This window comes from Colossoma macropomum, unplaced genomic scaffold (genome assembly GCF_904425465.1).
Source record: "Colossoma macropomum unplaced genomic scaffold, Colossoma_macropomum, whole genome shotgun sequence".
In the NCBI taxonomy this organism is placed as follows: Eukaryota; Metazoa; Chordata; class Actinopteri; order Characiformes; family Serrasalmidae; genus Colossoma; species Colossoma macropomum.
The window spans coordinates 31,879,119-32,011,349 of NW_023494786.1; the positions used below are offsets into that span (position 1 = coordinate 31,879,119).

The 132,231-nt window shown below is 40.0% G+C and overlaps 2 protein-coding genes across 2 annotated transcripts; both read left to right on the forward strand.

The window, feature by feature from the left end:
• Positions 1–8,156: 8,156 nt before the first annotated feature.
• Positions 8,157–42,603, forward strand: sap130b (Sin3A-associated protein b). Its single transcript, XM_036565359.1, is given in 22 exon segments — positions 8,157–8,227; positions 11,955–12,082; positions 13,620–13,885; positions 15,672–15,839; positions 17,113–17,239; positions 18,396–18,517; positions 19,448–19,572; positions 19,869–20,010; positions 21,418–21,508; positions 22,431–22,535; positions 23,922–24,063; positions 24,537–24,655; positions 25,172–25,444; positions 28,107–28,281; positions 29,934–30,032; positions 31,722–32,068; positions 33,014–33,204; positions 33,206–33,236; positions 35,850–35,975; positions 37,685–37,788; positions 39,043–39,156; positions 40,133–42,603. Coding segments are annotated over 21 exon segments (3,135 nt in total). The 5' UTR covers positions 8,157–8,227; positions 11,955–11,973; the 3' UTR covers positions 40,292–42,603.
• Positions 42,604–48,480: 5,877 nt separating this feature from the next.
• On the forward strand, positions 48,481–109,899 carry myo7bb (myosin VIIBb). The gene is made up of 47 exons (XM_036565360.1): positions 48,481–48,806; positions 50,908–51,009; positions 52,916–53,068; positions 55,095–55,279; positions 59,007–59,128; positions 59,729–59,871; positions 59,970–60,083; positions 62,031–62,184; positions 63,110–63,186; positions 64,663–64,782; positions 64,906–65,045; positions 65,821–66,031; positions 68,032–68,167; positions 69,649–69,821; positions 71,312–71,452; positions 71,539–71,697; positions 72,870–72,962; positions 74,091–74,185; positions 74,739–74,823; positions 75,995–76,213; positions 77,778–77,987; positions 79,552–79,785; positions 80,464–80,616; positions 80,740–80,820; positions 80,955–81,085; positions 81,184–81,310; positions 81,431–81,550; positions 82,485–82,658; positions 84,224–84,451; positions 86,844–87,011; positions 87,166–87,283; positions 88,288–88,414; positions 89,434–89,597; positions 90,845–91,023; positions 91,137–91,255; positions 92,715–92,860; positions 94,849–95,002; positions 95,101–95,256; positions 96,553–96,658; positions 96,746–96,859; positions 96,962–97,049; positions 97,183–97,289; positions 101,094–101,279; positions 102,584–102,700; positions 102,782–102,865; positions 104,508–104,627; positions 109,629–109,899. The coding sequence occupies exons 1-47, from the start codon at positions 48,789–48,791 to the stop codon at positions 109,767–109,769; spliced, it is 6,492 nt and encodes a 2,163-aa protein (XP_036421253.1). The 5' UTR covers positions 48,481–48,788; the 3' UTR covers positions 109,770–109,899.
• Positions 109,900–132,231: the final 22,332 nt, after the last annotated feature.

Below are 132,231 nucleotides of genomic sequence, written 5' to 3' on the forward strand. Positions count from 1 at the left end.
GAAGTTAAAGCCAGTAAACGATGGAAAAGCAGAACATCTGACCCTTTTTCACCATTGTCCTGCTCCAATAATGAGCAGCCGAGATCTGTTCAGAGCTTGTTATATTCGCAGCCAAAGCTCGTTCTGCTCGTTAGTTTGTGCTGATGATGAACGTGATTCATTCACGTGACGTTACTGAGTAGGATGAGCTCATGAGGGTCATTTCAGGACGCCGGTTCACATTAATCACAGATTTGAATCACTTACCTAAACGAGTGAGAGCCATCGTGTCAGAGAGATCGGATTTGAGCAAAAAATCGGATTTGAGCAGTGAGGCTTGCAGCCTTAGGGATGGGTGTGGTCATTTAAACATGCAGTTATGTGAACTCATCTTAGTATTCATTTACCTAAAATAAGATTTCCACAGATTTCCCAAAATTTCAGGATAATTCAGTCATAAAAATGTAAACTGATGTTTTGATGTGAAATTGTTCAGAGATTCATTGTAGAGACTCAGATGTCTTTACAGTGGTGGTGATAGGAACCAGATGTTGCCATGACTACAACACAAATACAGACATTTTATTTACTATCCAAAACCACCAGTGAACCTACACGAGTCTTCTGAGCTTTTCATGGGATGTTGATAATAGTAAAATAAGAAAAAGTTTTATTTTAAGTAAAACTTAAGTAATAAAAAAAAAATTTAAGTAATATTAAGTATTTATTTTACCTTTAAAGAGCTTACATGTTCCTCGGCACCATTAGTGTGTTTTAAAACATATGTTTTAGACCAAAACCGTCTCAAAACCATCATAAAACAACGTCTCAGACATCATTCATGTAATAGCTTTCTGTAAGGGAGCTTTTAGAAGCATTAAACTCCTTAAGACGTCTGGTTCCTATCACCGCCACTGTGAACGTTTCACATCAGATCACTCTGAATGGCTTTCTTTACATCTTAACCATTTAATTATGCAGAAATTCCTTTAACTGGGTATTCAGATAAGGTACTGATCACCTCTTATACTAGCTGCATGCACAAATGTATATCAAACCCTCCATATTTCGTTTTTTTTTTTCATATTTTATCATTGGGTTATTTGAATCCTATTCGTATAAAGGGCCCATGTCAATTAAAACCACATTTTACACACTTTTTTGATGTAAAAGAGTTCAATGTAGTATGTAAACATTGTTAAAAGTCTCAAAACCGTTCACTTCTCAGTCCATACGTGTAAACTAAGCTGTGAAAAAGCCTAATTTGAATGAATTGTTTTTGTGATGTCACAAAAACTGAACATATTTACATACATCTGCCTATTCGGCCTACAGCAGTTGAGCTCTGCCCACACACACTGAAGTTATAAGGAGTGTTTCAGCCCAGACTGCTTTTTGAATGAGGCACAGCCAATCAGAACACAGCTTAAAGGCACATTATACAAGTTAGTTCCAGCCATGCAAGCTGATTGGTTGAGAGGCGTTCTAACTGTGCTGTTATTTCACCATAACAGCCCGTTTTTTCACGAACACTGTATCACTCCGCTGAGACGCCGCTGCTAAGCAACGACTCTGACAGCTGTAGGAGACGCTCAAGACATTTGAACGGTTTTACCTCTTACTTTGCCACAAACAGAAAATGGAAACTTTTAAGATCACATTTGACCGACAGCCGATTTGGTCAGACTCTGAAGATGAGACGACACTAAATTCCCAAACTGTCATCACCACTGAGCAGCTTTTCAGTCGGCAGCTGAGACAGAAGAACAGCTGAACAACCTGGAATCAGCCAGAAATGAACCCAACACCATTCGCCAGACGTGTAGTCTGATCTTCAGAGTCTGACCAAATCAGACTGAGCCATAAAACTACCGCAATATCAAGTTCAGCTCAGTTTTGTCAGTTTTTGCCAGATCAGTATTAATGTTGTTTTGTCCAGCCAGTCTGTAAAGCATCTTACAGCCCGTTTAGTTTGGCGAATGGTGTTGGGTTCATTTCTGGCTGATTCCAGGTTGTTTAGCTGCTCTTCTGTCGCAGCTGCCGACTGAAAAGCTGCTCAGTGGTGATGACAGTTTGGGAATTTAGTGTGAGGAGCTGTAGAACGAACTGCCGGCTGTGCAGCGAGTGGGCGGAGCTCGTTACTCTGACGTAGCAACAAGCTGCTCGTTAAGGAACTATAATTTGGTGAAGGAACTGCGAAGATTAAAACATATTAAACGCCGCGTTCACGGCCCAGTTTATTAATTTATTACTGTATTTATTTAACTGTTGTATAAAAGCAATAGAACACTCGAGGAGTGTGTTATCGCCAATAACATCACGGCTGTGATGATCTACGGTGACCAAATCACAGCCGTGATGTTATTTCGCGATAACACACTCCCTCTCATGTTCTACTGCTTAAGTAACAAAAACAGCCTGATTAAAGAGAGATTGGAAATGACTTTTTTGATTGTTTGTGGTACATAAACCCACACAAATTCCTTTAAAACATGGGCCCTTTGTGGATATTCGAGTAGCAAAAATGGCTAAAACGCCCATCCCTCCTAGCTTTTATTAATTTCTATATGCATTAGCATTTTTAGGTGAGGTTTTGCTTTAAGAGAGAAACGTTTCGCCGCAAAGCTTTTTAGCTTTGTAGAAAATAAGAGTTCACGTCCTCAAGCTTTGGTAACGGATTCCGTCTAATGTAGGGAAAGCTATCCGCCTTTGTAGTGCCTTCTCAAAATATCATGTTTTTACTAAATACTGTCTGTGAATCTCTCACTTAGCATTATTCCAGTGTTAGCTGTCCGTGCTGAAGCGGCTGAAGTTGAAGTACTAAACCGAATCCCCTTTTTTCCTGTGAACTGGGCTCGACCGAGCCGCCGTGTGCAGGATATGCTGAGAGATTGATCCCTTATGAGTGTCTATTCTACAGCGTCATTCATCATCTTATGTTTCTGATGGATGTTCAGCAACAAGTTTTTGTTTCATTTTGTTTTTTTTTCCTGTTTATTTATATAACTTTGCACTTTGGTCACTTCAGTGCTTTGTACTTTGTCAAATAACTATATTTATGATTTTTTTTTAACATATTGACTTGCAAAAATGTATAGATTTTTGTCAATGTTTTTAAAAGCCTATTTTTAAGTCACGTTGTTAATTATTCAATCACTAGAATATGCAGGTAGAGTTTTTGTTTGTTTGTTTGTTTGTTTTGGGGGGATTGTGGGGGGTGGGGGTCCTTTCTTTTTTTGCTCTCCAATGGTGTAATTGGACAAAAGTCTGCTGTCACCCTGAAGTATTATTACCAGTGCTGATGTGTTTGTGTCGGGTACGTGTTGTCTGAGGAAGCTGCTTTCTAGGAAGCAGATTTGCTTGACATGTTTTCCTCTGTGTTGTCCGTCAGTCCTTTGGTTCTAAACGTACTGTATAGAGACGAAAAAGTAAACGCTGCTTCCAAAGGTGTTTTGTGAGGACGATGCTGATGTACCTGGAAGCTCAATACAGGTAGCTGCATTGAACAATATGGAGACTGTATGCATGATAAACCTGTAAAAACAAGGACTCGTCTGATGATTCGTCCAGTCAGGAACCCGCTGTGCTGAATTTATGCTGAACCACCCCAGAAAAGAACAATCAGTACATCCTCACATTCAGTTTACATTGATTATGTCAGTAATCAATTAATCCGACTATTATTTTGACGATTTTTCAGGCTGAAACAAACCAGGCTTGAGATTCTCCACAAGGGGGCGCTATTAGCACATCCGATAGCTTTAAAGCAGTGTTTCACATCATTTGCTGGGTTTCCATCCGCATATTTTAACGCATATGCAAAAGTTTGTGCACCCCTAGTCGAACGACATTGATTTTCTGTGTGTGAATAAGTTTACACGCCCCTTACAGGGAACACGCTTCTGCACGTTTTACTACACAACTACTGTTTATTTGCTGAATTCAACGTATCTGGAAGAGATTAGAACATTGAACGTACCCTGTGCAAAAGTTTGTGCGCCCCTAGTCGAACGACATTGGTTTTCTGTGTGTGAATAAGTTTACACACCCTTTACAGAGAACACGCTTCTGCACATTTTACTACACAACCACTGTTTATTTGCTGAATTTAACATATCTGGAAGAAATTAGAACATAAAACGTACCCTGTGCAAAAGTTACGGCACATTTTGTATTTTATGTTTAATTTTTTTCTGATATGTTCTATTCAAATAATTGGAAAATGTGCAGTAAGATATGAAAATGTCATGATTACGTTTGAAAAGGATGTGCTAGTTTATGTTCACTTGAAAGCAGCTAAAGATGTCATTTAACTAGGGGTGTTCAAACTTTTGCATGTGCGTATTTTGGCATGTCAAGTAAAAATGACTTGATTTGCATAGAAGCTTTTACACTCACTTTAGGTAGATAATTAAACTTGCCACTAAACAAGAAATGTGATAAATTATAACATATATGTAAATATCAATAACATAAATGTTATAAATGTTAAATGTAATATTACGGATCAGACAATTCTACAGCCAGCTGGAGCAAGAAAAACAAGGAAGAAGACCAGTACCAGAGGACCAGTGATGAAATTAATTTGCGCTCTTATGATGTAAAATACAGCCATAAAATTGAACAAATCAGCAACAACAGCTCACCGAACATTAAAGGTTTCCCTGTAAAATGGCTCCATGTTTATTGTCAGTGTGACATAGAGTTGTATTAAAATACTGAAATACTTTACCAAAGGAAAAAAAACTACAAAGCCTTTAAAAAGACTAAAAATAAGTGCAAACACTATGTGACAAGTGTTTATGTCCATCAGGATCTGTATCTGACTGCAGGAGAGAGAGCAATAAGAGGCTAAAATACACATCATCATACACACTGAATATTTTTTTAAATTGTGAGCTCACATTTAACCATGACAGCCCTAATTCAGAATCACAGTGAAGACACACCTCAAATTAGAGTCTAAAGCTTAAATTCCACTGATATTTAAATGTTGCTGCATAATTAAATGGTTAAGATGTAAACAGAGTCATTCAGAGTGGTTTGGTGTGAAACGCTCTGTTCTAGAGAAACTACAGAGTCAGAACTGTTCACAGTGGTGGTGATAGGAACCAGACGTCCACCTCTAAAAGCTCCCTCACAGAAAGTTATTACATGATATGGTTATGAATTCACTGCCTGATGTCTGAGACACTGTTTTATGATAGGTTTGAGAAGATTCTGGCCTAAAACTTATTTTTTAATTCATTCCTGGCAGAGGGTTAAATTCAAAATAGTGCCCAAAAAACATATTTTGTGAGAATTAACTAATAAAATGTGTTATTCAGAGCAGTTTGGTGTGAAATGGTTGATTGCAGAGACTCAGATGTCTCTACAGTGGTGGTGATAGGAACCAGGGGTCGCCATGACTAACAAATATAGACATTTTATTTACTATCCAGAACCACCAGTGAACCTACACGAGTCTTCTGAGTTTATATGGAATGATGATGGTAACATAGTGGAAAAATAAGTTTTCTTTGAGGACTATTTTGCCTCACAACACCCTGCATGTATCCCTCCACCATGAATGGATTTAAAAATATGTTTTAGGCCAAAATAAAATAATGTCTCAGTCATCAGGCAGTGAATTCATAAGCGTATATAATAACTTCATTCATATAATAACTTTCCGTGAGGGAGCTTTTAGAGGTGGACGTCTGGTTCCTATCACCACCACTGTGAACAGTTCTGACTGTAAGTTTCTCTAGAACAGAGCGTTTCACACCAAACCACCCTGAATGACTCTGTTTACATCTTAACCATTTAATTATGCAGAAATAAAAAATGGACTATGGGTTTCTCCCTTTAATGTCTGAATGCTTAAAGAATGCTTCTTTAGTTTTGTACTGGAGGCTAACCTGTAATCATTACTTGTTAGCAATATTAGCCTCACAGCTCCAGGACAAAACCAAAGAAGCAAACCTCCATGTTTCCAGCATGTTGAATGTGCAGTCAGGCTGAATATATAGTGTGTTGAGTCATTGGGCCACTGAGATCAGATTAGGGCTGTCTCCATAGATTAGCAATCAAGTAGTCTAATCCATTTAGTAATAAGTAGCAAATTGAGTAATCAGGACCACCAAATCTGAAAACCACAACTTTAGGTTGCAATAAAAACCGATACATTACCTCAGATAAGCACTAAAGCACTATTAACTAATGGGCAAGTCCATTTAGAGCAGTTAGACTACAGGGCCGGAGGTGGAAAACACTGCAGTGCATCCTTTAACTAAGGATATTTCCTGAGTTAAAGCCCCTGTAATGGACCATTTTAATTTAATTTTAGGAATTCCCTGGGAATTATGTTGTGTGTTGTTTTTAAATGGGTAAAAAAAAAAATAAAATTTACAGTATGGAGCCATATTGAGAATCACTGCTATAAAACCATATCACTGCAGTGATGGCGATGAAATACCAACATAAAAGTGAAAGTTCAGCCATAAAAAACTAATTTACACACATTACCTGAAATTATCTATTATTTAGTGACATTAGTCTTGTAGTTCCAATACAAAACCAAAGAAGCAAACATCAGACACCAAACTTGTCTTGACTGTTTCGCTATATTTGCAGTGAGAGAGAAAACTGTGAAGGGGAAATTACATCACTTTTTCTAATTTTTCGGCATAATTGAGTGTGTGAGATGCAAACAGAGTGATTCAGAGTGGTTTGGTGTGAAATGGTTCAGATGTCTTTACAGTGGTGGTGATAGGAACCAGGGAGCGCCATGACTACAACACAGATATAGACATTTTATTTACTATCCAGAACCACCAGTGAACCTACACGAGTCTTCTGAGTTTATAATGAATGTTGATGATGGGAAAACAGTGATAAATCTGGAAAAATGTGTTTTTTTGGGGGGCTATTTTGCCTCACAACGCCCTGCATGTATCCCTCCACCATCAATGGATTAAAATAAATGGATTAACAAAATGTTTTAGGCTAAAACTTTATCACTGAACTCTGATAAACAGCGTCTCAGTCATCAGGCAGTGAATTCATAACCATTTCATGTAGTAACTTTCTGTGAGGGAGCTTTTAGAGGTGGACGTCTGGTTCCTATCACCACCACTGTGAACAGTTCTGACTCTGTAGTTGGAGCATTTCGCACCAAACCACTCTGAACGACTCTGTTTACATCTTAACCATTTAATTATGTGAAACTTTTTTTTGTCAATGAATATTTATTTGTTTTTGATAACACACAGACACACTTTAAATGCAACACTGAAAACTGACAGATATTGGTGGGGGGTGGGGGTGGTGTTATAATAGTATGCGCATCATGCTTATAGACCAGCAATCAAGCAATGAAATTTAAAAGAAATATTACATTAAATTAAACCTCTCAAAAATGAGAATATCTAAGAAATAGCAAAGCCAAGATGAAGATAAATGTAAACCAACCCTTTAAATAGTCTCTTTGGAAGCTGTTGAGGCTGCCATTGAAATTTTTATTTATTTATTTTTTTGTGAATTACGAGTTACATACAGAGCCCCGCTGGTGACATCCTGTATAAATTAAAATAACGCGTGGCCACGACTTAGTAAGGCGTGGGAAAGAGATGATTAAGGCGTGGCCACGACTTAGTAAAGCCTGGCAACAAGATCCTACTGTGGCCACCACGTAGTAAGGCGTGGGAACGAGATCCTAATGCATGGTCATGACTTAGTAAGGCGTGATCTCGCTCCCTCGCCTTACTAAGTCATGGCCATGACTTAATCGTCTCGTTCCCACACCTTACTAAGTCGTGGCCATGCATTAGGATCTCGTTCCCACGCGTTCATAAGGCGTGGCCACGCGTTATTTTTATTTACACGGGATGTCACCAACGGGGCTCCGTAGTTACATAAGAATCATCACCTAGTACAAAATTATATACTATATAGTGTATACACTATACCAATAAGAGTCCTTGGGCTAGCACTACCTTCGCCTACCTGTGTAAAATGATCAAATTGTAAGTCGCTCTGGATAAGAGCGTCTGCCAAATGCCATACAAATCATGTGGAACGTTTGAAAATTTTGAAAATCGATGGACTTCCCCTTTAAGTCTTCAGCGTCCACTCCCACTCCGACACTTTTATTTTGAAATGTGAAGCTGCTGACTGACGCCTCGTTCACATCGCCCCTCCCCCCAACTGGAGTTGGTCACTTTGCCGGGACACAAAACGGATGGAGAGTTTGGGCAGCGCGTCCGAGGTGGGTTAAATCGCCACTTTCCGGCTTAAATAACTGAACTAAATCCATCCGGACGGGTCGGCAGAGCCGTTAAATACACCCAGCTACCGAGTGCCTCCACATTCGCGGGGACAGTTTTCCGTTAACCGCGGGCGAGGCTGAAGTCGGCTTCCTATTCGCCAGCGTCTCGTTCGAATTCACCCGTTCCACCTTAAATGGTGCAGCAGCCACGTTCTGGCGCATGAGGCGTAACGCTGTAACTGCGCTATTTAAGGTGGAACGGGAAAATTCGTTATCCGCAGCTGAATTGCAGCGATTGCGGGTGTAGCTGGGCTAGGCTGCTAGCTGTTAGCTCACAGGTTTTTCCAGATGTGTTAAAACCGAATTTGTTTGTTTTTATAGTTACATTAGATCACAGAGCCAAACCGCTGGCTTTTATTTTATGTAGCTAGATTAGCTGAGTGAGTTTGTGTTTGGCCAAAAACAGAATAGCCCCTTTTGGTTTTGGGGTAATTAGCAAACTTGGCTAACTGGCTAACAGACGACTGCTTTGCTTTTTCTCACTAAGGCAGAAATAAACTTACGTTTAACTGTAAACCTTCGATTAAAAACAGCCCGGCGTTTCTTATTTACCTGATATTTTGTCCTCGGTCATTTTGCCTGCTTTTGTTGCTAACGCTGGCTAAAGCTTCTAGCAACGGTTCCCACAGAAGAGACTGCAGTCTTAAAGGGGAGCCCCGTCGATTTTTCAAAATTTCTGCATAATTAAATGGTTAAGATGTAAACAGAGTCATTCAGAGTGGTTTGGTGTGAAACGCTCTGTTCTAGATAAACGTACAGAGTCAGAACTGTTCACAGTGGTGGTGATAGGAACCAGACGTCCACCTCTAAAAGTTCCCTCACAGAGAGTTACTACATGAAATGGTTATGAATTCACTGCCTGATGACTGAGACACTGTTTTATAGGCTAAAAATGTATTTTAATCCTTTTTTTAATCCCTGCGTGGCGGTGGGGTACATGCAGGGTGTTTTGAGGCAACATGGATGGACCCCAAAGCACTTCAGATTTATTACTATTTTACAATAAAAATCAGCATCACATATAAAGCTCAGAAGGCTCGTGTAGGTTCATTGGTGGTTCTGGATAGTAAATAAAATGTCTATATTTGTGTTGTAGTCATGGTCCCCCCTGGTTCCTATCACCACCACTGTAATGAGATCTGAACCATTTACATTTACAGCATTTAGCAGATGCTCTTATCCAGAGCGACTTACAAAAAGTGCTTTGTCTATCCAGAGAAAGTATCTTTGCTGGTTACCAACAGGTTAGAGAGAAAGCCAGTCCTGAGCTCAGATACTGCTAGAAACAGGAAGTCATTATTAACACCTAGAGAAAAAGGAACAGAGTTAGACACAGAGCAGTGCAATACAATACAATACATAAGTGCAGTACAGTACATTACAATCAATACTTAATTCAGTGCTCATTTAAGTGCTGTATAAAGAGATGTGTCTTCAGTGTGTTTCACACCAAACCACTCTGAATGACTGTTTACATCTCACACACTCAATTATTCAGAAATTCAGAAACATTGGTGGAGTTCCCCTTTAATCAATTTGTTCTAGGTCCCCGTACAAATTCTCTCCTGCCCTTTTTCCCTCATGTATTCTCCTGCCGAAATGTTTTTTTCCTGCTGTCTGACACTGTTTCTGATTTTAACTAGCTTCGTACTTGACTGTTCAGGTCCACCTTAAATGGTGCAGCAGTTTAATTGCTGCTTAACTGCTCTATCATATTGTAACTGCTGCACCATTTAAGGCGGATCATACATTTGAATAGGAAGCCACCTTTAGGCTCGTTTAACCAGTTTTGTTGTGTTTTGAACAGCCACAATTAGAGAAAACACTTTAGTTTAAGCTTTAATGAATGTCTAGTTGTGCATTGCAGTGATGGTGACCATACAGCAACAGGCTGGTTTCTGTGTTGCTTGTAATCATTTCTGACCGTGTCCGGTGGCTCTGCTGCCCAGATCCCTTTGTTGAGAGTCTATCTGTGCTGTTCAGATTTGAATGCTGGTTTGTCTCTTACTTTGCGCTCTGTGTGACCAAAGGTATTCAGACTCTCGTGTAATTAGCCAATTGAAATACTTTAAAGTGCGCCTATTGCTGACACTGGAGTTCAGTTGCACACATACAGCTTGTCTTCACTAATGCTCTCGTAGCTGAATGCAATCAAATCCTCACAGCACCGTTCCAACATCTAGTATAAAGCCTTCCCAGAAGAGTCGAGGCTGTTACTGCATCAAAGGAGGACAAACTCCCTATAAATACCCTTCGTTTCAGAAGAAACGCTGGAGGAGTGTATTGACTTTTGGACGTGTAGTGCAGCTCTTGCTCTTGTTTATCGGGTTATTTTGTTTTCCCGACTTTGTAAAGTGAACTTTAATGAATTTAATGCACTGCTCCCCCTACTGACCAGAGCTTAAATAGCTTTATAGTGTTAAAATTAGAACGACTGAAAACAATAAAATGTGAAATGCACCAGGGCTGGGCAGTGTAATGATATGTTATCGTTATTGTGATAAATTGTTATTATAAACTATCTGCTTTTTCTGAGAATGTTGTGGGTATCAGTACTTAAACACTGAGCAGCTGCATATTTCGTTACAAAAACAACATAATTAATCCTGATTGATCGGATTCAGGGCAGAGCAGTATATGAATGTATATTGTTATATGTTAAAAGTCGTTGTGTGAGTCTGAGTGACACTACTAGCGCATTTTGTGTGACAGAATATCATAATTTGTATTGCTTGTTGTGAAAATGCCTCAAAGAATTGTGATATGCTGTTTTTTTCATGAAATAGTTATGAATTCACTGCCTGATGACTGAGACACTGTTTTTTATGGGCTAAAAATGTATTTCAATCCTTTTTTTTTTAATCCCTGCGTGGCGGTGGGGTACATGCAGGGTGTTTTGAGGCAACATGGATGCATTACATATAAACACTCAGAAGACTCGTGTGGGTTCACTGGTGGTTCTGGATAGTAAATAAAATGTCTATATTTGTGTTGTAGTCATGGTGACCCCTGGTTCCTATCACCACCACTGTAAAGACATCTGAACCGTTTACATTTACAGCATTTAGCAGATGCTCTTATCCAGAGCGACTTACAAAAAGTGCTTTGTCTATCCAGAGAAAGTATATTTGCTAGTTACCAACAGGTTAGAGAGAAAGCCAGTCCTGAGCTCAGATACTGCTAGAAACAGGAAGTCATTATTGACACCTAGAGAAAAAGGAACAGAGTTAGACACAGAGCAGTGCAATACAATACAATACAATACATAAGTGCAGTACAGTACATTACAATCAATACTTAATTCAGTGCTCATTTTAACCTCCGTAGAAGTGCACTGACCAATAAAATGGGACACTACAGTATTGCACATGACCGCACCTGTCCTCACTAATGCTCTCGTGGCTGAATGCAATCAAATCCTCACAGCAACGTTCCAACATCTAGTGTAAAGCCTTCCCAGAAGAGTCGAGGCTGTTACTGCAGCAAAGGAGGACAAACTCCCTATAAATACCCTTCGTTTCAGAAGAAACGCTGGAGGAGTGTATTGACTTTTGGACGTGTAGTGCAGCTCTTGCTCTTGTTTATCGTGTTATTTTGTTTTCCCGACTTTGTAAAGTGAACTTTAATGAATTGAATTTATCTGATGTTGCTGACGTTGTGTGTTCAGGACCTGATAGTGGTAGAAGATGAGTTCTCAGCAGCAGTATCCTCGAGCAGGACTGCCCGCTGGACTGGCCCAAGCACAGACGCCCGGCGGAAACGCGACAGCGGTCCAAGGAAAGCAGACTAATACGGGTGAGTGGCACTTGTCAGTAGCCGAATCACTTTATTGGCTAGGTATGCATGGAATACAAATAAGTACAAAATGTTAGACACAGGTGTGGCTTATTATGCAGTTATATCATATTATAACAATCAAATGTGTAATTGATATTATGTCAAAGCTTATATCATGTAGTAAATACAGTTTTTCTCTTAAGTCCTTTTAAGTTTTTATCCTGATTTGGACATTTATTTAGTGCAACATTTACCGTTCACTTTGAGACTAACTCACTGTTAGTTGTTTTTGTGTGAAAGTGATTAACGTGAATTGCGTGTTCGTAATTAGCACTAGAACGAGCACCTTATTTACAAATCATTTACAGCAGACACGCCCCACTGTGCCCTTATACGCCCTAATTAGTGGATGTTTTAGTAGTGAGGCAATTAAAGAAAAGTATTCAGCAGCTCATGAACCAGTGGTTGTCCTCATTGGTGGAGTTCGGGGGGGAGCAGGAGGTGCACTGCTCCCCCTACTGACCAGAGCTTAAATAGCTTTATAGTGTTAAAATTAGAACGACTGAAAACAATAAAATGTGAAATGCACCAGGGCTGGGCAGTGTAATGATATGTTATCGTTATTGTGATAAATTGTTATTATAAACTATCTGCTTTTTCTGAGAATGTTGTGTGTATCAGTACTTAAACACTGAGCAGCTGCATATTTCGTCACAAAAACAACATAATTAATCCTGATTGATCGGATTCAGGGCAGAGCAGTATATGAATGTATATTGTTATATGTTAAAAGTTGTTGTGTGAGTCTGAGTGACACTACTAGCGCATTTTGTGTGTCAGAATATCATAATTTGTATTGCGTGTTGTGAAAATGCCTCAAAGAATTGTGATATGCTGTTTTTTTTCCCATTTCGCCCCCGAACGTAAACAAAATGTAGCTTTTGTCAGACAGGAAGGTGAGGTAGTTGTGTAGTGTGATCCTTTTCATAAAACATGGGCCGATTGATTGATAATATTTCAGTATACGATCTCCTCCTGTAGTAGGTAAGCTATCATTTGTATTTTAGGCAGGAAGTTTTTTACTTTATTAGTACCATAAAGCTAATGTCTTTACACAGAACATATAACCGAAGAATTTATTTTGTCAGTGTGCGCGTAAAAAGGACGTACATCCAATTTTGTACAAGGTGTACAACTTTGCTCAGTGCAAAATGAAGAGTATTATCATTGTTATTGTTTGTTCGAACTGTTACTGCTGACATTATTGATGTTATTGACAATAAGTTTGCTTATTTAACAGCATATCCGGTGTTTAGGCTGTTAAAATATCACACTCACTTTTCCAGACGTGAGTTCGTTCAGCTTCAGCAATGATGAAACTGAAAAAACTGTGAAATTTGCTCATTTGTGTGGTCAGATTTGACCAGCTTTAATGAATAAGGACCACTGTGTCTAATCAGACATCAGACTTCTCAGAATCCTAATCTTGGATATTTTTATTTATATGAGCCTAAATTGATGCTCCAGTCACTGAGCAAATGCTGCTTTTCCACAGGAGGCCATGACGAAAGCAGCCGTGATGTTGACCACGCTCCAAGCTCCAGTGCAGCAGCCGCCCTCAGAGATGATAAGCAGGAGACGGTGGTGGTCCGGCCGTACCCTCAGCCCCAGGTTCACGGATCAGCGTCTACCGCGGCGCCCCAGCTGGCCCAGCACCTCGCTCTGCAGCCTGGAGCTACTGCCTCCGCTCCAACCACCTCCAACACCTCCGCCCACCTGCCCCAGGGCGTTCCACTCGCTTTCACTGAGGGGCCAGGAAAGGTACAGCCATCAGTGTGAGGTGCAAAGAGTATGATTTTCATGTTTGTAGAGTTTCTGCTGAGGAATCGGACTCATTTATGCAGTCAAATGTAGTCGATCAACAAAGACCTGTTTGGTGCCTGAAGTTCTTTTTTATGCGCTTGAAGTACAACAGTAACGTAGCTCACAGGTAATGGAAGCTTCTGTAAATATGTTGCACTACTGAAATACTACTAACAGCTATAGGTTGCCTGGATTCTGTCTGTACTTTTTGTAGTGCTGTGATTTTTAATGACTGGGAGTGAAGAGCTTAGTCTTAAATTGGCAGCTGATGATTTGGACCCAATCCTATTTCTTATTTTTACCCCTACCCCTTGTTTTCGAGTGCCACCTTGCCCTCTGGGACTGAGTTACAAGGGGTAGTGGTTGAAATCTTCCCCTACGAAGTGGGACGACCCTCAAATAGAGCATTACTTCATTAACAGGCTTGCTGCAACCTCACTTCAGTTAAATTGGGAATCATATGTCTTTAAAGGGGGGGGGGCACTGTTATTTATTATTGCCCACACCTAATTCTTCAGTGATATAAGCTGAAGTCACCAGCTTCTTGTTTGAATTTGCCCGTTCCACCTTAAATGAGGCAGCAGTTACAGTCTGGCGCCTCGAGCATCAGAACTCCTGCACCATTTAAGGTGGAATGGGAAAATTAGGTAGCCGGCTACCGAGACTTCAGCTACTATTTATCATTTTTTTATGCTTATAATGAATAAAACGACCATGATGCATTAAAACGACATTAAACAAAGAGAATTCAATGTTTTATCGTAATTTTTTAACAGAGAAAATTCTCACATTTGTGGGTTTCTTTGTTGTTTTTTCAGCCGTCTTGCCATTCTTTCTTTTTTTCTCATAACTCTCTGTTTGGAGTCTCTGGAAAAACCTCTGTTTGGAGGGTCATGTAGCCCCAACACTTCACCCTACCCCTCTATCTGAACAAGAATCGGGACACCCTACCCTTAGACTTGAACTCGCAAAACAGAGGGGTAGGGCTAAGTGGTAGGGGCGAGGGGTGAAATGGGATTGGGCCTTACTCTGTTTAGTCAGTTTGTTTAATGACATGGAAACAAGGCTTATTATTCAGCAATTACTATGAAATATTTGGAAACTTCTGTTAATTTTTCTGTATTTGCTATGAATTCTTTGGTAACTGCTATGAATTACTCAGTAACAGCACTACCGGTCAAAAATTTTAGAACAACACAATTTACTCTGGATCCAGCAAAAGAGCCCCAGACCATCATGTCATCTCCATGTTTGACAGTTGGTGAGGAACCATCCTTTCGCCCACTCATCGCCAAACAAAAACCTTGTATGATGAACCAAAATTTCAAATTTTGGCCTGAGCACATGTGTGTGTTGTAATTGGCTGTATAGCCTAATGGTTAAGTTACTCATTGCCCACTTGAGAGAGCAGCGTTCAGTTCCAGCATAGAGAAGCACTCATTAGGCTTCCCAGGACAGCCTCTTTCTGTTACCTTATCTTCTATACACACAGAGGATTAACGAACAAAAGTTGGGACTCCTGTAGAAATTGATTGCATCAACTTTCAAAGCTTAATTTACTTCAATTGCTGCAGAACACCTATGAATTATTCAGTAACTAAGCATGTGTGTGTTTCTGAAAGTGAGTGATGGACGTCTTGACCGGTCGATGAAACTTGCCCCAGTGTATACCCCTCTTTTGTATTTAAAAATGTGTAAAATCAGTGTAAACACTGGGCGTAAATGGTCTTTCTCTGTTTTGCAGTCTACTCTGAAGACTCCTATGCCTAGCCGTGTAATTGCCCCCGCCCCAGTTTCAGCTCAGGGGCATCTCGCTGTGTCACACAAAGTGCCCAGCCACATCACGGTTACCATGGACAGTGCCATGCCACAGGCTTCTGGGATACCCGTGGCAACCATCAGCGGCCAGCAGGTGAGGAAAGCTGCATCTTAGTTTTTTTTATTTTTTTTATTTTATTTATTATTTTTTTTTCAAACTTTACCAGGGAAACATTAAAGCTACGTTCTGCAAAGTTTTGCGAGGTTCTGTAGTTGGGCTGTATGATAGACATAAAATGCTGATGTTCAATCATGACGATGTGAGTAGTGACAAATTAAAATAGTGTGCCAATTTCTGGACGTGATGCAGATTTTTATTTTTTTGTGTGTAAACATAAATCTAACTAACTTCTCATTTAAGCAAATAGCAAAATGAAATACTAACAGCTGCTTACATCAGAACAGCGAGCTTTTTTGGGGGGGCACTGAAAGGCAGCTTTTTCTATAAAGACACAAAAACAAATAAATAATGTTTATTTTTTCTATGGGCACACAGATATTTTGTTTTTATATATTTAATTTTGTTTAATTATTAAATATGTTTGTTTTGACAGTAGCCTTCACTGCCTCGCACACAGTCCTGGATGTGAGAACAATCCTAATGTTTGATGTGTTTTAACAGGCGTGTAGTTCAGGATGGAGGCAAAATTTTGGGTGCCTTTGGGTCAAATTACGTTTTATTATTTATTATGAAAATAAATTACACGTCCTCTACAGAGAACACACTTCTGCACATTTTGATACACAATTACTGTTTATTTGTTGAATTTAATGTATTGGGGAAAAACTAAAACACAAAATATGGCTTATGAGGCATTTTATATTTTGTGTTTTATTTTTTCCTACATATTAAAAATTAATTTTGTTTAATTATTAAATATGTTTGTTTTGACAGTAGCTTTCACTGCCTCGCACACTTAACACAGTCCTTCATGTGAGAACAATCCTAGTGTTTGATGTGTTTTCATAGACGTGTAGTTTCAGGATGGAGGAGTGTTTGAGCTGTGCACATGTGTGTTTTGTAATTGGCTGTATAGCCTAATGGTTAAGTTACTCGTTGCCCACTTGAGAGATCAGCATTCAGTTCCAGCATAGAGAAGCACTGATTAGGCTTCTAACAGTTTGTGCTGGCTTCTCTGTGGAGCTGTGTGTGTGGTAATATGATCTGTTCTGTTGTCGCAGCTGTTATTAATGTGCTTGTCATGGAAATTCGTATCGCGTTAACGATAAAAATGCGATTCATCATGCAGCTTTACTGTCTAGCTAATCAGAATGATTTTGGTGCACTTTGCAAGCTGCAGTAGCTCATTAGAATTGTTTTTACACTGTTTTGCAAGGCTCTGTAATTTGCTTTGTTTTGCTACAAGGGTCACCCTGGAAACCTGCACCGCATCATGGCCACCAACGTTCAGATCATCCGCAGCGGAACTCCTGCCTTGCAGATCGGATCCTCTGCGGCTCCTCAGCACCAGTTTCCCTCCCATTTACCCAGAGGTCAGTCGGCTGCTCATGGTGACGTACCTCAGAATTAAATCTAGGGTGGTCATGACTCACTGGCCACAATATACTTTGTTAGCCCCCTTTTACCCTGTTCTTCAGTGGTCAGGACCCCCATGGACCCTCACAGAGCAGGTACTATTTGGGTGGTGGATCATTCTCAGCACTGCAGTAACACTGACGTGGTGTGTTAGTGTGTGTTGCGCTGGTCTGAGTGGATCAGACACAGCAGTGCTGCTGGAGTTTTTAAACACCTCAGTGTCACTGCTGGACTGAGAATAGTCCACCAACCAAAAACATCCAGCCCAGCCACGTGTCCTGTGGGCAGCGTCCTGTGACCACTGATGAAGGACTAGAGGATGACCAACACAAACTGTGCAGCAGCAGATGAGCTATCGTCCTGACTTTACATCTACAAGGTGGACTGACAAGGTAGGAGTGTCTAATAGAGTGGACAGTGAGTGGACACAGTGTTTAAAAACTCCAGCAGCACTGCTGTGTCTGATCCACTCAGACCAGCACAACACACACTAACACACCACCACCACCATGTCAGTGTTACTGCAGTGCTGAGAATGATCCACCACCCAAATAGTACCTGCTCTGTGAGGGTCCATGGGGGTCCTGACCACTGAAGAACAGGGTAAAAGGGGAGCTAACAAAGTATCAGAGAAACAGATGGACTACAGTCTGTAACTGTAGAACTACAAAGTGCACCTATATAGTAAGTGGAGCTGATAAAATGGACAATGAGTGTAGAAACAAGGAGGTGGTCATAATGTGATGCCTGATCGGTGTACAGCTGTTTGGATTGGATTCTGCTTTGCCCTTGAGTATTTAATCTAAAGGTACTCCAGAAAGACAGTCCCTGTATTGGCGTGAAGCAGATAACTTAAAAAATTACTATAAATAAATAATTGCGATGGATTTAATAATCTTTTGTTATTCCCAAAAACCTATGTTGTTTAAGCTCGTATTGAGTAATATGACAATTATGACTGAGACCTTTAAACAGTAGTGTAAATGTAAATGTTTAGGAGTAGATGACACGACCAATTGCTTACAATGTGACACAAACTATAAATAACACAACAGTGCAGTGTGTTAGTTTTAGTGTAGTTGCTGAACTGCTGTATGGTCCTATTACCTCTAGGAGCTGCAGCTGCTGCTGTAATGTCCAGTACCAAAGGAGCAACTGTGCTGAGACCGGCGTCCAGCCCAAATAACGCCACAGGGCAGCCCACGGTCCAGCACATCATCCATCAGCCCATTCAGGTTCCTGCCTTTCTGCTTTATTCATGCTAGTAACTGTTAAAAACATAATTGCGAAATGCTGAAAATGTCACAGCTGTTACAGAAACAGCTGAATTGGTTTTAGTTTATTATTATGCTTCTGACATCCAAGCTCAATTTAAAGCTGTTGTAAAATACTCAGTATATGCAGTTGTATGCAAAAGTTTGGGTGCCTTTGGGTGAAACACCATTTTATTATTTGATTATGGAAATATGTTAGCACATTCTCTACAGAGAACACGATTCTGCACGTTTTAATACACAGTTACTGTTTATTTGCTGAGTTTAATATATTGGAGGACAGAATAATACGCAAAATGACACATTTTATGTTTTATGTTTTATTTATTTCCTACATATTAAACTCTGCAAAAAAAATAATAGAAATTGTGCACTAAAGTTTACAGAAAATTTTTATATATAAGCGTGTTTCCTGTGGAGGATGTGTGAACTTATTTTCACCTAGTAAACTATTTTGACCAGGGATGTTCAAACTTTAAATATGGCTGTACACATATAACCACAAACGTCAGTTGAATTCTGTATTAATGCAGCATGTTATTAAAAATCTGACGCTTTTTCACTGTTTTGTGGCTTGGCATTCAAAGCCTACTCCTACCTGCCTTTCTTGGTGGAAGAATTGTTCATAGTAATTATTGATATAAATAATTAATTGTGACATTATGTTTATGTACGTCAAACTGCTTTGCTGTAACGTACAGCCTTGAGAGGCTGGTTGCTTCAGTTTATGCTCCTAGAGGGTTTTAAATCTTTCCACTGTACGTTTTAGTGGGTGAGTTGAATTTGAGAGCCAGTTACAGCAATTCCTAATAAGGTTTTGTTATATCAGCTTTCCAAAAAGAACCTCCTGAATGTTATGCTGTATTTAATGGCTTTGTTTCTGTGTTCCAGTCACGACCCATAGTGACCACCTCCACGCCTGTGTTGCCTACAGTGGTGGCTCCAGTCACAGCCACCAGGCCCCAGTCTCCTGTCATTAGCACAGTGACGGCTCACTCAGGAGACATTGTGCATGGGTAAGAGGAGAAACCCCCAACGGGTCTGGAGCAGCAATCGCAGTGCTGTTAGAAACTTTACATTAGATACTGCACAAATATTCACCCAACCAGTTTTCAATGTCACGGCTATACTAGGCACATGTACATCGATTATAGGTTTGTTGATAAATTTGGGAGAAAACATATTAGGAATAATTGTGTGTTAGAGTTCTCTCATGTACTGTAAATTTGCAGAGATGTTTTTTGATTATCCAATTTTTTTTCTTTACATTCTTATCATTTTTGTCATCTGAATTTTTCTGTTTCAAATCTAGGCGTTCAGCTCTGACCATCCACGCTCCCGCAGCCCTGAGCATACAGCGGCCTCCCCCAGCTCGGGACACGCCCACCCGCATCACGCTTCCTTCACACCCAGCCATTGGTGCTCAAAAGCCCCTCCCTCACTCAATGGCACAGGTTAGAGATCTTTTTCAGTACACAGTATAGACCAGAGTTGCTCAACCCGTGGGCCACGGACCACCAGTGGGCTGTGAAGCACCCTCTAGTGGCTCTCAGGGGGAGGAAATAGTTCATAGTGGGCTGGTAACGTCACTGTAAGTCATAAAAACATAAGTGGGGGAAAAAAGATGAACTTAGGCCTAATAATTAAAAATCGAAGAATCAAACGTTTCCAAATTATAACCAACATGTTAATTTTTTTTGTCAGAGAGAAGTTCAGCCTGAACCTGTAGTTCCTAATATGTGCATGACACTGATTACAGAATGACAGCATGACTTCAGAGGTCTGTTGATGGAGCAGCAGCTGCGCTGAACCGTCCTACTTCCCAGGACATAAATTGAACACAACTGAAACGCATAAATGTTTTACATTTTTTGGTAAAGATTCAATGTCTGTTTTTTCCCCTCTTTCCTCTTTTTTTCCCCCTCTTTAATCACATCTGGTAGATAGACGTGATTATGGGGAAAACAGTGTGGTATGATTATTTTCCTGCACTGACTTTTTGGGTTATATTAAAGCAATAAGCCACCTGAGGCCATGCGTTACTGCGATTTTATCACGGGAAGGGTGTTCTTAGGCACGACGTGAAGTGGAGTAAAACTCCCTTCCCTGTGACAAAATCGCAGTAACACAGCCTCGAGTGGCTTATTGCTTTTATAAAACGGCGGCCAACATAAAATATGATAAAATACACAATTTTTTAGAAAATCGTTTGTTGTTATTAATAATAATCAACATAAACAAGTATTCCTCCAAGAAATGTAGTTCCTTTAGAGTATGGTATCGTTGCCAAGCAACCATGGACCTCTGAATGAGGAGAACGTTCAGTCGCCCATCGTTGTACATCGTCATTTCATGAACATTTTAACTTCTTGTTGTATGACAATGAATATATGAAAACACAGAACTGTTTAATACACAAATTTTCGCTTTATCAGCACTTTTTGATCACTAAATTACCACCACAAGTATTATTTAGCACGAATCCAGCGGTACCCTCTTCTCACGCTGGGGCTGAATCTCAAACGGCTCCCTGCTCCCTAAATAGTGCACTACATAGGAGTTTAAATACTGGCTCCTGCACCACAACAGTGCAAATATAGCTAAGAAACAGTCATTTGGGACTCAGACACATCCACACTCGATACATGATGCACTATTTGGCTGTAGAGGCTAGAATTTCTAAACTTTCATAGCTAGAACACTATTTAGGGACCGTTTGGGCTTCAGCCTGGGTTTGGCCAGACTGAGATTGTGAACCATTACATTAATTCTATGTTAAAGTCACATTATAGCTCTCAGAGTTTCTCTGTTTTGTGATCCCAGCACACTTTCTTCATCTTTGTCCTTCGTTTTGTCTGCAGAAACCAATCTTTAGCACTGTGACGCCTGTTGCGGCAGCAACAGTGGCCCCCATTCTGGCCACTAACGCTGCCCCATCACCCACAACAGCAGGTAGGGCACTGAACCCTGACGGCACGGACATCTAAACAGATACGTTTAAAAATATACTAGGCTCAGTGTTTGTGAAATGATAGGACGGAGTTTATTTCAGTACTCAGGCATTTGTTTTGCTAGATTGATTCTCTCATTATTAGATGTGTTATTAAAACACATGAGCATAGTAATTTAACAGTGATCTAATGTATAATATTTTTCAGCTCACCAGATTCCCTAATAGATCCCTACGTAAAGTTAACCCTCTCGGCTCGACAGTGTCGTGTGAGACATCATAAAACGGAGAGTCTTATCATCAGGCTTTCACAGAATTTATGTTTTTGTCGTGAAGGCACGCACACTAGATGTTGAAGCAGACAGAGAGTAGAAGACAAACGTTTCGGCTCAGTGCTAAACTGGGCCGGACCTGTTTGTGCTTAAAGGTTAGCAAAAGCACAAACTGGGGATGAATGTGTGGCTGAGAAACACAGATATCACAGTGAGAGCTGGAGGAATATTCCACTACAAACTGGCAGATGATTTGAAATTGTAAAAAGAGTCACTTGACATCTGAATCCAAACATTATAAACATGATGAAGGCTCTAATGAGCCTGTGTGTTAGTAGCAGTTCCTTCATTTCTGTGGGCTGCACAGGCAGCGTGCAGTCACGTCTCTTCTCGAGGCTGAAGAGAGCCTAGTTTCTGCTCTCACGCCACAGTCATACATGCTGTCGTTCGCCTCTGACTGAGCTTCCGGCTTCGGACTGTGATAATTTGCCAGAATAGGCAAATTTGGGAGGGTAAAAATCAGGTTAAAATTGTGCAGTGTAGGCCCAGATTAAGGTGTCCATGTACCAGAAGATAATTTAATTGAACTTGTACTTTGGACTAGACTGGTGAATGACTATCACGTTTCTGAAACACTTGCTCTACTTTACAGGCTCTGTTCCTCAAACTCAGATATCTAGCAGTAATATTGTTGCTGTGACGATGGCCTCCCATTCCACCCACGCCACTGCCGTAACAACCTCCACCATCCCTGTGGGTAAGTGACATTCAACTCACCACACAGCAGCATTTCACACCACAGGATTTAAACCAGCATTGTCCATCTGGAATGTACCTCCACCTGTTGGACAGTTTGGCTCAAAATCTCTGGCTAACTCATGAAGTTGCCTCTTGTTGTTAGATAGAATAGATATATCTATCTAAATCATGTTTTTTCATACGTAACAAACCAGTTTATAGGTCAGTTAATCATTCATTCGTATCTTTCTAGTGTGGAAATCAGTTGCATTTTCTGTTTGAGACTTAAAAGGATTTTTTGTGTCAGAAATTCAAATTTAGTTTTCCATTTGCCAGATGTTGTTCATCAGCCAAGACGTTTGGTGTCCAAATTTTGCTTCTTTAGTTTAGCACTGGAGCTATGATGCTAACATTGACACTTCTTTATTGATCACGAAGGGAGGTTGCAGTGCTACAGTAGCAAGACATATAATTGCACATAAACTTACATATATTAGGCAGAAATAAAAACAGACATAAATTAGGCAGAAATTAAAAAAAAATGAGTTAAAGTATGAGAGAGTTGGAATAAAAGTATATCTATTTGCATATTTGCATAGCATATAAGACACATTAGTTGTATTTATATGAGAACAGGAAAGTAAATGGTTCGGTAAAGAAAATGGTTCTGTGTAGAGCCATAAACACTCAAAGAATGCTTTGCATGATTAATGGGTACTTTGCATGGTGAAATGGTTCTTCAGATTCATGGAGAATGTGCTGTTTATGGTTCTATGTAGAACCTTTTTGAAAAGAATTCTATATAAGCACCCAAAAACGTTCTTCTATTATTACGTTTGACATCGTTACATTAGAAGAACCCTTTCCAGAAAGGTTTTCTGTAGAACCATCTACAGCACATTCTCCGTCAATCTGAAGAACCGTTTCACCATGCAGAGTACCCTTTAATCATGCCAAGGGTTCTTTGTGTGTTCATGGTTCTATACAGAACCATTTTCTTTGCTAAAGAACCCTTGAAGAACCATCTTTTTTAAGAGTGTAGCTGTAGTGAAGTCGGTAGTCGCCCAAATCCTTTTTGTAAACACTTTCACAAACTACTCAAACCTCGTCCAGGTCTTCGTTAAGGTTAAGCACACTTGTCCATGTGGATTAGAACACAGCCTGACTAACTGTGCCTTATAAAAGTGAACACAACCTCACTGTGTAGCTGAGCGCTGTGAGCAGAAGCTGTAGACAAGTGTTGAATTAGTTAATGCAGCATGCTGTGAATGTAAACCACAGCTTCTTATCATTCTGCATGTAGGGTGTTTTCTTGATGCCTATTGACATGATTATTTTGATACTCAACCTTAATACTGTGTCCCATTGACAGGTTCCCTCACTAGTCTTTTGTTTTCTACTTTAGCCAAAGTGGTCCCCCAGCCGATCACGCACACCTCCCCCAGGATCCAGTCTGAGTTTCCTGGAGAGAGAGGTAACCTCATCCCCATCTCCGCCCACCGCTCCTCCCCCAACCCCATCACCATGGAGAACCGCAGCGACAACAGGTACACGCTGGTTAAAGGGGAGGTACTAATGATGTTGCTAATGAAGAGTAAATGCCAGTGGGGTGCAGTTAACGCTTGTGCTGTTCCTAACCCTACGTCTGGTCCTAAATTTAAAGCTTGTCCCAATACTAACCACAAATCTTTTCTCAACCATGGTTTTGGACCTACATTTAACCATTTTCTCAATCCTAACCTTAGCTCTGGCCTTCTGTTTAACCCGTGTCCTATTCCTAATCCTACCTCTGGTCCTAAATTCAAAACTTGTCCCAATACTAACCACAAATCTCTCCTTAAAATCATACCAAAACCTAATCCCAGCCCATTTTCCTAACCCTGGCCTTCTGTTTAGCTTACATTCTGTCAGCTTTAAATTCATTGCTAGGACTGTTTTATAGTTGATGGCTTTGCATTTTAAAGCTGCACTGTATCTGCAGATCCACTGTGGTAACTCATGATATCTTTATTCTCCGTAGGCAATCTGTTCCTGTGCAGTTTCAGTACTTTCTGCCAACCTACCCATCAGCCCCTTACCCACTGACTCACACCTACACACCCATCACCAGCTCCGTGTCCACCATTCGGCCCTATCCAGGTAAAACGCTTTTTAATCGGACATCACAGCCTGATAAGTTACGTTCACTGTTCTACACTATACAAATTTGATGGGAGTATGTAGGACAGTCAGTGTACTAGGATTTTTCCCGTCACTGTTGGGGCTGTAATGATGCACATTTTCATGTTCTATACGATTTTCAAGCACTCTGGTTCTATACTACACGGCTCAGATAAACGTTCTCCAGCAGAGCTTTTTCATCACCTGCTCTGCCCCAAAAAATTGCAATCTACTAGCCTTAAAGTACACAGTTGTAAAACACTCTGAATAGAGAGTCAGAGAAAGAGGAGGAAGACGATCCTTGTTGCATATGGACAACAGCAAATCGCTTTGGCCTGACTGGAAGTGGCTGCTGCTTATAATTTGGCTAAAGTGGATTTTAGCTTTTTGTTACACATTTATTAAAAAAAATCAGGTATGAGTACGCTGTCAGCATCAGCTCGGTGCTCCAGTGTGACACGTTCTCCTGTGTGGTTGTGTCTGTTCTGGTCACAGTGACGGCCCAAGCCCCTACAGCCGCCATGCCTGCCCAGACCAGTGTGGGCGTGGCCTCTGCAGTGCACCTCAACTCCATGCAGCTGATGACCGTGGACCGCATCGCTCAGATCAACACCCAGAACATCCAGCCGGCCACAGTGGCAGCACAGGGGGTCCAGCCCACAGCCATCACCGCCCAGGGGCTCCACACCTCCACCACCATTAACCCCCAGAGCATCCAGCCTGCGCCTGTCAACCCCCAGCAACCCCCCACTGAGGCCAAGACTTCAGGTGAGGAAATGCCAAAAACAGGCCTGCCGTGTTTTAGTATTAGTTGGTCCTCTGCAGTTGTAATAGTGTTCTCAAAGTTAACATCTTAACCAAAAAATTAAACTAAATACTGAAAGAAACTGATGATCTGCCAATATGATGAGAGAAAATTGCTTGGTAAGATTTCTTAAAATAAGAAAAACGCGTTGTTGTAAATCATCTAATAATCTTAATCATTAAATATTTAATTGGTTGAAGGCATTGTGGCTAGATTTTAAGTAACACTAATTAGATCTAGTGTCATAATAACCTAAAATAAGCAAAAACTAGCATATGAATTTTGTTTTAAGCATTTTTCAAAACCTCATTTAGTACAAAAGCTTGAAGGTCAGTACTAGAAAAATCTCTGTAACGGTCTTAAATCGTCACTGTAACACTGAATATAAGATACATTCCCGAAAATACTTCAAAATTAGGCAAGACATGTTTTAAAAGGCCACATATGTTAATAAACTGGTTCATTAACTTCAAACAGATGCTTAAAAAAGGAATATGAGATTAAACAATTATGAAAAAAAATTGATTAGCTCGCTTAATAATAATGTAATACATACAAATCTAAATTAATCTGTTTATCTTTAAATAAAAATGAAATCTCTTGTTCATTTGTAAGATTTTCTGCGGTGCATAAACCATAAATAAATAATTTGGAAACTGCATGTACTTTATTTTCATGTCCACACTGCGGTAATGTGATTTTATGTTCAGGTTCATTTTTGATGTTGAATTGTTGAAGATAGTAAATACATTCTGAAGAAGTTTAGCACTCATATAGTTATGATGAAATTATCTGCTTTTTAAATGGAGGGAAAAATGTTTCTTCAGGGTCAAACTGTGATTTATCACAATTAACTACACAAAAGTATTATTTTTATTGGAATTTTTGTCAGACCTGATTTCTAAGTATTGCTCACCAACTGGCACAGCAAACCATTGACTATTTAAACTATTATGGCTTCTTTGGTTTCCTCTTTTGCGATGTCACACGCTTGTCAGAGCTTTACAGACTGTAGTGTAGCGTTGGGTAAAGATTTGATAATGAATGAACCAACAGATGTGCTCCAAAATTGCTCGGAATAAAATCTCTGCACACTAACTTTCATTAAAAGTAAATGAACGTTTTGCCTTCTCCTGTAAAGCTGCCATTTTAGAGAGATCTGTTGTTTTTTGGACAGAGATTCGTTTTTTGTTTTTTTTTTAATAGTGTGTATCGCCCCCTACGCTTCCTGCACTACTGTATTGCAGTCTCTCACAATAACAGCTAGTTTTATCTGAGCATCATAGTAGAAGTCTGCACTCCCGCGGGACCCGACACAATTGCTTGCGGCTATTTTCAGTGCTGCTTGCGTGAGCGGAAATCCATTCAGGCGGGAGCGGCGGAAACATGCATATAGAAAAATCCCTCAAATTAATGAATAGCACATTAATGAAAAGTTGAACGATCACTAAAGCGAATATGTAAACAGTATAAAATGATAACAGTAAAACAGTTAAAATGAAATGAAGTCATTCTCGAGGAATCGATCACGCGAACAACGCGCAGATTCTCATAGATCTGATTCACACACACTGCGGCTGTGAGCGACGCGGAAAGTCTTGCTTTTCATTTCGCTGCGCGTGCGAAGCGGCAGAGTCCCAGACGCCACACTGAAGTGCAGCTGTGTTTAGAGAAAAGACCCAGGGCAGATTTTTCCCGCGCACGGCGCGCAGCTAAATACACTAAAATAAGCCATGAAAATCACTGAAAATTTAACAGGAGACCGTATAAAAACTTTAAAAGGTGATTTTTATGCAATTTATGATGAAATAAATATTCCGTGCTGCAGACAGATTCCCGGTTGGTCTGCCCAGGCTAGAAACTTTTCCCTAATCAGAAGTCAGAATGCTGTCCAGGATAAACACACATCCTATGTGCATTTATAAATTATATTTTTGTTAAGCAGAGTGACTGAAGTGACCATCATGAAAGGCCAGCGTGTCCGAGCTGTAGCGCTCGCGCTGACGCTTCACTCTCACCACGCAGAGGCAGCATGTGTCAATCAGGTGTTAGAGAGAGGGCGGAGCCTTCAGTCCGACGGCCACAGCTGCCCAGAACACCAAAAATAACCACTCTGTGGTTCGATTCCTGCTTTTTATTTACTGGTACTGAATGGTGTTTGGTGAAGTTACTCACAGTGAGCCTGGTGACCATGACTGCCGTGTTATTTCAGCAGAGGATAATGTGTTTGTGATTAGACTGTCAGATAGTGGATGTGCGCTGGACTGCGCGGGCAGGAGCGGGACAAATCGTTTTGGTTGCAGGCGTGTCGATAAATGAATACGATTTTCTGCGAGAGCGGGATGAAGTCTCACAGGAGCGGGCAGGAGTGGGACCGAAAAAACAGTCCCGCGCGGACCCGAACATCATAGAGCACTTTTTATTTTAAGTAAATGTGCTTTTTCTATAATCAGAGTTATGGTGTTCTAGTTTCCGTGCGTATTTCCTCTCTGTTAGATTATGTCCTGTAATATTTAATGTAGACGGAAGACCAAAATTCTTTACCCTGTGAATTAATTAGTTACCAGGTCACCATGTAAATTAACTGGTTACACTTAACCTTCTGACTGTTCTCCCTCTTTTCAGTCATGCTGCCCGATGGTTCCACGCTGGTGGCTAACTCAATCAACAGCACCTTCAACACCAGTCAGCCTGCTGTCACGGTAACGCAGCCTCACCCACAGGGCAGCGGCTCTGGGGGTCCGGCGCTCGTGTCGTCTCCTCGGCCCAGCATCCTCCGCAAGAAGCCTGCCAGTGAGGGGTGAGTCTGCTCTGCAAGCCTCCAGGCTCTGTCAGTTCTGCAGAGATACTGCTCTGCACAGTTTAGTGATTCAGGCATTCAAGACATCCAGAAATAACCAGAACCCCAGGCTTGGAGTATGTAAACAAAGCAGGGTGTTTCACTAAACTGGATAACTTGAGCCAAAAATAAAGATTGCCCAAAAGTGATGTCGCTTCCCTCCTTTCCTGTTAGACAGTCTAGACTTTCAACTTGAGTTATTCAGCTCAGCAGAAAACAGGGATGAACCAGTCATGATTTTCAGTGGCCGATTCTGATTTTGTTTTTCAGCCAAACTGGCTTATGGCTGATTTTTATTAGTGCAGGGGTAATCCAAATGTTAAGAAGAGCCATTTTGTCCTTTTAACAAAAATCAAATCACCTTGGAAGCGACAACATATCGTCCATTTTATTGATTTAACGTTTTACCATCTTGGCTGGAAATATGTCTTAATATGTGCTAGCTAATGTCCTAGTACAGGCCAAACAAAATAAATAAAGACTTACTTTGCTCTGCTTTAAGCTTTAGCTCGGCTATAGTCACTTTTCTCACATCTCTGGCAGGAAACAGAATGCAGCTGCTTCACCATTTAAGGTGGTTAATGGGAAAATTCAAACCAGAAACTGACTTCAGCTTCTTGGCTTTTTAGTGTTTCAGTTTCTGGTTGCAGATTAAACGTATCAGGAAACCAGCTGGAGTGATTATAAAGGCAAATAAGTCCATCCGTCTCCAAATTATCGATGTTCGTCTTAAATCTCTCTCTGTGCCTTTCCGTTAGATACTAGCTAGGCGAGACTGTTGTCTGTGTGACCAGGAGTCTTCGCCAATCTTCAGTGTTAAAGGGTGAATTAGCAGTTCTACATTAACTCCAGAGTTTAAGACCATTTATTGTTAAACTGTGTTGAACGATCAGCAGAGCTTAATTTTACTGTAAAGGAGGATTATTTTATTTTTACCTACAAATCTGATTCTGCTGTGGAGCCGTAACAGGGCAGTAAAAGAGCCACATGTTCCTGATTCCTGTATTAGTCTTTCTTTAAACCCAAAATTAACACTGTGTGGTCTAAATGCACATTTGTAACATGTTTGCACTTTTCCAGTACTTTCTATTACTGGAAGTCATAACATGAATGATTACATTGAAAGTAAGAGAGAACTGACTACTCACTGACTCCCTCACCTTATTTACTGCAGCTGCTACACAGATCGTCCAAAATCAAACAATAAATTGGCAGATTGCAGATCATGTGTTTGGACTGAAATTCAGCCCATTCCGATATTTGCCTATTCTGATCCTCACTGAAAATACCCCTCTAAACAGGCCAGGATCGAGATCGGTAAATCTTTGCTCAAAACACAAAATCAGCCAATTAATCATTTGTATTTTGGCATTTTAAATGTCTGGATTCGGCATTTTAAATGCTGGAAATGAACTAGTGTGTTTCATATGTTTGTTTTCCCCCTTAGTGTGATCTTCAGATTAAAAAAGGCTGATAAAAATCAGCCAAAACAGTTTGGCTGTAAAGAAATCAGAATGAGCCATAAAAAAGTATGATCGGTGCTTCCCTGCTGAACAGAATGTGGTATGAAACTTGTGTCTGATTTTCTGTTTTGATCTATCGTATGTTTGAAGTGCTGCCGTGAGGAAAAACCTGATCCCTACTCAGCTTGGCGACTCTGGCAGGATGGATGGGGGACTGAGGAGCACCTCAGGGTCACCTCGACCTGCAGGGTAGGACTCGGCTCTCCTGCCATTTAAAATGCAACGCTTTCACTTTTTTTGTAATTTTTGTGATTTCATTATTTTCCCCTGCATAAGAACACAACTTCTGGTCAAAAGCAGTTTATGTGTAGTTCCATGTGAAATCTACAGTCTACGTGTATCTATAAGTGTCAGTTTCACAGAATTTGACAACCAATATGAAACAATGTACATTATACAAGTTAGTTCCGGCCACACAAGCTGATTGGTTGAGAAGCATTCTAACCGTGCTGTTATTTCACCATAACATCACGTTTTTTTCATGTTGTATCACTCCGCTGAGACGCCATTGTTAAGCAACGACTTTGACCGCTGTAGGAGACGCTCAAGCCATTTGAATGTTTTTACTTCTTACTTTGCCACAAACAGAAAATGGACACTTTTAAGATCACATTTGACCGACAGCCGATTTGGTCAGACTCTGAAGATGAGACGACACTAAATTCCCAAACTGTCATCACCACTGAGCAGCTTTTCAGTCGGCAGCTGTGACAGAAGAACAGCTAAACAACCTGGAATCAGCCAGAAATGAACCCAACACCATTCGCCAAACTAAATGGGCTGTAAGATGCTTTACAGACTGACTGGAACAAAACAACATTAATACTGATCTGGCAAAAACTGACACAACTGAGCTGAACTTGATATTGTGGAAGTTTTATGGCTCAGTCTGTACTTCAAAAGGCGGGGCTTACAGCAGACTGTGCAGCAAGTCGGCGGAGCTCGTTACTCTGACATAGCAACAAGCTGCTCGTTAAGGAACTATAATTTGGTGAAGGAACTGCGAACATTAAAACATATTAAACGCCGCGTTCACGGCCCAGTTTATTAATTTATTACTTTATTTATTTCACTGTTGTATAAAAGCAGTAGAACACTCGAGGAGTGTGTTATCGTGACCAAATCACAGCCGTGATGTTATTTCGTGGTAACACACTCCCTCTCGTGTTCTTTTGCTTAAACAAAGTGCGTAGCTTAGCTTCATCCTCTTTAACACGACTGACTGACTGACATACACTGACTGCGTGTGTCATTATTCCAGTGTAAAATAGCCATAAACTACCATAAAGCAGTCACTATAATCTTTTCTAAAATCTTTTCTAACGAAGGCTGACTTTGAGTTGTGGCAACGTTAGCTGTTTTCTCAACAACCAGATCAGGATGATGATGATAAAGAAGATGGCTGTGCATGTTCGTTGCGTTGCCTGTGTACTTTATTTTAACGAGACAGTTCTTGCAAATCGCAGAGTCTTTATTTCCTTTGTCTCTTCAATGCTGTGAAAGCCGAAGTGGCCCAGACCTTCGACTTGACAGAGGACGGTGCCTGTCTGATGGGTTTCTCGCCGTTTCTCCCATGAGTTTCTTTTTCTTCACCGCAGGTTTACCCTATTCATTTGATTAGTGCCTTAGCGCCACCATGTGGAGTCATGAAGTAGTGAATGGAGGGGGAGTCTGTTTAGAGCGTGTACAGCACGTGCATGTTTCAATAAATAAATCGATATTTGGCGCCAGCGTCAAAAGAAAGCGATACAGTTTATCGCTGTGTCGATATTTTTCCCACCTCTACTTTAAAACAGTGGAAGCTAAACTAGGTGTATCAGGATGTTTTTCCACAGTCTTGTTTTTAAACTGTCACTGCTCTTTCGTGATTTCTTACAGAGTGAAACCCAAACCGGACATCCTGGTGGGTTTGGCCCCTCCGGTGACGGCTGCAGTGGAGGCCGTTTCAGTTTCAGGCCAAAACGCCGAACAGCAGCAGAACTCTGCTCTTCCTCCATCTCAAATCCCCGCCCAGCCTGTCTCCTCCCTACTGACCTCAGCCACGCCCCCCTCTCAGCCTGTCCCTGCTGCCATGGCAGTAACCCCGCCCATCCCATCAATGGCCAATGTTGTAGCCCCGTCTTCTCACCCAGCAGCCACTAGCACTGCGGCCTGTCCCGTTAGCTCCACCCTCCCAGAGATTAACGTAAAGCAGGAGGCGGAGCCAATGGACTCATCAAAACCAGGTACGCTAACAAGCCATTGGATGGTGTTTCTCGGAACCCCTGAAGGCCTGTTTTTAAATTATGACTTTATTTGTAGAGCCACTGTAGTAATATGTAGCATATACTGATATATATCCGTCTTGTTTCTACTCTCATTGTCCATTTTATCAGCTCCACTGACCGTATAGTTTCACTTTGTAGTTCTACAGTTACAGACTGTAGTCCATCTGTTTCTCTGCATACTGGTGGTGGTGTGTTAGTGTGTGCTGGTACGAGTGGATCAGACACAGCAGTGCTGCTGGAGTTTTAAACACTGTGTCCACTCACTGTCCACTCTATTAGACACTCCTACCTTGTCGGTCCACCTGTAGATGTAAAGTCAGAGACAACAGCTCATCTGTCTGATCCATTTGCACCGGCACAACACACTAATACATCACCCCCACACCAGTGCTGAGAATGACCCACCACCCAAATAGTACCTGTCTGTTTTTGTCCTTTGGGGCGTCAGAACCAAAATGGACAATGAGTGTAGAAAAAAGCCTCCAGCCACTGGTCTGTATCCATTCTATACATATATATATATATATATATATATATATACATATATATATATATATATATATATATATATATATATATATATATATATATATATACACACACACACACACACACACACACACACACACACACACACACACACACACATACACACACTGACAAATCATGCATAGCCTCAAAGTGCATTTAGCTCCCCCTTGTGGAGAAACTTCATGACTTTTTCCTGCAGATACAGCAGAAGCTGGTTAATCAAAATCAATTATTTGAATCAATGATTTTTTTAATTGAATAATCTTGACCACCCTAGTTGGAACAGTGACCCTCACTACGATGCCTGCAGTTGTGTCTGATAATTTCTTTTTGGTTAACGCAAGTTAACGCAAGGTGTGTTCTGTGTCTCAGTGGGTCCAGCGCCTCCTAGTGGCACACCTGCTCTGGCAGTGCCAGCTGCGGAACTCGCCCCCGGCGCCTCGCCCAGGAAGAAACCTCGCAAGCAGCAGCACGTGATCTCCACTGAGGAGAGCGAGATGATGGAGGCCAACAGCACTGACGAGGAAAGGGTCCTCACCAAACCGCCCAGCCATCGGCCTGAGAAAGCGCAAATCCCCACCCAAGGAGTACATCGGTCAGTTTATTTCGTCCTCACTTTCTGTGGTTTATTGATTTTCTTCATCTGTGTCGTGGAAAAAATGTTAGCAGTTGTCATGTTTTCTATGTAGATGCACTTTGTTAGAGCACTAATAGATCACACCTTGCATTAACTTGTTTAATTTCAGTATTGTATCTTAATTTACTTTGACTGGATTGTGTTATCAGATGAGATCAGATTTTATTTTCCTATATAAAAGCACATCAGTAGTAACCCTCTGGGGTCTGAGGGTGTTGTCTTGATTTTGGCATATACACCGATCAGGCATAACATTCTGACCACCTGCTTGTTTCTACGCTCATTGTCCATTTTATCAGCTCCACTTACTATATAGGTGCACTTTGTAGTTCTACAGTTACAGACTGTAGTCCATCTGTTTCTCTGATACTTTGTTAGCCCCCTTTTACCCTGTTCTTCAGTGGTCAGGACCCCCATGGACCCCCTTAAAGCAGGCACTATTTGGGTGGTGGATCATTCTCAGCACTGCAGTAACACTGACGTGGTGGTGGTGTGTTAGTGTGTGTTGTGCTGGTCTGAGTGGATCAGACACAGCAGTGCTGCTGGAGTTTTTAAACACTGTGTCCACTCACAGTCCACTCTATTAGAAGCCCCTGCGTTGTCAGTCCACCTTGTAGATGTAAAGTCAGAGACGATAGCTCATCTGCTGCTGCGCAGTTTGTGTTGGTCATCCTCTAGTCCCTCATCAGTGGTCACAGGACGCTGCCCACAGGACGCTGCCCACAGGATGCTGCCCACAGGACACTGTTGGTTGGATATTTTTGGTTGGTGGACTATTCTCAGTCCAACAGCGACACTGAGGTGTTTAAAAACTCCAGCAGCACTGCTGTGTCTGATCCACTCAGACCAGCACAACACACACTAACACACCACCACCACGTCAGTGTTACTGCAGTGCTGAGAATGATCCACCACCCAAATAGTGCCTGCTTTAAGGGGGTCCATGGGGGTCCTGACCACTGAAGAACAGGGTAAAAGGGGGCTAACAAAGTATCAGAGAAACAGATGGACTACAGTCTGTAACTGTAGAACTACAAAGTGCACCTATATAGTAAGTGGAGCTGATAAAATGGACAATGAGCGTAGAAACAAGGTCATAATGTGATGCCTGATCGGTTTATTCTTAAATCTGCCTTTAAAGGCTCCTGCATACGACATGATACCAACATATATATATCAATGTTCAGAACAATTTCAGCTGTCTGTAATGAGGCCCTTTTGACCTGGAGCACTGTGTGCAGAGATAGTTTGACTCTAAAGGTTTTAGAAAGTCTTTGTCTCATGAAAACAGCTTTACTCATGTGGATGAATTGTTTTGGTGCTTGAAATGGATTCACCAAAGTCTTAGGATCACAAAAGTAGTGGAATGTATGAATAAAGCAGTGGATTAATGTTCTCCTCATCGCTACTTTCCTCTTCTTCAGCAGCTGCAAACTTTTTACACACCATTTCATGCCTACGTCTGAGGCGACTGGAGCATAAATTTAAAGTTTCCAGTGTGATGGTCAGTTCTCAGTGATTTCCTGAGTGTCCATTGGTCAGTTTCAATCAGAATGTAGACGGACACACAAATCCACCAGTTCCGCACGGTGAGAGAGAGATGACGTGTATCTCAGCCCCTCTTCATAGCCTCATAACTCCGGATGTGAGTCTCGTATGATCTCGTGATAAGATGGAATGGAAAGGGCGACTCTACAGATTCAGGAAGTGTCTGAACTGGATTTCTGAACTGGATCATCACAAAGATAATGATAAAAACATTAAGAAACTGTACTTTGACACGGTGGCGCATTTGTCCACCCCAGATTGTTAACGATATAACAAGTGCCTTTTTATTTTTATGTTTGAAAATAGCCCAGGCCTTTTGTTTTGGCTAAGAATAGTGCACAGTTGATGCATCAGTATATTTTTACACCCCCCAGCACTAAGACTACGTTCACATTACCAGGCTGAAGTGGCACAAATCAGATTTCTTGCTGTCATGTGACTCAGATCTGATGTTTTCAGGGCTGTGTGGACACGACAAATCTGGTCATTTCAAATCCGACCTGAGCCACTTTCATATGTGGTCCTAGATCGGATACGTATCCAATTCGTGGCCATGCGACCTTAATGTGACGCTCAGATCAGAATTCATGTGCTTTTTTCCACTGCGCCATCATTCAGCGTTACCATGGCAGCAGCGCCGAACAGAAGTTAAAGCCTGTAAACGGTGGAAAAGCAGCTCATCTCACCTTTTTCTCCTTCGTCTCGCTCTAATAATGAAGCTGAGAGCTGATCAGAGTTAATGATCTTCTCAGCGAAGCTCGTTCTGCTCGTTAGTTTGAGCTGATGATGAACGTGATTCATTCACATGACGTTACTGAGTAGGATGAGCTCATCAGGGTCATTTCAGGACGCCGGTTCGTCACATTAATGACAGATTCGAATTACGTACACAAACGAGTGTGAACCATTGTGTCAGAGAGATCAGATTTGAGCAAAAAATCGGATTTGAGCAATGAAGCCTGTAATGTGAAAGTAGCATCCATATTGATTCCTCTGTACTGTTTCTATGTTGTTGTGCTGTAGATGAGGAGGGAGTGCGGTACGTTCCAGTGCGGATCCGCCCACCGATCACTCTGCTGAGACATTACCGAAACCCCTGGAAGGCCGCGTACCACCACTTTCAGAGATACAGCGACGTCCGCGTCAAAGGTCTGACCAGTTAATGCTCTTTACTCTTTTCGTTAGTGTCTTTCTCTCTTTTAATGACACTGAGAGTCATTCATGATAAAATGATTACAGGTTCGTGTAAAAGGCAATGTGGTATCTTTTTCTTTGAGCGCCAAGTCGTCGTATTTGAATATTCGATTTTTCATCCACAGCTGTGATTAGAGTAGATTTAAAAACTCAGATCATTTGTCAGAACCAGTACTTTAGTATGAAAGTGTAGAACTGAAAAAGGAGTCTGTCATTCTAACGCTGGGCTGCACCAAAAAGAATTAAGCTAGATCAGATTAAGGTTTGGCCAATCGAACAAAACATTACCCCGCCTCTGGATTCCACTTAAGCCATCATTTTAATCCTTTTTAACTGTACAGTACCATTCCGAGTTTGTCGGAATATAATCACTTATAATAATTGTGTGTTATTTGATATATTATAATAACTAAAACAATGTGCATGTAAATTTTATAAAATTCAACTGGACACCAAAATGTATTTTTAGATGTTCAAAATTTCAAGGGTTTGAATTATTATACACTGTAAGCACAACTAACTTAAATCTGAATGTTAATTTTAGTAAAACATCATTCTTGATGTTCTACAGCTTTCTTGGTAATTTTAGAATCATCTACAGCTTTGTTCATCATTCAGCTTTCAAGTGTCCTGCTAACTCCAGCAGCACTGCGTTGTCTGATCCACTCAGACCAGCACAACACACACTAACACACCACCAACCACGTCAGTGTTACTGCAGTGCTGAGAATGATCCACCACCCAAATAGTACCTGCTCTGTGAGGGTCCATGGGGGTCCTGACCACTGAAGAACAGGGTAAAAGGGGGCTAACAAAGTATCAGAGAAACAGATGGACTACAGTCTGTAACTGTAGAACTACAAAGTGCACCTATATAGTAAGTGGAGCTGATAAAATGGACAATGAGTGTAGAAACAAGGAGGTGGTCATGATGTTATGCCTGATCGGTGTGGATTTGTTGGACTGAGGGGAAAAAAACAGAACAGGTCCTTAAAGAAACGGGGACACACGCAGTATCACAGATGTTTCTTTGTTTTTTTATCTGTTATAGTTGAAATCTTGTATTTTTGACACGTGCCGAGTGCGGCATGGTAGCAGGCTCTAGGCAAAAACAGTAAAGAAATGCAGTGATTATTCCAGAACGTACGTTCTAGGCTATAATACAAACCAGCAAATGTAGTCTTAACTGTGTGGGAAGGAGATAGAAAGCCTTTGAGTAGCTGAATGCACCTCTCCTTCTTCACATAGGTTTAAATCACACAGTGAGAAAGCTAAACTAAAGAGCTAAACTCATCTACTCACTCTAACTATGTGTTCATGTTTTTTCTGATTTTGCCTTTTTTTTTATTTAAATAAATTTAATAAACGTTTTTCTTTCCCCTTGAGCGAAAGTACTTTCCTTTTCTGTTTTTTTTTACGTTTCCTGCATACACTCTCTTTTTCTGGTTGCTGTTTGTTTTGTTTGTATTTACTGTACCTTCTCATGCAAATAAATAAAAAAGCCAGCATCAGTTGATCTCTTTACCTACATAACGTTTATTTAAGCAATAAATGGACAATGCAAACGTTTTTCACGTAATACAGTGCAATGAAATTCAGACTCTCATTAAATCTTCGACCACTGAACTGATGTGTGTGTCCGTGTTGTGGTGGTGTTGTTCCAGAGGAGAAGAAAGGCACGTTGCAGGATGTGGCCAGTCAGAAGGGAGCGGTGTGTCGCGCTCAGGGCTGGAAGATCCATCTGTGTGCTGCTCAGCTGCTGCAGCTGGTGAGGCTTCTGTCCTTCCTGCTGCTGCGCTGCCACCAAGTGGTGCACAGCTGGATTCACACACACTTTCAGCAGGATTAATTAGACAAGGGGGCAAAAGAAATGACTTTGGGGGACACAGCTACACTGTGTATGTCCAGAAGTGCTCAGACAGCCCCTCAGAGTAGATTCAACTACTTAGTCCCCCCATTGCAGACAGAGGAATTCAACTGTGCACACAGCTTTTTCATTTCTTTATAGAAAAGCGCTGACGAATAGATTGAGGTGCTGTGCAGCAGCTGTGTTTGAGCCCACAGGGCTCTGTAGTACGCTTTTTGCCAGTACCAGTGGTGCTCCTTTTTTTTTGTTTTGCTTTTGTTCTCTCTTTATTTTTTCATTCTTCCTTTTAGAGATGTTTAATTCAACAATCCTTTTTTCTCATGTTGTCCAAGCCTCAGCATTTGAATACATTATTTTCAGTCATTCTGTGTTTGTCCTTGCAGTTTCTTTCATTTAAACCATGTTCCTGTATTTTTTTTTAATCTAATTAACACAAAGTAAGTCTTCTAAGTTTGCTGGACAACTATTTCTTACTTTAACATCTTAATAGTTCCTCTTTTAGTAAAATAGTGTTTTAAAATATGTTTTTTGTTAATAAGAATCTGCACTAAGACAAAAAAATGTAAACAAAACATAATATCGCTAACTTTTAAATTAAATTATCAATATTTTTAATTAAAAAATACAAACTACTGAATGAAGATGCAGTCAAATTAAAGGCTACATTTGGGAGATTTTTAAACTGCTAAGATTTACATTTACTGCTGTGAGACAGTAGCAAAGCCAAGAGACATGAGTCATACAGTAGTTCTTAACTAAGGTTTTTACTTACTAGGGTTAATTAGTTGTCTCATGACTTGCGCATTGAACCAGTAGGCTATTTGAATGGCCACCATACCCAATGCCAAGCATGGGCTAGAAGGGTTTAAAGCCCCTCAGCATTGGAGCAGTGGAACTACGTTCTCTGGAGTGATGTAGCTCATACCAGTACCTTTGGGGTGAGTTGGAATGACCCAGAACCAAACAGGACAGCGGCTGCAGTCGACTTAATGCGACCCTGCGCAGCGCCGACTTAACGTGATGCATGTTGGGATCATCCAACACACATCATTTTGTTTGTTAGTTTGTTTGTTTGTGGGTTTTTTTTCTTGGAAATGGAGGTTGCTTATATCCTGTTGCGTATCCTAACTACCTTGTTTTGCTGCTGTACTGCAGACGAGTCTGGAGCATGACGTCTACAGCCGTCTGACCACTCTCCAGGAAGGACTCATACCGAAAAAGAAATCTGGATCTGATGATGACCTGCACCGCATCAGTGAGCTTATACAGGCAAGTTTATTCACTCAGCGTCATGCACCACCTGTTTAACATAACAGATTTCAGTAGGAAATCACCACGATTATCACTGTCAGACTGTAAAACTACACACACTGCAGATTCATACTGGATTAAAATCGCTCCACAATTATTACTGTCAGACTGTAAAACTACACACACTGCAGATTCATACTGGATTAAAATAGCTCCACAATTATTACCGTCAGACTGTAAAACTACAGACACTGCAGATTCACACTGGATTAAAATCGCTCCACAATTATTACCGTCAGACTGTAAAACTACACACTGCAGATTCACACTGGATTAAAATCGCTCCACAATTATTACTGTCAGACTGTAAAACTACACACACTGCAGATTCATACTGGATTAAAATCACTCCACAATTATTACTGTCAGATTATAAAAACTACACACACTGCAGATTCATACTGGATTAAAATCGCTCCACAATTATTACTGTCAGACTGTAAAACTACACACACTGCAGATTCATACTGGATTAAAATCACTCCACAATTATTACTGTCAGACTGTAAAACTACACACACTGCAGATTCATACTGGATTAAAATCACTCCACAATTATTACCGTCAGACTGTAAAACTACAGACACTGCAGATTCACACTGGATTAAAATCACTCCACAATTATTACAGTCAGACTGTAAAACTACACACACTGCAGATTCACACTGGATTAAAATCACTCCACAATTATTACAGTCAGACTGTAAAACTACACACACTGCAGATTCATACTGGATTAAAATCGCTCCACAATTATTACAGTCAGACTGTAAAAACTACACACACTGCAGATTCATACTGGATTAAAACCACAGATTTCATTGATAATGAATCACATTCAGGTGCTTCAACAGGTGAAACTCCACGCATTCTTAAGACGAGCTGATGTGGGTAAAGACGACTGGTGTAATTAGTTGTACCTTTTTCTGTGCAGGGGAACATGCAGCGCTGTAAGCTGGTGATGGATCAGATCACGGAGGCGCGGGAGGCCATGTTGAAGGTGCTGGACCACCGCGAGCGAGTCATGAAGCTTCTCAACAAGAACAGTAGCACCAAGAAGCTGCACAAGCTGAAGCGTAAAGACAGGGCTTGAGCGGAAGAAAGAAGCCTGACTCAGCAGCTTTCTGCTCCAGCCTGAGACTAAAGCAGGCCTCTCGACCCCTCACACCCAGCACAAACGCACCCAGCCTGGGATCTCACTTTAACACCTTGTGGAGCCTCGGGCTGCTGATGTGATGGACGAAAGTAAACGAAACTGATTCAAGAGGAACTAAAATGAAGTGCTTTACATGGGTAGCACTTTCTCTCTCCCATAATACTTACAGAGAAATGACCAGATGGGTCATCAGACGGACCTTGAGGGGGAACCCATCAGCATTAAGGCCGTGCTACCATCCTCGGTGCAAAAGCCTTACCTTCACACTGAAAAAAAGCATTGAATTTATTATTTGATTTAAACGTGTACAACGTATTACATCAACACAATTTTGCCTTCGAGTTTACTCGCTTCTGGCAGTGATTGTGTTGATCAGTGATGTTTTTTAATCATGTCTAAATGATCCGCACATTTAGACGTACAAATGACGTTTCACTGCACTACAGCCGACACTCGAGGATGGTTAGAATATACGCCAGTATGTTCTGAAAGGCTGATGCACTAAAATCCATGCAGCATTCAAACTGGAGATGGCGTTCTGTAGTTCTTCACATGTCAAAAACAGCGACGTGTGACCTGCACAAACCTGATGGTTCTTGACACCATTTAGCCGCCCACTAATAATGTTTTCATAATGTGAAAAACTTTAAAAGTCGTTCATCTTCACTAATACTTATTGCACATTTACAATGAAGCCGAACGTCTGTAGCAAGAGTCAAAAGAAAAAAGGCTACACAGCTTGGACAGCTCGCTTGGCGAGAGCGCCAGGGAACAGTTTATGATCTGTTGGCTTGCAAACTAAAACGGTTCCGTTGAGGCTTAAACTGAATTGGAAGTAATGTAGTTCAATTCATTAAGCCAGTAATTTGGGTTTGTACATCTGTGGGACTGGCATGGAAAGAAAGATTGATTTTCTAGGTTGTTCATTCACATCTTTTACCTCGTAAGTGACCTTTGTAACTGCACCTACAGTTCTCTCTCTCTCACAATACTCAATATCTGTCTGGTCATTCTTCCGTTTGCAACATAACACATAAAAACCTGAGCAAACGCTATGAGAATCAAAGGCCACAGTGCTGAATTTTATCTCCAACATCTATTTTTCCCCTCGTATGGGTGCCTTGCCCCATGGCCTAGTGCTGAGAGCATGCTGTGATCTATCCTGTGCAGTTCTGTGTGTTTATCTATGGAGGAGGTTTCTTTATTTCTGGTTAGTGAAGTTAAACTAGGCCTGCACAGTATTTTCTCTCACAGTGCACTGCTTGGAAAGGCAGTGGTGCCTTCCTGTGTGTCTCCTGGTAATTAAAGGAACACTGCAGCATTTTTCAGCCTAATCCCGGTCCTTCACGTCTTCACATGCAGTGTACGGCTGATTGCCATGGACAGCAGTTTACGCTCTCATACTTGGAATTGAACGGAAAACCCATTTTCCCATGTTTTGGTGTTTTTTCTAAAATAAAGTAAATTAGCACATCCTCTACAGAGAACACACACGTTTTAATGCACAGTTACTGTTTATTTGCTGGATTTAATATAAAATATAAAATGTATGAAAATGTTTTGGCAGGTTTTTTTTTCCATTATGTTAAACTCAGCAAATAAATAGAAATTAAGTGCAAAAATGTTTTCCCTCAAACTTGTAGAGGATGTCAACTTAGGCTACGCTACATTCACACAGCAGGTAAAAGTGGCCAAAATCTGATTTTCTCACCAAATCAGATTTTTTTTGTTTGGCTGTTCACATTATCTTTTAAATGTGATCTGTATGTGACATCAGTCTGAACAGTTCAGCTCCTAAACTGACCCACATGCGCAAAAGGACAGAGCTTCATGTGGCTCATTCAGAGGTAAACAGTCACAACTGCCAACGAACGCCAGTCGCTCCCGGAGGATCAGCTTCATCTTCACCAGCATCACAGGAGCCATGATGAAGCTTCACTGACTGACAGCTGGGCTCATCACCCAGAATGTGTTTGAGCTCTATGTAAAAAGGGCGCGGTCACTTCTTTGATTCGCGTCCTCGGATTCTTTAAACTTTGCTTTCAGACTTTTATCTGTTCTTTGACGCTGCAGCCTTGTTCTCCTACGACCGCGTTCAGCCTTTCTTTCTAAATCCCTTCAAACTCAGAGGGTTTTGGACGAGTCTCTTCTAATGTTTTGTACAGAAACATTGTATGAATTCCGATCTGGCTGTTCAGACTGAGTCGCATTGCTGAGTATCGGATACGGATCGGATTTCAGTACCACATACTAAAAAGCTCAAATCGGAATTGAATGTCAGATTCAGTGTGTTTATCTGTCTGACACACAGACACACATCTGTGTCACACATAAAGAAAAAGATCAGATTTGGGCCACTTTTTCCTGCTGTGTGAGCCTTATTTTCACCAAGTCAGCGAAACCTGTAATTTGACCAGGGCTAATCAAACCTCTGCATATGACTGTGTAACAGAAGCTCATGGGGAGTTGCTGAATTTTAAGAGTAATTCCTAAAATTTTATGTCGGTGTGTGAGCAGGCTTCCCAGATTATGCATGGACTGTTTTTAATTTCAATAGAAAATCAACATTCAAAAGGCTGTGCAGTCCAGGACTCGATGTATTTCACAAACAGCAGACTGGAGTTTTACATTTGCGTAATATAGTTGTTCAACTCTAAGAATACAGATGTTTAGGACAAGACAGACTGAGATCATCTCTTACCAAAGCTTTTCAACTTGGTAAGAAAAGTAGTTCCAGTTACTTTGGGGCGCTGTGAAAATCCCGCCCACACCACTACTCCAACAAAACAACTCAAACCTCTCCCTCTAAAAACTAGTCCCAAATGTAAAAGAATCAGCTGTACAGATTTATAGTGTTACACAAAAGTATGATTTGCGTAAATATTTGCTGGTGGAATTCGTCGACTGTCGACTGTCTTCTGACTGGGAAGTCACGGGGTTTTCTTTTCCTTTCTTAGGCTACGTTCACATTACAAGCCTCGTTGCTCAAATCCGATTTTTTGCTCAAATCCGATCTCTCTGACACAATGGTTCACACTCATTTAGGTAAGTGATTCAAATCTGTCATTAATGTGACGAACCGGTGTCCTGAAATGACCCTCATGCGCATGAATTCAGATCTGAGCGTCACATTAAGGTCGCATGGCCACGAATAGGATACGTATCCAATCTAGGGCCACATATGAAAATGTCTCAGGTCGGATTTGAAAGGATCAGATTTGTGTGTCCACACAGCCCTGAAAACATCAGATCTGAGTCACATTAGGGCAAAAATCGGATTTGTGCCACTTCAACCTGGTAATGTGAACGTAGCCATAGTAACGCTTAAGGAAGTGGAAGTGGACAGTGCATTACAGACGTGACGGATAGGGATTGATCTGAAAAATGCTGAAATGCTCCTTTAACGTCTTTGGGAATGAAAAATCCTCTATCAAACGAATCAGAAGTGGAAACGTGTTGCTGGATGATCCTCTGGGTGATTTTTCTCTTTGCTTTGGTGTTGCTAGTTCGTCTTTGATGAATGTTGTGATGTCTTACAGTGGATCGGTCCTCCAGCTGCTCCAGAGCTCGCTGGATTCATTTACTGTCTGTTTGCCTTAGCTTGGCTTTATTAGGATCGTGAATTAAAGATCCTGGGAATCCCAGATCATGGTCAAACACGTGACTCTGATATGAATTTGATAAAAACAGGACTGTATGGGTGGATGGGACTGTGTATGTATGTTTATCAGTGTATGCAAGTCAAACCATTTCCTTTAAAACATATGTAAGTGATGCCCACTTTGTTCTTTTTTTGCATTATAAATTAAACTAACATGTTTTCTTTCAAGCTTTCTTTCTTCTGTTCAAAGCAGCCTAATTGAGTCTGTCTGTGAGCCGGTGAATGTTTACAGACACTAAGACTGAATTGTGATTTCAGAAGATCCACCTCTGCTCCAGTTAAGGCACTTTGAGTGTGTTTACATGCACTTAATAATCCGATAACTGCAGAAAATCAGATTTTGTCAGTAATCAACACATTTACATGCACTTGAGGAGTCAGATAATGGGGAAACTCCAGGTCTAAAAGAGTCAGACAGTAATCAAATTTCTGCTTTACAACCAGCCAATAAACACATCATGGCACAGGGTTTTTTTTTAAACTTTGTGCCACTTTAAATGAAAATATGAACGTACATCATTTAGAAGATGAATAATATTTAAATCCTTCATTTTGTGTTTGGTTTCAGCGCCGCTCCAAAAGAGTTCTGCTGCTTGCTTATTTCTGGTACCGTCGTCTGTTCACGCGCATGCGCAAATCTGAAAGAAATCAGAGTAAGAGTTCACATGCACTGAGGAATCTGATTACTGGGCCTATAATCCAGCCTCTTTATCAGATTTCTTAATCGGATTTCTAGATCGGAAGAGAATGTTTTGTGACCATTTGAATAATCGGATAACTGCAGAAATCTGATTATGATCAGATCATTGAGTGCATGTAAACGCAATGTAATGAAGTTAATTAACATAAATGTGAAACCAAACTCTCACAGGGTCTCTGAGCTAGCTGAACGTTTCCTTTCCATGATGGGTGGGGGTGGTGAGAGGGGGGGTGATATTGTGATATTGGTTTGGGGTGGAAGATATGGGGAAAAAATACAATACAGTGTACAGCCTAAAAAGTGGACAGCCCTCATAATTATTGAGTTCAGGTGTTTCAGACACACCTGCTTCTAACAGGTGTATAAAATCAAGCATTTAGCTTGTAAAATCTCTGCCCTGATCGATCTGCCCTGGTCACCAAGTGCTGTTATTGTGAAAAGGTAGCATGTAGGAGCAACAGCTCTGCCATGAAGAGCTGGACCACAAACTCACAGAGTAGCACATGAAAATCACTCACTACAGAGTTTAAACTGCCACTGGAAGCCATATTAGCACAAGAACTGTGTGTTGGGAGTTTCATGAAATGGGTTTCCATGGCCGAGCAGCTGCACACAAGCCTAAGATCACTATGTGCAATGCTAAGTGCTGGCTGGAGTGGTGCAAAGCAGGGCATTCACTGGACTCTTCAGCAGTGGAGCTTTGGATGGTCACTTTCTTCATTGACCCGAAGAACACAGCATCCGTTATTTCCATAATTATTTGGAAATGGTTGACTCATCAGACCACAGTACACATTTCCTTTGTGCATTAATCTATTTCAGACGAGCTGGAGCCCAGAGAAGTCGGCGGCGTTTCTGGATGCTGATGTACTGCTTCCATTGAGTGTAGCACAGTCTTAACCTGCATTTGTGGATGCAGCAACAAACGGTGTTTACTGACAATGGTTTGTCAAAGTATTCCTGAGCCTGTGCTGTGATGTCCATCACAGAAACATGCCGATATTTAAGTAACTTTACAGGAGAAGACAGAAACATACATTTTTTTAATGTTACAACATTTTATTCTAAATAATTTTGGAGCATTTGTGTCCATCATGAATTTCGTTTCATCTTGAAATTTATCATTTTGACACCGAGTAAATGCCAGCTGGTGTTTTCAAGACATGAGGTTTTGTTCTGACAAACGATTATATAACCTTAAATACACTGATTGGCCACTTTATTAAAGCTACCTCCTTGTTTCTACACTCATGGTCCACTTTATCAGCTCCACTGACCATATAGTTTCACTCTGTAGTTCTACAGTTACAGACTGTAGTCCCTCTGTTTCTCTGCATACTTTGTTACCCTGTTCTTCAGTGGTCAGGACCCCCACAGAGCAGGTCCTATTTGGGTGGTGGGTGATGCTGTGTTAGGGTATGAATTCAGATCTGGAGCTTTGGATGCTCACTTTCTTCATTGACCCGAAGAACACAGCATCCGTTATTTCCATAATTATTTGGAAATGGTTGACTCATCAGACCACAGTACACATTTCCTTTGTGCATTAATCTATTTCAGACGAGCTGGAGCCCAGAGAAGTCGGCGGCGTTTCTGGATGCTGAAGTACTGCTTCCATTGAGTGTAGCACAGTCTTAACCTGCATTTGTGGATGCAGCAACAAACGGTGTTTACTGACAATGGTTTGTCAAAGTATTCCTGAGCCTGTGCTGTGATGTCCATCACAAAAACACGCCGGTATTTAAGGCAATGTCGTCTGACGGGTCAAAGGTCATGGCATTCAGTGGTGGTTTTTGGATTTGCAGAGAAAGTTTCAGTTTGCTGACACATTTTTTGGCGATGCTCGTCCCATCCTCTCTCATAAAGGACTCACCCTTTCCTGGAAGCTCCTTTTAGACCTTTAAATTGTTTTCTGAATGTTTTGCAACATTCTTAGTCATAAATTGCTCCTGTACCAACTTTTTTGAAATGTCTTCCAGGAATCGATTTCAGAATGAGCGTATATTTGCAAAAAATAACGAGGCTGATAAAATATAGAATATCTTTTGCTGTACTGTTTTTGTTGAAATACAGGTTAAAGCAGAATTACACATTTTTATTTGTATTTATAATGTTTTTCTGAAGTGAGTTTGAAGTTACATGTAAAAGCAAAGCATATTCGAGCAGTTCTAATCTGGTCATAGGTGTATTAGTGTTCATAGCTGTGTAATCAAAGTGGCCTGAAAGTAGAGTTAACCTATTTATATCTGCAGCCATATATAATATATGACATTAGGCAGACGGTAATGCTAAGATAAGGCTTGTATCTCAGGGTGGGGCTTCTTGTTCTTATGTAAATTATCGTCCACAGTCCTCTCAGGTTTATTGTTTTATAGAGACTCATCCATGATCACCATGGAGATCTTACAAGGAAGCAAACCAGTATCACATTTATACCTGTAATTTGTTTTATTTTCGCACGCAGGTTTCCTGACTAGCTGCATCATCTACCTGCGGTTATTACAGTAGAAATAACACTGAGGTTGTTGACCAGGCAAACATGCTATTTTTAAATATTGTAATGTGCATATATATTGTACTGTGAAAAAGTCTGAGACCACCTTTCATCATGTTTAATTTCCAGTCAAAACAGCCATTTGGTTAAAAACGCCCTAAGAAATAAATATAATATCAATTTTTTCATTATTTGTCCACTCTTCACCTTTATTCCAGCTTCCGTTCTTTTCAGGAGACTCACTTTCAGCTCCTCAAAGAATCTGCAGACACACCTCCAAAGTTCAGTCTTAGAAGCTGGTTGATCGTTTTCTGAAGTAATCAAACACATTCAGTGGTGTTGAGGTCTGGACTCTGGGGTGGTCAGTCCATCGTTCAGCTTCTTTGTTTGATGTGTCCGTCTCCTTTTCTCAGTGAGGTTCTTCTTGACAGCTACACATCCTTTCAGACCCACAGCGCTGAGTCGTCTTCTCACAGTGGAAGGATGGACAGAAACACCTGTGGATGTTTTCAGATCTGAAGCAGCTTGATTTTCTCCTCTCTCTCAGAGATGAAAGCTTTAAGTGCTGTTTATCTGATGGGGGCAGTTTTGGTGTCTACCAGGTTTTCCAGGTGGTTGTTAGGAGCCTCATTTTCTCTGTAGCTTTTAATCAGTTTTTTTTCTTTGACTTTCTCCTCCTTATGCAAGTGGATTATCTCCTATCTAACCTTTGGACGTATCTCCTGAAAAATGAAGGGTGGTCTCAGTACTGTGGGTTTATTACCCTCGCTGTGTGGGGGCTTGAGATGTGCCTTGATTTACATAAACCAAGGTCTCTGCTTCTTTGGAGTTTCCCCAGCTACTGAAATCTTTACTTAATAAACACTGCTGGGTTTGTGTGCTTAACCTTCTGCTTCTGAGCTTTACTGCTTAATTGCCCTTCATTACTGAGCTGGTGTATTCCCCTGCGCCTGACGCTGAGGGTCCAAAAGGCCACTTTCTGCTGTATGTGATGAGGGAGTGCATTGATAAAGACTAATAACATTTAAATCTCATTCCATTCACACAATTCAAACATCTTTGGCATGGTTTTGTAGTATTTCACTCCGATCTATCCTGAGCCCCCTCGGTCTGGAGCTTCTCTAGTTGGTCCCTCTTAACCTCTGACCTGAAGTGGGGACCATTCAGGTTTTATTGAAGCGTCAATGACGTCGTTCGGAAGCTCAGTGCATGAAGTGATAAAGAGTTTCTTCTACGGTTCTTCAGTTTTGCAACATCGCCTCACTCGCCAGAGCAAAGTCAAAGTGCCATAAAGCGACGTGTGTGAGGGGGGGACGCCCGCTTCCTTATTCCCGTCATTCAGCTGGGTGGGAGAAAAAATCTCAGACCCGAACTGCCTTCTTGGAAGCTGCTGTGATTAGGTGCCATCTTCAGATAGAGAAAAGCTGCTTCGTCATTCAAGGAGAACTAAAATGATCTATTTTATTTAATGGTCAACGTTTGTTCTGATTTGTCTCTAAATGTGCCGTTCGCCAGCGTTGTGGACTTTTGAGGCTGAATACTGACCAGATTTTGTTAGAAGATTAAAGGGGTTGTCTTAATGGTGGTGCTGAGTAAGGTATGTAACAGAGCTTCAGTTCTTTTAGCTTTAAAAACACAGTGTATTTATTATACACTAAAATTGGCCGAAAATATAGTGTGTGTGTGTATGTGTATATATATCATGTGTGTGTATGTATGTATGTATATATATATATATATATATATATATGTGTGTGTGTGTGTGTGTGTGTGTGTGTGTGTGTGTGTATACACAAATGTAGTGTAGTAAGTATATTCTATATTGTGATTAATAACCTCCATTATTACAGAAATATGTTTTCCATTATTCCTCAATTGTTATTCTTTTCAAAAACCGATTATGTCCAAAATTATTGTAGATATATATTTTATATTATAGAATGAAACTGTGCATATATTTATGTTTATATCATCGCTGCCAGAACAAAACTTTGTTCCTCCAATAAAGTAACTTTACAGGAGAAGACAAAAACATTCTTTTTTCATTCATTCATTTTTGATGTTACAACATTTTATTCTAAATAGTTTTGAAACATATGTGGGTCCATCATGAATTTCTGTTCATCTTGAAATTGATCATTTTGACACTGAATAAATGCCGGCTGGCGTTTTCAAGACATGAGGTTTTGTTCTGACAAACGATTATATAACCTTAAATACACTGACTGGCCACTTTATTAAAGCTACCTCCTTGTTTCTACTCTCATGGTCCACTTTATCAGCTCCACTGACCATATAGTTTCACTTTGTAGTTCTACAGTTACAGACTGTAGTCCATCTGTTTCTCTGATACTTTGTTAGCCCGTTCTTCAGTGGGCAGGACCCCCATGGACCCTCACAGAGCAGGTACTATTTGGGTGGCGGGTCATTCTCAGCACTGCAGTAACACTGACGTGGTGGTGGTGTGTTAGTGTGTGTTGTGCTGGTACGAGTGGATCAGACACAGCAGTGCTGCTGGAGTTTTTAAACCCTGTGTCCACTCACAGTCCACTCTATTAGACACTCCTACCTTGTCAGTCCACCTTGTAGATGTAAAGTCAGAGACGATAGCTCATCTGCTGCTGCACAGTTTGTGTTGGTCATCCTCTAGTCCTTCATCAGTGGTCACAGGACGCTGCCCACAGGACGCTGTTGGTTGGATATTTTTGGTTGGTGGACTATTCTCAGTCCAGCAGCGACACTGAGGTGTTAAAAACTCCAGCAGCACTGCTGTGTCTGATCCACTCAGACCAGCACAACACACACTAACACACCACCACCACGTCAGTGTTACTGCAGTGCTGAGAATGACCCACCACCCAAATAGTACCTGCTCTGTGAGGGTCCTGTTAACACATTCTCTAAAAGGAACAAATGTAAATATGAGATTTTTCTGCTAATTTTAGGTGCTTTTCATTTGCCAGCTTAATATATTTGAAAAACATAACATTTAAAATGTCCCAGATTGTTTGCATCGGACACACTTTGTTATTTTTCCCACAATATGTTTAAATCAGTAAATAAACAGTAATAATGAATCAAAATGTGCAGAGCTGTGTTCTCTGTAGAGGATGTGCTCACTTATTCACAATTACAACATAACAAACATGTCGCTGCTGTCGGAGCAAAAGTTTGAAAATGCCTGTTACTCTTTACATTGCATATAAATTTCATGAAGAATGGACCAAAAGAAACGGCCCAAAATGACTTGGAAAAAATTCCGGTTCCATTGACTTACATTAAAAGTGAAGCAGGTTTTTTCCTTCTGCTGTAAAGTTACCATTTTGGAGATACGAGGTTTTGTTCCGACAACAGCGATATGCTTTACTATAACATTACTGTACTTTTACTATAACATTACATATACGTTACTTTGACAAAACATGTTATATGATCAAGGGTGCCCAAATTATGCACAATGACGTTAGCTTAATATTCCATTTGAAACAGCTCTATATTGTCATAAATCACCTACATTTAGTTTACGTATTAGATATATGTGTGTTTTGTGATGCACTGAGTGTCTGTGTGTTTTTATTTGTATTTATTTGTTTACTATTTGTGTTCTGTGTTGTACATTTGCTTAAGCGCCAACACACATTCATCCTGCATGCAGGTTTACTTGGACACTGCAGTGATTGTCTTTGTGCTGATTTTAGGGGGATTATGTCTGGGTGGACTCCAGCACTGGGGTCCAGATCGGAGCCCGGGTTAAAGTCACAGATGGGGAGCAGCTGCAGCTCCTTGATGATGAGGGGAAGGTGAGAAAAGAGAGAAACAGCTTAGTCTCTTAACCAGGAATTCCACATATTTTTCTGCATTTCTCCATAACTGAGTGGTTCAGATGTAAACAGAGAGATTCAGAGTGGTTTGGTGTGAAATGGTTCAGATCTCTTTACAGTGGTGGTGATAGGAACCAGGGGTCGCCATGACTACAACACAAATATAGACATTTTATTTACTATCCAGAACCACCAGTGAACCTACACGAGTCTTCTGAGTTTATATGGAATGTTGATGATGGAAAACAGTGATGAATCTGGAGAAATGTGTTTTTTTAAGGACTATTTTGCCAAAAAATAGAACAATACAATTTACAAATAATACAGTTTAGGCCAAAACCTTGTCAAATCTAAAGTAAAACAGTGTCTCAGACATCAGGCAGTGAATTCATAACCATCTCATGTAGTAACTCTCTGTGAGGGAGCTTTTAGAGGTGGACGTCTGGTTCCTATCACCACCACTGTGAACAATTCTGACTCGGTAAGTTGATCTATAACAGAGCGTTTCACACCAAACCACTCTGAACGACTCTGTTTACATCTTAACCATTTAATTATGCAGAAATTTTGATTAGATTTTTGGTTTTAATTTCATTCGGTTATTTTGGTGGCGGCATATCTCAGACCAGCAACAGCGTCCTAGAAGAGAAGAATGGAGTCTAACAAACTTCAGTTCTTATACTGAGAGATGCTGTATTTGCTAAGAAGTTCTGTTCTATAAGTTACTTAGTACTTAAAGGGGAATTCCACCAATTTCTCAAAATTCCTGCATAATTAAGTGGTTAAGATGTAAACGAGAGTCATTCAGAGTGGTTTGGTGTGAAACGCTCTGTTCTAGAGAAACTTACAGAGTCAGAACTGTTCACAGTGGTGGTGATAGGAACCAGATGTCCACCTCTAAAAGCTCCCTCACAGAAAGTTACTACATGAAATGGTTATGAATTCACTGCCTGATGACTGAGACACTGTTTTATGATAGTTTTGTGATAAAGTTTTGGTCTAAAACATTTGTTAATCTATTTATTTTAATATATTCATGGTGGAGGGATACATGAAGGGTATTCTAAGGCAGAATAACCCCCAACAAAAACTCTTTTTTTCTCAGATTTTATCATCATCAGCATTCCTTATAAAACCCAGAAGACTTGTGTAGGTTCACTGGTGGTTTTGGATAGTAAATAAAATGTCTATATTTGTGTTGTAGTCATGGCGACCCCTGGTTCTTATCACCACCACTGTAAAGACATCTGAACCATTTCACACCAAACCACTCTGAATGACTCTGTTTACACCTCAAACACCGAATTATTCAGAAATTTTGAAAAATAGGTGGAATTCCCCTTTAAGTAGTTTTTGAGCTGCTACTTTTGTACGGAAGTTGTTTTTTTGGAAAGGGATGTTTTCAGTGTACCACTTTAAAATAAGACTCTCCTGGTTTAAACTGAGTTTGTTATTGGTTATTATTCAGGTCATAAACACTTTAAAAAATATTAATAAACAGTTTTAGCACGTTAATAAAAGGGCAAAAGTGAGCTGTTATATCTGATGAAGCTGACAGGTTTACTGCTGACTGATAAAGATACAGTAAGATCAGTTAACATCAAAATCTGAGGTTTAACAGTATAAATGAATGAGGGTTCACTATTCAGCAAACAGCAGGTCACTGTTGCCTGTTTATTTACGTGTTGTAACTTCTCATTGGTGATTTTAAGGTCTTTATGACCTAATTAATAACCATTAATAAACTCATTTTGAACCATTCATGAATGCTTTATAAGGGTCGTCTTGTTCTGAAGTGGTACCTGATACTGTACGGGTCTGTCCTGTTCCGCACACCTCTGGACCACAGCTCAGTGACGGGCTGCGTGTTTGGTTGCTGTTTCAGGAGCTGTGTGTGTCTGAGGGTCAGAGAGCCTCCATCAAACCCATGCACCCCACCTCCGTGGAGGGAGTGGACGATATGATTAGACTGGGCGACCTGACCGAGGCCGGCGTTCTGAGGAACCTACTGATCCGCTACAAACAGGGCATCATCTACGTAAGCAGCCTTCTTCCACTTATTGCTTTTGTGTGAAGTTTATGTACCAAGAACAGTCATAATTCATCTCTGTGTGAGCATTTCAACCTCTCTGTATGGCTCTCTAAGTGTTTGTTACTGTTTCCCTTTGAGACTGATATATGTAAATGACCTCTCCACTGATTGGCTGCCCTGGTATTGAGCATCCATAAAAAAATAAAAATAAAAACAGCCCAGGCTGAATCACTCCTTATAACTTCAGTGTGATTGGGCGAGGCTGAATAGGCAGATGTGTATAAATGCATTGGTTTTTGTGACATCATAAAAACAATGAATTCAAAATAGTTTCCATATATGGACTGTGAATGATACGCAGCTTCATCTGCTGGCTTTAGACCATTGTAGTTATCATGTGTGTGTGTATATATATATATACATACATAATGGAAAATATGCTCTAGTTCTGGGGCTCTTCACATTATTTTATTTGCTTAATTATATGTACACTGTACTGTGTCAGCAACTGTATTTATTCCATATATAAATGCAACTTAGAGGTGAACACTTTTTTGGAATTTTTTTGGAATTTTTGAAAGTCATATCGTTGCTGTCGGAACAAAACCTCATATCTCCATTTTTGCCGTTTTTCAGTTATTGGCATAGTTTGAAAATGCCTGTTACTCTTTATATTGTGTGTAAATTTCATGAAGAATGGACCAAAAGAAATGACCCAAAATGACTTGGAAGAAATTCCGGTTCCATTGACTTACATTAAAAGTAAAGTATGTTATTTTCCTTCTCCTGTAAAGTCACCATTTTGGAGATACGAGGTTTTCTTCCAATAACAGCGATATATTACTTTTTGTCTCTTCATTTTTACCAAAGTAGCGTTCAGCCAGTGAAAAGTGTGTGTCTTCTCACATAGTTCACAGTGGGGGGCACTGGGACCACTGTTTTTGAAGTGCTGCTTGTTGAAGTGGGACAAAATGGGTAAAAATGTCCTCAGAATAGTAAAAATGTGTATAAAAACTGTGTAAACGGCATTAAGACCAGCTTAAACAGACAGCAGCTCCTCATCATTTAACTGAAACTTTGGCAGTAATGGCCAGATTAGCAGGCCTGGCGTACTAAGCTGCAGTTTAAAGGGCCCGTATCATGGAAAAATAACTTTTACTAATTTTTGCGAAGTGTTGCATGTAAACACCATTTTAAAGCACACCATTCACTGCTAGGCTGCATAAGAGAACCAAGAGATCCCATTTTGAATGAATTGTTTCTGTGATGTCACAAAAACCAACACATTTACATACATCTGCCCATTCGTTTAGCCCCACCCATTCAGACTGAACTTATAAGGGGTGTTTCAGCCCAAACTACCATTTGACGGAGGCACAAAACAGGACAGCAAACCAGAACATTTAATTTAGTCATTTACCTATATCAGTCTTAAAGGGACGGTAGCAAAAGCAGCCTGTTTAATTCTGAGGGATAAAGAGACTTTGAAAAATAGTTGTGTGGAAAGTTTAGGATACGGGCCCTTTAAATGTAGTCAGATAACTGCTGAAATCTGATTATGATCAGATTATTAAGTACATGTAAACACACTCATACTGCTTTGGCTCTTCAGAATGTTTTAATGAATAAGTTTAATAAAGTTGTCCTTGTCAGTTTGCTGTGTTTCTTCACTAAACATTTTGCGATGCCAGCTTTCAAACCTCTGTTTAAACCACCTTCGGGCTAAACGATCATTATATACTTTTGTCATTATATACTTTTAATAATAGTTTGGAAAAAAGCTGCCAATTTATTATTTACCTGATAATAAACTTACAGCAAAATACAAACATGAAGCGCAAAGTTAGTGAATAGCTCTTAATATAGATGTTATTATAACCTCTGCAAGCCTTTTTCCCAACGTAATCAGAAGTGGCAGTGAGATTAGACGTCACTAGCACCTGTAAATCAGGGTTTGCCCAAACGTGTGATGAGCTGTGTGTGTGGAGAAGTGAACTCACTCAAACCCGAGTCTCTCACTTTGTCCTTGTAGACCTACATCGGCTCTGTGCTGGTGGCAGTGAATCCCTACCAGGTGCTGCCCATCTACACAGCAGAGCAGGTGCGGCTGTACCACGGACGCAGACTGGGCGAGCTGCCCCCTCACGTCTTCGCCATCGCGGACAGCTGCTACTATAATCTGTGCCGCAACCAGCGCAACCAGTGCTGCGTCATCAGGTGAGCTGGAGCTTCTTTACATTAAACTGACCTTTTACAGTGTTTCCCACTCATGACCTACACTCAGCACCCCCTCCAGTATATGTCGTCCCACTTTAACGTATCGTCCCCTTGGAATTATACGGTTCTGTCTGTGTTCTGAGCAGTTTTGAGATATTGAGCTTCAAAGATTTTGCATTCCAAACAGCAGGACTGATATGTGGAACACGAGTCCTTCATACATGAGAATGACAGACTGTATTTATTCTATTTATTCAGTATTTCTACACTTATTCTAACTGTACAATATCAAAATCCTTTCATATATCCTTATAAATGAGGTTTTTTGGAACGGGTCAAATGCAGACAGAACCTTTGATTCTAAGAACTCACCTTCTGTTTGGAGTTATAAGGTTCTATCTGACAAAACATGAAAAGAAGCAACGATTTTCAAGGAACACAAACAGTTTATGCTCGGAATTCGTTTTAAAACATAAAATTAGTGTTATAACAGAAACAGCGTTCCAAAGCCTGGGCTGCAGCTGAGGTAGGGCGGGTCCTCAGGAGGACTGTCCTGTGAAGACTCCTCTATAGTCGCCTATTTGGAGCAGCACTAATGAGGCTGCGTGATGACGTCACCTAAAAGGTCCTGCCTCTTGCAATTGCGGCGCAAAACTTGTGAGGGAACTACATTGTTACATTGTGCTTGTTGCTATGGTAGCTAATACACCAACAAGCTCATGTAGTACAACAAACTATACACCGGTCAGGCATAACATCATGACCGCCTCCTTGTTTCTACGCTCATTGTCCATTTTATCAGCTCCACTTACTATATAGGTGCACTTTGTAGTTCTACAGTTACAGACTGTAGTCCATCTGTTTCTCTGATACTTTGTTAGCCCCCTTTTACCCTGTTCTTCAGTGGTCAGGACCCCCATGGACCCTCACAGAACAGGTACTATTTGGGTGGTGGGTCATTCTCAGCACTGCAGTAACACTGACGTGGTGGTGGTGTGTTAGTGTGTGCTGTGCTGGTCTGAGTGGATCAGACACAGCAGTGCTGCTGGAGTTTTTAAACACTGTGTCCACTCACTGTCCACTCTATTAGACGCACCTATCTTGTCAGTCCACCTTGTAGATGTAAAGTCAGAGACGATAGCTCATCTGCTGCTGCACAGTTTGTGTTGGTCATCCTCTAGTCCTTCATCAGTGGTCACAGGACGCTGTTGACTGGATGTTTTTGGTTGGTGGACTATTCTCAGTCCAGCAGCGACACTGAGGAACAGCCTTCTATGCTTAAAGACAGCAGTGCACTCTGAAAATTATGGTTCTTTAGTAAAGAGAGTGGTTCTGTGTAGAACTATGAACACTCAAAGAACCATTTGCATGCTTGTAAATGCATGTAATATTAAATGCATTGTATATTTGTACAGTGTGCAGAACATTTTTGAAAATGGTTCTAAATAGCACCAAAAAAAGGTTCTTCTATTGTTACAGGCTTGACATTGTAACAAAAAAACAGGTTCTAGAACCGTCTCCATCAATCTTAAGGACCATTTCAACATGCAAAGAACGCTTTAAGCTTGCAAGTAGTTTGTTGAGTGTTCATGGTTCTGTACTGAAACACTGTCTTCACTAAAGAACCCTTGAAGAACCATCTTTTGAATTTGGTGGAGATTGTGATGTGTATGATTCTATATAGAACTTTTTGGTTCTACATAGCACCAGAAAGGGTTCTTATATCCTTACAAGCTTGACATTGTAACATAAAAGGTTCTAGAACCATATCCATCAATCTGAAGAACCATTTCAACATGCAAAGAAACTTTAAGCATGCAAAGTGTTCATGGAGTGTTCATGGTTCTACACTGAACCACTGTCTTCACTAAAGAACCCTTGAAGAACCATCTTTTGAATTTGGTGGAGATTGTGATGTATATGATTCAACAGCGATATACTGTTTTACTGTGTTGTGGGGACCGAGTTCCCCATGGTAATGCACAACAAGAAAATTGTGACATTGTGGGACTTTTTGCTGGTTCCAGTTTAGCATTTCAAGTTTTTTTGAGGTGCTGAAATAAAGCTTAAATAATTGGTCCTTCAAGGGTTCTTTAGTAAAGAAAATGGTTCTATATAGAACCATAAACACTCAAAGAACCATTTGCATGCGTAAATGGTTCATTGCATCAAGAAACGTTCTTCAGACCGATGGGGATGTGCTATAGATGGCTCTATATAGAACCTTTCTGAAAAGGGTTCTATATAGCACCAAAATAGGATCAGCTTGTAACAAGCTTGACATTGTAACAATAGAACAACCCTTTTGGCGCTGTATAGAACCCATTTCAAAAAGGTTCTGTTTAGCACCATATTCAGCTCATTCTCCATCAGTCTGAAGAACCATTTGGTGATGCAAAGAATGCTTTTAATTATTCAATGGGTTCTTTGCATGTGGAAAGGGTTCTTCAGATTAATGAAAAATGTGCTGTATATGGTGCTAAATAGAACCTTTTTGAAAAGAGTTCTAGACAGCACCAAAAAGGGTTCTTTTATTGAATTGAATATACGCTTGACATCGTAACAATAGACTCTTTTTGGTACTATATAGAACCCTTTTCAAAATGTTCTATATAGAACTATCTCCAGCACATTCTCCATCAATCTGAAGAACACGTTCTATGCAAAGAACCATTTTTGCAATCAAAGGGTTCTCTGAGTGTTCATGGTTCTATATAGAACCATTTTCTTTACTAAAGAACCCTTGAAGAAACATTTATGCAATCAAAGGGTTCTCTGAGTGTTCATGGTTCTATATAGGACCATTTTCTTTACTAAAGAACCCTTGAAGAAACATTTATGCAATCAAAGGGTTCTCTGAGTGTTCATGGTTCTATATAGGACCATTTTCTTTACTAAAGAACCCTTGAAGAAACATTTATGCAATCAGAGGGTTCTCTGGGTGTTCATGGTTCTATATAGGACCATTTTCTTTACTAAAGAACCCTTGAAGAAACATTTATGCAATCAAAGGGTTCTCTGAATGTTCATGGTTCTATATAGAACCATTTTCTTTACTAAAGAACCCTTGAAGAAACATTTATGCAATCAGAGGGTTCTCTGAGTGTTCATGGTTCTATATAGGACCATTTTCTTTACTAAAGAACCCTTGAAGAAACATTTATGCAATCAAAGGGTTCTCTGAGTGTTCATGGTTCTATATAGGACCATTTTCTTTACTAAAGAACCCTTGAAGAAACATTTATGCAATCAGAGGGTTCTCTGAGTGTTCATGGTTCTATATAGGACCATTTTCTTTACTAAAGAACCCTTGAAGAAACATTTATGCAATCAAAGGGTTCTCTGAGTGTTCATGGTTCTATATAGGACCATTTTCTTTACTAAAGAACCCTTGAAGAAACATTTATGCAATCAGAGGGTTCTCTGAGTGTTCATGGTTCTATATAGGACCATTTTCTTTACTAAAGAACCCTTGAAGAAACATTTATGCAATCAGAGGGTTCTCTGAGTGTTCATGGTTCTATATAGGACCATTTTCTTTACTAAAGAACCCTTGAAGAACCATCTTTTTAAGCATGCAGGATTAGATGATGCATAACTTAGCTACAGTAACAACACAGTTCAACATAAAACCATGATGAAAGCACCCGTGTGTTGTGATGTGCTTGTGAGTGTGTGAGATGCCTTAATGTTCTTGTGTCTGTTTCTGCGTCTGGTTCTGCCCCAGTGGAGAGTCTGGTGCGGGCAAGACGGAGAGCACTAAGCTGATTCTGCAGTTCCTGGCTGCAGTGAGTGGTCAGCACTCCTGGATTGAGCAGCAGATCCTGCAGGCCAACCCCATCCTAGAAGGTAACGCTCTCCTCTGCTTCACACCTTTCCCTCACATACAGTACGTGTCCAAAAGTTTGTAGACACACACTGTTCACCCAAACGCTGTCCATCCAGCGTTTCTTCTGAAATAAAGGGTGTTAATAGTGAGTCTGTGCTGCAGTGACAGCCTCTACTCTTCTGGGAAGGCTTTACGCTAGATGTTGGAACATTGCTGTGAGGATTTGATTGAGCATTAGTGAGGTCAGGTACTGATGTTGGCTGGTCAGCTCTGGATCACTTCAACTCATCCCAAAGGTATTGGATGGAGCTCCAGCACTCCAGAGAACACAGCTCTACTGCTCCACAGCCCAATGCTGGGGGGCTTTATACCCCTCTAGCTGGAGCCAGTGCCTTCCGCGCCCTGGTCCTAGAGGAAGACTGCCCTGCTCATTTTAGTGCTTTCCTAATCCACAGTAAAGGGGTGTTAATGAGCCTCGGGGAGTAGCTTTAGAAAAGTTCAACAAAAGGAAAAATATATAGATGAGCTTTATCTGCTGTACTGATTTGACGTTTGTTATATAGAAACATTAAATTGAGGAAAAAAAATCTATTAAAAAGTACATTTCTCTTTGACCACAGCTTTTGGGAATGCCAAAACTGTCCGTAATGATAACTCCAGCCGGTTTGGGAAGTATGTGGAGATCTTCTTTAACAAAGAGGGCATCATTGAAGGAGCTCACATCGAGCAGTACCTGCTGGAGAAGTCTCGGGTGTGCCACCAGGTGAGCAGATGCAGCTGTTGGATTAAGAAACGAATACAACTCCAGGCAACAGCTGAATTTAGTTGATGACAACTCTCTGTAATGTTCGTTTCCAAAAGGCCAAAATGGAGAGAAACTACCACATTTTTTATTGCCTTTTATCGGGGATGCCGAAGGAGCAGAAGAACCTCCTGTCACTGGGTGATGCGACACAGTTCAACTACCTAACTGAGGTATGCACACCTTAAACAGCTCACAGCGTCTCCGCTATTAGGAATAACTTACTTTAAAGAGTCTTTATTATAAAAAAACAATTGAAATCTGTTCTGCAAGAAGGGTCTGGGTTCGATTCCCCAGCTGGGTAACCGGGGTTCTTTCTATGTGGAGTTGGCATGTTGTCCCTGTGTCTGTGTGGGTTTCCTCCCACAGTCCAAAGTCAGGCCAATTGGAGACACTAAATTGCCCCTAGGTGTGAGTGGGAGTGTGAATGTGTATGTCTGCCCTGTGATGGACTGGCAACCTGTCCAAGGTGCACTGCAAAAAAAAACAGTCTTAACAAGTGAAAACGTCTTAAATGTAGTCAATAAATCTAATATCTCTCATTATGAGGCTGTTGTAAGAATATTATATACGATTATTCCACCTGTTTCTGTACATTTTTACTTGTTTTAAGTGATTTTATCTGGTGAAAGTGTCTTATTCCATTGGCAGATTAGTTTACTTGTTTGGAGAAATAATGAAGATAATTTTGCTCATTTCAGGAAATAATGATTAAAACAAGGAACATGATCTGACAATGAAATAAGACACTTTTATAAGATAAAACTGCTTAAAAACAAGTAAAAATGTCTAGAAATAAGTTAAATAATCTCACAATATTCTTACAACAGTCTCATAATGAGAAATATTAGATATATTGACTACATTTGAGATGTTTACACTACTAAGACATCATTTTTGCAGGGTGTTTCCTTCCACCCAGTGAGCGCTGGGATAAGTTCTAGCACCCCCTGCGACCCAGAAGGATAAATGGCTTAGATGATAAATGAGCGAATGAACTCAAGTGTGAGTGGGCGGGGCTAAAGTGTTGTAGTCTGAATAGGATATTTGGAGGATTATTTGTAACTGTGTTTTTTTGTGACACCAGCTTAGTTTCCATATATGAATTCTATGAAATATATACAACAATATACACCGATCAGGCATAACATTCTGACCACCTCCTTGTTTCTACGCTCATTGTCCATTTTATCAGCTCCACTTACTGCAGTAACACTGACGTGGTGGTGGTGTGTTAGTGTGTGTTGTGCTGGTCTGAGTGGATCAGACACAGCAGTGCTGCTGGAGTTTTTAAACACTGTGTCCACTCACTGTCCACTCTATTAGACAATCCTACCTGGTTGGTCCACCTTGTAGATGTAAAGTCAGAGACGATAGCTCATCTGCTGCTGCACAGTTTGTGTTGGTCATCCTCTGGCCCTTTATCAGTGGTCACAGGACGCTGCCCACAGGACGCTGTTGGCTGGATATTTTTGGTTGGTGGACTCTTCTCAGTCCAGCAGCGACACTGAGGTGTTTAAAAACTCCAGCAGCACTGCTGTGTCTGATCCACTCAGACCAGCACAACACACACTAACACACCACCACCACGTCAGTGTTACTGCAGTAAGTGGAGCTGATAAAATGGACAATGAGCGTAGAAACAAGGAGGTGGTCATAATGTTATGCCTGATCGATGTATAGTTTACTGTACTACATGATGTTGGTGGTGTATTAGCTACCATAGCAACAAACAAAATGTAACAGTCTCCATTTCCTCTCACCAGTTTCCTCACAACTGTGTTTACATACTATATCAGTCTGTTTTACTTTTAAAAAGTGAGAAAAATTATATGGGCCATTCAACAGTTTTGTAGTTCTGTACATTTCAGTCTGGAATGCTTTCTGAAAGTGGTCTTTGTCATGTGGAGTGGTCCGACAGTCAGGACAGAGGTTATTTACATATATCAGTTCTAAAAGTGCAGTAACTCAAACAGCTTGTTGTATTAAAAGGGTAAAGACTGGTTTAAAAATGATTTATAACTGTTTTTGGTACATAAAATCACAGAAACGGTGTAAGAGGGGGAAAAAGCACATGTCCAAAACGTTTTGAAGACCTCTTTCTGACTGTCCTCTTCCAGGGCGGCTGCATTTCGTGCGAAGGACAGGACGATGCTGATGAGTTTAGCCGAATCCGCACGGCTCTCAAGGTCCTCACCTTCACAGAGAAGGAAAGCTGGGAAATATTCTGCTTACTAGCTGCCATTCTGCACCTGGGCAACATCAGCTTTGAAGGTCAGAGAAAATAAGATGCATATGACTCTGTGGACATTAGAAAGCTTGTTATTGATGTGAACTGCTCACCAAACGTTTGGAGATCCCTGGTTTAATTTTCACTGTTACCTGTAAAGTCATACACTGCAAAAAATAAGATCTTAGTGAGTGTAAACATCTTAAATGTAGTCAGTATATCTAATATTTCTCATTATGAGACTGTTGTAAGAATATTGTGAGATTATTTAACTTATTTCTAGACATTTTTACTTGTTTTTAAGCAGTTTTATCTTATAAAAGTGTCTTATTTCATTGTCAGATCATGTTACTTGTTTTAATCATTATTTCTTGAAATGAGCAAAATTATCTTCATTATTTCTCGAAACAAGTAAACTAATCTGCCAATGGAATAAGACACTTTCACCAGATAAAATCACTTAAAACAAGTAAAAATGTACAGAAACAGGTGGAATAATCTTATAATATTCTTACAACAGCCTCATAATGAGGAATATTAGATTTACTGACTACATTTAAGATGTTTTCACTTGTTAAGACATTATTTTTTGCAGTGTACAGTATACCTAATACTGTGGATCCACACAGCTTCATGTTCATCTTGATATGAAGAGCAGGTTTTACCTTTTGGTCCAAAGGTGGTTTAAACACCTGAATCTCAGGTCTGAGTGCTGAGTGCTGACATCGCAACCTAGGCCATTATTCCCTGCTACTCCAGTTATTTTGTCAGTTGTTTCTTCAGTTTTGCAGTTTTTCAAAGAAAGATTGCAAGATCTGAACAGCTTTCTTAAGCCTTTTATTGTATTAAATGTTATTACAAACCAACAGAGGCAATTTATAAAAGGCAAGTGTCCCCAAACTTTTGACAGGCAGTATAACTGTTCCGTGAAAATGCTTTGTGCTTGATATTGTAGCTTTTTGGTCTTAGCCGGCTCAGAGAATAACATGGACAGCTGTGATGTCTTGCCATCTAATCATTTCACAGTTGCTGCCAAGCTGTTGGAGGTAACACACATACATCTTTCTGGCTTCACTTTACTGTATTAGCTTATACTGGTGTGCTGTTGTTTGGTATTTGTATGTTTAGAGGAAACATTTGGCAAAAATCACAGTTTACAGACTGACAGCTTTAGTTTAGCGCAAGAGCAAAATATAATAACTAATGGAGGCTTATAGGGGAGAACAGAGCACAACCTAACATTTTGGTTTCTGTGGAATAATTCTACAAATATTTAATTTGGAATAATCATATTTTTATACGAGCAGCATGTACATCTCTGCTGCAGACAAACACTTGAACTTTGTTTCCAGCACCTACCATTCATGTACAGTTCCACCCAAAATGACGGGAGGTGCAGTGTTCCAGTTTAGCCCATAAGTGGGTTCACTGTAACAGACAGAGGGTCAGTTTAACACCTGGTAGAAAAGGAATCAGTGCAAACAGAGTTAATTCAGTATAATTATATGTTGTAAGAAACAAATATATTTTCCAACCAAACTGCGTTATGTATTATCATCTATAAAACAGACAGATCAGCTGATACACACACACACATCAGATTATATATAAACACTGACATGAACACTGTGTGTCAAACAATGACAGGTTTATTTTCGTCCAGTGAAGGAAAATTTAAAAACATCCCACATCAGTAAAATATGAACATTGTTTATGTTAACTGTTAATGGGAATTTCATTAACATACTCATTTAAAACCTCAATACAAACAACTGAAAGACACAAATAAAGCAGAAGAAAATCCCTGTTTTCAGATGTTTCTGTTTTTCATCTTAAAATCTGTGTAAACATGGAACAAAAAGACAAAATTTACTTTACCAGTCTTTGTTTACTAAAGGTGTCTGAGTTGCATCGCCATGTAAGAACTAACCCCGCAGTACGGAGGCTGGACTTAAGCCCAGCTGCTCTCCCTGTGAGCTTGTCAGCTGCTTCTAAACGGTGCTGCATTGTGTGAAACAATGTGGCGATTGAAGTAATATAAGGTTGGGTTCTGTGATTTACACAAACAGCTCAGTAACCGAAAAAATGACTTTCATGCCCTGAAAACGCTCCTTGGCACAGATCTCCTTAAAACACTGACCAATCGCTCTGAATTTTGGTGGGAGACCACAGCTAGGAAGTGTGGCGTTGAGGCCAGAAGGTCACACTGCTTGACCCTGTATAACAGTGTAAAAGGTCTGTGGCCCTGGTTAGGTTGTTCCCAGTGCTCCTCTAGCCTATGAATTAGCATAGCCTTGCCTCATTTGTGTCAACTTATTAAGTAAACTCAAATAGGCTTATGTGGTTTCTGACACTGTGACATGCAGTTATGTGTAAAAATGGACAGAAGAATGGACAAAATCACTGCTGCAACTTTTTTAGCTATTTCCGTCTGTTCCAGGTAAAGGGAAACCTGTGTAAATTTAGGTTTTGCCAAACTTTTCCTCTGAGTGCAGACTCTGTGTCCCTGTGCTCTGTGTCAGGTTGATAAATTAGCTCTGGACATGAGTCTGACCCATCGCACTTTCGTGGCCAACCGAGAGCGACTGACGAAACCCCTGAGCTCAGAGCAGGCGGTGGACTGCAGGGACGCTCTAGCCAAGGTGCTCAATTAGCTCTCATTTAATCCGTAATGGTATTAATCAGATCTAAAGGCTTGAATGTTGAAGTGACATTTTAGTCTCTGGTTTGTTTTTAACCTGTATCATATTGTCTCTCTCTTTCAGGCCACCTACAGCAGACTGTTTATGTGGATTTTTGGGAAAATTAACAGCGCCATCCATAAAGCCCCGACCGATGCCTCCTCTACTCCGAGGTCCATTGGGCTGCTTGATATTTTTGGCTTTGAAAACTTCAGCATGAACAGGTACGAATAGAATATGACATCTACACTGAGGCTCTACACAAAAGATGGCAATCCCACTGTGGATACTCTGTTTACAGAAATATCTACCAGTCACTGCTGTCTTCACAAAACATTCTTTGTTTTTGTCGTTTTTTAGTTTCTGACATTTGAAAATGCCTGTAGTCCTTTACATTGTATGGGTTTTCATGAATTTTATGATGAATGGAGCAAATGAAATGCCTTGCATCACAGCAAGAAGGGTCTGGGTTTGATTCCCCGGCCGGGTAACCGGGGATCTTTCTGTGTGGAGTCTGCATGTTCTCCACGTGTCTGTGTGGGTTTCCTCCCACAGTCCAAAGACATGCAGTCAGGCCGATTGGAGATACTAAATTTCATGTTCACCTCATGTCCCTATGAGTTTGGAAATCAGTACATGTGAATCCAGCATTCACACAATAAAAATAATATATATTAATAATACAAATCGCTGTTGTCAGAAGAAAACCTCGTATCTCCAAAATGGTAACTTTACAGGAGAAGGAAAAAACATACTTAACTTTTAATGTAAGTCAATGGAACCAGAGTTCTTTCCAAGTCATTCTGGTCTGTTTCTTTTGGTCCATTCTACATGAAATTTACACACAATGTAAAGGACAACAGGCCTTTTCAAATTATGTAAAAAACTGAAAAACGACAACAATGCGGATATGAGGCAGCGATATATATATATATATAATAAATGTGTGTGTGTGTGTGTGTGTGTGTGTGTGTGTGTGTGTGTCGTCTTTGTGTCCAGTTTTGAGCAGCTGTGTATCAACTACGCTAATGAGCAGCTGCAGCAGTTCTTTGTGGAGCACATCTTTAAGCTGGAGCAGGAGGAATACCTTAAAGAGGGAATCACATGGAAAAACATCTCCTTCACCGATAACCAGCGCACGCTGGACCTGCTGGCTCTAAAACCCCTCAACGTCCTGGCTCTGATTGACGAGGAGAGCCACTTCCCCAAGGCCAGTCAAACTAGAACTGCTGCTAAATCACACATATATTTCAGAAGCAGTTACACAATTTACAGAACACTTACAAGAAGCAAAAACACAGGTTTAAAAATGTGCTTACATAACTTGAATATAGTTCAGTTTTTATACACACGTTATTATTATTTTTGCTATTATACTACATTCCTAAATGGTCCCAACACTACGGGGTTTAGTGTTCTCCCAACTTTAGAGACACCCTGCACTCATAAGTGTGTTTCAATGGTTAACTCCTCTTGGATGGCTTGTTATGAATATATGAACTGATATTTGTATATGTGTAGCTATAATGCAGAATTCCATTGGAATTTTTCCACTGAAAACAGAATTCCTTAGTGCATCTGAAAGAAATGATTGATGGGGCGGCTTAGTTATATCATCACAAATGAGCTTGAACCTATCACAGTGCAATATTCTTAAATATGCCAATGAGAGGATGTTCCAGGCCCCGATGAGGGCCATGGGAGGCGGCATGAGGTCAGCGTGCCGGAAACCCAAGAGCTGCGAGAGATGGCATGAGCCTGATGCTGAACCGGCATTACCTGACTCTCATTAAGAACAGCATGTGCACCTGAGCAGAGAGGGAGAGGGGCAACCTGTTGCTCCTCCCTCGTTGCCTCAGCCCACATGTCCCCTGGCAACATTCCCTGGGGTCGAAACACCGTGGTCTGGCAGCCAGCCTGCTAGATGTTAGCAGCTTCCTTACACTAGCTTAGCAGTCCTAACAGCTTTACACACAACCACACATTAATTTCAGCTCATTGAAGCCTCAATGATGCAAGTTTCGAGGGTAAAGACTCAAATCTGAGCAGATAAACCTGCACTTTTGTGTCTGGAGGCTCAGCAAGAAGGCTGAGCCACCATCAGTTCTGGCTCACTGACGTAGCAGGTTTAGAGGATAAAGACTCAAATCTGAGTGAAATCAAGTGATTCATGTGAGTGATTTTAGAATTTTTCTGGGGTTGAGGTCAGGACTCTGTGAGGGCCAGTCAGGTTCTTCCACACCAAACTCACCCAGTCAGGCCTTTATGGAGCTGCTTTGTGCTCTGGGGCTCAGTCATGCTGGAACAGGAAAGGTTCTTCCCCAAACTGTTCAAACAAAGTTGGAAGCGTACAGTTGTCCAAAATGTCTTGGTGCTGAAGCATTAAGATTTCCCTTCACTGGAACTAAGGGTTCTAGACCAACCCCTGAAAAACAGCCCCATATCATCATCCCTCCTCCACCAAAATTTACAGCTGGCACAGTGCAGTCAGGCAGGTAACGTACACAGAATATGTTTCCACTGCTCCAAAGTCCAGTGTCTCCCCCCACCCCTTTGTCATTGTGCATTTTAATCTCAGGCTTGTGTGCAGCTGCTCGGCCATGCAAACCCATTTCGTGAAGCTCCTAATGCACAGTTATTTTGCTGATGTTGCTTCCAGAGGCAGTTAGTGAGTGATTCAGCAGAGGACAGGCACTGTGTGCTTCGGCACTCAGCAGCCCCACCCTTTGAGTTTGCGTGGTCTACCACTTTGTGGCTGAGCTGTTGTTGCTCCTAGATGCTTCTATTTCACAGTAATAGCACTTACAGTTGTCTAGGGCAGATCTAGCAGGGCAGAGATGGCATTCTATGACAGTGCCATGTTTAAAGTCACTGAACTCTTCAGTACGACCCGCTACTGCTAGTGTTTGTCTATGGAGACTGCAAGGCTATGTGCTTGATTTTACCCACCTGTTAGCAATGGGGGTGGCTGAAACACCTGAACTCAATAATTAGGAGGGGTGTCCACATACTTTTGTCCATATAGTGTAGATGATTTGTGTGTGTTTTAATGTATGACTAGCAGGTCAGAAAACAGTTATCAGTCCCTTTATGAGCTGAATCATGAATTAGGAAAGGGAATCTGCTCAGTCGTGCTGTGGAGCTCCAGACGTTCAGACACTGTTCTAAGTGCAGAGAGTGAAAGTGTTTTTATGTCTGTTTTATGTTTAGGGCACAGACACCACCTTGCTGAACAAAATGAACCAGGTACACAGCAGAAGCAAGATTTATGTCCTGTCCAGGAGCAACCACAGCAAGCAGTTTGGCATCCAGCACTTTGCTGGGGTCGTCTACTACGACTGCAAAGGTATTGACGTTTACCCCTCTCTGTAAATGACATTAATATGGAAAATGAACAGGATAGGACCATTTCTAAAATGTTATAAGCTGAGCCGTTTTCAAGGCTGTTCTAAGATACTCAGTGTGGAAATGGGGTTTAGTATTAAATCGTAAATTATTAAAGTTTATTGTGCATTTAATGCGAGTAATCATTGACAGCTTATTGTGCACATTACTTGGTGGGTGGATCATTTACTGTGGTTATTATTAATGGGTCATTCTACAGAAATGTCCATTTTTGTGTCCTTAGTGTTTACAGATATATTACAGTTGAAAAACATGTTAGGGTTACAGTTTATTTACATTTTTAAATAAAACAATGTTATTTTAGCAATTACACCCTTTTTAGCCATCAGTTCAGCAATATTGGTTTATAAATCAATCATACAGAATTCCAAGCACCACAGAAGAGCTCGTCCTCACAGTCATGTGTAAAGAGGCCATATTTTGAAGACAAAAACACATTTTTCTGAAATTTTAACTACAATAATCTATACATGACTATGAAATATGTGATTTAAATGACATAAAGAAACCAAATGCGAATCCAAATAAATATTATAAAATATATAATGAAAGTTCCCCAGGAGTCGTGTCACTGGTGTTACAGCGTAACAAAAAATCTCTTATTTTGAAATAAAAGTCACACTGATGACATCACTCGACTTCCTTTTACCTGTTTTCTGAGGATCTATGAAGAAAAGCACATGGTGAGTCCACTGTGTCTTTCAGTTATCAGAGATTTTCTCATTTAGCTCATGATTTCATATGAAGCTTTTAGCTGAAGTCACTGGTGTGACCGACTTTATTCTGAGGTCCTTGTGAACAAATAGAATCCAAATGGATTAAATTCCATATTTTAGTGGATATTCCATGATTGACATGTGGTTTGATGCTCTGTAGCAGCTGTTTTATTAAAATGCATTGTTCATTAAAAATGTCTCTGGTGTTTCCTTTATTATGCGTAACACCAATGAGGATCAGTAACACCAGTGACTCCTATGGAGAGACAGAAACGTTTCTGTAGAATGACCCAAATACATAATTAAATTATTTAATTATCAATGGTGTATTTTATTGTATTTTATTGGTTCTGCATTTTATTAAAGCAGGAAACAATAACTGTGCTAAAACTATTGGAACACAACCGCAAGTGGCTTCATGCTTTTTTAACCCCTTAAAAGTCCAGGCTTGTTGAATACTATGGCTCATTATTCAGTAACTACAGGGACTTAAATGCAAACTAGCTGAGCTATGCGTAGGTTATAGAAGTGTGTAATGAATCTCTGGGCCCACTGGCCGGACCTGGCCTGTTAAAGGGGTCAAACTATTAAGTATGTACGCAGTGAAGTGCTTCTTTTCCTTTTGTTCAAGCTTGTCGTGCAGGTTTGTGCGGAGAGTTGCTCTGTTTGTGTTGCTTTACTGAGTGTTTGTTCCGGGTGTCCTCAGGTTTCCTGGAGAAAAACAAAGATGCCCTGAGTTTGGACATCATAACCCTGATCCAGAAGTCCTCCAGCAAGCTGCTCAAGCTGATCTTTCAGAAAGAGCTGAGTGCATGTGTGGCCAAACCTGCCAAAAACAACAACAGCAGGGTCCTTATTACCCCCAAGAGCTCATTACGGGTACAGCTTACGCTTTAAAGCTCTGCTTCTCCGCCTCAGTCTTTCGCACACATTCTAGTGTTTTTAGTGTTTTGTCAACTGAACACCTCACTAAACTGATCAGCTCATTATAAAGCCCTTCAAAAGGTTAAGATTGGTGTGAAACACTAAAACTGACAGGGGCTGACAGCCACTTTTAGAGGCCAACATCTTTCATGCTCAAAAGCCTTTTAGAGAAAGAAATTAACGTAGTAAAGAAAATAGTGCTACATTGAATTGACTAAATATGAATATGTACATAATTTCCACATTAATAAAATATATGTGCAGTATAAGTGCATTAATGTAGTGTACATTAAAGAGTTCTTTGCCTCATGAAAAGGTTCTTCAGATTAATGGAGAATGTGCTGTAGATGGTTCTGTATAGGACATTTTTTGAAAAAGGTTCTATATAGCACCAAAAAGGGTTCTTCAAGTGTTACGATGTCAGGCTTATTACAATAGAAGAACCCATTTTGTTGCTACATAGAACCCTTTTCAAAAAGGTTCTATATAGAAACATCTACAGCACATTCTCCGTCAATCTGAACAAACTTTTCACAATGCAAGTACTCTTTAATCATGCAAAGGGTTCTATGAGTGTTCAGGGTTCTATGTAGATATGCGTAACATCTTAATAAATGCGTTTTTCCGCTTTCTTTTATTTCCATGCTTTTGCTTCTACCCAGTGGATGAACGTGAACGTGTTCACATTCTGTTTGTTGTGTAAACATACAATTATAAAAGCTCACAACTGTGGACAATAATTGTGGTCAGCTTAAAAAATTGGGCAGCACTTTACTGTAGAGTACCGTTTATAAGGGAACATGACGCCTACACAAGCTTGACATAACCCACATAACCCTGCATAAATGTTTCTAAATGCTTATTCCAACAGGCGTTATTCACTATAAACGTTACATTTGCCAGTTTTGATCAAAGCTGTTTATGACAGATGACACCTATAAAGTGTTTCCAATAATTGTGATTAGATGATTATGCGAATATTATGACAGGCCTGCGTATTACAGTATTTGAACAGACTGTATTACCATGTTTAAAAACTCTGAGTAGTGATTTTTATTTGTCTTTTTATCTGTCTTTTTGCAGTGTTTAAGAATATTATAAGATTTTATCTGGTGAAAGTGTCTTATTTCATTGGCAGATTAGTTTACTTAGTTTACTAATAATGATAATCATGCTCATTTCAACAAGTCACGTGATCTGGCATTGAAATAAGACACTTTTATAAGACAAAACTGCTTAAAAAAAAGTAAAAATGTCTAGAAATAAGTTTAAAAATCTCACAATATTCTCATGACAGTCTCATAATGAGAAATAGTAGATATATTGACTAAAATTAAGATGTTTACATTCACTAAGACGTCATCTTTTGCAGTGTAACAACCATCTGACTGAGCTTTCTCCTGTGAATGAATGAGAATGACGGTGGTTCATGTGTGTTTGTACAGCAGGGGAATGACTCGCGGAGGCAGGTGTCCACGCTCAGCAGTCAGTTCAGACACTCTCTGGACTCCCTGATGAGGGCGCTCTCTCTGTGCGACCCTTTCTTCATTCGCTGTTTCAAACCCAACGACAACAAGCTGTCCATGGTATCCTCACCCGCCTGCTCAGTTACTGCATGGCCTTCACTTTCTCCTCATACACACCTCACCCTGTGTGTCTCGCTCTGCTTTAGGCCTTCAATCGCGAGCTGTGCATGCAGCAGCTCCGCTACTCCGGGATGCTGGAGACCATCAAAATACGCAAGTCAGGATACCCCATCCGCCACCGATTCACCGAGTTTCTGGGACGCTATCGTGTCCTGCTGAAGACCACGGACTGCGACCCGAACAAGGTAAGAAACGGCACGAGTGATTTTTTTTTCACTGTTGTGAAGTTTGTTGTATTATGAAACACACTATTGTGTTGTGAAGTAGTCAGAAAGACAGTCTTCAAAAGTTAGGAGCAACTCTTCATGGTAATAAATGATTTATTAACATGTTATTACATTGATTAGCATAAACTAGACACCAGAATACATTTAGATGTTTTAGTCAGTATTTAGTAAGTATTTTGAGAACAACATGCTAAATAACACACTGTTTATTGTTTGTAATGCACATTAAATTCATTATTATGCATCTTTCTTGTCATTTTAGAATTTACAGCTTTATTGATTAATTTTTTTGGTTTCTACTTTCTACTTATTATTTTACGTGGCTTAGAAGATGAATTAATACATTTATTGCTTTACTTATTTTAATAGAGTGATGTAACATCAAAATTATGGTTCTTCAAGGGTTCTTCAGTAAAGAAAATGCTTCTATATAGAACCATAAACACTTAAAGAACCTTTTGCATGATTAAAGGGTTCTTTGCGCCGTGAAAGGGCTCGTCAGATTGAAATGTGTTGTAAATGGTTCTATATAGAACCTTTTCGAAAAGGGTTCTATATAACACCAAAAAGGGTTCTTTAGTTAAGAAAGTGGTTCTGTATAATTCCTCGAACACTCAAAGAACTCTTTGCATGATTAAAGTGTTCTTTGCATGATGAAAGGGTTCTTCAGATTGATGGAGAATGTAACTCTTCATAGTAATAATTTATTTATTAACATGTTATTAACATTGTAGATTTGATTAGCATAAACTAGATACCAGAATACTTTAAGATGTTTTATTCAGTATTTACTATAAGTATTTTGAGGACGAGAAGATGTTAATAAATGCTAAATAACACACTGTACTTCATCTATTTACATTTGTTTTGTCTGTAATGCACAATAATTTCATTATTAAACATCTTTATTAGTCATTTTAGGATCATCTACAGCTTTGTGGATTCATTTTTTGGTTTCTAACTTCCTATTAATTACTTTACGCAGCCTAGAAGATGAATGAATAAATGTATTGCTTTACTTATTATAATATAGTGTAGTAACATCATAGTAATATTTGCTGCACTGCACTGATGTTCGTACACTGTTGTCCAGGATTCTGGTGTTTGATCTGAGAGTTTACGTTTAACAGGAGCCTCCGTCAGACTGCTGTGATGCCATCTGCAGAGCCGTCATTCGGGATGAAGAGGACTGGAGGATCGGCAAGACCAAAATCTTTCTCAGGGTATTTGGCTGGTCTTCTGTAAACTTGCAAGTTCAATGACAATAAAGGTCTTCAAAATTACAGTTTTAAGAATCTTATTAAAAAGGACATGATGTACATTTTCATATCTAATGTATATATATATATATATATATATATATATATGCATTTATATCTGTGTGCATTTTATATCTCAAATATAGTGAGGGTTAGCTTTAATTGCCTACTTCAGGTACTAAAACTGCACGTCTGGTTGCGCCACCTGACTTTTCATACTAATTTCAAATAAAACAGCTATTATCTACTTAGACACCTGTAGAAACCTTTGTCTTTGAACTTGAGTTTATACTTACATTTTTCAAATAAATAAAGATTATTATAATAATTACACATTATCATGGTTCTCCTGAGGTCAGACCAGCTGTCATAGTAAACAGAACCGTTCTGACCACGACACAAAAATCACATTTTTTACAATATTTGTGACAAGGCTACATTGTAGCATGAAGGTCACTTGGGGTCTTCTTTATGAGGCAATGCCCTGCCCCCTATTTTGTAAAAGCGTGTCATAATAAAAGTCCTTTGTTTTTGGTTGTGCCACCTGACATTTGAGGACGTAAGAACTTGCAGACAAACGTTTCTCAGTGAGTTGAGAACTTTTAAAGTTGCCTTTTTTTGCAACATGTTTTTTGTTTTAAAGTTTTCAAACGTAAAATTATGGCAAACATTTTTATTTAGAGTTTTATATTATGATAGTTTACTTAATCAACATGTATGGTTGGACGGTTGCATCACCTGTCATTTTAAGACTTCTGGGAGCAAAAAGAAACTAAGATCAATTTTATATCAACGCACTGAAAATTGTTTCACATAAAGGGCTATTGTTGAATAATTTTATAAGTCATGTATTTATTAATTTTTGCACAGAAAGTGCACGTCATGTCAGTGACCCATATCACATCTGCATGTATTTGTAACTTTGTTAGACCATGTTATTATTATAGAAGAGTTGATTTAGAGGCGGAAATAGCCTCTTACTGTGTTTTAACTTTAAAGACTTAAACTGCTTTCATAAGGAAGTACGTTTTTCAGTCTTCTGTATATTTTATTGTTGACTTTGTCTTAATTCATCTGACTCTGTGTTCTCAGGATTACCACGACTCCTTTCTGGAGCTGGAGAGAGAGCGGGAGCTCAACAGGAAGGCCCTTATTATCCAGAGGTTGATGCTGGGCCACAAAGACAGGTACTGTTTTCTGTACTTTGTTTGCTTATTCATTTGTGTTTTAGTTTTAGTCCTCCTTTGTTTGGATGATCCTTTATAGATGAGCTCTAAATGCTCAAACTGAAGAATCTCAGTTGATTCTCAGTAGTTTTAGGACTGGGGTCATGAATATTTCGTATGAAGTAAAAGACATTTCATTTGAACAAATGCAGCTTTAAGATGATAGACACACAAAGAGGAAATGGAAAGGAATATAATGAACTTAAGCACCTACAAAGCATCGAAGTAATAAAGTGTTATCCAGGCCATCGTATTTACACTCGTGTACACAACATTCAGCATTCAGCATAGTTCAATAACAATATACAACCAAGAACAGGGTTCCTAGGTTCACTTAATGATAAATGGTGTCCAGCTCTGTTCCTGAACCTTAACTCCGGTTCTGAATACAAAGCTGATAAACTCAGACCGTAGATGTTGCTCAGCGCGTCCCAACCCTGAAGTGAACTCTTAATCTCAGCTCCAGACACTCTGTACAGTTGCATGTTCCTAAGCTGGCTGTGCTCCTCTGTAGGAAGACGTTTCTGAAGAAGAGAAGTGCAGCTCTGACTGTGCAGAAAAACTGGCGAAGTTATCGAGACCGTAAAGCGTGTGCGAAAGTAAGAAACGTCTCTTATAAGATTCCTGTAAATTCAGGATGTTTTATCGCTTCATGTGTGAGACTGGTACAGTTCTCTTTGTTGCTCTTGTAACTTTGCTATTTCTATAGGATTAGTAGTTCATCTATCTATCTGTCCGTCTGTCTGTCTATCTATCTATCTATCTATCTATCTATCTATCTCTCTGTCTGTGTGTCTATCTATCTGTCCATCTGTCTGTCTATCTATCTGTCTATGTACCTCTCTGTCTCTGTCTATTTGTCTGTCCATCTGTCTCTCTGTCTGTTTATCTGTCTGTCTGTCTGTCTATCTGTCTGTCTGTCTGACTGTCTGTCCGTCTATCTGTCTGTCTGTCTGTCTATCTGTCTGTCTGTCTGACTGTCTGTCCGTCTATCTGTCTGTCTGTCTGTCTACACTGCAAAAAATGGTATCTCAGTGAGTGTAAACATCTTAAATGGAGTAAATATTTCTCATTCTGAGACTGTTGTAAGAATATTGTGAGATTATTTAACTTATTTCTAGACATTTTTACTTGTTTTTAAGCAGTTTTATCTTATAAAAGTGTCTTATTTCATTGGCAGATCATGTTTCTTGTTTTAATCATTATTTCTTGAAATGAGCAAAATTGTCTTCATTATTTCTCTAAACAAGTAAACTAATCTGCCAATGGAATAAGACACTTTCACCAGATAAAATCACTTAAAACAAGTAAAAATGTACAGAAACAGGTGGAATAATCTTATAATATTCTTACAACAGCCTCATAATGAGGGATATTAGATTTACTGACTACATTTAAGAAGTTTTCACTTGTTAAGATATTATTTTTTTCAGTGTCTCTATCTGTCTGTCTGTCTGTCTGTCTGTCTTTTTGTGTACATATTTGATTTACATTTTGTTTTTAAAAAAACTGTGCTGAAGTGAAAGTTTGGGTACTGTCTCTAGTCACAGCTTTAAAACTCAGTTCTTCCGTCACAGCTGTGTGCTTGGTACGGTTCTTTCTGTTTCTCTTGTAACTCTGCTATTTCTGTCTACCTACCTATCAGTGCCCACTGTGTTAGTTGGCTAATAGTATCAGCTGAAACGTAGATCTCACGTATTTGTGAATATGGTGATCTCTGTATGTATCACATTCTGCTAAACCCTGGACTCTCTCTCTCTCCTGTCCCAGCTGCTGCAGGGTGTTCTCCGGCTCCAGGCTATCGTGCATGGCCGTCAGGACATCCTGCAGTATCAGCGCAGACGGGCCGCCGTCGTTACCCTGCAGACACAAACTCGCGTCTTTCTGGCTCGGAAAGGGCTGAAACAAAAACGGGCCGCTGCCGTCCTGCTGCAGGCCCACACCAGAGGACTGCTGGCCAGGAAACAGCTCAAAAGACTCAAGGACGATGTGAGTCTTTCAGTGAATCTACAGGGGGCTCAGTCTAATTTAATTCAGGTTTATTATCATTGTGCCTACAGGCAAACGTACAGCATGAATAAGAGTGCTTTAGTCTCATGGTTGGACAGATATTCTGTGTATTTAGTGGCCCAGTACTGCACAGCACACTATCTGCCTCAGGTTTGGGGCCACCAGTACTTTCAAAGCGTTTGTATTAAATAAGGATGTTCCCTTTGTTGGTTTGTAAGAAATAGAAAATTGTTTAGATCCAAGGTGCAAAACTCCGGTCCTGGAGGGCCAGTACAGTCCGGTAGTTCTCCTACTAAACCTTGCACCGAACAGGTGAGTTGAATCAGGTGTGTTTGAGCAGGTAAATCACCAACCTGCACTGCAAAAAATGTCTTAACAAGTGAAAACGTCTTAAATGTAGTCAATAAATCTAATATCTCTCATTATGAGTCTGTTGTAAGAATATTATAAGATTATTCCACCTGTTTCTGTACATTTTTACTTGTTTTAAGTGATTTTATCTGGTGAAAGTGTCTTATTCCATTGGCAGATTAGTTTACTTGTTTCGAGAAATAATGAAGATAATTTTCTCATTTCAAGAAATAATGATTAAAACAAGTAAACATGATCTGACAATGAAATAAGACACTTTTATAAGATAAAACTGCTTAAAAATAAGTAAAAATGTCTAGAAATAAGTTAAATAATCTCACAATATTCTCACGACAGTCTCATAATGAGAAATAGTAGATATATTTACTACATTTAAGATGTTTACACTCACTAAGATATCACTTTTTGCAGTGTGTGCTCGATACTGGCCCTCCAGGACCGTAGCTGGGCACACTGGTTTAGATCTTGCCGAAGAATAACTGATAACAGCCCTGCCTTGGGAAGGAAGCCAAAGTTCACACATTTTTTGTCCTTTGATAGCAGCACTCAGACCTTTGAGTCAAAAGTGTATCAATATGGACTTTTAACAATAGTTTGTACAATAAAACTGTCAAATTATTTTTTTTACAGTGCAAAAAATCATATCTTAACAAGTGAAAACTTCTTAAATGTAGTCAATAAATCTAATATCTCTCATTATGAGTCTGTTGTAAGAATATTATAAGATTATTCCACCTGTTTCTGTACATTTTTACTTGTTTTAAGTGATTTTATCTGGTGAAAGTGTCTTATTCCATTGGCAGATTAGTTTACTTGTTTTGAGAAATAATGAAGATAATTTTGCTCATTTCAAGAAATAATGATTAAAACAAGAAACATGATCTGACAATGAAATAAGACACTTTTATAAGATAAAACTGCTTAAAAACAAGTAAAAATGTCTAGAAATAAGTTAAATAATCTCACAATATTCTTACAACAGACTCATAATGAGAAATATTAGATTTATTGACTACATTTAGGATGTTTACACTCACTAAGACATCATTTTTTGCAGTGTAATAAAGATGAATAGTACAAATAGGGTCACCATACAGTCTAGATTATGGTCATTATGTTCATCTCAGTGCCATGCTTTTCGGAAAACATTTATCTCTTGGTGGCGTTCCAGGCCATCTTGTCAGCTCAGGAGAAACAGGCTCAGGAACTGGCTGCCCTGGAGCGCCAGAGGAGACTGGAAGAGGTGCTCAGTCAATCACAGGACAGCACTAAAGCCACTCAGTCAGAGGAAGCCAGCGATGAAGAAATAGTGCAGAACATCTTTGACTTTCTGCCCAGCCCGGTCGGAGGACTGGAGGGTCCGGCGCCTGAGGGTTTTGAGGTAATGTCACTGACACAATGAGGAGGCAGGAACAAGGAAACGATTGATGGGAATAATTCCGCCACACATGCCCTGAATCATTTCTGGACACAGTTGTTTATCTGACCTAGTACCTTTTACGATCTTAATAGCGTTCAGTGTATTGGAGTTGTCTGTCATTGCCTTCTACAGTCCAATCAAAATGATGAAGGCATGACGAGAGGTTCTGTAAAACTATTACTGCCACCATATATACACAGGTCTTTATGGATATGAAAGGCCATCTTCTTACATATTCACTGTGTTCAGAAGTGTCCCCTAGTCACTGTTCCTGTTCAAAAAATGGTAGCCTATGTAGAACACCATTATAGGGAACAGAAATGGTCCCTAATCACTATTCCTTACATTGGAAAGTCAGAAGGACTATACAGAATTCTGTTATTGGAACAGAAATGGTCCTTAATCACTATTCCCTACTTTGGAAAGTTGTGTAGACTATATAGAATTCTGTTATTGGAACAGAAATGGTCCCTGATCACTATTCCCTACTTTGGAAAGTCAGAAAGGACTATGTAGAATTCTGTTATTGGAACAGAAATGGTCCCTAATCACTATTCCCTACTTTGGAAAGTTGTGAGGACTATGTAGAATTATGTTATTGGAACAGAAATGGTCCCTAATCACTATTCCCTACATTGGAAAGTCAGGAGGACTATACAGAATTCTGTTATTGGAACAGAAATGGTCCTTAATCACTATTCCCTGCATTTTAAACCACCCAGTAACCTTTTGCTTTATTTTTATGCCCTTCGATCCAAAGAAATCAGTAGTTTTAAAGTATGTTGTTCAAAGTAAATGATCACATGATACATATTTTGCATTGTGACTGGCTGTTTCATGAGACTTTCCAGTCTTTTCACAGATTTTAGCTGCTGAGTTTCTAGTGAGGTGCAGGACGCTTTACATCATGCAACTCAAGTTCAGTGTAGTTTCATGTAGGTTTCATGCAACTTTAGTTTCATGCAACTTTAGTTGCATGAAGGGGTGGCACGGTGGCACAGTGTGTAGCGCTGTCGCCTCACAGCAAGAAGGGCCTGGGTTCGATTCCCGGCCGGGTGACCAGGGTCGTTTCTGTGTGGAGTTTGTCTGTTCTCCCCGTGTCTGCGTGGGTTTCCTCCGGGTACTCTGGTTTCCTCCCACAGTCCAAAAACATGCAGTCAGGCCAATTGGGCATGCTAAATTGCCCCTAGGTGTGTGTGTGTGGATGTATGTGTCTGTTTGTCTCCCCTGCGATGGACTGGCGACCTGTCCAGGGTGTATCCTGCCTTCCGCCCGATGACAGCTGGGATAGGCTCCAGCACCCCACCACGACCCAGAAGGATAAGCGGTTTAGATGATGGATGGATAGTTGCATGAAAGTTTCTTTGTGTAAAGCCAGCCTCAGAGTGCACTGGACGTTCTCCACTATGTTTTTGGAGACCAGCACAAGACTGCATAATGTATGGTGCACTATACAGTGAATAGGGCGGAGTTTCAAACGTGGCCGTCAGTGGTAGACAAACATTTTCCTGGTTCTGATATGCAGGATCTAGAACGAGAACCGCTGGACCTGAAGGAGGTGAAGCAGAGTGAGGATGTGGTGAAGATTATGGTGACTCCACCAGAGGATGATGTGCCTGAAATGGAGGATGAGGAGGAAGATGAGTTTTCCTTCTCTAAGTTTGCTGCTCAGTATTTCCAAGGCTCTGCTACACACGCTCACATCGAGCAGAGGCTGCGGCAGCCACTGCTGCCCCATGAGGACGAAGGAGACGCACTGGTGATGACCACTTTCTCCTTCATGATCCTTTCAGTTAAAGCGTTTACTGAACAACTGCAACGCTGTCACTGAACATCAACACTGACTGCCATCACTTATTCCTTCTTCTCTTCTCTTCTCTTCTCTTCTCTTCTCTTCTCTTCTCTTCTCCTTTTTCCTCTTCTCTTCTCCTTTTTCCTCTTCTCTTCTCTTCTCTTCTCTTCTCTTCTCTTCTCCCCTTTTTCCTATTCTCTTCTCTTTCCTTCCCTTCCTCTCTTCTCTTCTCTTCTCATTTTTCCTCTTCTCTTTCTTCTCCTCTCTTCTCTTCTCTTCTCTTCTCTTCTCTTCTCTTCTCTTCTCTTCTCTTCTCCTTCCTTCTCTTCTCTTCTCCTTTTTCCTCTTCTCTTTCCTTCCCTTCCTCTCTTCTCTTCTCTTCTCTTCTCCTTTCTCCTCCTCTCTTCTCTTCTCTTCTCTTCTCTTCTCTTTTCTTCTCTTCTCTTTTCCTTTTTCCGCTTCTCCTTTCTCCTCTTCTCTTCTCTTCTCTTCTCTTCTCTTCTCTTCTCTTCTCCTCTTCTCCTTTCTTCTCTTCTCTTTTCCTTTTTCCTCTTCTCTTCTCTTCTCTTCTCTTCTCTTCTCTTCTCTTCTCTTCTCTTCTCTTCTCTTCTCTTCTCTTCTCTTCTCTTCTCTTCTCTTCTCTAGGCATGTTTAACAGTATGGTGGATCATCTTGAGATTTATGGAGGACATTCCAGAGCCTAGACAGGCTCGTTTGTCTGTAGTTGCTGACTCCATCCAGAGGAACTTGGGCCAAAGACAAGCACGACGTCTCAGTAACCTGGTTGGATTAGATCAGGTACACTCCACCACATCACTGCGCCACACTCTCTCACAGTGTCCCTATGTTTTTTGAGGTCATTTGGACTCTGCTGTATGGACAGCTGTGCTAGCACTGTTAACATTCATCTGATATCTACAGAAAATGCTGCGGAGAAAGCAGAAACAGCAGAAACAAGCTGACGGACCTGGGAAGAGAAAACACTCTACGATTCCTGAAGAGGTCAGATTCCATATTCAGGCATTACTGAACCCAGTTTTAACGTAAATGTTTATTATTGTCATTATTATTATTACAAGTACAGCAAGTCACTAAGGAATAAGTCACACAGTGTTGATTCATTTCATGTTATGCAGTCACTGTTGGATTCTCGAGAGGACGACGATGACGTTCTGATTGGAGAGGGACCCACATTTGATCGTCCACTGACACCCTTGGAAAAATTACACATCATTGTAGGATATGCCATCGTTAAACCAAATATTAGGTAATGCTTCATGTCCATTAGGACCGTGCTTGAGAAAAAAGTCACGTGATCTTTTCCGGTGATGTAAAGTGGACGCTGGTCTTCTGTATGCATTGCAGAGATGAGATCTATTGTCAGATCTGTAAGCAGCTAACACAAAATACAAGACAGAGGAGCTGTAACAATGGCTGGATCCTTCTGTCTATCTGCCTGGGCATCTTCCCTCCAACCGAGCTCTTTACTAAAGTAAGAAATCACTACTTCTTATGTATTAAATTCTGTTTGCTTCATATCATATTTTGGCTGTTCTTTTCTAACCTTTTGTCTGTGTTTTAATTCTGTTTTCAAACGTTCTGTTGTATAAAGTACCTGCAGAGCTTTATCCGCCGTGGGCCCAGTGAGTACTCCTCCAGTTGTGCTGAACGCCTCCAGCGCACTTTAGCCAACGGTGAGAGGAAAGAGGCACCGTGCTGGATTGAACTACGGGTAGGATTCCCTCTGGGTGAGATTAGATCAGCAGATATACACCGATCAGGCATAACATAATGACCACCTCCTTGTTTCTACGCTCATTGTCCATTTTATCAGCTCCACTTACTATATAGGTGTATTTGTAGTTCTACAGTTACAGACTGTAGTCCATCTGTTTCTCTGATACTTTGTTAGCCCCCTTTTACCCTGTTCTTCAGTGGTCAGGACCCCCATGGACCCTCACAGAGCAGGTACTATTTGGGTGGTGGATCATTCTCAGCACTGCAGTGACACTGATGTGGTGGTGGTGTGTTAGTGTGTGTTGTGCTGGTCTGAGTGGATCAGACACAGCAGTGCTGCTGGAGATTTTAAACACCTCAGTGTCGCTGCTGGACTGAGAACAGTCCACCAACCAAAAATATCCAGCCAACAGCGTCCTGTGGGCAGCGTCCTGTGACCACTGATGAAGGACTAGAGGATGACCAACACAAACTGTGCAGCAGCAGATGAGCTATCGTCTCTGACTTTACATCTACGAGGTGGACTGACAAGGTAGGAGTGTCTAATAGAGTGGACAGTGAGTGGACACAGTGTTTAAAAACTCCAGCAGCACTGCTGTGTCTGATCCACTCGTACCAGCGCAACACACACTAACACACCACCACCACGTCAGTGCTGAGAATGCTCTGTGAGGTTCAAGGGGGTCCTGACCGCTGAAGAACGGGGTAAAAAGGGGCTAACAAAGTATCAGAGAAACAGATGGACTACAGTCTGTAACTGTAGAACTACAAAGTGCACCTATATAGTAAGTGGAGCTGATAAAATGGACAATGAGCGTAGAAACAAGGAGGTGGTCATAATGTGATGCCTGATCAGTGTATGTGTATAACAGATGTAGTCGTCTAACTAACAAACTCTAAGCCCACCCTGTTGTGGATGTGATTGACAGGCTGTGCAGAATAAGGAGCCCATATCGGTGGCCGTAGGTCTGATGGATGGCCGGACGCTCAACCTGCCTGTGGACTCAGCCAGCACCTCTGCAGAGCTGTGCGACACAATAGCTCGGAATATCAACCTACGGGACACTTTCGGCTTCTCCCTCTACATCGCCATCTATGATAAGGTCTGGGGAGTCCGAATAGCTTCAAGAAACCTTCCCATAGTTAAAATCTAATTACTACATTAGTGAAGAGTAAAAATACCCCTGAATTTCCCTTGTGTTTTTACAAATTCGTATAATCTAAAAATGATAAAAAATAAGAGATATGAACATGGTTAAGGTTTAAAATGTAGTCCAAACTCCATAAGGCCTTTACATAAACATTAAGGTACAAAAACCTTTCGGATGGTTTTGATGTCACAACCATGAATACATTTACATTTGGAAGCCCATTGACTTTGCAGGGGTTTAGTCCATCCATGCAACAAGTGAGATGTTGCTCCAGACAGTTTTGCAGAAAGTCTGTAGCAGTTATTGGGTAATTAAATAAATTCAAGGCCATTTTGAATATGCAGCCTATTTCTGTTATAGTAGTTCATGTTTTCAAAATTTAAATAAAAAATTAAGAATAGGCACAAATGTTGATTAGGGTTGTACTGAAAATATATATATCGCTGCTGTTGACACAAAACCTTCTATCTCCAAAATGGTAACTTTACAGGAGGCGGAAAAATCATACTTTACTTTTAATGTAAGTCAATGGAACCAGACGTTTTTCCAAGTCATTTTGGTTTCTTTTGGTGCATTCATCATAAAATTTGCACACAATGTAAAGGACAATGTAAAGTGCACATTGCATGGGTGATGTGAGGATCTGTGAAGGCACCATTAATGCTGAAAGATATATACAGGTTTTTGGCAACATATGCTGCCATCCAGACGACGTCTTTTTCAGGGAAGGCCTTGATTATTTCAGCAAGACAATGTCAAACCACATTCTGCATGTATTACAGCAGCATTGTTCCGTATTAAGAGTCTGGGTGCTAAACTGACCTACCTGCAGTCCAGACCTGTCACCACTGATAACATTTGCCGCATTATGAAATGAAAAATATGACAGGAGACCCTGAACTGATGAGCAGCTGAAATCCTGTATCAATCAAGAACAGGAAAACATTTCACTTTCAAAACTACAGCAGTGTCTCCTCAGTTCTCAGACACTTACAGAGTGTTGTTAAGAGAAGTTAAGATGCAGCACAGTGGTAAACAGGCCCCCGTCCCAACTTTTTTGGAACGTGTTGTTGGCATTAATTTTAAAATGGGCAGATATTTTTCAAAGAAATTCTCATTTTCAACATTTGATATGTTGTCTTTGTAGTGTTTTCCTTTAAAAACATGGTTTACATGATTTGAGTATCATTGCATCTTATTTTTATTTACATTCTGCACAGCGTCTCAGCTTCTTTAGAAATGGGGTTGTATTTTATTTGTCAAGTAAATCATCATCATTAGAGTGGAAGCGAAGACCTCATTCTGCACTGCTTTTTAGTGTGCATGGTGTCATTTACACGTCTTAAAGGCACAGTAACAAACACGGCCTGTTTAATTCTAGGGAATAAAGAGATAGTCATGTAAATTGAATTGAGATATTTGGTATATAAAACCACAAAAATGCAGAAAAGTACAGAATCTCCACAAATGTGTCCTTTTCTGCTCTCTGAACTGAACCCGTGGTATTCCGTCTGTAGATATGGTCTCTGGGCAACAGCCGGAAGCACGTGTTGGATGCGATCTCTCAGTGTGAGCAGGAGGAGAGGAGGCAGGGCAAAGAGGAGCAGCACGCGCCCTGGAGACTCTACTTCCGCAAGGAGCTCTTCGCGCCCTGGCACGACTGCACCGCCGACCCCATGAGCACAGAGCTCATCTACAAGCAGGTCATCCACGGCCTGAAGAGCGGAGAGTACCAGTCCGACAAGGTCCGTCACAGCTCGCAGGCTTCAGGATGTTCCTGTCTGCTCCTGTAAACTGACCATTCACAGAAACGAATGAACAGTGTTCTCTAATGTCTTCTGCTAGTAGAGCCTCTGCCTACCTAGACTTATCTAACAGCTGTTTTTGTTTATTACATTGTTATATACAATTTGCATATTAATTTAACCCCCTAAATGGCCAGGGCCCACCAGCAGGCCCAAAGCTCAGCCAGTTTGCATTATAGTCCATGTAGTTAGTAAATAATAAGCCTTAGTATGTGGATTTTAAGGGGTTAAAGGGGAACTCCATCGATTTTTCAAAATTTCTACATAATTTAATGATTGAGATGTAAACAGAGTCATTCAGAGTGGTTTGGTGTGAAACGCTCTGTTCTAGAGAAACTTACAGAGTCAGAACTGTTCACAGTGGTGGTGATAGGAACCAGATGTCCACCTCTAAAAGCTCCCTCACAGAAAGTTACTACATGAAATGGTTATAAATATGCTGTTTGATGTCCTGAGACGCTGTTTTATGATAGCTTTGTATACAGTTTTGGCCTAAAACATCTAGTTAATCCATTTAATAGAATCCATTCATAGTGGAGGGGTACATGTAGGGTGTTGTAAGGAAAAATAGTCCCCAAAGAAAATGTACTTTTGTCAGATTTTCCTCTATTTTACCACCATCAACATCACATATAAACACTCAGAAGACTCGTGTAGGTTCACTGGTGGTTTTGGATAGTAAATAAAATGGCTATATTTGTGTTGTAGTCATGGCGCCCCCTGGTTCCTATCACCACCACTGTAAGGAAATCTGAGTCACTCTGTTTATATCGCAACAATAGAATTATGCAAAGATTTTGGTGGAGTTCCACTTTAACACAGATAGCTTAGTGTGCAAAGAAGCAATGTTTTTTTGAACCAAATATTAGGTAGTGCTTCATGTCCATTAGGACCATACTTGAGAAAAATGCCATGTGATCTTTTATTGTAATGTAAAGTGAACTGTGTTCACAGAAGTAAATAAGTCGCTTTTTGTCAAAACATGCATACGTTTGTGACTAACAAGAAAAAATAGACACAAAATGTACATATGAGCGTAGCAAAAATGGAAGAAGTGGTGGTGGAGGTACTACACATTGAAAATGAAACTTATAGCCCAGGGGTCGGCAACATGCGGCTCTTTTACTGCCCTGTTGTGGCTCCACAGCTGAATTAGATTTGTAGGTAAAAATAAAATAATCCTCCTTTACAGTAAAATAAAGCTCTGCTGATCGTTCAACACAGTTTAACAATAAATGGTCTTAAACTCTGGAGTTAATGTAGAACTGCTAATTCACCCTTTAACCCTGAAGATCAGCGCAGACTGCTGGTCACCATAGCAACACAGACAACAATCTCACCTAGCTAGCAGCTAACAAAACGGCAAAGAGAGAGATTTAAGATGAACATTGATAATTTGGAGATGAATCACTCCAGCTGGTTTTCTGACAAGGTTAATCTGTATTGAGAAACTGACACTAAAAATTCGAAGTTAGTGTCTCTCGTTCGAATTGTCACCTTCCACCTTAAATGGTGCAGCAGTAAGCTACATAGCTACGTAACCTAGCTAACTACATTCTGGCGCCTCAGGCTCCATTTAAGGTGGAACGGGAAAATTCAAACGAGAAGCGACTTCATAAAAAGTCGAACGCTAAAGTACATTAAACAAGAAAATATGTCACTTTTGCAGAAAAGTACGAAAACCCTGCTGGTGACATCCGGTATACATTAAAATAATGCGTAGCCATGACTTAGTAAGGTGTGGGAACAAGATAATCATGTTGTGGCCACAACTTATTAAGGCGTGGGAACGAGATCCTAATGCATGGCCACGACTTAGTAAGGCCTGATCTCATTCCTACGCTTTACTAAGTCGTGGCCTCGACTTAATCATCTCATTCCTACGCCTTACTAAGTTGTGGCCACACATTATTTTTAATTATACAGGATGTCACCAGCGGGGCTCCGTAGAAAAGTTTTTTGCTGGAGATGCGAGAAGAAAAGCTATAGGTAGCTAAGCTAAAGCTAAAAACAAAGCAAAGTGAGTTTGCATTTTCGTGTATATTATATTTTTAGCCTACATAACTGAGACATTCGTACATACTGAGGCATATTTGCAGCCAAAATGGTGAAACGTTAACATTACTTCAATAAAATGGACATAAAACGTGGCTCCCAGGGTGGCTCGATTTTTGTTGAAACTTGACAAAATGGCTCGTTAACGTTTGGGTTGCCGACCCCTGTTAGTTAGCTAAGGCTTTACGTTGTGTTGGCCACAGATGGGGCAGTGTTAATGTCTTGAACGTGGTGTTGATGTAATGACGGCTGTCTTCTTTTATCTGCTCTTATCCAGGAGGATGATTACGTGCAGCTGGCAGCAAAACACTATTACATCCAGTACGGCTCTGAAAGCAACTTGCAGACTGCCAGGAAGGTGGTGCAGGAATGTATAAACCTCAGTCTGATCGAGCGCAAGTCTGAAGGCAAACTGGCGCAGCTGGTCAGCTCTGCCCACGCACAGGTATCGTAGGCATTTATATGGTCTTTTTATATCTTCTGGAAGTGTCGGTGCAAAGTCACAGTGACCGTGTTAAGACCAAAGGTTGCTTGGATAGACTGATATGATGCAGAGATATGATACACGAGGAGCCTCTGTGATTTTATCTGTTTTCCAGGGAGCTTATGTAAATTCCAGGGCCAGTGCTGATACAGTGAAAGCAGATGTGGTTGGCTATGCTCGTCTGAAGTGGCCTATTTATTTCTCCAAATTCTTCCAGGCCTCCAAAATTTCAGGTAAATGCCCTCATAATATCAGCTCTAGTATGTTCACACCTCAGAAGAATCATTTCTCAGCTTGTACATGTATGTTCCTCACTGTACAGTTAATACACCGATCTGGCATAACATTATAACCTTGTTTCTACGCTCATTGTCCATTTTATCAGCTCCACTTACTGTATAGGAGCACTTTGTAGTTCTACAGTTACAGACTGTAGTCCATCTGTTTCTCTGATACTTTGTTAGCCCCCTTTTACCCTGTTCTTCAGTGGTCAGGACCCCCATGGACCCTCACAGAGCAGGTACTGTTTGGGTGGTGGATCATTCTCAGCACTGCAGTAACACTGACGTGGTGGTGGTGTGTTAGTGTGTGTTGTGCTGGTGCGAGTGGATCAGACACAGCAGTGCTGCTGGAGTTTTTAAACACCTCAGTGTCACTGCTGGACTGAGAATAGCCCACCAACCAAAAATATCCAGCCAACAGCGTCCTGTGGGCAGCGTCCTGTGACCACTGATGAAGGACTAGAGGATGACCAACACAAACTGTGCAGCAGCAGATGAGCTATCGTCTCTGACTTTACATCTACAAGGTGGACTGACAAGGTAGGAGTGTCTAATAGAGTGGACAGTGAGTGGACACAGTGTTTAAAAATCCAGCAGCACTGCTGTGTCTGATCCACTCAGACCAGCACAACACACACTAACACACCACCACCACGTCAGTGTTACTGCAGTGCTGAGAATGATCCACCACCCAAACAGTACCTGCTCTGTGAGGGTTCATGGGGGTCCTGGCCACTGAAGAACAGGGTAAAAGGGGGCTAACAAAGTATCAGAGAAACAGATGGACTACAGTCTGTAACTGTAGAACTACAAAGTGCACCTATATAGTAAGTGGAGCTGATAAAATGGACAATGAGCGTAGAAACAAGGATAATGTTATGCCTGATCGGTGTAAGTTACTGCTAAGCGGGTTGTTGTTGTTTTTTCTTTCATATATTTACTTTTTTATCGTCCAGGTCCTCCTTTGCCACAGGACGATTTTGTGGTCGTTGTCAACTATAGCGGAGTCTCCTTTCAGGAAGAAAAAGAAAATATATTTTTGCATCTCTCTTACGCTGAGCTGAAAGGAGTCCAAATACTCAGGTGCCATAATTTCAGACCTCCTAACTATTTATTTCACCTGCTCACCACAGCTGTGTATTCATTTGTTATGAATTTCTACACTGATAGTGATAAGTCGGCTATTGTTGTAACGTTGGGAGAGACAAAGATGCAGGATGGAAATGCAATTCCTTGGTTTTTTAAAAATCCATGACACAAAGGTGACAAAACAGGCTTTGCCGTAAAAAAAAACAAAAACAGGACATGAAGAAACTAGAAAATAAACAAGAGATGAACAAAAACAGGGCCTGAGAGAACAGAACACCGAGCAAACACAAAGCACACAAGCAGGGGTATAAATACACATGGAACAGACTAGAAACACCTGGGACTAATGAGAGGACGGGGCTACAGACAACAGACAGGTGAAACAGATAACAAGAAGGCAGGACCAGGGGAGGAGACAAAGACCAAAACAACAACAAAAGCACATGAAACAAGAAAACAAAGGCTGGAACACAGAAAAACAAAGACACACTGCAAAAAATGATGTTTTAGCGAATGTAAACATCTTAAATGTAGTCAATATATCTAATATTTCTCATTATGAGTCTATTATAAGAATATTGTGAGATTATTAACTCATTTCTATACATTTTTACTTATTTCTAAGCATTATTTCTTAAAATTATCTTTATTATTTCTCAAAACAAGTAAACTAATCTGCCAATGGAATAAGACACTTTCACTGATAAAATCACTTAAAACAAGTAAAAATGTACAGAAACAGGTGGAATAATCTTATAATATTCTTACAACAGCCTCATAATGAGAGATATTAGATTTATTGACTACATTTAAGAAGTTTAGTGAACTGTACTCATTATGGTAAATGGTATTACATGGTTAATTCATTGCCAGCTACATTAGCACACCTGGTAAAATTATACCTGTATTACTCTCAGTCATTTTTCTCGGTCACTCTCGTATGCCCTCTCTTTTGCTGACCGGTCTTCATCTTTAATCATTCATCTCTCAACCCATGTCCATCTACACTGCAGTGAGGGCAGAACGGGTGAGGTGGTGTGTGTGTCCACGCATAAAGAGGAGTATAAACTGAAGGCAGCAGAGGCAACCAGCATGGCGGAACTGATCAACATGTTCCTCACGGGGTTGAAGGAGCGCTCTGTCTATGCTGTGGCCATACAGGACAACAACAGACAGGGTATGATCACTGCTTAGCACGTTTAAAACCACTCAGGAAGTGAAGAATTTGGCTCGTGAACTTCAGTAGAGTAAACAAATGCACTGCAATAAATAATATCTTAGTGAGTGTAAACATCTTAAATGTAGTCAGTATATCTACTATTTCTCATTATGAGTCTGTTGTAAGAATATTGTGAGATTATTTAACTTATTTCTAGACATTTTTACTTGTTTTAAGCAGTTTTATCTTATAAAAGTGTCTTATTTCATTGTCAGATCATGTTACTTGTTTTAATCATTATTTCTTGAAATGAGCAAAATTATCTTCATTATTTCTCCAAACAAGTAAACTAATCTGCCAATGGAATAAGACACTTTCACCAGATAAAATCACTTAAAACAAGTAAAAATGTACAGAAACAGGTGGAATAATCTTATAATATTCTTACAACAGACTCATAATGAGAGATATTAGATTTATTGACTATATTAAAGACGTTTTCACTTGTTAAGACAGTATTTTTTGCAGTGCTGTTGTGGACTAAGGAGTGAATGGTGCGTTTGAAACTTGAAAAGTGTTTACACAGTGAATAAAATGTTTTTTAAGTAAGGAAAATTATGACATGGGCTCTTTAATACCAGCTGATGACACCTTAGGTTGCTACAGAAGGAGTGTCCCTGTAGATGGTTAACCTCTTTAACTCTGTGGAACTACCGATGTTTCCAAAACGCACTTTGTCATATTCCTTATGTCGTAACTTTAATATTTCATAAGCTACATTCTAAAGGTGGGGGTCGTATGAGAGCTGTAACTGTCTTCTCTTCAGTCAAATAGATGGGTGATATACTTTTAAAACTGTATAATAAAAGAAGCTGAACTCAAACTTTTTTTCTACTGAAAGTCGACCCATTTTTCCACAAATCTGGGCTATAAACTATAAACAGACGCCGTCTCTTCAGTGATCTGCTCTGTAAACATTATTTTTATAAAATAATACAAAGAGCGTCTAAGATTTTTGGCTTTCAGCAGTAAATTGTAAGCATATAGCGATATGTGTGATCATAAAACACATTCTGTTAATTTGAGGGGAGCTTTTACAATGTTTATTTCATGCAGTTACTGAATAATTTGCCTTAGGATTTGGGTCATGTAAATTCAGATGGACAAACCAAAATACACCCACGAGCATAAGAGGTTAATGCAAATCTGTTTGGGTAAAGATGTTGACATATGATTAGTAATGATTTAAATGTTTTCCTCCGTAGATGACGCGATTTTGAGCTATAGAAAGGGCGATCTTATCTGCCTCATCAAGGATGGGGAGTACTCTGCCGAGGGAGGCTGGGTTAAAGGACGGAATGATAGAACAGGCCAAAATGGAGCCGTTTCTACAGATGCCATCATGACCCTGGCGACTCTGAGCAGGCCTTCTGATGAGATACTGGTAGTTGATCAACCTCAGTTCATACTGATTTACTTCAGAGGTTGTTTAGTCATAGATATTAATGGCAAACGTCTGTGTGGTGGTAATGTGCTTGTTTACACTGTCCTCTTCAGACTCTGCTGAACCCAAGCCAGGGGAAGCCACTGCAAGCCAACTCAGCGTCGAAGGATGAAATCAATACAGAGAGAGTGGCTCACGTTACACTCAAGGAATTCTCCTTTGAGTATTTCAGGTACCACGTTTTTGCAGTTATTGCAGGTTGTGAAATGCCTAGTATTGGACACTGTTAGACATGTCAGCTGTCATGTACAGTGCAGTCTGTGAGTGACAGGACAGGGACACTTTAATGTCTCTATTTCAGCACATTGTAATTCAAAATAAAACAATGACAATGGTTTACATCGAAATTAAGTGAACAAGAAATCCCATAAATATAGCATGAAAAAAACTGGCTGTCCAGAACCAGCTGGTTCCGAGACAGTTTCTTCCCCCCGGGCCATCAGGCTGCTGAACAGCTAGTAGTGCTGGTGTATCGGTCTATAGGCCTGTCACTGCACCTCTGAGTCATCATCATGATGATCCCTATGGACAATCCAAACCTCATCCACATCTCAACAGACTCACCCTCATCTTACTGCACCTTCAATCTAGCAAAGCTATACTTACACATATGGATAGAAGATGTACAAGATGCCAATCTATATCTTGTATAATCTGGAAGATTTCTATATCAGTATTCTATCGCCCGTGTACCTGCATCTCATTTATTATCTACCTCAGACTCACTAACTGCACATACGGAAATGTGTACAGCTGTACATTTCATAGCTTTATTTCATAACTTACCGTACAACTGTACGTTGGAAATAGTGCAATACTAGTATATAATGTGTATATGTGTATATATTTAGAGTCAGTGTATATATATATTTTTTTTCTGCTTACATATAGATTTTTTTTTGTATTTAAATTCTACAAGAAGCTATGCACCTAAGGTTTTCACTCACCTTGCACCTGTGTAAATATGATGTGACAATAAAGTTGATTGGATTTGAACACTACAAAAAATGATATGTTAGTGAGTGTAAACATCTTAAATGTAGTCAATATATCTAATATTTCTCATTATGAGACTGTTGTAAGAATATTGTGAGATTATTTAACTTATTTCTAGACATTTTTACTTGTTTTTAAGCAGTTTTATCTTATAAAAGTGTCTTATTTCATTGGCAGATCATGTTCCTTGTTTTAATTATTATTTCTTGAAATGAGCAAAATTATCTTCATTATTTCTCCAAACAAGTAAACTAATATGCCAATGGAATAAGACACTTTCACCAGATAAAATCACTTAAAACAAGTAAAAATGTACAGAAACAGGTGGAAAAATCATATCTCTTAATGAGAGATATTAGATTTATTGACTACATTTAAGAAGTTTTCACTTGTTAAGATATTATTTCTTGCAGTAAAGCAGCTCGGTTCGATTCCCAGTGATCGCTGGGATAGGTTCCAGCATCCCCTGCGACCCAGGTGGATAAGCAGTTTAGATGATTAATGAATGTCTGCAGACACCCAGTGAAATCAATCATGTTTAATGTTTTCAAACTCATTTGCATATCAACAAGATGTTTATGCTATGCCGGTGTGCTGATTCTCTAAGCTGTGCTGGTGACACTGTTGACCCACAGGGAGGCGGGCAAAGTCGCGGGGAGACAGGGCAAAGGGGCCCGAGAGAAGCTGTGGGCCAGATCCAAAGAACCGCTCAAAAATCCACTACTGAAGAGTCTGCAGAACAACACCGAACTTAGCCAGCTGGCCTGCCTTTCCTTCTCTGATATCCTTCCTGCTCACTGGAGTCTTACAGGGCCTTCACTGACTAATCAGCCACACAGCAACTGACTTCAGACTTTCATAGTTTGGTAGTTTATTTCACAAGTTTCAGAACAAAATATGTGCCGGTGTGAAAGGGAGAGAGTTTTCTAGAGACTCAGGCAATTCAAACTGAACCTCCGTCCTGGCAGTGTTTGCCATCTGTTTGGTTAATGGAAGAGACTTTAAGGGAGCCTCGTACGATTCTGGAGAACGATTGCTGATATTTGAACTCAATAGCAAAACAAATACACATCTCCCTTCAGTGCTCCTTCAGAAGCTCCACCTCCCAAATTAATGGACATGCTTTACCTAGACGAACGACGCTGAGCTAGCAAATTTGTTTTGTTTTTTAGATCTTCAGTTTTTCCGTTCCACCTTAAATGGTGCAGCAGTTACATTCTGGCAACTCAGGCACCATTTAAGCTTCGAACGTGAAGCTGGCGAATGAGAAACTGACTTCAGCTTTGCGACTTTTTAGTGTTTGACAGTTTCTTGTTGCAGAATAAGCGTATCATGAAACCAGCTGGAGTGATTATAAATGCAAATAAGTCCAGCAGTCTGCGCTGATCTTCAGGGTTAAAGGGTGAGTTAGCAGTTCTACATTAACTCCAGGATTTAAGACCATTTACTGTTAAACTGTGTTGAACGATCAGCAGAGCTTTATTTTACTGTAAAGGAGGATAATTTTATTATTACCTACAAATCTAACTCTGCTGTGGAGCTATAACAGTTGCTGTCACAAACATTAGCAAACAGGACAAAACAATACTGACCTACTCGTTCTGCGAAACAACAAAAATGAGTTAATGTTGCCCACCTGTCAAACAGAAACAGAGCAGCCTCCTCATCCCTTTTCATGCCATTCAACTTTCTTGATGAAGCTGAAGTCACCTCCTTTTTGCCAGCTTCTTGTTTGAATTTTCCCGTTCCACCTTAAATGGTGTGGCAGTTACATTCAGGTGTATCATGCGCAGAATAGAACTGTTGCACAATTTAAGGTGGAATGGGAAAACATGAATAGGAAGCCAATTTAAGCCTCACCAACTTTGAGGAATATTCGGTGGAGGAATATTTGGAAGGTCGCTTTGACCTGAACGTTTCCTACTGCACTGGGCTGGGCTGACACGAACACCCAGCCGGACAAGCTATGAAAACAAAAAACAGGGAAGCTCAGATTACAACACACACAGAGGAGGAGTGACTTCATTCTCTGCTCATTACGCCGTTACTTCACTATATCTTTACATAGATACATAGTCGTTTGCTGCTATATTAATTTTTAAAATGTCGTATGTAGAACCTTTATTGGAGCCTAGGCTCCTTAGCAGACTGTGCCACTTCCAACAGCTCATGCAGCTGACACTGAATAAGAGCTCTCTCTGTTCATGAACAGTACGATGAACAATAATAAGACCTGCACTGCTCTGCATGTGTTAAAATGACTGCATGTTAAAACCAGTTAAAATGGCTCCTTCCATTAAAATGCATTGCTAGCTGAATTTAGTACATTGTTAAAATTAATTTTGAAAGAATGACTAAACAATTGAATAATGCAAAACTTTTGAACATATTGCTGAATTCCCATTTAAGTCACAAGAACACTGCAAAAACTAATATCTTAACAAGTGAAAACTTAAATGTAGTCAATAAATCTAATATTCCTCATTATGAGGCTGTTGTAAGAATATTATAAGATTATTCCACCTGTTTCTGTACATGTTTAGAAGTAACATGATCTGCCAATGAAATAAGACACTTTTATAAGATAAAACTGCATAAAAACAAGTAAAAATGTCTAGAAATAAGTTAAATAATCTCACAATATTCTTACAACAGACTCATAATGAGAAATAGTAGATTTATTGACTACATTTAAGATGTTTACATTCGCTAAGATATTACTTTTTGGACAAACAGTGACTTTTACAGTTGTCCTTAACTCTCCTCTACCCATCCTCAAGTATATGGGCGACTACCCGGTCAAAAACGTGCGTACTCCAATAGAGCTGACAGACCAGATATTTGGTCCAGCCTTGCGGCACACTGCCCTGAGAGATGAGATCTACTGCCAGATCATGAAGCAGATGACCAGCAACAACAACGGGTCAGTTTAAATGGGCAAGACTGTGCTTTCCTGTTATGGACGCTGCCGTAAATGTAACGTTCACGTCTTTCTTTGTGTGGCACGTCTCCTCTCGGCAGGTTGAGTCTGGAGCGAGGCTGGCAGCTCATGTGGCTTTGTTGTGGCCTCTTCCCTCCGAGTCAGGCTTTGCTGAGACATGCTCAGAGGTTCCTGGAGTCCAGAGCCAGAGAGCCTCTGTCTGCTGCCTGCCTGCAGAGACTGAAGGGCATGCTCAGGTAGGCTGGCTCTAAAACCACAGCAGGGTTAAGCCAATTTTCTGACAAACAAAATGATGGAAAACCAACTAGCAAGTACTGAAAGCTGTTTATAGCAGTGGCTATTCATGTGAGGTGAGGCTGCTTGGCACTAAGTACTAACACTGAGTTGGCTATTCAGTTCCTGCTTTCAGTCACTGTTAGGCTTGTTTGCATTATGCTCAGGTAAGCAGTATGTTCAGGTTCACTAAGGCCCAGTCCCATTTCTTATTTTTACCCCTATCTCTTGGTTTCAAGTGTCACCTTTGCCCCTCAGAACTGAGTTACAAGGTGTAGTGGTTGAAATCTTCCCTCTGAAATGGGACCCTCAAATAAAAAGAGCATCACTTCATTATCAGCTACCAGCGCTGCTCTGTAGGTGACCCTGCCAGTCTGCAGTGACAGCAGAGGAGGGTAAAGTTCAGCTCCTCACTGCTGGGCTTTAGTTACATTTAGGGCATCATATGCCTTCAAAGGGGGGGACTATTATTTATTATCGCCCACCCCTAATTCTTCAGTGATATGCAGCTATTCGCCAGCATTCTTGTTGGAATTTTCCCATTCCACCTTAAATCATGCAGCAGTTCTGAGGCCTGAGGCACCAGACTGTAACTGCTGCATCATTTAAGGTGGAACAGGAAATTTAGCTAGTTAGCTACCGAGACATCAGCTACTACTAGTGATTTTTTATGCTTGTTATGAAGAAAAGGACCATAATACACTGAAACGACATTAAACTAAGATAATACAGTGGTTATTGTAACTTTTAACAGAGAAAATTCTCACATTTGTGTGTTTCTTTGGTCTCTTGTTCTCCATCTTGCCGGTTTTGTCTTTTTTTCTCATAACTCTCTGTTTGGAGTCTCTGAAAAACCTCCATTTGGAGGGTCATGTAGCCCCAACACTTCACCCTACCCCTCTATCTCAACAAGAATCAGGACACCCTACCCCTAGACATGAATGCGCAAAACTGAGGGGTAGGGCTAAGTGGTAGGGGCGAGTGCTGAAATGGGATTGGGCCTTAACACCAAATTAAACAGTTTTGACAAAAATACTAAAATGGCAAATTAATGTAAGCTGTATTGATGGTGTTTATTACTGATAATAAATTGTAATGCCCGGCAATCCAAGTTGCCACCATAGCATGTAAACACCAATTTAATAGTAATAAATATATGGGGAACAAAGTTAAATTGGCCAAACTCTGGGTTATGAGAAACGTTTTGTCAGTGTTTTCAATCAGAGCATCTTTTCACAGCTGATTATTTCCTTTTTCAGTATTGACGCCAGGAAAATGCCGCCTCACCAGGTTGAGGTGGATGCTATTCAGCAAAACAGCTCTCAGATCTTCCACAAGATTCACTTTCCCAATGAAAAGACAGAGGTATGGAACTAGCACTCGTGTTCAGAGCATTATTTTCACTTCCACCTTGCACCTAGTAGCTCAATCTGTCACTTATCCCACCCCCAGATCCTCGAGGTCACCACTACTACACGGATCCGTGACCTCTGTCGCAACATCGCCAATAAACTGGCACTCTCCTCTGCTGACGGATACGGCTTATTTGCGAAAACCACGAACAAGGTTTCAGTTTTTTTTTTTGCTTTTGGTGATTTCCACTGTTTCAAAGAAAGTTTGATCATGAGGACAGATCCTGCTCATCTTTATACACATTTCATTGTACAGGTAGTGAGCATGGATGACCAGCAGTACTTCTTTGACAACTTGAAGCAACTCACAGACGCCCCAAAGAAAGGAAAGAAAGCCAAAGAGGGTAAAGTGTCCAGAACCCGTGTTGAGCTCTCTCCAAAATATTTGCTGAACTATAATATTTGCTTAATCACTTCTGAGCTCGTTTTCAGCACCAGTGTGTTCAGGGAAATGTAGTCTTTTGTTTTTGTCTGTAGGAGCAACAGCAGTCGTCCCTTATCTCGTCCTGTTCATGAGGAAGCTCTGGTTTAATGTGACCCCTGGGAAGGACCTGATGGCTGACCTCACCTTCCATTTCCCTCAGGTGGGCTCACTGAATTGGCTTTCCCCACTTACCTTAGTTTACCTTTAAAGGGCCCATATTTCTAAATTATTATTAAGTCCACTCATGAAGTTTAGATGGATTTATGTACCAAAAGTAGTCAATAATTTTTTCGAGACCATTCAACCTCTCAATGGGCCTCGTTCTCCAATATCTTCCTAAGTGTTTTCTTAAATTTGTTCTTGATAAAGGTCCTAAGAAAAAGTCTAAGTCAGATTCATGACATGTTCGTAAACCAGAGAACTGTTCTCACCTTCGTGTTCTTGAGTGTGTGTCGATTCTGTTCTTACCAAACCCCAAATAAGAAAACATTGGTGAATCTTCGTAAAAACTGCGTAAGTGGATTTTAAGAAGGAATTTCTTCTTAAGAATGGTTGGTGAATGAGGCCCAATATCCCTTAAAACAGTCTGTTTTTGTGCCTTTAAGACTGATATATGTAAATGAGCTATGTTGCGATTGGCTGCACTGTTTGGCAGCCACAATGGTCTGAAAACATGCTTTGGCAGCTTAGTGTATATACGGGAAGTGAACTGTACGTTTATACTGCACAACACTGTGGCAAGACTTCGCCATGTACAACCTGTAAGACTCAGTATAAACAGACTAAAGAGACTGAACAGAAGGTGAGGAGCAAGTGCTGATGGTTAGAAACCCTGTATCCATGTTTTTTTGGCAGAAAGTAAACTTTGCTATCTCTACCATGGCTTTACCGTAGTATAGTATCATGGTTTTTTGGTGAAAATAAAACTGTTACACTCTCAGAAATAAAATGACAAAACTGTGACGGGGGTAGATCCCCTCTCGTCACTGGAGTGGTACTAGGGCTGGGCAATTAATTGAAAAGTAATCGAAACTGACATTCAGAACCTCTAACTGACGTAATCCAATGACGTTTATTTCTATTTTTTTTTATTCTTTGAATCCTTTCCCCACTCTGTGTGTTCATGTACTGTCCCTGTAAGAACTTGCTCCCGCGTGTGTAGTCATGTGACTCTGCCACGTCCACTCTGTGACATGTAAGCTAAGGCTACGTTCACACAGCAGGTAAAAGTGGCCCAAATCTGATTTTTTTGTTTGGCTGTTCAGATTATCTTTTAAATGTGATCTGTATGAGACATCAGTCTGAACAGATCAGCTCCTAAACTGACCCGCATGCGCAAAAGAACAGAGCGTCACGCTGCTTCACGGCTCATCCAGAGGTAAACAATCATGACTGCCAACGAACGCCAGTCACAGGGAGGGTTTTGGATGAGTCTCTTCTAATTTTTGTACAGAAATATCACCCCTAATGTTTATGAGTTCTCAGCAGCGTGAAATTATGACAAACGTCAAGTTGGATTGACATAAAAGCTGCATGAGTTCCGATCTGGCTGTTGCAACAATTTACATTTAGATATGCAGAGTATATTTACAGTACAAACCTTGACAGTGAACTATGAGGGCAAAAAAACTGAGAAATCCCCCAAAAAACAAAATAATCGTTCATTAATCGTTATCGAGGTAAAATATTCAATTAATCATGATATTGATTTGAGGTCATATTGCCCAGCACTAGTTGATACCCCTCATCCATCTCAGTACCTTTAGTCAGGGAACATAACTGAACCATAATCCACTGAAATGATATGTTCTAAGCTGTACTGACTCCACACACCCCGTCTCGTCTCCAGGCTTTTATTTTACTGTTCTGTTTAAAACATTCGGTTATGAAAAGGTACAAATACGAACTTTTCCCCTGGAAAAACTTATTTAAGGTTCACAATCAGACCTTAAAACCACTGTTGGAGCTTTGAGGGAACATTTACACTGTTTGTATCTTGATGATTGAAAAATGTACCTGAACAGAACCTTTATTTCTAACAGTGCATGGTGTCATCTCTTCCATGTCTTTTTTTTGTTTGTTGGAAAGAAAGCTTGGGTGTGGTTACTGTGGCATCTTTACCATAGTAGTTAAGGAAAGGACTTTCTGGCTGAAGGAGTGAGGAACACCACAGTGCATCTGATCAAAACACAGTGAGAGGATGTAAATATCCACACAGTTCCTTATTGGCTCAAAGAGGATGCAGATGGTTGTTAACACATAGGCAGGTTGGATGAGAAGGGTGAATGGATAAGGAATGCATAGTGGATGGATGGATGGATGAGGAATGGCTGGTTTACAGTCTCTCGAATAAAGACAACAGACATTAACAAACATGTCCATCCTTGTATCTGATAAGCAACGTCTAGCATAACATCAAGAACAAACAGTATCCAAAGAAATTTGAGGAATCATAACACATCCGTTATTAGGATTCTGAAGAAACTGATTTTAAACACATGGCAGGACAGAAGGAAAATGACTTCCTGTTCCCTTAGAAGTTCTAGTTCCCACCTACTTCCTATACCAAAGGACTATGGGTAATGAAGTTCCCATGGTTTTACCATAGTATGGTATCCATGTTTTTTGTCAGAAAGAAAACTATGGTGTGGCTGCTGTTGTATCTCTAGCATGGTATCCATTGTTGTTTGGTGGAATGGCATAGTTACTATGGTATCTCTGCTACAGTTGCTAAATTGGTTATACCACTATGGTTTAACCTCAGTTACTATACAGGGTGATTCAAAAAGATTCATCTGATTTCAAAATGATTTATTTCACTTGTAAATCATTACAGAACAATGCAGTAAACTGTAAATGGCTTAAATGAGAATAAAGTTTATTATTCAATTGTACAAGGTCTCAGTATGAACCTCCTCCAGCTGTACAGACAACATCAACACCATAGTCAGATTCATCCCATGCTGGATTGAGCATGTCGGGTGTCGCTGCACTCACGGCTCTTTGTGCGATTTCGGAGATCATCCAGTGTTGTGGAACCAACGACGAACGCTCTGAGCTGTTGGAGCTTCACTGCTGATGAAAAACAACATTGCACAGTTATGACGGATTCATTCTTATTGAAGTGGAGAACGCAGAACTCTTTCTGCTCAGGGGTCTCATCTCCTCTCAGACTGAGGGGAGCCATCTTCAACTGACAGTCAGAAACTCTATGACCCCCTCTTTCAATTGGATTGTGATTGGTTCCTAGGCGCCTCACGGTTGTAAAAATATGGCATTTTGAAATCGGATGAAGCTTTTTGAATCACCCTGTATTATCATAGTATCATAGTACGTCTACCATGGCATTCTACCCTGCTTTACTCTGCTTCTGCTTTGTTTGTGTTTTTTTTAGTTTACTTTACTTTACATTTAGGTTGGTTTAAAAAAAGGGGGAAAACGATGGCCGTTAACAGTTTGAACAAAGTTACCATAAGATGCCATGTTTGATCACTTCAGATTCATGGTTAACTGTACAGAAACCACAGTTACTATAAAACACCATAGTAAAACCATGGCAGAATCATAGTTTGAACATGGTTACCATAGGATACCATAGTGGTTCATGGTAGATTCATGGTTAACTATATAGAAAAATAGTTGCTAGAAACCACCATAGCAAAACCACAACAGAATCATAGTGTAGTTACCATAAGACCCCATTGTAGCTCATGGTAGATTCATGGTTACCTATAGAGACCCATAGTTAATATACACCACCATAGTAAAACCATGGCTGAATCATAGCATGAACATAGTTACCATAGGATACCATAGTAATTCATGGTAGATTCATGGATAACTGTGCTCCATCCATAGTGACTGTGAACTATCATGGTAAAACCATGGATAGTCTTTGTAAGGGACATTGTGAAACCTTCAATGAATCTAGAACGGTCCTAACATTACTGCTGTGTTTCCTCAGGAGTTGCCGAAGTATCTGCGTGGCTACCACACTGTATCTAAGGAGGAGCTAATAGACCTGGCCGGGCTGCTGTTCAGGGTCAAAGTGGATACTGACCGGTCTCAGTTCGTCATGATTCCAAAAATGCTGAAGGATTTAGTGCCAGCGGATCAGCAGAAGATCATGTCTTCTGAAGACTGGAAGAAGGTCCATCATACAAAGCCTCACTTTATATATAAAAGCCTCACTTTATAAAACACCAAATACACCCAGTTTTCCCCCTTTACCACAAACGTAGTCAATTAGTCAAGACGTTTAGTGTTCAGTTTGCTTCTTTACTGGAGCTACTAGTCCCAGGGGTCGGCAACATGCGGCTCTTTTACTGCCCTGTTGTGGCTCCACAGCAGAATCAGATTAGTAGGTAAAAATAAAATAATCCTCCTTTACAGTAAAATAAAGCTCTGCTGATCGTTCAACACAGTTTAACAATAAATGGTCTTAAACTCTGGAGTTAATGTAGAACTGCTGATTCACCCTTGAACCCTGAAGGTTGGTGCACAGGCTGTTCGTCACCATAGCAACGCAGACAAAAGTGTTGCCTAGCTAGTAGCTAACGAAAAGGCAAAGAGAAAGATTTAAGATGAACATCGATAATTTGGAGACGAATGGATTTGCATTTATAATCACTCCAGCTGGTTTCCTGATACGTTTAATCTGCAACGAGAAACTGAAACACTAAAAAGTCGCAAAGATGAAGTCAGATTCTCATTTGGATTTTCCCGTTCCACCTTAAATTACATTTTGGCATCTTTTAAGGTAGAACGGGAAAAATTGAACTAGAAGCTGGCGAATGAGCAGCGACTTCAGCCTCGTAAAAAGGTAAAATGTTGAGAGACATTTTACAAGAAACTCTTCTGCTTTTGCAGAAAAGTTTCCTGCTGGAGATGCGAGAAAAGTGCTGAGCTAAAGCTTAAAGCAGAGCAAAGCAAGTCTGTGCTTTAATTTATATTATATTTTTAGCGTATAATATCACATCAGCACATACTGGGACATACTTGCAGCCAAGATGGTAAAATGGACATAAAATATTGTGGCTCCCAAGATGGTTTGATTTTCTGTGAAAGGAGAAACCGGCTCTTCTTAACATTTGGGTTGCGACCCCTGGACTATGCTAATGTAGCTAACAAGTAATGGAAGCTTAAATCCCACCAGATAGGATGCACACACAGACAAAAGTATAGACAAAATACAGGCTTTGAGTTGGGTTCCCTGACTGTTTTTACAAATGCAATGTACTTTCCTCCAATTTTTTTTTAGATATCAGTGTGTTATACTGCCAGAAACCACAAAAGCAAATCTGCTTCATATTACTATACGAATCAACATGCATTAAAAACTGAAATTTTCTCTTGAAATTTCCATGAATCCAATTAGTATAACTTTTGCAAACTGGACACAAGAACCTAAAAAGGAGAAACAGTGGAGAAACGTGTTTCTGTTTGGGTTTACAGCACATCATCAACGCATACAACAGACAGGCGGGCATCACTGTGGATGAGGCTAAGGTCAGATTCCTGAAGATCATCTCTCAATGGCCCACTTTCGGCTGTGCCTTCTTTGAAGTAAAGGTAACCAAAAATAACAAAACAAAGTTCTTGTACTGTGTAAATCAGTTTTAATATCCACTAACAACTCCTGTCTGTCATCAGCAAACGTCTGAGCGGAGTTATCCCACTATTATCATGATCGCAATCAGCAAGCAAGGGGTCACGCTAAGTGACCCCAAAACAAAGGTAAATATGTCTGCATCAGCATGAAACACCACAAACATTAAACATATAAGGGTTAAATAAATATATAATGCTCAGAAATAACACTGACCAATGTTTACATTACAAAAGACTTTAAATTGATTTATTTATTTATAAAGCTGGGTTTCTGGACATCTAGCTGTTCAAAGGTCTTAATAGAGATGTGCATGCTGGGACATTTTGTAAAATGTAACAAAAAGAAAAAATCTGTGATTTAATTTTCTTGAACCTTTTTAACTGACAAAAGTACAAAGAAAAGATTTCCAGTGTTTTCATTGACCCACTTCAATTTATTTTGTAAATTATTATTATTATTGTTTTTAAGTGACCCTTATTAGTCCCACAATGGGGAAATTCCATATATTAACCCATTATATATATCCATTATATATAATATTAACAAATTTAGAATTTGATTCCTGCAACACACTCAAAAAAAGGTCGGGACAGAGGTGTGTTCACCACTGTGTTACATCATCTTTCCTTTAATTACACTTTTTAGTGGTTTGGGAACTGAGGATACTGATTGTTGCAGTTTTGCAAGTGGAATTTTTGCCCTTTTTTACTTTATACAAGTCTTCAGCAGCTCAACAGTCCTTAGTCGTCGTCTGATTCTCCTCTTCATGATGATCCACACATTTTCAATAGTAGGCAGATCTGGACTGCAGGCAGGTCAGTCAGGCACACTCACTCTGTGTCTATGAAGCCACGCTGTTGTAGAATGTGTAGAACGAGGCCTGGTGTTGCTGAAACAAGTGACCGTTAAACAGGGGACGTTACAGGAAAAGACGTCGTCTTGTCGGCAGCTTATGTCAAATCCCAAAATGTCTTCACGTCACTGATACCTTCACACATGTGCAAGTCCCCCATAAACCATGACAGATGTTGGATAAGTTTTTAAAGTCTGGATAGTTTCTTTCGCCTTTGGTACACAGAACTCGTAGGTTTTTTTTTCCAAAAACAAACTGAAACATGGACTCATCTGACCACAGCACCCACTGTCTTTTGGACCATTTGTGATGAGCTCGGCCCAAAGAACTCGGCGGCATTTCTACTTAAAATTAATGTATCATTTGATAACTTGAAAGTCATTTCTCTGTACTTTTGTTAGTTGTACTTTTTATCAGTCGTCATTTTTCTGGAAATGGGGTTTGCACTTATTGTGACAATAACAAAAACAACTGATGTTTATTGATGACACTCTCTAAAAAAGGCTTATTCTTCTGTTATATTAACACTTATTATTCAGTAACTACACTCTTTACATGATTAAAGGGTTCTTCGCCTCATGAGATGGTTCTTCACATTGATGGAGGATGTGCCGTAGTTGGTTCTATATAGAACATTTGGTTCTATGATTCTGTATAGCACAAAAAATGTTCTTCTATTGTTATGAAGTTGGTAACACAACAATAGCCGAACGCTTAATGTAGTCCAGACTTTAGTTTTTGTTTTTTGTTATTGTCACAATATTTGCATGTGATGTTGTTTTCATCAAATGAAACTTGGTTAGACTTTAATTAACTAATTAATTAACATAATTTGTATTAGAAACTTTATACGCATGTTTTAAGCTGTCTGTATGGTGAAAGCCTGCATGTGTCCTGCCGTGTGTGTCCTGTAGGAGGTGCTGGTGATGTATCCTTTCAGCAAAATCACAAACTGGTCCAGCGGCAGCACCTACTTTCACATGGACATCGGCAGCCTGGTGAAAGGCAACACACTGCTCTGTGAAACGTCTTTGGTGAGTGTAACACGCACAGGATAAGGGGTAGCACTTACAGACTGGTGACAAATTAAAGGAAAACCCAGCACAGTAAAAGGTTGGGCTGCCAAACAACTGTATCATCTTTGGAACTGTACTAGAGGGACACCATTCAATAGATAGTCCCTCAGTTGCGATTTGGTTTAGTGGAGAGCACTGTGTAACATAACAATCGGTCCAGAATTCACCTCAGGTGTCGAACTAGGCTTAGATTTAGTGGCTGTGAAGGACGTAGTGTATGATTTACATCATTTTTATGGGAACACTGTCATCCTGGAAGAGACCACTCCCATCAAAATGGAAATACTTCATCATACACTGCAAAAAATGATGTCTTAGTGAGTGTAAATGTAGTAAATATATCTACTATTTCTCATTCTGAGACTGTTGTAAGAATATTGTGAGATTATTTAACTTATTTCTAGACATTTTTACTTGTTTTTAAGCAGTTTTATCTTATAAAAGTGCCTTATTTCATTGTCAGATCATGTTACTTGTTTTAATCATTATTTCTTGAAATGAGCAAAATTATCTTCATTATTTCTCAAAACAAGTAAACTAATCTGCCAATGGAATAAGACACTTTCACCAGATAAAATCACTTAAAACAAGTAAAAATGTACAGAAACAGGTGGAATAATCTTATAATATTCTTACAACAGCCTCATAATGAGAGATATTAGATTTACTGACTGCATTTAAGAGGTTTTCACTTGTTAAGCTATTACTTTTTGCAGTGAGTTCAGTCAGAATAACTTTTTGTAGTGATCTTCTCTCAGCCATGCCAGCAAAATGCCCCCCCACATCATATCAGAGCCACCAGGCCCCCCTCACTGTAGGGGTCAAGCTTACAGGCTTGTAGAGCTCTCTTGGTGTACACTGAACATGCACTCTCCCACTTGTGGAGAATGTGGCGAAGACTCATCTGACCATGTCACTTTGTTCCACATCTCTGTAGAGCAGTGCTGGTGTCTTTTACACCACTGACCTCTAGGATGCTCATTCGTCTTTGTAATGAGGGTTTATGCTGTAATATTCCTTTCTATGTTGCTGTGGACGAGCTGTTCACGTCCTGCATTGACATTCTGAGTCAGCTGCTCTACTGTTTCACGCTCAATGAATGCACAACAATTTCCAACCCTACTGATGTCTTTCCCTCAGATCTAAACGCAGATGTCGCTTTAGTCACTGTTCCTGTTGAAACACTGGTCAGCTGAGCAGCATTTATGACCTAAGTTCATACATTTTTTGGCTTCTTGAAATTTTTTGTAAATGCCACAGAGCATGACAGGAGGTTAACTGCTAAAGTTGTCAAGTCAAGTCAAAGTTTTTTTATATAGCGCTTTTTACAACAGGTGTCACAAAGCAGCTTTACAGAAAAATCCGGGTCCGAGCCCCCATGAGCGTCGCCAATGGCGACAGTGGCAAGGAAAAACTCCCTAAGAGCAAAAGGAAGAAACCTTGAGAGGAACCAAGACTTAGAAGGGGAACCCATCCTCCTCTGGTCCACACTGGATAGCAAACAGCATTAATATAAAATAGTAGAATACAAAACGGGGAAAAACAGGTGGAGCAATGGTTAATTAGATAGATTGAGATTATGCAGCAGCAGCAGCAGAAGGTTCAGTTTATGCAGGTGAGGTTTGCACAGCTTTGTACAGCATGAAACTCCAGATCGAGCTCTGGTGACTCTATCAGCTCTGGTGGCTCCCATTTGTTGACTCAGGAAACGTCACTCAGAGGCTCAAATAAAGGAGAGAGAGAGAGAGACAGAGAGAGACAGAGAGAGAGAGAGAGAGAGAGAGAGATTGATTAACAGGACAGGTATGTTTATGGAGATATTACTGAGTAACAGCTGATCTTGGCAGAATGCTTATGCCAACAGAAAAGTTTTGAGTCTAGTTTTAAATGTAGAGAGTGTGTCGGAGTCCAGAACAGAGGTCGGGAGATGATTCCACAATTTTGGGGCTAAGTAGGAAAGTTCTTGACCACCTGCTGTGGTTTTTGTAATTCGAAGAACCGTCAGCAGGCCGTTATTTAGTGAGCGGAGCGTCCGTGTGGGTTCATATGACTGAATTAATTCGGCGGGGCCATTTAACAATTTATACGTCAAGAGAAGCATCTTATACCATTCAGTTGTACTATTCAGTGTGCCTGTCTGGAAGCATCTCCACTCATTTATTCAGGTTTTTCCTTTAATTTGTCACTAGTCTGTTTTTATTGTATATATGTCAGCACTTGTATATAATATTAATTTCTAAACCTAATCCTAAACCTAACCCGGTCTTTAAAACCTCTGTAAACTCAGTCAAACACACAGCAAATACTAACCCGAACCTGAGCTAAGATTAATAACCATAACCCTAAAAAATGATGATTACAGGTGCAGGCATGAAACTCTTCACTTTAGTTGTAAAAATAAAAGATTGTATCTACACTGTTAAAAATGGTGGTTCTTCAGTGGTTCTTTAGCAAAGAAAATGGTTCTGTACAGAACCACAAACCCTTTGCACAATGCATGTGAAAGGATCTTCAGATTGATGGAGAATGTGCCGTAGATGGTTCTTTATAGAACCATTTTAAGAAAGGTTTCCATATAGAACTCCGTATACAACACATTCTCCATCAATCTGAAGAACTCTGTCAAGAGTATATATAGCACCCAGAAGGGTTCTTCTATTGTTATGGTGTCAAACTTGTAACAATATAGAAGAACCCTTTTGGGTGCTATATAGAACCCTTTTTAAAAAGGTTCTATATAGAGCCATCTATTCTAGCGTTTCATGTGAATGATTCACCTGCAAGACGTGACAGAAGCCGAGAGACACACAGACCTTTAATTCAGTGTTTTCACTCCAGGCTTGGAGCTCGCTGCACTGTATAGTTCAGTGTTCCTCTCTGCTGTTCACCTCGTTCAGCTCGAGAAGGGATTAATCAGCTGATAATATCAGGTATTTTAACCAGGAAACCACAGGTATGCAGTGCAGGGGTTTCAGGATTGGAGCTGAACTCTGAACTAACTGCACTAGCAAACCTACAGAATCACGTCTGTCGAAACACGACGTCGTTTTCAGACCCACAACGTTCAGTCTGATATTTAACACTCATGTTTCTCCATTCAAACGTCATTTAAATCAGAAACAGAGAGTAAAGTTATACCGGCTGTCTGCAGCTCCGTTAGGGGGCGACTGTTCATCTCTCGGCTGGTAACATCAGCTAAAGTTATCTAAAGGCCAGCATTGTTCACATCTGTGTTAATTAGCTGATGTCGTTACCCTCCTACACTCTCAGAAATAAAGGTACTAAACTGTCTCTGGGGCAGTTCCCCTCCTGTCACTGGGGTGGTTCCCTCAAGGCTCCATCTCAGTACCTTTAGTCAGGGAACATAACTGAACCATAATCCACTGAATTGATATGTTCTAAGCTGTACTGACTCCACACACCCCGTCTCGTCTCCAGGCTTTTTTTTTACTGTTCTGTTTTAAAACATTCGGGGTAACACTTTCTATGAATGTCACATTTGTAAGCATGTATAAACACATTATAACATGTTATAATGTATTCATAAGGCATTATAAACATGGTTATAAATATTTATAAAAAAGAATTACACTGAATTACACTTTATAGGCATGTTTATTATACGTTATGCATTGTTAATATAATGCATTATAAATAGTGTTAATAACATGTTATACTGTCAGTGCCAAAGAAGTCAGTCCCAGCTTGGAGAGCGTAAAGTAAAGACACATTCCAAGCTAATGGTGGTGTACATTACCTTTCCCACACTGGGTAAAACACTGATGGCAGCTCTAGTTTAAACTCTGACATTTGAAGCCTGTAATGTGCTTTACTGTGAATGTTTTAGTGTTTCAGTAAATCCTTCAGTAAATACTTCAACTTGAAGCCTCACTCTGAACACTGGAGGAGGCTTTAGTACAGTACGCTTCACTTTACTTAGACAAATACGACTTATGAGCTCTTAGAATTCGTTATGAACAGTACTTATAATGTATTATGTTAACAATTCATAATGCATAATAAACATGACTATAACGTATAATGCATTTTTATAAATATTAATAGCTATGTTTATAATGTCTTATGAATGCATTATAACATGTTATGAATGTGTTTATAGATGCTTACAAAGGTGACATTCATAGAAAGTGTTACCACGTTCGGTTATGAAAACAAATACGAACTTTTCACCTGGAAAAACTTATTTAAGATACACAATTGGACCTTTAAACCACTGTTGTACCTTTGAGGGAACATTTACACTGTTTGTACCTTGATAAATGAAAACTGTACCTGCACAGAACCTTTATTACTAACAGTGTACAATGACAGAGTTTTTTCTCCTCTTTGTACAACACCAAGAGATCCTTTACCCACCCTGACGTGAAGAGCCGGTGGGCTTCTGTGCTTTTAAATGCTTTGAGAGACTCAGAATAGGGAGAGGGGCTGAGTATGAGATAAATATAAATGTCAGGAAAACACTAATTTGGTATCTTTCAGTCAGTTTAAGTGGGATCAGGAGTTCAGGGTAAACTATATAAGGACCACAGCCTATTTTATCGACTTTGTCGAGGTCACGTTTTTTCTCTTCCAAAGTAAGGAGAGTAATTTCAGCCATATTTCACCTGTAGTTACGTTCGTGCGGAGCAGCGAAGCCAGAAATTCGGTCCCAAATATAATTCACAACAGAGAAATCACGTGACTGAAACCCAAGGAAAGCACAATCATGCACATTTGCCATTAACCCAAAAAACCCTTTCTTGATGCAAAGAACCTTTTAATCATGCAAAGGGTTTTTTGAGTGTTAATGGTTCTATATAGAACCAATATCTTTACTAAAGCACCCTTGAAGAACCATCGTATTAAGTGTGTAGTGACGAAAGGAAAACTGAAGTATGAAGTCCGTACGGCCTGTGATGTTGTGTGTTCACACACTGACTGATGGTTTTGTCTTTAAAGGGGTATAAAATAGACGACCTGCTGAAGTCCTACGTCAGCATGTATCAGGACGAGAGGACCAACGCCATACCCAAACACCAGCTGGGTGCAGAAGAACACTCCAGACTCCAGCACAGACACATGCCATTCTTTTTTAACTGATGGAGTATTTTATTTAACTGATGTACAGCGCTGTGAAAAAGTATTTGCCCCTCGCCTGATTTCTTCTATCTTTGCTAATTTATCACATTTAAATGTTTCAGATCATCCAACCAATTTTAATATAAGATAAAGACAGCAAGAGTAAAACACAGCTTTTAAGTGATCATTCCACTTACTGAAGATAAAGATTTATTCTAAGCCTATTTCGCCTGTGAAAAAGTAATTTTATCCCAATATTATCCCAAAAGTCTTGGAGGTCATCTAGATGTTTTTTGGCAAGTGCAAGACGAGCCTTTGTGTTCTTTCGGTCAGCAGTGGTTTGCGCCTTGCAGCTCTCCCATGGAATCATGTACATTGACCTTAACTGAGGCAAGTGAGGGCTGCAGTTCTTTAGATGTTCATCTGGGTTCTTTTCTGACCTCCTGGATGAGTGGATGAGTTGGTGAAAGTTTGGTAGGTCGCCACTCTTGGGAAGGTTCACCACTGTTCAGTTTTCTCCATTTGTGGATAACGGCTCTCACTGTGGTTCTCTGGAGTCCCAGAGCCTCAGCGATGGCTTTGGAACCCTCTTCAGACTGGTAGATTTCAGTGACTTTGTTTCGCATCTGTATTTGAATCTCTGTAGAACGTCCAGCATCATGTGCTGCTTTCTGAGACCTTCTAGCTGCGTCACATTGCCAGACAGGTTCTATTTAAGTGATGTTTAGATTCTGAAGAGCCATCTTTTTTAAGAGGTCTGGCAGTGATCATGTCTGGGTGTGGACAGTAAAATTGAACCCAACTGTCAATTGAATTTGGTTAACTGGTTAATTTAGTAGCTAAGAGGGCAGTTATTTTCACGTAGGACCAGGTAGGGCTGAACAGCATTTTTCCTTTAATAAATTTAAATGTCTTTTAAAAACAGCATTTTGTGTTTACTTGAGAATAGGAGAAGTTGGGAAGGGGCGAATACTTTTTCACAGCACCATAGGCCTAGTATACAAGAATGGAGGAGACGTAGACACGGATATTGAAAATGTTTTTACCACGTCGGTAAAATTTAACCTAATTTAAAAACTGCAGTTTTATATTCTTGAGTTGCATGTTATATAGTAGTAGTTTTCTCTCCCAGAATTAACTGTGAAAATGAAGCACTGAAGATGATCGTTAGAGAACTCAATTCCAATTGAACTCAATTCAGTTTGTTCAATTCCCAAATCTTCATAAACACTCTGCAAAAAATATCTTAACAAGTGAAAACGTCTTAAATGTAGTCAGTAAATCTAATATCTCTCATTATGAGGCTGTTGTAAGAATATTATAAGATTATTCCACCTGTTTCTGTACATTTTTACTTGTTTTAAGTGATTTTATCTGGTGAAAGTGTCTTATTCCATTGGCAGATTAGTTTACTTGTTTTGAGAAATAATGAAGATAATTTTGCTCATTTCAAGAAATAATGATTAAAACAAGGAACATGATCTGCCAATGAAATAAGACACTTTTATAAGATAAAACTGCTTAAAAACAAGTAAAAATGTCTAGAAATAAGTTAAATAATCTCACAATATTCTTACAACAGACTCATAATGAGAAATAGTAGATTTATTGACTACATTTAAGATGTTTACATTCACTAAGGTATCATTTTTTGCAGTGCATCATGAATTCTCTGAGTAGTCAGTACAGCTTTGATTGCATTTGATAGAAGATTTGGTTATCCTGCCTTGGCTAATGTACAATCATGCCTTTGATGACTGTATTTGGTCATTTTGCTTATTTTCTCACAGCATGTGTGTTTACGCTGCAGTGTCAGTGGTCAGCGGTCAGGCGAGCTTCCTTTACCAGACGCTGGTCGTCGTCGTCGTCGTCGTGGAATTATTACCTGACTGGAACTGTCCTGAGCCACATTCCTCACTCGCATTCCCAGCCTTCATTTATCAGTGAAGCGACATAATGTAGTGCCTCGTTCCTCTGGACACCTTTACACACACTGACTCAGAGTCGAGGAATGAAGGTTGAGCAACAGATCGCAGAGCGAAATGGCAGCTGAACTGGTCCTTAATGACGACACACTCGTTAAACTGACTCGTCAGTTGTATTAACACTCACTACTCAGCAGCTACGCTCTCAAAGATGGTTCTTCAAGGGTTCTTTAGTAAAGAAAATGGCTCTATATAGAACCGTGAAGACTTTGCATGATTAAAGGGTTCACTGCATCATGAATAGGTTCTTCGGGTTGATGGAAAATGTGCATGAATGTGCTATAGACGGTTCTATATAATAATACAACCTTTTTGAAAAGGGTTCTACACAGCAGGTTCTTTTGTTGTTACAAGCTTGACACCATAGCAATAGAAGAACCCTTTTGGCTGCTATATACGCTCTTAAAAAAGATGGTTCTTCAAGTGTTCTTTAGTTAAGAAACCGAAGATCCCTCTGCATGAGTAAAGGGTTCTTTGCATCAAGAAAGGGTTCTTCAGGTTGATGGAGAATGTGCTGTAGATTGAGAAAGGTTCTATATAGCATATATACAAGCTTGACATCGTAACAATAGAAGGACCCTTTTCAGACACGTTCTATTTAAAACCCTCTACAGCACATTCTAAAGAACAATTTCATGATGCAAAGAACCCTTTAACCACGGGTTCTTTGAGTGTTCATGGTTCTATGTAGAACCGTTTTCTTTACTAAACCCTTGAAGAGCCATCTTTTTTGAAAGTGTAGAAGCATTTTCAAAAAGGTTCTATATAGAGCCATCCACAGCACGTTCTCCATCAATCTGAAGAACCATGTCATGATGCGAACAACCATTTAATCATACAAAGGGTTCTTTCATTGTTTATGGTTCTGTTTAGAACCATTTTCTTACTAAAGAACCCTCTTTTTAAAGAGCGTACTAAAACGCTGTTCGCAGACCACCGTGAAACTGATATTGGAATAACGTTGCTTTGCGAGTGAGGAACTGACGTTTGGGCCCAGATAGGAGAACTTTAAAGTTGAAGTGGTTCTAAGTGAGTTTTGATTGACGGTTTATTTACTCCTGTGACTCTTTGACTGTAAACATCGTCTGTCTGTATTTCTTCTGATGTTCGTTTTCTCTTTTCAGCATCAGGTTCTGATCTCAGGAAGCTCTGCATGCGTTTATTTACCAAAACGTTTGTTTACACTTTTCTCCTTACAGTAAATAAAAACCTGATCAGCTAAGAAGTGTCTGAACTTTGTTTCTTCAGTTCTAGGTAACCTTGGAGCTACTAGGCCTAAAAAGATGGTTCTTCTTTTTAGAACCATGAACACTCAAAAAAACCTTTTGCGTTATTAAAGGTTCTTGCCGTGGTGAAATGATTCTTCAGATTGTTGAAGAATGTGCTGTAGTTGTTTTTATAAAGGTTCTGTATAGCACCAAAAAGGTTCTGCTGTTGTTGTGATATCAAGCTTGGAACAAAAGAATAACACTTTTTGGTGCTATGTAGAACCATTTTGTAAAAAGGTTCTGTACAGAACCCTCTACAGCACATTCTCCATCAATCTGAAGAACCATTTCATCATGCAAAGAACGCTTTAATCCTGCAAAGGGTTCTTTGTTCATGGTTCTATATAGAACCGTTTTCTTTACTAGATAGTTCTTTAAGGGTTCTTTAGTAAAGGGAATGGTTCTTTTTAGGACCATAAACACTCAAAAAAAAACTTCTGCAAGATTAAAGGTTGCATGGTGAAATGGTTCTTCAGATTGATGGAGAATGTTCTGTAGATGGTTCTATATAGAACCTTTTTGAAAAGTTTCTGTATAGCACCAAAAAGGTTCTGCTGTTGTTGTGATATCAAACGTGGAACAAAACAATAACATTTTTTGGTGCTATATAGAACCACTTTTTGAAAGGTTCTATTTAGAACCCTCTACAGCACATTCTCTGTCACTCTGAAAAACCATTTCATGATGCGAAGAACACTTTAATCATGCAAAGGGTTCTTTGAGTGGTCATGGTTCTTTATAGAACCATTTTGTTTACTAGATGGTTCTTCAAGGGTTCTTTAGTAAAGGGAATGGTTCTATTTACAACCATTGGCTATGTAGAACGTTGAGAAAAAAGTTTCTATGTGGTACAAAAAGGGTTCTTCTTTTGTTACAACACTCTTTAAATGATGGCTTTTCAAGGGTTCCTCAGTAAAGAAAATGGTTCTATGTACAACCATGAACACTCAAAGAACTCTGCATGATTAAAGGGTTCTTTGCGTTGGGAAACTTTTTGAAAAGCGTTCTATATAGCACCAAAATGGTTCTTCTGTTGTCATGATGTTGAGCTTGTAATAACAGCAGAACCTTTTTTGGTGCTATATAGAACCAACACATTCTCCATCAATCTGAAAAACCATTTCACAATGCAATGAACCATTTAAGCATGAAAAGGCTCCTTTGAGTGTTCATAGTTCCATATAGAACCATTTTCTTTGCTAAGTAACCCTTGAAGAACCATTTTATTTAAGCATGAAGCTTGACATCATCACAATAGCAGAACATGTTTTGGTGCTACATAGAACCATATACAGCACATTCTCCATCAATCTGAAGAACCATTTAATAATGCAAAAGGTTCTTTGAGTGTTCATGGGTCTACATAGAACCATATTCTTTGCTAAAGAACCCTTGAAGAACCATCTTTTTAAGTGTGAAACTTCACACTGTCACAATAGCAGAACCCTTTTTTGGTGCTATATACAACACATTCTCCATCAATCTAAAGAACCATTTCCCATGCAAGGAACCATTTAAGCATGCAAAAGGTTCTTCGAGTGTTCATTGTTCTATATAGAATCATTTTCTTTGCTAAAGAACCCTTGAAGAACCATCTTTTTTAAGTGTGAAACTTGGCACCATCACAATAGCAGAGCCTTGCTTGGTGCTATATAGAGCCATACACAACACAAGAAGAAGAACCATTTAATCATGCAAAAGGTTCTTTGAGTGTTCATGCTTTTATGTAGAACCATTTTCTTTGCTAAAGAACCCTTGAAGAACCGTCTTTTTAAGTGTGAAGCTTCACACTGTCACAATAGCAGAACCCTTTTTGGTGCTATAAACAACACATTCTCCATCAATCTGAAGAGCCATTTTGCCATGCAAAGAACCATTTAAGCATGACATGGTTCTATATAGAACTCATGGTTCTAAATAGAGCCACTGCCTGTTCTAAAGAACCTTTGAAGAACTTTTTTAAGAGTGTAGCCAACAAGTAATGGAAGCTTAGCTATGGTAATGCACTTTTATAGATAACAGTGAGTCATACAGACTGAGACACCATATAATCAGGTCTATTAGAGACACTGAGCGCCTCCACGCAGTCTGAGGCCAGTGTGGTGATTTAGGCATGTTAGTCTGGTTATAAGCTTCCTTTACCTGTAAGCTACATGAGCCTCGTAGCTCCAGTGCAGACAGTGTATTATCTGATAGGAAAACTGTGTAAATGATTGCCCCCCTGCTCAGTAATTACAAGCCCACTCGAAGGGTCTGGCAGTCCTGCCTCCTACGGAGGTGGAAACTCCCTCAGCAGGTCTCTGACAGCTCTCAGCTGCTTTTAACAGCACTGCTGAGCTCGGAGCGGAGCTGAAAGGAAGCCTTGTGCTCCAGTGTGGAAAATCCAACAAACATTCCCCTGCAGTCCCTGCAGCTGATTCTTATTCTTGGCCTTGGTGAATGCTCTGCCGCATACTAAACAGCAGCGCTGTGGCTACAGCAGGCCTCCATTATGCTTGAATGTTGATGTGTTAATGAGACAAGAGCTTTCAGGAAAAGAGGGAAGCTGTGTTTGGGGGGGTATGTGATGTTTGGGGTCTCTGAAACATCACATTTTTCCATTTCTTCAACCTTAAAGTGGTACTTCGGTGAAAAATCACACATACCCAGTTTTTCCGATTTTAGCCCGAATGTAGTTGATCACCCTGGAAGTGTGGAGCTACGGGGCAAATGCAGCTGATAAGTAATGCAAGCTTATACGCCACCAATTAGCACGGTGCTAACTGCATACCTAAATCATCACACACTTCACCCAAACACTGACACTGCAAAAATAATAGATTAACAAGTGAAAACGTCTTAAATGTAGTCAATAAATCTAATATCTCTCATTATGAGACTGTTGTAAGAATATTATAAGATTATTCCACCTGTTTCTGTACATTTTTACTTGTTTTAAGTGATTTTATCTGGTGAAAGTGTCTTATTCCATTGGCAGATTAGTTTACTTGTTTTGAGAAACAATGAAGATAATTTTGCTCATTTCAAGAAATAATGATTAAAACAAGTAACATGATCTGACAATGAAATAAGACACTTTTATAAGATAAAACTGCTTAAAAACAAGTAAAAATGTCTAGAAATAAGTTGAATTATCTCACAATATTCTTACAACAGTCTGATAATGAGAAATATTAGATATATTGACCATATTTAGGACGTTTTCACTCGCTAAGATATCATTTTTTGCAGTATATGAGACACTCTTATCTATAAACATGGACTCAAACACAGGTCAGGCTCCAGTCCTCACAGGCCAAAACTCTGCAGACTTCAGCTCACTGCCTCATTAAACACACCTGATTCAGATCATCAGCTAATCAGCAAAGCCTTCATGAACTGAATTCAGAGCGTTAGATGGGGGTAAACGCTGATCTCCACAGCACTTTGGCCTGGAAAGTCCCCAGTTTGACACGCCTGGACTAAAGTATGTTTCATAGCTAAAGACAGCACAAGCCTTTCTGATAGCTTAATTATGTCTGTCCTTTTGTTTATGCTCACAGATAACAGTATTTCAGTGCCAGAAACCACATAAAAATGCAGTTTGCACAATTCATTACTGTTAGCGACGTTAGCTTCATAGCTCTGGTGCCACGTGTCAAACACAAAGCCCAGTCCGGCCCGGAAAAGTATTTTAATTTTCTATTAATATTAGCCCATTTCACACTGCGCTGAACTACAGTTCCCAGCATGCACTGCAACATAATGTGCGCTCTGACTCTCCTACCCCAACAACAGTCTATGGGACAACTCAGTTCTACACAGTTCTACCCAATTCCACACCAGTCATATCACCAAACACACTAACCGCAGTTCAGCTGCTGTTCAACCAGTATAAACACTCAATGTCAGCTCAGCAGCTCAGAGCCCAAGTCTCAATGAACTTGCAGTAAAGAAAGGATGCCGGGGTCCAGTTCAAGCAGATAGGCAGGTTTAAAAGACTGAGCTCCTGGGGACGTTTACATTTTGAATATTTCAAGTATTCATGTAATATTTCAAGCTCTACTACAAGTGTCTGTATTTTACTGCTGAAGTTATTTTGAATAAACAATGGCCAGTTTCAGTTTTCTCTGGTTAATGGATTTGTTGAGATTTTCTAATGTGGCCCTTTTACTCACTGGGTTTGACACCCCTGCTCTAGTGCCAACTTAAGACACCAACAGTTGTGGACTTAAGTATTTTTTTTTTCATGTATCTGTACTTTACTGAAGTTTTTCCATTTTGGGCGACTTTTTACTTTCACTCAAAGTCAGATATCTCACTTTTTACTCCACTACATTATGAGAAATCTGTCGTTCCTTTTGGTTTATGTGTCTATAAAAACGTAACATGTCAAAACGAAAGCAGCGCAAAGCAAGAACACCAATCAGGGCACAGCGGTCACTTTGTTTTGAGCTTGTTTTGACCTGTTGGTCATACCGACCCAGTGCAGCACACGGTTCAATGATGGAACTAACCTAACTTTGTGTAAACAGACCACAATATAGAAATATGTACTCATATGCAGTTGTGACTGACGTGTCTTTTTTCTGAATTTATACAAACACGATTTCATTTTATAGTGAATTAGTTTAGGCTAGTTTATGTTTATGAACAGAGACCTACAGATGCAGTTTAGTAAAGGAAACTCATTTGTGAATCTGAGTTTAAAGTTTTTATTAAACTTAAACTTGAAACTAAGTTCAAATAAATCTTAAACTGAAACTTTGCTTGTTTGTAAAAAGTGATTTCAGAGCCACTCAGTTCTACCTGATGGAAACTGTTTGCCTTCAGTGTTTTGTGCTTATGATGATTTTAATAGACATCAGCGTCACTAATTAATGACTCTATTAAAAGACTGGTTTACCAAGAGAGACACTGGAGTATTTTCACCTAAATTGAGTTAATGAAGCGAGTCTTGTTACAGAAATGATAATAGGACATCAGAGTCATAATTAATCTTTTAGTACTTTTACTTCTGATACTTAAGTACATTTGAAGGCAAATACTTTAGTACTTTTACTCAAGTGGAGGTCTAAAGGGAGGAACTTCTACTTTTACTGGAGTAATATTTTACCTTGGGTGTCTCTACTTTAACTCAGGTACATGGTTTGTGTACTTCGTCCACCACTGGACACCAAACATGCTGTAGCAGATTGACAATATATGGGCTGAGTGGAAATTTTAAGTTAGCCAAACAATCACTTTAACCTGCATAGCTGCTTTATTTTTGGCAACACATTCCTGATGCCGTGAAGTCATCTGTCCACATTAACTCCAGGTGACGTCTCAGACCGTAGCTCTACAGCCTGTTCACAAAGGAAGGCCTGTTGTACTCGTGGCTTTCTGCATTAGAGGGGTCGTATTCCCTCTGCGCTTTGTGGTTGTGCTCTGCCAGTGTGTTATAGCGTGTTGTATTATGTTAGGCCAGAGTCCAGAATGTGAGAAGGAAATGTTGATGCCGTGTTCTGCAGACATGTGGCTTTGGAAACCCTCAAGCGCCTCTGGTTATGTAACGGAAGAGTGATGTGTTTGACTGTAGGGCTCTTACCCTCAGTGCCAAAGGTCCTGAGAGCTCAGTAATCCCTGACAAGCTGCACATGTGTTTTCTTTCTGTCCAAACTGCTGAAAAGGTGATGCGCCAGAAATACCAGAGGCACTCAGGGTGCATGTGAGGACTGTAAGAGTTACAGCAAAAGATACGGCCTGTCAAAAAAGGGACAATTAGGCATTATTAGGATTTGCAAACAAATAATATAAAAGATTTCCGGTTTCCCAGTTTGGATAATCCACTATTGTCCCATATAGATCTTCTACAGATGTTCAAGATGTTAACAAACTATCTGTTGGGGTTAGGATTTGGACCAGGGTTAGGGCTAGGAGCAGAGTGAGGGTTGGGTTTAGGTTTTGGGTTGAGGTTAAGGTTAGGATTAGGGCCAGGGTGAGGGTTTATCTTTAGGTTTTGGGTTGAGGTTAAGGTTAGGATTAGGATTAGAGCAGGTTTAGAGTTAAAGACAATTAAGGTAAGTTTAGATATTTAGTTGAATGTAACTTTGAAAGTAAATTAAGTATCTATACAGCATCTAAAGTGGACTCTCATCATAGCTTTTAACAAAAAAAAACTTATTACTACAAAACTTAATTTTCAGGCATTTTTCGAAACTAGATCAACCCACATCAACTCTTCTTCACTAACAAAACACGATAGGAGTTTAAAGAATTCAATACACACTGCAAAAACATGAAAAATCTTAACAAGTGTAAACATCTTAAATGTAGTCAGTATATCTACTGTTTGTCATTATGAGACTGTTGTAAGAATATTATAAAATTATTTAATTTATTTCTAGACATTTTTACTTGTTTTTAAGCAGTTTTATCTTATAAAAGTGTCTTATTTCATTGTCAGATCATGTTACTTGTTCTAATCATTATTTCTTGAAATGAGCAAAATTATCTTCATTATTTCTCTAAACAAGTAAACTAATCTGCCAATGGAATAAGACACTTTCACCAGATAAAATCACTTAAAACAAGGAAAAATGTACAGAAACAGGTGGAATAATCTTATAATATTCTTACAACAGCCTCATAATGAGAGATATTAGATTTATTGACTACATTTAAGACGTTTTCACTTGTTAAGATATTATTTTTGCAGTGCAGTATCAAAAAATCTAATTTGAAATAGCCTGAATTTACAACTGTATCAGTGATTTGGTCTCTACTGAAAGTCTCTTTTTCTGAAGACTCTTAAAAATTTTAAAAAGTAGTTTACAGTTTGTGTAAAACTGACCAATGGACACTAAGGAAATCACTAAGGACTGACCATCACGCCAGAAACCCTTCATTCAGCCCACATCGGAGACACATGTGAAACGGCGTGCAGAGAGTTTACAGCTGCTGAAGTTGCTGCAGCAGTTTTGGAAAGTAGTGATGAAGATTTTTGACATTTTAATATTTAAGAAGATTTAAAAATTCGGGTGAATGACCTCAGACCTCAGAGGGTTAGAATATGTGTATGGTTTGGTCAGAATAAACCTTCCACCTCCAAACGGGTAACTTTTCAGCAGAAAGAAAAACATTCTAAACCTTAAAGGTGCAGTGTGTAAGATTTAGTGGCATCTAGTGGTGAGTTTGTAGATCGCAACCAGCTGAATCCCCCTCCCTCACCCCTCCCTTTCCAAGCGTGTAGTACAACCTATGGTGGCCATCAGGTTTTCTGTTATCGTCTATCCAGATTTCATTTAGCTTCTTCATGTTTTCTCTTCTTTGGTGGTGATGATTCACCCTCTCCTGCTTTTTCTTGTGCTCAATAATAAGTTTGATCCTCCATTTGTCCAAATTTTGGTTCTCAAACTTCTCACAACACAAAACGGTCAGCCAGCACTGGCAGCAACCACTGAGTCATTTTCTTTCTGCGTCTCCCAGCCGGAGCTACAGCTCCAACAAATTCAAGCAGTAAATTCAACGTAAAAACATGAAAGGCGCCCTCTAGAGCCAGCGTTTGGTTTGACCATTCTGGGCTGCTGTAGATGGCGGCCTCTGTTGAAGAGAAGCCATTCCCTATGTAGATATGAAGGGCTCATTCTAAGATAATGAAAACACAGTGATTCTTAGTTACAGGTGATTATACACTGATGAAAACATGGTTTTGTAAACTATATTCCATTTCTGATAATACATCCCTCTGAATCTTGCACATCGCATCTTTAATGTAATTAATGTATTGAGATTTTTATTATTTTATAAGTCATTGTAGACCATTTCTATTGGTCATTCAAATGTTTTTTCTGTCCTCTTCAGTGGACAGTTAGCTCTTTTGAGAATAACAGTTGTAGTGGCAAACTTACATACCAAAACCACTTGGAGCACCGTAGACCATAGGCTTACGCAGCAACTGAAAAAATGTCCAGAGGTTTATTGTCATTTACAAGGTTTATTCCACAGTTTGAGCAAACAACAAAGTTTCCATTGCGTTTCTCCTTAACTGCTGGTAAAAACCTGTGTGGTACTCTTGGTGCTACCATAGATATACATACCGAGATGCCGTGTTAACTGCTGTTCTCTATCTGAGGCGATGCGTCTGCGTGTCCGCCATGTTGGAGAGGTCAAGATCCGCTTGTGAACACATTCACTTGTATTGAGAGACGAAGAGTCTCAGGATTAAATCGCCACAACTTCCTTATTACTCAACCGATTTTCACCAGATTTGTTTAGTTATAATCCTCAGACACAGATTAATCCGGGCTGCACGGATCTGCTCTCGGTAGCTTTTATTTCTTTAATAACTGATCGTGATAATTAGCCGTCCAGACCAGCAGAGAATATTCAGTCTGCACCTGACCTTAAAAACAGAGTTTAGCGTTTTGGTAGAAACACAATCAGACACATCAGCAGATCCATCAATGAGTGAATCACTTCTAATCTTAATACACATAAAAATAAAAACACAGTAAGAAGGACGAAGCTGAAGTTGGTGCAGTAACTTTCTGGTGCCTGAAGCTGCACCATTTAAGGTGGAATGGGAAAATTTGAACAAGAAACTGGCAAATAAGAAGCGTTATATAATCCTATCCCTCTTTCTGAGAGTAATATTCTTGAAACAGTGTAATTCTGGACAGTATCTTTCTTAAACTGCCGCTCTGTAATGGTACTGAATGCAGTCCAGCAGCGATGTTGACCTTCCCAAAATGGCAGCGCCGTTGACATGCCTGGTTTGACGCAACGTGGCATCTTGGTATGTAGATCTATGGGTGCTACCCTATGCTTCTATGGATCACCGTATATGCACCTATGCTCGCCCTCGCCACCCAGTGTTAGAACTAAATCATTGCATCACATTTTCAACAGTAAACCACACACCAGTATATAGTAAGAGCTCCAAGTTCCAAGTGTGTCAGAGTGTGTAGAGAGACAAAACATGCTGTCCTTCAGAAACCAAACGTGTCTCTGTATAGGTGCTTTTCTGCTTTATCATTTCTAAAATTGGCCAGTTTAGTTGCCTTTGCTAAAGATGTTTACTGTGTTCTTTTTTTTGTCACTGTGACGCTGTACGAAAACAGCCCCCGAGACTCTGATACGTGGTTTTTAGATACTCTTTTTTCTGGTATTGTGTTTAATAATCACCACTCAGAATTGAATCTCCAACTGAAGTTCAGCTCAGTTTTCAGGCAGTTCTGGACAGAACAATTAAGAAATTCATTTGGGAGACAAGCCCCACATGATTGGCCTTAGCAGTGCCTCTTCACCCCCCACCCTTTCCCCTTTCATCCAAAACCTTTCCCCTTATTCATCCTTCCCTCTGCTTCTTTTCATTATGTCCCTTTTCTTTATTCCTCTGTGCTGCAGTAGCTGCATACAGCAATATTCCCATGTGTGTATTAGTTATGAGAGAGAGAGAGAGAGAGAGAGAGGGAGAGAGAGAGAGAGAAAGAGAGAGAGAGAAAGAGAGAGAGAGAGAGAGAGAGAGAGAGAGGCTACACTCTTTAAAAAGATGGTGCTTCAAGGGTTCTTTAGTAAAGAAAACGGTCCTACATAGCACCATAACCACTCAAAGAACCCTTTGCACGATTCACTGGTTCTTCGTATGGTGAAAGTGTTCTTCAGATTGAGGGAAGGTGTGAAAATGGTTCTATGTAGCACCCGAAAGTGTTCTTCTATCTTTACAATGTCAAGCCTGTAACAATAGAGGAACCCTTTTGGGTGCTATATCGAACCCTATTCAAAAAGGTTCTAAATGGAACCATCTACAGCACACTCACACAATTTTTCCATCAGTCTGAAGAACGTTTCACCATGCAAAGTACCTTTTAATCATGCAAAGGGTTCTTTGACTGTTCATGGTTCTATTTAGAATCATTTTCTTTACCATTGAAGAACCATCTTTTTTAAGAGAGAACGTCTCTTTTTGAGGGCTCAGATTTTGGTTCTGTTTAGCTGAAACTACTAAGACCTTCAGACCAGTGACTGAAAGTCAAAACCACCTGAGAACAAAATGCAGCCTCAGCCTCTGATCTCCGCTGGTCAGTGGCTCCATTGTGAAGTCGCTGTGAGGTCCTGTGGCTTAAAGGTGTCGGCGCATTTATGATTAGTAGGTTCTTAGTTCAAATCCCTGTTGGGGAAAAGGTCTTCACTGTGAAGCTTGTGCTCTTGGTAGAACCTGCTCTAGTCTTGGTAGCAGATGCCTTGAGTTCTGAAGGACATCTGGTGACAGGATATTTTAACTTTGGAACCGGACAGAGTGGGGTCTCCTGCCGCTTCCAATCAGAGTCCACTCTGAAGACTGTCAGCAGAAAGTCCTGCCTGTATGACTGGCCAGAGGTGCTGGAGAGATACACTCTTAAAAAAAGATGTTTCTTTAGGGTTCTTTAGTTACCGTGTCCTTCAGTGGTCAGGACCCCCATGGACCCTCACAGAGCAGGTACTATTTGGGTGGTGGATCATTCTCAGCACTGCAGTAACACTGACGTGGTGGTGGTGTGTTAGTGTGTGTTGCGTTGGTCTGAGTGGATCAGACACAGCAGTGCTGCTGGACTCTTTAAACACCTCAGTGTCACTGCTGGACTGAGAATAGTCCACCAACCAAAAATATCCAGCCAACAGCGTCCTGTGGGCAGCGTCCTGTGACCACTGATGAAGGACTAGAGGATGACCAACACAAACTGTGCAGCAGCAGATGAGCTATCGTCTCTGACTTTACATCTACAAGGTGGACTGACAAGGTAGGAGTGTCTAATAGAGTGGACAGTGAGTGGACACAGTGTTTAAAAACTCCAGCAGCACTGCTGTGTCTGATCCACTCAGACCAGCACAACACACACTAACACACCACCACCACGTCAGTGTTACTGCAGTGCTGAGAATGACCCACCACCCAAATAGTACCTGCTCTGTGAGGGTCCATGAGGGTCCTGACCACTGAAGAACAGGGTAAAAGGGGGCTAACAAAGTATCAGAGAAACAGATGGACTACAGTCTGTAACTGTAGAACTACAAAGTGCACCTATATAGTAAGTGGAGCTGATAAAATGGACAATGAGCGTCGAAACAAGGAGGTGCTCATAATGTGATGCCTGATCGGTGTTTATAATCCAACAAGTAAATGACACTCAGACAAGCTAAGAATGTTTTATTTGTCACACAGGTTTTACCAAAATAAAATATCGGGACTTATAGGTCAGTTAGGTTAGACAGAATTAGTATCAATATTGGTATTTGGTATCGGCATATTTAAGGATCAGGTACTGGCAGCAGTATCGGAACAGAAAAGTGGTATCGGTGCATCTCTAGTTTAGATCCTGGCAAATCTGTAAACCTGGGCCACAACTGATAAAAGCTCAACTAAAGCCAAAGCTCATGCATTTTGTCCACTTGTTGTGATGTCAGCACTCAAACTATTCAGGTGTTAAACCCAGATATGGACTTTAAAAACACGCTTTTAACGATAGTTTAGAAAAGAAAACTGTCCAGTTGTTATTTAGACAAAATCTGCTCTTCATTCCGAGGAAGACTCTTTGATGAACGAGCGTTGAAGATAAATATACACAAAGCTTTTTATGTCATTAACAAAGCGCACAGATATTTTTCTTGCAGTAATATTTTAGATAAATAATAAAGCAACGTGGCCCCAAACGTTTGACAGGCAGTGTAGATCTGACTCATTGTGGTTAAGCCGAACATGTTACACACACAAACCACAGCCATGAAGCGTGTTTGGATCTGGATGGAGGAAAAAAAAGTAGCCGTGAAGCTGGATGAGTTTATTTTTCCCTGCAGCCTCGATTTTGAGAAGACTCAGGCTCTTACTGTTATTCCATCCAGCCATGAATCAATGCTGGACACACACACCCGGCAGGAACAGAGCGGTCAATCTACTCTCTGAACACACTGCAGTTCACTCAATCACTCCGAGTGTCAAAGAGTGAGAGAGACGTGTGATTTTACATTCGTTTAAATGGCTCTTTAGCTGAAGTGATGACGGGTTAAACTCTACACATGTCTTAGTGAGTGTAAACATCTTCAATATAGTCAATAAATCTAATATTTCTCATTATGAGACTGTCGTAAGAATATTGTGAGATTATTTAACTTATTTCTAGACATTTTTACTTGTTTTTAAGCAGTTTTATCTTATAAAAGTGTCTTATTTCATTGTCAGATCATGTTACTTGTTTTAATCATTATTTCTTGAAATGAGCAAAATTATCTTCATTATTTCTCTAAACAAGCAATGGAATAAGACACTTTCACCAGATAAAATCACTTAAAACAAGTAAAAATGTACAGAAACAGGTGGAATAATCTTATAATATTCTTACAACAGCCTACATTGACTACATTTAAGAAGTTTTCACTTTAAGATATTATTTTTTTGCAGTGTACAGGAGCTTAGATGGTTCGTGAAGTGAATATTACAGTCAATTCAAGTCAAAGTTTACTTATATAGCGCTTTTTATCGCAGGGATTGTCACAAAGCAGCTTTACAGAAAAATCCCCATGAGCATCACGAAGAGTGACCGTGGCAAAAACTCCCTAATTCCGTAACATTTCCGGGGTGTTTATTCTGGATGGCTGCCAGGGTTTAACAAAGCAGTTGCTACAGTATTGCAGGTGGTTGTTAGGGTGGTATTGGGTGGTTGCTATAGTATCACAGGTGGTTGCTAGGTGGTTGATATAGTGTTCCAGGTGGTTGCTAGGGTGTTGCCAGGCAGATGCTGTATTATCTTAATTGGTTGCTAGAATGTTGTGAAACGGCTGAGATGGTATCCAAAGTAGTTGCTAGGCTAGGTGGTTGCTAGGTTGCTATAGTGTTTCAGGTGATTGCTAGGGTGTTGCTAGGTAGTTGCTAAGCTATCCGAGATGTTTGCTAAAATATTGCTAGGTGGTTTCTATGCTATCTTAGGTGGTTGCTAGGGTCTTTTAAGTGGTTCATGTGTTATTACAGGTGGGAACTACGCTGTTGGTATTGGAGGGAGTTGCTAGGGTGTTGGTAGGTGGATGCTTTGGAATCTCTGGTGGTTGCTAGAAGGTGCTGTGATGTTCCAAGTGGTTGCTAGGGAATTGTTAGGTGGTTGCTAGGGTATTGGAGGTCATTGCTTTGGTGTTGTCAGGTGGTTACGATGGTGTCTTTTACGGCTGCAAGTGTGTTTGATAGGGTATGGATAAGTGGCTGTTTTGGTATCTCTGGTGGTTTGCAAGGTGGTCATTATGGTGTCCCAGGTGGTTGCTAGGGTGTTGCTGTGCAGATGTTATAATGATGCTAGAATGTTTTTAAACGGCTGACATGGTATCCAAGGTGGTTGCTAGGCTATGTGGTTTTTCTTTACAGAAAAAAACCCATGAGCATCGCCAAGAGCGACAGTGGCAAAACTCATTCAAAAACTCACTCAAAACTCAAATACATTTTTACTTGTTTGGAGAAATAATGAAGATAATTTTGCTCATTTCAAGAAATAATGATTAAAACAAGTAACATGATCTGACAATGAAATAAGACACTTTTATAAGATAAAACTGCTTAAAAACAAATAAAAATGTCTAGAAATAAGTTAAATAATCTCACAATATTCTTACAACAGTCTCAGAATGAGAAATAGCAGATTTATTGACTACATTTAAGATGTTTACACTCAGACATCATTTTTCAGTGTAATCATGCCAATCATGTCTTTTTCCCACTGCATATTCAAACAGTTCAGATTCTAATCTAGAAAGGTGTATTTCCTGAAGAAAATGCAGAGTCACTGTGCAGCTTAAGCAGTTCTGTGGCATTTCTGGGGTGTTTATTCTGGATGGTTGCCAGGGTTTAACAAAACAGTTGCTGTAGTTTTGCAGGTAGTTGTTAGGGTGGTGTTGGGTGGTTGCTGTAGTATCACAGGTGGTTGTTAGGTGGTTGATATGGTGTTTCAGGTGGTTGCTTGGTGGTTTGTGTGTTCTCTGGTTGGTTGGATCTTGTAAAGCGATTCATGTGTTATTCCAGGTGGTTACTAGGCTGTTGGTATTGGAGGGAGTTGCTAGGGTGTTGGTAGGTGGATGCTTTGGTATCTCTGGTGCTTTGCAAGGTGGACACTATGGTGTTCCAGGTGGTTGCTAGGGATGATGCCAGGCAGATACTATGTTATCTTAGATGGTTGCTAGAACGTTGTTAAAAGCCTGAAGTGGTTGCTAGGCTATGTGATTGCTATAGTGTTCCAGGTGGTTGCTAGGTAGTTGTTAAGGTATCCAAAATGTTTGCTAAAGTTTTGCTGTTGGTATTGGTGGGAGTTGCTAGTGTGTTGGTAGGTGGATGCTTTGCTATCTGTGGTGGTTGCTAGGAGGTGCTATGGTGTTCCAAGTGGTTGCTATGGCATCGGAGGTGATTGCTAGGGTGTTGTTAGGTGATTACTCGGGTGTCTTTTATGGCTGCAAGTGTGGTTGATAGGGTATTGATAGGTGGTTGCTGTGGTATCTCTGGTGGTTTGCAAGACGATCACTATGGTATTTCAGGTAGTTGCTAGGGTGTTTCTAGGTTGTTACTATCATGTTTAGAGAGGGGGGGGACACATGGTAGAATGGTTCTGTTTCACTATGTTGAGCATTCTGCCATTCATTCCTACAGGACAAAATTAGATACTATAATACTATCATAGAAACTATGAACAATATTTCTACATGGAAACTGTACACGTCCAATCAAAAAGCTGTATACAAGCACATATTTCACAATCAGACCGAACATTCTGGAGTTCACTCAGTGTCGATATCTCAAAAACTGTGGATCATGCAAAGCGGACAGAAATTCAACAGAAAAATAATAATAAAAAAACATATATATTGCATAACAATCGTGTCGTACATTGGGCAATCAGTAACAACCCCAGCTGGAAGTGAAGCAGATTACTGAGAGCTGGAAAAAGCAGAAATGAATGTTTGTTTACGTCCATTTTCTCAGCTTTGTAAGTGGAGCAGCACCTTTAAACCCTTTCACAACCTGAGCGCTCCACTTTCCCCCCATTTCGTACGTGCTCAAGAAGGAACTCAAGACATGCCAAAGTGCCTTTCAAACCGCTGAGGAATGTTGGCACGCGCTCAGGTTTCTGAGTGAGCAGAGAGAACGCGAGGCCTGCGCTCATAAACGAGATTAATTGCGCCTTAGCTGCTTTGTTGGGCCCGCACAAGCCGTAGCCATGAATACAGTGCTAAATCTTTTCATTCCAACCAAGAGGATTTTCCCCGCTTACATAAGTTTGGCCTTTGCCAAGTTTCTGTTTGACCCAGGTCAGATATTAATGCAGAACAGCTCCGAGTCCTTCTTGAGTTTACCTGTTAAAATGGGATTCATTCATGGAAGGTGTAAAGCAAACATGGTAGCCACACACAGTGTTTAGAGGCCAAGGTCATGAACTTTATTCCCTCCATGGCCGAGCAGCTTCATACAATGAATGCTAGAAGTTGGAGGGGGGATATCATCACTGTCCAAAAAAATACTTATGTATTTACAGTTTTAATGTAAGTTAGTGGTACACTGTTATTAATAAAGGTTCTGTTCAGGTACATTTTTCGTTCATCGAGGTACAAACAGTGTAAATGTTCCCTCAAAGGTGCAACAGTGGTTTTAAGGTCTGATTGTGAACCTTAAATAAGTTTTTCCAGGTGAAAAGTTCGTATTTGTACCTTTTCATAACCGAATGTTTTAAACAGAACAGTAAAATAAAAGCCTGGAGACGAGACGGGGTGTGTGGAGTCAGTACAGCTTAGAACATATCATTTCAGTGGATTATGGTTCAGTTATGTTCCCTGACTAAAGGTACTGAGATGGAGCCTTGAGGGTTCCACCCCAGTTACAAGAGGGGCACTGCCCCAGTGACAGATTAGTACCTTTATTTCTGAGAATGTACAGATTTTATTCCAAGCAGTTCTGGAGCACTTCTATTGGTCCATTCATCATGAAATGTTCACGCAATGTACAGGAGAGCTGCTAGACTCGTATGATGTAGAAAAATAAAAATGGACTTACATTTTTTTTGCTTGTTTGGTTTTTTGGACAGTGAAGCTACGTTCACTGTATTCTCTTTAGACTTTTGTTTACTACTGGGGGCAGTAGTGGGAACCAGCCCTGTGACTGGAAGGTCGCCGGTTTGATCCCCAAAGCCGACAGGACGTGACTGAAGTGCCCTTGAGCAAGACACCTAACTCCCAACTGCTCCCATAGGGCTGCCCACCGCTCCGGGCAAGTGTGCTCACTGCCCCCTAGTGTGTGTGTTCACTAGTGTGTATGTGGTGTTTCACTGCACGGATGGGTCAAATGCAGAGGTGAAATATCCCTGTTGTGGGACTAATAAAAGGGTAACTTACTTATACGGGTCATTCTACAGAAATATCCATTTTTGTGTCCCTAGCATTTACAGATTAGACTATTATTATGATTATTACTATGATTATTATTATTATATTAGACTTCTTAGGGTTGCAATTTATTTATATTTTTAAACAAAACAACAAGTTATTTTAACAATTACAGCTTCCTGAGCCTCAATTTAGAATATTCGTTTATAAATCAATTATATAGAATTCCAAACACCACAGAAGAGCTCGTCCTCACAGTCATGTGTGAAGGCTGAGGCCATATTTTCAGGTAAAAATCCTGTTTTTCTGCAATTTTAACTCCAATAATCTATACATGACTATGGAATATATAAATTAATGACATAAAGAAAACAAAAGCCAAATAAATATTATAAAATATATAATGAAAGTTCTCCAGGAGTCGTGTCACTGGTGTTACTGCTTAACAAAAAATCTCTTATTTTGAAATAAAAGTCACACTGATGACATCACTCGACTTCCTTTTACCTGTTTTCTGAGGATCTATGAAGAAAAGCACATGGTGAGTCCACTGTGTCTTTCAGTTATCAGAGATTTTCTCATTTAGCTCATGATTTCATATGAAGCTTTTAGCTGAAGTCACTCGTGTGACCGACTTTATTCTGAGGTAACTGTGAAAAAACAGAATACAAATGGATTAAATTCCATATTTTAGTGGATATTCCATGATTGACAACATGAGGTTTGATGCTCTGTAGCAGCCGTTTTGTAAAATGCATTGTTCATTAAAAATGTCTCTGGTGTTCCTTTATTATGTGTAACACCAATGAGGATCAGTAACACCAGTGACTCCTATGGAGAGATTGAAAAGTGGACATTACTGTAGAATGACCTTTACTTATTACTTACTTCAAAACTGAAAATTCATCTGAAGAGTTTTATCCTGCACTCACTTTTTGTTTTGCTCTCTAAACTATAAGACAGTGCTATCAGCTTATATCTGATAAACCCACCTACACAGATAAAGACTGACCAGTAAACCACCAAACATGGAGCAGGACAGTGACCTTTATTTCCATGAAACTATGAAAGGTTCTTGTAAATTGCAGCCAGTTTCTCTAACAGAAAGATTGGAGTTCCCAAGATAACAGAGCAGTGCCCGAATGAAAAATTTCATTTTTATAAACATATTTAACATTTTAAATAAAGCAGTCAACCTTTCCCATTTAATAAATGCTGTTTTGTAATAAAACAATTTGAATAATTTTCATAAAAAGTAATAATAGAGTAAAAGCACAATCTTAAAAATGTTTCCTCAAGAGTTCTTTAGTAAAGAAAATGGTTCTATGTAGAACCATAAACACTCAAAGATCCCTTTGCAGGATTTAAGGGTTCCTTGCATCATGAAATGGCTCTTTAGATTGATCATCCTGTAGATGGTTCTATATAGAACTTTTTTGAAAAGGGTTCTATATAGCACCAAAAAGGGTTCTTCTACTGTTATGATATTAAACCTGTAAAAATAGAAGAGCCCTTTTTGGTGCTATATAGAACCCTTTTGATAGATCTCGTAGAACCACAAACACTTTGAAAAAGGCTCTATATAGAAACATATACAACAAAGAACCCTTAAATCATACAAAGGGTGCTTTGAGTGGTCATGGTTCTATATAGGACTGTTTTCTTTACTAAAGAACCCTTGAAGTTTCTTTTGTAATTAATTTTGTGTAGCCTGTTTTGTGTACCAGTGAACCTACACGAGTCTTATATGGGGTGTTGATGATGGTAAAATAGTGATAAATCTGAAAAAATAAGTTTTTTTAAGGACTATCTTGCCAAAAAATACAACTTAGGCTGAAACACTTTGTCAAAACTATCCTAAAACAGTGTCTCAGTCATCTTTTAGAGGTGGACGTCTGGTTCCTATCACCACCACTGTGAACAGTTCTGACTCTAAGTTTCTCTAGAGCAGAGCGTTTCACACCAAACCACTCTGAACGACTCTGTTTACATCTTAAACCATTTAATTATGTCGATTTTTTTGGAAATCTGAGGAATTCCCCTTTAACCTGCAGCCTACAGTTATTAATCTTAATATTAATATATGAATTATTCAGGATCTACCATGAAAATACTGTGTAAGTTCTGTAGCTCTGATAGTGAGAAACTGAAGCGAGGGCCCACAAACAGACCCTTGGGGTAAAAAAATGAAAAAATGAAATCATGGAAGCCTGAGAACAATACAGCCCACCATGTCAGAGTGCTTTCTCGTGTGTGAGATTCTGCAGATGGAATCTGAAATATTCAGCTCTCACTCGCTACAGAGAGACAGTAGAAACCTCAACAACAGAAGACAGAATGACAGGCATTTACTGCAGCGTCACAAACAAGCAGCACAATACACAAGCCAAAGGGAAGAGCCCCAGCAGCACATGGCACACATAATTTGTTGAAAACTCAACCAACAGTCCAACCATGATCAGCCTGATTAAAGACAGAGGTGAGTAATAATAATGTATCCCATAACCTCAGTTCCCTGGACTCCTCCTACCAGGTACAGAAGAAAAAACGGCATGTTTTTTCTTTTCTAGCAGCAATATGCCAAAATACGAATGTAGTATCTCAAAATAATGATTTATTTTCTTGAAATATAAACTTATTATCTCAAAATAATCATTTCCTCTGGATATTGACTTAACATCTGGAAATGACTCGAGATTTTGAGTTACTAAATTTCAAGAAAGTAATTATTTTGGGATACTAAGTCATTACTTTTACAAAGTAAGTTAAACTTCTGAGAAAATAAGGAATTATTTCATGATATTTAGTCAAAAGTCTGGTAAAATGTGTACTATTTTGAGACATGAAGTCATTATTTTGAGAAAATCAGGCATTATTTCAAGATAC

Coding starts and splice junctions, on each gene's coding strand:
- myo7bb (XM_036565360.1), top strand. Junction 96,860..96,961: donor TTGCGAAAACCACGAACAAG/GTTTCAGTTTTT, acceptor TTCATTGTACAG/GTAGTGAGCATGGATGACCA. Junction 102,701..102,781: donor GTGCCTTCTTTGAAGTAAAG/GTAACCAAAAAT, acceptor GTCTGTCATCAG/CAAACGTCTGAGCGGAGTTA.